The following is a 130,643-nucleotide window of genomic DNA, read 5'->3' on the forward strand; positions in this document are numbered from 1 at the left end:
CCTCCAGCTTTAAGCACCTAAATGTTGATTTTTTCGTGTGCTGAAAAGAGAAATCAAGTTCAAAAGTTGAATTTCTGTGGTGAGGGGAACCTTTTTCTCCTGACTACACTGAATTCTCTTTTACACCTTCAATGCCCACCTTTGGGCAAATGTTTTTTGAACTCCCACTGATCAATTCCTGCTCATTTATATTAAAAATAAAGCTAAATTTGAATGTCTTAGAGCAGCCAGAGAGTGTTGGAGGGAAATGAGCTCAAAACAACACCTGGAGGCTTTTGCAAAGCCAAAAATTCTTCTCCCAAAGTCAGAATAAATTCGATTTCTGCCCAAACTCAGGCACCTCCCTCGGGAGCCACCAGGTGATTTCTGTCCATGGCCTTTCAAAGAAAAGATAAATTATCAGCTTGATAATTTATCAGAAGAGATAAATTTTATCTCAATCAATCAATTAAGACAAATTTAATCTTTTTAAAGAGATAAATGTCAGATTGAATCATCGTGTCCTGTGCCTCTCCCTGCAGGGATCCCAGGAAGGCTGAGCCCTTTTCCTGCCCCTGGCACGGAGCTGCTCCCTGGGGAGTGATCCGTGCCCAGCCTGGGCTCTTCCCTCTGTGCCAAGCTGGCATTTCCTCGCCAGGGAATCAACAGCAGCCTCCTTTCAGTCTGATCAGCACCAAAACTCAGCGTGACCTTTACAAAGAAACCTCAGAATCCCTTCAAGCTTTTCATTCTGGTCTCTCCCCGCTGATTTTTTTCTGCTCTCTGTGTTTTGCCATCTTTTATTTGCCTTCAATCCTGGCATTGGACCTTTTTCTGTGCTTTCTGTCACCTGTTTTATTTGTTTTTTTTAAGCACGCCTCATCAGCAGCGTGTCCCGGGGAGAGGGTGACAGAATAATGAGTCGTGCAAAATCTTTTGAAGATTAATTAACCCCTGGTTAATGGGATTCTCCCCGTGTAACAGCAAGCAGAGCCCATCACCCCGAGCTTTCAGGGGATGCCATCCTTCCTCTGGCAGCACTGCGAGGGAGGCACTCCCCAGTCGTACATGTAGGAAAGCCTGAGTTTCACCTCCTCCTTGCACAGCCTCCCCTCCTTGGCCAGCGTCTGGTGCTTCTCCAGCATGTCCTCGATGCTCTGCTTGTGAGTCACGATATACTTGTTGCTGCAGCCTCGCGATTTGTACTCGGTGTCGAAGCGCGGGTCGTGCACTCTCTTCACATCGATGGGCGCCAGCCAGACCCCCAGGGACACGTCCTCGCTCTGCCACAGGTTCAGGTAGTCCCTGCTGAGGCGCAGGTAGCGCACCAGGTCGGCGGAGATCACGTATCCGCCGCCCAGCGCGTAGGGCAGGTAATAATCGCACAGCAGCCAGGCGCTCTCCTTCCACTTGCCGCCCGCCTTCACCCGCCCGCGGCCCGAGAAGAAGCCCCAGTAGAGGCGCCGCGGCTCCTTGGCCCTCAGCTCCTCCACCAGCACGTCCAAGCGCACGAAGGTGTCATCGTCGGCCTTGAGGGCGAACTGGAAGTCCAGGTGCGCGTCCAGCCACACGTAGGTGGCCAGCACCTTGGCCGTGAGGTTCTCGTACGAGTCGCGCAGCTCGGGCAGCAGCAGCAGGTCGCGGTGGCGGCTGTGCTCCAGCTCCAGGCTCCGCAGCTCCTCGGCGCTCAGCCCCGCCGTGCCCACCACGAAGCGGCTCCAGACGTGGCCGTGAGGAGCCTGCCTGGCCGCCGCCATCCAGGTGCTGCGGATGATGCTGCGCCGCTCGCTGTACTTGGGGCCGCTCATCACCACCACGGCCACCAAGGCGCTGCCCTCAGGGGCGGGCGGCGGCGCGGCGCGGGCTCCCCGGCCGGGCTGGCTGTGCGGGAGCGCGGGGGGCGCGGGCAGCGGGCGCAGCCCCTCGGAGGTGCACTTGGCGAGGTAGAGCAGGACGGCGGCGCAGAGACAGAGCCCGCCCAGCCCCAGCGCGGTGCGGTGCCGGCTCAGCCGCCGCAGCGCCTTCATGGCCGCGGGGCCCCTCACGGCCGCGCCCGCCGCGTTTAGGCGGGAAGGGCGCTACGGCAGCCGGGAGGAGACAAGATTCCTGCGGGAGCGCTTACCGCGCGTCGCTGCCGCGCTGCGGTGCGGTCATGGCTCTCCCGCGCTTTTCGCCTTCTCCTCGGGGAAACGGCGGCTCCGTGCCGGCTCCTGCCGCGGTTCCCGCACCGGGGGAAGGGGCGGGAGGAGAGGCGGAGCACGCAGCGCCCGACGCGGCGGCCGCCACCTTGGAGTAGGGCAGGTGAGGCCGAGGAGGAGCCATATCGGGTTTGGGCGCTGGGCCGTGGTTTGCTCATGAATTTACGGAATGGGAAAAGGTTGGGGTGGACCTCAAAGCCCATCCTGTGCCAAACCCCGGCCATGGGCAGGGACACTTTCCACTATCCCAGCTTGTTCCAAGCCTCAGTGTCCAACCCGACCTTGGACACTGCCAGGAATAGGGCAGCCCCAGCTTCTCTGTCCGTGCCACGGCTTGGCATTAGATACTGCTTAAAATCCCTTCCAACCCAAACCATTCCATGATTCAATGAAAACAGCTACACGCACACATCCAGGAAGCAGAAATGGATCCTCGCATTAACAACCGGGATAACGACGGGAACGCGAGGAAAACGCCCCTTTGCCCTCTGCCTGCCGGAAATGGCGCCTGCCCTCACTCAGGATGGGGCCTGCCCTCCCCTAAGATGGCGGCTGCCTTCACTCAGGATGCCGCCTGCCCTCACTCAAGATGGCGGCCGCGCCTTCCCGCCGCGCGGCGCAGTGACATCACTTCCGCTTCCTCCCCTCTCCCTCCGCCTGGCAGCGCCGGCCTCCGTCAGGGCCGAGAGGGTCCGAGAGGGGCCGTGAGGGGCTGCGGGCGGCCGCGGGCGCTCAGGGGCGGCCGAGCCCGGGCTGAGCCTCCCCGCGGCCTCAGGGCGCTCCGCTCGCTCCCTCCCGGCTCTCGGTGAGTGCGGGCGGCTCCTCCCGCAGCCCCGCGGGGATGGCGGGGGGCTCTGAGGGCTCTCGGGGGGCTCTGAGGGCTCTCAGGGCTCTCGAGGGCCTCTGGGGGGGCTCTGAGGGGGCTCTCGGGGGGCTCTGAGGGCTCTCGGGGGGCTCTGAGGGGGCTCTGAGGGCTCTCGGGGGGCTCTGAGGGGGCTCTGAGGGCTCTGAGAGCTCTGAGGGCTCTGAGGGGGCTCTGAGGGCTCTGAGGGCTCTGAGGGCTCTGAGGGGCTCTGAGGGGGCTCTGAGGGCTCTGAGGGCTCTCGGGGGGCTCTGAGGGCTCTGAGGGCTCTGAGGGGCTCTGAGGGGGCTCTGAGGGCTCTGAGGGCTCTGAGGGGCTCTGAGGGGGCTCTGAGGGCTCTCGGGGGGCTCTGAGGGCTCTGAGGGCTCTGAGGGGCTCTGAGGGGGCTCTGAGGGCTCTGAGGGCTCTGAGGGCTCTGAGGGGCTCTGAGGGGGCTCTGAGGGCTCTCGGGGGGCTCTGAGGGCTCTGAGGGCTCTGAGGGGCTCTGAGGGGGCTCTGAGGGGCTCTGAGGGCTCTGAGGGGGCTCTCAGGGCTCTGAGGGCTCTCGGGGGGCTCTGAGGGCTCTCGGGGGACTCTCAAGGGTTGGGTTCCTTCGCACACTCTCGGTTGCATTTGGGATTTTTGTTTTATTTCCCCTGGAATTGGGGGAATGATCGCTGTGGGTCCCTTCCAGGCCAGGATATTTTGATTTTCTGGCTGGGTGACAGCTCCTCCCCGGCGCTGGTTCCTGGCTGCTCCCAGCTCCGCTTTCTCGCCTTATTTCCCTCAATTATCCCTCTCCAAAAATTTATATTTTACCAAAGATAAAATTTTGTTGGGATGCTCCTGTGGCTTTCCCTGCATTGTTAGGGATGTTCCCTTCCGAGTCCTCTGCGGACTGAAAATGAATGAGTTAATTCCGTATATTTATTATTTATCAAACCTTTTTAATGTCTGACCTCAAAAACTCCTCTATTTTTGTGTAGGTTCCTCTGACTTTATTCTGGTGTGTAGGGTTTTTATACTTATACATACTTAAATATATATACATGTACATACATATTTTATATATATGTATAAATATGCACATGTGTGCATATATTTAGATGCATATAAATAATTTTCTATTGTGTATAGGTTATTTTAATTTTTAGATGCTCATTAATGACCTCTTCCTTTGGAGTTTGTCTATACATATGTTTATATATATAAATAAAATATTGATATTGTGCATAGGTTATTTTTAAATTTTTTAGGTGTTCATTAATAACCTCTTGTTTCAGAGTTTACATATATAAATTTCATATGTTTCTATGTATATATATATAAATCATTGATATTGTGCCTAGGTTATTTGAATTTTTAGACCTTCATTAATTGTTTTGGAGTTTATATAATATAAACAAATCATTGATATTGTGCCTAGGTTATTTGAATTTTTATTTTTAATTTTAACCTTCATTAATGACCTCTTACCTCCGAGTCTAATTTGTTCTTTTCTCTTTTTTCCCTTTCAGCTCATTTCACCCACAGCGAGTTCAGCAGCTGATAACTACCAATAAAAAAGAGAAAAAAATCTAAATAAAAGAGGAAAAAAAATCTAAATAAAAAAGGGAAAAACCCTAAATAAAAGAGGAAAAAAATCTAAATAAAATTGGAAAAAAATCTAAATAAAAGTGGAAAAAATCTAAATAAAAGTGGAAAAAAACCTAAATAAAATTGGAAAAAAATCTAAATAAAATTGGAAAAAAATCTAAATAAAATTGGAAAAAAATCTAAATAAAATTGGAAAAAAAATCTAAATAAAATTGGAAAAAAAATCTAAATAAAATTGGAAAAAAACCTAAATAAAAGAGGAAAAAATCTATATAAAAGAGGAAAGAAATCTAAATAAAAGAGGGAACAAAATCTGAATAAAATTGGAACAAAATCTGAATAAAATTGGAACAAAATCTGAATAAAATTGGAACAAAATCTAAACAAAATTGGAACAAAATCTAAACAAAATTGGAACAAAATCTAAGTAAAAGAGGAAAAAATCTAAATAAAAAAGGGAAAACCCCTTAATAAAACAGGAAAAAAACCTAAATAAAAAAGGGAAAAACCCGAAATAAAATTGGAAAAAAATCTAAATAAAATTGGAAAAAAATCTAAATAAAATTGGAAAAAACCCTGAATAAAACAGGAAAAAAACCTAAATAAAGGAGGGAAAAAATCAAAATAAACCAGGAAAAAAATCTGAATAAACCAGGAAAACCCCGTAAATAACCGAGGCTAACCATGCTGTGGGGAGCAGGTTTCCCGTGCAGCCTGGGCTCGCTCTGTCTCTCGCTGCTGCTCCTTTCCCTGCCCGCGGCCGTGCCCGCCCGGCCCGCGAACGGCTCCGCGCTGCGGGAGCGGCCCGAGCCCGCGGCCGAGGCGGAGCTGGCGCCCCCCGATCACCTGAACGGCGTCCGGCTGGAGCGCGACGGGCACCTCAACCGCGACTTCCACCACGAGGTGTTCCTGGGCAGGGCCGGCGGGCAGCGCGGCGCCGAGCCCCGCGGGAAACTGGCGGGGATATTCGCCAGGTGAGGGACGGGGGAATCATTGAAAAATCAGTCAATTTAATGTGTCAAAATGGGGGGTTTTGGTGGTTCAAAATGTGGGATTTTAACTCCTGTTTTAAGAGCTGAGACTCTGAGAAGCTCACAGGGATCTTCTCCAGGTGAGTGACGGGGAAATCATTAAAAAATCAGTACATTTAATGTGTCAAAATGTGGGATTTTAATTCATGTTTTCAGCGCTGAGACTCTGAGAAGCTCACAGGGATCTTCTCCAGGTGAGTGATGGGGAAATCATTGAAAAATCAGTAAATTTAATGTCTCAAAATTGTCTCAATGGGGTTTTGGTGGTTCAGAATGTGGGAATTTAATTCATGTTTTCAGCGCTGAGACCCTGATGGTGATCTTCTCCAAGTGAGTGAGGGGAGAGGGGGAAAATCATTGAAAAATCAGTACATTTAATGTCTCAAAATGTGGGGTTTTGGGGATTTTATTGTTTCAAAATGTGGGGATTTTGTGTTTCAAAATGTGGGATTTTAACTCATGTTTTCAGAACTGAGACTCTGAGAAGCTCACAGGGATCTTCTCCAGGTGAGGGACGGGGGAAATCATTGAAAAATCAGTAAATTTAATGTGTCAAAATGTGGGGATTTGGGGATTTTATTGTTTCAAAATGTGGGGATTTTGTGTTTCAAAATGTGGGATTTTAATTCATGTTTTCAGAGCTGAGACTCTGGAAGCTCACAGGGATCTTCTCCAAGTGAGTGAGGGGAGAGGGGGAAAATCATTGAAAAAGGGGGTTTTAATGGTTCAAAATGTGGGGTTTTGGTGGTTCAAAATGTGGGAATTTTGGTGTTTCAAAATGTGGGATTTTAACTCATGTTTTCAGAGCTGAGACTCTGAGAAGCTCACAGAGATCTTCTCCAGGTGAGTGATGGGGAAATCATTGAAAAATCAGTAAATTTAATGTGTCAAAATGGGGGGGTTTAATTCATGTTTTCAGAGCTGAGACTCTGAGAAGCTCACAGAGATCTTCTCCAGGTGAGTGACGGGGAAATCATTGAAAAATCAGTAAATTTAATGTCTCAAAATGTGGGGGATTTGTGGATTTTATTGTTTCAAAATGTGGGGATTTTGTGTTTCAAAATGTGGGATTTTAATTCATGTTTTCAGAGCTGAGACTCTGAGAAGCTCACGGGCATCTTCTCCAAGTGAGTGCTGGGGAAAGGGGGGAAAATCATAAATAAAGGGGATTTTGGGGTGTCAAAATGTGGGGATTTTAGTGTTTTAAAATTTGGGATTTTAACTCATGTTTTCACAACTGAGACTCTGGAAGCTCACAGGGATCTTCTCCAAGTGAGTGGTGGGGAAAGGGGAAAAATAATAAAAAAAGGGGATTTTAATGGTTCAAAATGTGGGATTTTGGTGGTTCAAAATGTGGGAATTTCGGTGTGTCAAAATGTGGAGATTTTAATTCATGTTATCAAAACTGAGAGACTCTGAGAAGCTCACGGGGATCTTCTCCAGGTGAGTGACGGGGAAAAGGGGAAAATCATTGAAAAAGGGATTTTAATGTGTCAAAATGTGGGATTTTAATGCATATCTTCAAAATTTGGAATTTTTAATTCATATTATCAAAACTGAAAAGCTCACAGGGATCTTCTCCAAGGTGAGTGGTGGGGAAAGGGGGGAAATCATAAATAAAGGGGATTTTGAGGTGTCAAAATTTGGGAGTTTTAATTCATATCTTCAGAATTTGGGGATTTTAATTCATATTTTCAGAACTGAGAAGCTGATGGTGATTTTCACCAAGTGAGTCACGGGAAAATGGGGAAAAAAATCATAAAAAAGGGGAATTTTGGTGTTTCACCATGTGGGGATTTTTATTCCTGTTTTCAAAATTTGGGATTTTAATGGGAATCCCCAGCACAGCTCCAGGGAGGAACAGAACAATTCCTCAGAATTTAGCACAAGAAAATACAAAGAGAAAAATTTACATTATGGCTTTTTAAAAAGAAACAACTTATTTACTAGGTGTAAAAATATAAAGTTTTATTTGGAGGCATTCAAGCATCTTCTTTTAATAAAATATTTATTTTTTTCTTTATTTTTGGCTTTGTTTCAGCACTGTCAGACACCAGGTGGCAGAGTTGGCTTTATTTGCATTTTTAATTAAAACAGCTCCAATTAATGCCACAAGGGGGATGAACCGAGGAGGCGTTCAAGGCTTCATTTGGGGCAAACTTTTCATTAATAAATAGAATTTCATTCAAATAATGATTAAATCTATAATAAATAAAATAATAAAATATCAATAATTACATTAGAAATTGGGAGGGTTGGAGTTCTCCTCAGCAAAGGAATTGCAGGGAACAGACAGGATTTTAAAAAATAAAATTTAAAGTAAATTCTTTATTATTTTTGGTTATTCAAACCCCTCATTTCACTGGTAAAATATAAAATATTTTTTATATTTTTAATATTTATTGCTGGGTGTTAATTGGAAACATCCAAGCCCTTGTTAGGAAATTCCCATTTCCAAATTCTGATTTTTTGCCCTGTTTGTTATAAAAGAGGCTCCTCAGGAAGTGAAATTAATTGGATTTGGGATCATTTTAATTCCGAGATTTCTTCAAATTCCCTCAGAGGATCAGATTAAAAATGTAGGGAAGGATTTGGGGAATTTGATTTATTTCTAAAGAGAAATCCCAGGAAAATCCAGTGAATCCCAGACCTGCAGATGCTCTGCAATGATTCTCCTGGAAAAAAACCACAGAGTTTATATATATATATATATATAAAAATTAAATTTATTAAATTTAATTTAATTAAACCCCCCTAAAAATCACAAATAAATCAAATTCCAAACATGATTTATTATTTAACAGAACTCCTGAAAATAAAGTTAAAATTTAATTTAATTTAATTAAAATAAAACCCCCTAAAAATCACAAATAAATCAAATTCCAAACACGAATTATTATTTAACAGAACTCCTGAAAATAAAGTTAAAATTTATTATATTTAATTAAATTAAAACCCCCTAAAAATCACAAATAAATCAAATTCCAAACATGAATTATTATTTAACAGAACTCCTGAAAATAAAGTTCAAATTAAATTAAATTTAATTTAATTAAAACCCCCTAAAAATCACAAATAAATCAAATTCCAAACATGAATTATTATTTAACAGAACTCCTGAAAATAAAGTTAAAATTAAATTTAATTTAATTAAAATAAAACCCCCTAAAAATCACAAATAAATCAAATTCCAAACATGAATTATTATTTAACAGAACTGAAAATAAAGTTGGCACAGCTCCCCCAAGGAATGATTTTCCCAGGAAAACTGGGATTGAAATAATTCCCATTTTTCCTGAAATCTGGATTTGGACAAAACCAATTCCAGCCCTGAAATGATTTCCATAAAAACTGGAATTTTTGGGTGAGAACTTTGTGATTTCAGAACCCTGTGCTGATTGAAAAGGTGAAGAAGCCCCAAAAATCTGATTTTTGGTGGAGAAACTGGGCTGAAATTGGGTTATTGTCCATCAGAAAAATTCAAATTTCCTGCAAAATCCTCACTTTTCCTCACTCCAAACTCCCACTTTGGGATTCCATGCTCTAAATCAGCAATAAATGGGATTTTCCTCCTTATTTTGTCCTAATTATGATGTAATTTGGGTGGGAAATGATTGGGAGGAGGAATTTTGACAGCTGTGATATGAGGAAAACCCAAAATATGAAACACTGAGGGGAAAATGCTTTTTTTAATCTGATTTTTGATCCCAAAAAATTAATTTAATCTCATTTTTGGTCCCAAAAAAATTAATTTAATCTGATTTTTGATCCCAAAAAATTTAATTTAATCTGATTTTTGGTCCCAAAAAATTTAATTTAATCTGATTTTTGATCCCAAAAAATTTAATTTAATCTGATTTTTGGTCCCAAAAAATTTATTTTAATCTGATTTTTGATCCCCTGCAAGCCCCGAGTGCCCCAGGAGCATCTCCAGGTGTGAATTGTGACATTTAAACTCCCTAAATTTGCATTTTTTTAGGGTTCTTTATCTCTTTTTTCACTCTGAGTTGACATTTCACAAATCACATCGTGAATAATTCGAGTTTCAATCATAACAATTCAGTGATGCCAAAGATAACAAAGGCCAGATCAGCCCGGGGCTTTTTAATTCTCTTTTTTTAAAATTTGAGTTTTATTTTTTTTAATTGAGAGTGGGTTGGGGATGCTGTAAATAGAATTTGAAATGGTAACAAGATAAATCTGATTTTTTTAGTGATGTTTTGGATATTTATTTGTTTTGCTCAAAAAACCCTGAAAGTGGCAGAAAATTTGATTTATTTTTGATTTTCAGCTGTCATTTTTAACTTTATCTTTTAATAAAATAAGGATTTTTTTATTAAGGAGTGGCAGAAAATTTGATTTATTTTTGGTTTTCAGCTGTCATTTTTAACTTTATCTTTTAATAAAATAAGGATTTTTTTATTAAGGAGTGGCAGAAAATTTGATTTATTTTTGATTTTCAGCTGTAATTTTGAAGTTTATCTTTTAATAAAATAAGGATTGAAGGGAGGATTGGTCAGGTTGGATTTTCCTGCTCATTTTAATCAGGAAAATTTGAATTCTGCAGCTCTGAATCCCAGAAATTCCTCGGGAAAACAAGAGCCAGGCACAAAATCCCTGGAGAACAAAGGGATGTGCCCTTTGTAAATGTGTCAAAAATTGAAAATTCAATTAATTCTAATTTTATTTTTATTTTATTTTAATTTAAGTCTGGAAGAAATTTTTCCAAGCAATGAAAATTCTGAATTTGGAGTGACCCAAAATCCCATCAGGGATGATTTGTGGGGAAAATTCTCTCAAAACCAGGATTTAATTCCAGGAAAAAAAAGGTTTTGCTAAATTTAATTAAGTTAATTCAATTCTTTCCATTTAATTCTGCAATAAAGGCTGAGCTGCCGCTTGGTTCTCACAGAGTCAAAAAACCTCATTTTTCTGTTCACTCTTATCAAATATAAATATAAATATGAATGTAATTATGAATACGAATATGAATGTGAATATAATAGTTTTATTATATAAATATATAATAGTTACATATAATATCTATATTTATTTATTATATACAATATTTTATATAAATATAGATACGTATTTATATTATATATTTATATATAGTATATAGATATAAATATAATTATATAATTATATATTGTATACTAAAGTTTATATATACTATAGTTTATATATAATAAACTATGTAATAGTAGTATAGATATATGTAATATTTACATATAATATTTATATATTATATAATAAAACACATAAGAAAATATATAATATAAATATATAATATCTATATATAATATATATGTTACATATAATGTTTCTATATATAAATATAAATTTATATTATATTTTTATATAGAATATATAATATATAAAAGTAATAATATAAATGTAATTATATATATTATATAATAAAATATATAATGAAATATAATATAAATATATAATATTTATATATATTTATATATATTTATTATCTAATATGTAATAAAATATATAATAATGTAAATGTATGTCATATTTGTATATAATATTTATATACGTATTATATCTAATATTTTATATATATTTATATTGATATATAAAAATATATAATGAATATTTATATTATATATAAATATATATTTATTATATTATATATAAATATTATTATATTTATAAATATAAAAGTTATTATATTATATATAAATATATAACTATATAAATATTTATATTTATATAAATATATAAATATTTATATAAACATTCATATTTCTATAAATATAAACATAAATAAACCCATTTATAAACCACAACCAAACCCCATCTTTCCCTTTATCCTCTCCTTTCCATCGCTGTTGATGTTCGATGTTTAACGTTTCATGTTTCATGTTTAATGTTGAATGTTTAATGTTTAGTGTTTAATGTTTAATGTTGAATGTTTAATCCCCAGGGTGGACACGGACAGCGACGGCCGGGTGAGCGCGCGGGAGCTGCAGCGCTGGGTCATGGCCAAGACCCGCGAGCACTTCCAGGAGGCCGTGCAGGAGAACAGGATCCACTTCCGGGCCGTCGACCCCGACGGCGACGGTAAAATCCCATTTTTTCCCTCAAAAAATCACTTTTATCATTGCTTCTGCCATCCAGAAACTCTTCCTGGGGCAAAATTTAACTTGGAAATCCCAAACTTTGATTTTTGTGGGGAAGGATGTGCTGCAGGCAGCGCTTTGTTTTATAAAAATGTGGAAAAAATAAAGAATAAATCGGATTTTTCACAAATATTTTATGGCTAAAACCCCCAATTAATTCATTAATTCATTAATTCATTAATTGGGGGTTTGATTGATTCATTAATCGAGTGACAGCTTTTCCTAAAATTCAGTGTGGGCTTTAATGCTGGACTAAAAAATTAATTCATTAATTCATTAATTCATTAATCGAGTGACAGCTTTTCCTAAAATTCAGTGTGGGCTTTAATGCTAGACTAAAAAATTAATTCATTAATTCATTAATTGAGTGACAGCTTTTCCTAAAATTCAGTGTGGGCTTTAATGCTGGGCTAAAAAGTTAATCCATTAATTCATTAATTCGGGGTTTGATTGATTCATTAATCGAGTGACAGCTTTTCCTAAAATTCAGTGTGGGCTTTAATGCTGGACTAAAAAATTAATTCATTAATTCATTAATTCATTAATTCATTAATTCATTAATTGAGTGACAGCTTTTCCTAAAATTCAGTGTGGGCTTTAATGCTGGACTAAAAAAACCTTAAAAATTTGCTTTTTTTTAAAAAAGAATTAAACCAAAAATTCTTCATTTCAGGCTGAAATGTTCTCCCTTACAGGTCACGTCTCTTGGGACGAATATAAAATTAAATTCTTGGCGAGCAAAGGCTTCAACGAGAAGGAAATTGCAGAGAAAATCAAAAACAACGAGGAATTGAAAATAGATGAAGAAAGTAAGTGCAAAATTTGGGTTTGTGCTCCTAAAATTGGGTGTGAAAATGAAAATGGGAGGGAAAAAATTGGGGTTGTTCTGCTTGAGGAGGAGTTAAATAATAAATCAAAATTCTGATTTTTTTTCAACTCAAATTTGCTGTGAAAATGAGGATTTTTAAGAGGAATCTTCCTGTTTTCCCCTTAAAATAATTTAAATTTTATTTTTTTTAATATTAAAGGAAGGAGTCAAAAGACAGAAATCCTCCATTCATCCTAACCAGAATCTGCCACGGAAATTGCAATTTTTAATTAAATCTGGGTGTGAAAATGAAAATGGGAGGGAAAAATTGGGGTTGTTCTGCTTGAGGAGGAGTTAAAGAATAAACCAAAAATTCTGATTTTTTTCCATCTAAAAAATGCTGTGAAAATGAGGATTTTTAAGAGGAATCTCCCTGTTTTCCCCTTAAAAATCATTTAAATTTTATTTTTTTAATATTAAAGGAAGGAGTCAAAAGACAGAAATCCTTCATCCTTCCTAACCACAGTCTGCCATGAAAATTGCAAATTTTAACAGGAATCTCCTTTAAAAAAATTCTAATTTTCCTTTAAAATCCCCCCAAAAACTGAAGGCAGAGGACACAAAATCCTCCATCCACCCTAAGCCAAATCTGCCCTGAAAATTGCAATTTTTAACAGGAATCTCCTCAAAAAAATTCTGAATTTCCTCTAAAATCCCTCCAAAAACTGAAGGCAGAGGACACAAAATCTTCCATGCACCCTAACCCAAATCTGCCCTGAAAATTGCAATTTTTAACAGAAATCTCCTAAAAAAATTCTAATTTTCCTTTAAAACCTCCCCAAAAACTGAAGGCAGAGGACACAAAACCCTGAATCCAGCCTAACCTGAATCTGCCATGAAAATTGCAATTTTTAACAGAAATCTCCTAAAAAATTCTAATTTTCCTTTAAAACCTCCCCAAAAACTGAAGGCAGAGGACACAAAACCCTGAATCCAGCCTAACCTGAATCTGCCATGAAAATTGCAATTTTTAACAGAAATCTCCTTTTTTTTCCCCTCTTTAAACCCATTTCAATTTCCTGTAACCCCCCTGCACCTCTCCCTTTCCCTGCAGGAATGACTCATCTCAGAAGCCCTTAGGTGACATTTTCCAGTGCTCAAAACCCGCCTAAAATGCAAATTTTAACCAAAAAAAAGCTGAGAATGTGCAGGGAAATCACCTGGGGGTGATGCAGGAGCCTCGAGCTGCTGAGTCAGGCCCCAATTCTGCACCTGAGCGCCCAAATCTGCTCCAGGAAAATCAAATTATTCACCCTCCGCCCCCTCAGGGGCTTTTTCTCCTCCTCCAAGCGCTGTAAAAGCGATTTTTGTTGGGTTTTTTAATAAATAAAAATCACCTGGGGGTGTGGAGTTGAAGGCACTTTCTGCAGAAATTTGGATTCCGGGCCAAAATTTGATTTTAATTAATTGGTGGATGTTGATAATTGGATTGTGGGGTGGAATGAAAGGATTCTGTGGGATTTTGGTGCTGATTTTTCTGTTCACACACCCTAAATTCAACTTTTCTTGCAGCAGAAATATGGGATATTGTGATAAATAAATATCTGCAGGGTTTAGGCTTAAAAAACTCATTATTGATTAAACATCTGAGAGCTTGAAATGAAGGGACTGGGACAAATTAAATCCTAAAAATTGATTGTGACAAAGTCTTAAAAATTGGTTGGGACAACTGAAATCCTAAAAATGGATTGGGACAATTTAAATCCTAAAAATGGATTGGGACAATTTAAATCCTAAAAATGGATTGGGACAAATCTTAAAAATGGATTGGGACAACTGAAATCCTAAAAATGGATTGGGACAATTTAAATCCTAAAAATTGGATTGGGACAACTGAAATTCCTCAAAATTGGTTGTGAGAACTTAGAAATGGATTGGGACTGCTGAAATCCTAAAATTTGATTGTGACAATTTAAATCTTAAAAATGGATTGGGACAACTGAAATCCTAAAAATTGGATTGGGACATCCTCAAAAATGAAATTTCTCAAAATTGGTTGTGACAGCCGAAATCTTTCGAAAGTGATTGTGACAAATTTTATAAATGGATTGGGACAAACCTTAAAATTGAATTGTGATAAATCTAAAGATGGATTGGGACAAATCCTAAACATGGATTGGGACAAAACCTTAAAAAGGGATTGTGCCAACCCCTGACCGTGGCGTGTGCCAGCCTTGACCGTGGCGTGTGCCAGCCTTGACCGTGGCGTGTGCCAACCCCTGACCGTGGCGTGTGCCAGCCCTGACCATGGCGTGTGCCAGCCCCTGACCGTGGCGTGTGCCAGCCCCTGACCGTGGCGTGTGCCAACCCCTGACCGTGGCGTGTGCCAGCCCTGACCGTGGCGTGTGCCAGCCCGTGACCGTGGCGTGTGCCAGCCCTGACCGTGGCGTGTGCCAGCCCTGACCGTGGCATGATCCAGCCCCTGACCGTGGCGTGTGCCAGCCCTGACCATGGCGTGTACCAGCCCTGCCCATGGCATGATCCAGCCCCTGCCCATGGCGTGTACCAGCCCTGCCCATGGCGTGTGCCAGCCCCTGACCATGGCGTGTGCCAGCCCTGACCGTGGCGTGTGCCAGCCCTGACCATGGCATGATCCAGCCCCTGACCGTGGCGTGTGCCAGCCCTGACCATGATGTGTGCCAGCCCTGACCATGGCATGATCCAGCCCTGACCGTGGCGTGTGCCGTGCCCTGACCATGGTGTGTGCCAGCCCTGACCATGGCATGTGCCAGCCCTGACCATGGCGTGTGCCGTGCTCTGACCCTGGCGTGTGCCAGCCCCTGACCATGGCGTGTACCAGCCCTGACCGTGGCATGATCCAGCCCTGGCCGTGGCGTGTGCCAGCCCTGACCATGGCATGTTCCAGCCCTGACCGTGGCGTGTGCCAGCCCCTGACCGTGGCGTGTGCCAACCTCTGACCATGGCGTGTGCCAACCCCTGACCGTGGTGTGTGCCAGCCCCTGACCATGATGTGTGCCAGCCCTGACCGTGGCGTGTGCCAGCCCTGACCATGATGTGTGCCAGCCCTGACCGTGGCGTGTACCAGGCCTGACCGTGGCATGATCCAGCCCCTGACTGTGGCATGTGCCACCCCTGACTGTGGTGTGTGACAGCCCTTGACCATGGCATGATCCAGCCCTGCCCGTGGTGTGTGCCGTGCCCTGACCGTGGCGTGTGCCGTGCCCTGACCGTGGCGTGTGCCAGCCCCTGACCATGGCATGATCCAGCCCTGACCGTGGCGTGTGCCAGCCCTGACCGTGGCGTGTGCTGTGCCCTGACCATGGCAGTGCCGGTTGTGGTGCCGTGCCCTGACGCGGTGCCGGTCCCGGTGCCGGTTGGGTTGTGCCGGTTGGGTTCTGACGCGGTGCTGTTGTGCCGGTTGTGCCGGTTGGGTTCTGACGCGGTGGCGGTGCTGTTGTGCCGGTTGTGCCGGTTGGGTTCTGACGCGGTGGCGGTGCCGTTGTGCCGGTTGTGCCGGTTGGGTTCTGACGCGGTGGCGGTGCCGTTGTGCCGGTTGTGCCGGTTGGGTTCTGACGCGGTGGCGGTGCTGTTGTGCCGGTTGTGCCGGTTGGGTTCTGACGCGGTGGCGGTGCCGTTGTGCCGGTTGTGCCGGTTGGGTTCTGACGCGGTGCTGGTTGGGTTGTGCCGGTCCCGGTTGGGTGCTGAGGCGGTGGCGGTGCCGTTGTGCCGGTTGTGCCGGTTGGGTTCTGACGCGGTGGCGGTGCCGTTGTGCCGGTTGTGCCGGTTGGGTTGTGCCGGTTGGGTTCTGACGCGGTGCCGTTGTGCCGGTCCCGGTGCCGGTTGGGTGCTGAGGCGGTGGCGGTGCCGTTGTGCCGGTTGTGCCGGTTGTGCCGGTTGTGCCGGTTCGGTGCTGACGCGGTGGCGGTGCCGTTGTGCCGGTTGGGTTCTGACGCGGTGGCGGTGCCGTTGTGCCGGTCCCGGTGCCGGTTGGGTGCTGAGGCGGTGGTGGTGCCGTTGTGCCGGTCCCGGTGCCGGTTGGGTTGTGCCGGTTGTGCCGGTTGGGTTCTGACGCGGTGCCGTTGTGCCGGTTGTGCCGGTTGGGTGCTGAGGCGGTGGCGGTGCCGTTGCAGCGCAGGAAGTGCTGGACAATCTGAAGGATCGCTGGTACCAGGCCGACAATCCCCCCCCGGACCTGCTGCTGAGCGAGCAGGAGTTCCTGTCCTTCCTGCACCCCGAGCACAGCCGCGGCATGCTGCACTTCATGGTGCAGGAGATCATCCGGGACCTCGGTAATCCGGGAATTTATGGGAATTGTATCCAGGGATTCCTGTTTTTATGGATGTGGGGAGGGAATGTTCTGGAGTTCCTGTCCTTCCTGCACCCTGGATCTTGGTAATCCAGGCTTTTCTGGGAATTGTATCCATGGATTCCCAATTTTTATGGATATTGGGAGGGATATTCATGGGGATATTCATTTTCAAAATCCCCATTTTCCCAGGAATTTAAGGGATCCATTAGAAGTTTTAGCACAGATCAGGAGGAAATCCCCATTTTCCCAGAAATTTAAGGGATCCATTAGAATTTTTTGCTCAGATCAGTAGGAAATCCCCATTTTCCCAGGAATTTAAGGGATCCATTAGAGGTTTTTGCTCAGATCAGTAGGAAATCCCCATTTTCCCAGGAATTTAAGGGATCCATTAGAAGTTTTAACACAGATCAGTAGGAAATGCCCATTTTCCCAGGAATTTAAGGGATCCATTAGAATTTTTAACACAGATCAGTAGCAAATGCCCATTTTCCCGGGAATTAAAGGGATCCATTAGAATTTTTAGCACAGATCAGTGGGAAATGCCCATTTTCCCAGGAATTAAAGGGATCCATTAGAATTTTTCGCACAGATCAGTGGGAAATGCCCATTTTCCCAGGAATTAAAGGGATCCATTAGAATTTTTCGCACAGATCAGTAGGAAATGCCCATTTTCCCAGGAATTTAAGGGATCCATTAGAATTTTTAACACAGATCAGTAGGAAATGCCCATTTTCCCGGGAATTTAAGGGATCCATTAGAATTTTTAGCACAGATCAGTAGGAAATCCCCATTTCCCCAGGAATTTAAGGGATCTAGTAGAATTTTTCGCACAGATCAGTAGGAAATGCCCATTTTCCCAGGAATTTAAGGGATCCATTAGAATTTTTCGCACAGATCAGTAGGAAATGCCCATTTTCCCAGGAATTTAAGGGATCCATTAGAATTTTTAGCACAGATCAGTAGGAAATGCCCATTTTCCCGGGAATTAAAGGGATCCATTAGAATTTTTCGCACAGATCAGTAGGAAATCCCCATTTTCCCAGGAATTTAAGGGATCTAGTAGAATTTTTCGCACAGATCAGTGGGAAATGCCCATTTTCCCGGGAATTAAAGGGATCTAGTAGAATTTTTTGCACAGATCAGTAGGAAATGCCCATTTTCCCAGGAATTTAAGGGATCTAGTAGAATTTTTCGCACAGATCAGTAGGAAATGCCCATTTTCCCGGGAATTTAAGGGCTCCATTAGAATTTTTCGCACAGATCATTGGGAATTGCCCATTTTCCCGGGAATTAAAGCGCTGTGCTGTGCTGGGTGTTTCTGGCAGACCAGGACGGGGATAAGAAGCTGACCCTGCCCGAGTTCATCTCCCTGCCCGTGGGCACGGTGGAGAACCAGCAGGCGCAGGACATCGACGACGACTGGGTGAGGGACAGGAGGAAGGAGTTCCAGGAGGTGATCGACGCCAACCGCGACGGCATCGTCACCATGGAGGAGCTGGAGGTGAGGAAAATCCACCGAGACAGCTCTGAGACCCTCCAAAATCCACTGAGACCCCCCAAAATCCACTGACACAGCTCTGTGAGCCCCCAAAATCCACTGAGACCTCCCAAAATCCACTGACACAGCTCTGTGAGCCCCCCAAAATCCACTGAGACCCCTCCAAAATCCACTGAGACCCCTCCAAAATCCACTGAGACCCCTCCAAAATCCACTGAGACCTCCCAAAATCCACTGACACAGCTCTGTGAGCCCCCCAAAATCCACTGAGACCCCCCAAAATCCACTGAGACCCCCCAAAATCCACTGAGACCCCTCCAAAATCCACTGAGACCCCCCAAAATCCACTGAGACCTCCCAAAATCCACTGAGACCCCTCCAAAATCCACTGACACCCCCCAAAATCCACTGACACCCCCCAAAATCCACTGACACCTCTGTGACCCCCCCAAAATCCACTGAGACCCCTCCAAAATCCACTGAGACCCCCCAAACTCCACTGACACCTCGGCTCTGTGGAGGAATTTCATTAAAAATTGGAATATTTCGATTGGAGTTGAATTGAATTGGAATTTCGTTTTAATTTCGTGTTAAGTTCATGCTAATTTCGTGTTGATTTCATGTTAATTTCATGTTGATCTCATGCTAATTTCGCGTTGATCTCATGCTAATTTCGTGTTGATTTCATGTTAATTTCGTGTTGATCTCATGTTGATCTCATGCTGATTTCCTGTTGATCTCATGTTAATTTCGTGTTGATCTCATGTTAATTTCGTGTTGATCTCATGTTAATTTCGTGTTGATCTCATGCTAATTTCATGTTGATCTCACGCTAATTTCCTGTTGATCTCACGTTAATTTCGTGTTGATCTCATGCTAATTTCGCGTTGATCTCATGTTGATTTCCTGTTGATCTCATGTTAATTTCCTGTTGATCTCATGTTAATTTCCTGTTGATCTCACGCTGATTTCGCGTTGATCTCATGTTGATCTCATGTTGATTCCCTGTTGATCTCACGCTAATTTCGTGTTGATCTCATGTCGATTCCCTGTTGATCTCACGCTGATTCCCTGTTGATCTCACGCTGATTCCCGGTTGATCCCATGTTGATCCCCTGTTTTCAGGAGTACATGGACCCCATGAACGAGCACAACGCGCTGAACGAGGCGCGCCAGATGATCGCCGTGGCCGACGAGAACCAGAACCAGCAGCTGGAGCTGGAGGAGATCCTCAAGTACAGCGAGTACTTCACGGGCAGCAAGCTCATGGACTACGCCCGCAACGTCCACGAGGAGTTCTGAGCCTCCACCCCCTTCCAGAACCTTCTTTTCCCAAAAAATTATATAAAAAACCTCAGCCAAGCCGCGGGAATTCCTCGCTCGGGGCGTTCCCGGTTTTCCGTCCGTCCCTGGGATCTGCGGCTCCTCCTCTGGAGAGGTTTTCCAGGCACGAGGGGTCGGTGGGAGTTCCTGGGTTCCGGAGTTTTCCCTGGCGGTTTGTGGGGTTGAATCCAGCTGGGATTGGGGCTGGGCTGCCTGGGGAGGAGCCTGAGGGGGTCCCGAGGTTCCTGCAGGGAGGATCCCAGAGAAAGGCGGGGATTGGGAATGGGGATTCCAGGGAATGTTTGACCTGGGAATTGCCCTCACAGGAATCCCAGGTAAAATTCGGATTTTTGGGATTAGGAACGGCAATTCCAGGGAATGTTTGACCTGGGAATTGCCCTCACAGGAATCCCAGGGAATCCCAGGTAAAATTCGGATTATTGGGATTAGGAACGGCAATTCCAGGGAATGTTTGACCTCCTGGGAATTCTCCTCACAGGAATCCCAGATAAAATTTGGATTTTGGGAAGGGAACGGGGATTCCAGGGAAAGTTTGACCTGGGGATCCAGGGAATCCCAGCTAAAATTCAGATTTTTGGGATTGGGAACGGGGATTCCAGGGAAAGTTTGACCTCCTGGGAATCCCAGATAAATCTTGGATTTGGGGAATTTTGGTGGTTCCGAGGAACGTTTGACCTCCTGGGAATATCCACTCTCAATCCCAGTGTTTTTCTCAACTTCCTGAAAAGTTTATTGGGAATTTAATGGGAATTTTCACCCCTTTTCAGGGAGCTGTGGGGAAGAATTTATTTAAAATGTTACAGAAAAAAACCCTCTTTGGAATTAAATTAATTAAAACAAAAAAAATTAATTAAAATAACAAAATTAAATTAATAGAAAATGACATTTTTTGTTGCCATCTGCACTGAGAATGGGAGATTATGGCTTTAAAAAATCAGATTTTGGTCTAAAATCAAACAATTTGGAAGTTTTTTTGGGAACTTAAGCTGTTGGACAGAGCAGTGGGAATTCCTGTGGAGTTTGATGGCTGCTTAATTAAAATTCACTGCTAAAATTAATGAGCTCTGTGCTAATGAATGCTGTTCACGAGCTGCTAATGATGATTTGGGGGGGATTCCAGGCTCTGAAAGCGCCTCTGTCCCAAATAAAATGGATTTTTCCTCTGCTTCCATCCTTGCTGGGAAAAACCCCTCATTGGGAAAGAATTCCTGAAAATCTGAGATGTTCTATTTGATTAAATTTATTCTTAATATAATGTAAATACAGGAGTTGCTGTCCCTCTTTCCCTTTTCCTGCTCTTTATTCGATGTTTTTATTAAATTCCTTGGATAAAAGGTTTTATATCCATATTTTATTTTCATTTGCCATTAAATATTTCTTTCCATGCTTTGGAAATTTTGCTGTTTTTAAGGTTTGTCAGGGAGGGGGGAGGGAATAAAATTCCTCGGGAAAAAGAGAAATAAATTCCATGGATAACCTTCTATAAAATGACTTTAAACACAAAAATTCCAGTAAAACCAGCTGATAATTGTAATTAATCTCTGAAAAGATCTTGCCAACAGCATCCTAAATTAATTTGGGGACAACCTGAGATGGAATCTGTAATTCCTGGTATTTTCTGGAGTCGGTGAAGGTAACGCTGAAATTCCAGGGAGCTGGAACACCTAAAATTGAACTCCTGGCTCCAATTGGAACAGGCTGGAAAATGAAATTCCTCAATTCCCGCTGGTTTCTGGATTCAGCGATGCCAGGGGAGCTCTCCTACAACTTAAACACCTAAAACTGAATTCATTTCTCCGACTGCAGCAGTGTGGAAAATAAAATTCCCTAATTCCCGTTATTATTCCCCGCCTCAGCCAGGGCAGCCCCACAGCGCTCCTCCCTCCATCCAGTCCAAAAAAAAGAAAAAAAAAAAGGATTTTTCCAGTCATTCCCATCGGGATTCCTCTCCCTTGAGGGCTCCTTTTACCTTTTAAACCTTTCTCAAACGCAGCGTTTGTGGAAAATAAAATTTCGTAATTCCCGTTATTATTCCCCGCCTCAGCCACGGCAGCCCCGCAGCGCTCCTCCCTCCATCCAAAAAAATTGGATTTTTCCCCCCATTCCCATCGGGCTTCCTCTCATTTGAGGGCTGATTTTACCTCTTAAACCTTTCTCAAACTCAGCATTTGTGGAGAATAAAATTCCCTAATTCCCCCCCCCCCCTCAGAGCCAGGGCAGTCCCACAGCGCTCCTCCCTCCCTCCATCCCCTCCAAAAAAAAAGAAAAAAAAAATTGAATTTTTTCCCCCCATTCCCATAGGGCTTCCTCTCATTTGAGGGCTGATTTCACCTTTTAAACCTTTCTAAAATTCAGCATTTGTGGAGAATAAAATTCCCTAATTCCCGTTATTTCCCCGCCTCAGCCAGGGCAGTCCCACAGCGCTCCTCCCTCCATCCAGTCCAAAAAAAAGAAAAAAAAAAAAGGATTTTTCCAGTCATTCCCATCGGGATTCCTCTCCCTTTAGGGCTCCTTTTACCTTTTAAACCTTTAACAAATTCAGCATTTGTGGAAAATAAAATTCCCTAATTCCCGTTATTCCCCCCCCTCAGCCAAGGCAGCCCCGCAGCGCTCCTCAGCCAGGGCAGTCCCACAGCGCTCCTCCCTCCCTCCCGTCCAAAAAATACTGAATTTTTCCACCCATTCCCATGGGGATTCCTCTCCCTTTAGAGCTGATTTCACCTTTTAAACCTTTCTCAAATTCAGCATTTGTGGAAATTAAAATTCCCTAATTCCCCCGCCTCATCCAGGGCAGTCCCACAGCGCTCCTCCCTCCCTCCATCCCCTCCAAAAAAAAAGAAAAAAAAAAATTGAATTTTTCCCCCCATTCCCCTCGGGCTTCCTCTCATTTGAGGGCTGATTTTACCTCTTAAACCTTTCTCAAATTCAGCATTTGTGGAAAATAAAATTCCCTAATTCCCGTTATTCCCCCCCTCAGCCAGGGCCGTCCCGCTGCGCTCCTCCCTCCATCCCGTCCAAAATAAAGGGATTTTTCCCCCCATTCCCCTCGGGCTTCCTCTCATTTGAGGGCTGATTTCACCTTTTAAACCTTTCTCAAATTCAGCATTTGTGGAAAATAAAATTCCCTAATTCCCGTTATTCCCCCCCCCTCATCCAAGGCAGTCCCGCAGCGCTCCTCAGCCAGGGCAGTCCCACAGCGCTCCTCCCTCCATCCCGTCCAAAAAATATTGAATTTTTCCCCCCATTCCCATGGGGATTCCTCTCCCTTTAGGGCTGATTTTACCTTTTAAACCTTTCTCAAACTCAGCGTTTGTGGAAATTAAAATTCCCTAATTCCCGTTATTCCCCCCCTCAGCCAGGGCCGTCCCGCTGCGCTCCTCCCTCCATCCCGTCCAAAAAAAAGAAAATAAAGGGATTTTCCCCCCCATTCCCCTCGGGCTTCCTCTCATTTGAGGGCTGATTTCACCTTTTAAACCTTTCTCAAACTCAGCATTTGTGGAAATTAAAATTCCCTAATTCCCCGCCTCAGCCAGGGCAGCCCCGCAGCGCTCCTCCCTCCATCCAGTCAAAAAAAAAAAAAAAAAGGGATTTTTCCACCCATTCCCATCGGGATTCCTTTCTCCCTTGAGGGTTGATTTTACCTTTTAGACCTTTAACAAACTCAGCGTTTGTAGTAAATAAAATTTCGTAATTCCCGTTATTCCCCCCCCTCAGCCAGGGCAGTCCCGCAGCGCTCCTCCCTCCCTCCATCCAAAAAAATTGGATTTTTCCCCCCATTCCCCCCGGGCTTCCTCTCATTTGAGGGCTGATTTCACCTTTTAAACCTTTCTCAAACTCAGCGTTTTCCCTTCCTGCCCAGCCCTCAGCGGGGGCGGGAAGGGGCGTGGGGAGCGCGGGGATTCCCCTGAGGGAGGGCGGCGCTCCCTGAGGGCAGCGGGCGGCGGGAATGGCGCTGCCGAGGATTCCCTGGAATTTTCCTTTTCCCGTTCTGTGCCTGCTCCTGGCCGTGCCCGTTCCCGCTTCCCGGGGTTTGGAATGCCGGGAACACCAGCACCGCTTCCATGGGCGCTGCTGCAGCGACTGCGCCCCCGGTGAGCGCCCGCGGCGGGGCCGGGCTGGGCTGGGCTGGGCTGGGCTGGGCTGGGGGGGAACCGCGAGCTCTGCTCCTTTATTATAGTGAAATTCCAATTGTTCTAGTGGGATTTCGAATTTTTCTTAGTGTACTACCTCTCTTTTAGTGGGATTTCTCATTCTTTCTTAGTGTTCTACCTCTTTTTCTAGTGGGATTTCTCTTTTTTTTAGTGTATTACCTCTTTTTTAATGGGATTTCTATTTTTCCTTAGTGTATTACCTCTCTTTTAGTGGGATTTCTATTTTTTTCCTTAGTTTAAGACCTCTTTTTAAGTGGGATTTCTATTTTTCCTTAGTGTATTACCTCTTTTCTAGTGGGATTTCTCTTTTTTTTTAGTGCATTACCTCTTTTTTAGTGGGATTTCTAATTTTTTCTTAGTGCATTACCTCTTTTTTAGTGGAATTTCTATTTTTTTTTTCATAGTGGAATTGCTATTTTTTTTCTTAGCCTATTTTCTAATGGGAGTCACTCCCCATGCCAGGACACGCTGATCCCAAAGGATAAAAATCAGGATTTCCCCCCTCTGAATCCTAAATTTTGGGGTGTTTTTAGGGGAGAGGATGCAGAGTCTCTCCTTTTGCTAGGACAGGCTGATCCCAAAGGATGAAATTCAGGATTTTCCCCCTCTCAATCCCAATTTGGGGCTTTTTTAGGGAAGAGAATGCGGAGTCACTCCCCATGCCAGCACACACCGATCCCAAAGGATAAAAATCAGGATTTTCCCCCTCTGAATCCCGATTTTTGGGTGTTTTTAGGGGAGAGGATGCAGAGTCTCTCCTTTTGCCAGGACAGGCTGATCCCAAAGGATAAAAATTGGGATTTTCCCCCTCACAATCCCTCTGAATCCTAAATTTTGGGGTGTTTTTAGGGAATAGGATGCAGAGTCTCTCCCTTTGCTAGAACACACCAATCCCAAAGGATAAAAATCAGGATTTTCCCCCTCTGAATCCCGATTTTTGGGTGTTTTTAGGGGAGAGGATGCAGAATCTGTCCCTGTGCCGGGACAGGCTGATCCCAAAGGGTAAAAATCAGGATTTTCCCCCTCACAATCTCTCTGAATCCTAAATTTTGGGGTGTTTCAGGGGAGAGGATGCAGAGTCACTCCCCATGCCAGGATACACTGATCCCAAAGGATAAAAATCAGGATTTTTTCCCTCAGGACCCCTCTGAATCCCGATTTTTGGGGTGTTTTTAGGGAATAGGATGCAGAGTCTCTCCCTTTGCTAGAACACACCAATCCCAAAGGATAAAAATCAGGATTTTCCCCCTCAGGACCCCACTAAATCCCAAATTTTGGGTGTTTCAGGGGAGAGGATGCAGAGTCTCTCCTTTTGCCAGCACACACTGATCCCAAAGGATAAAAATCAGGATTTTTCCCCTCTGAATCCCGAATTTTGGGTGTTTCAGGGGAGAGGATGCAGAGTCACTCGCTGTGCTGGGACAGGCTGATCCCAAAGGATAAAAATCAGGATTTTCCCCCTCAGGACCCCTCTGAATCCCGAATTTTGGGTGTTTTTAGGGAAGAGGATGCAGAGTCTCTCCTTTTGCCAGCACACACCGATCCCAAAGGATAAAAATCAGGATTTTTCCCCTCACAATCCCGATTTTTGGGTGTTTCAGGGGAGAGGATGCAGAATCTCTCCTTTTGCCAGCACACACTGATCCCAAAGGATAAAAATCAGGATTTTTTCCCCTCAGGACCCCTCTGAATCCCGAATTTTGGGTGTTTTCAGGGGAGAGGATGCAGAGTCACTCCCTGTGCCGGGACAGGCTGATCCCAAAGGATAAAAATCAGGATTTTCCCCCTCTCAATCCCGATTTTTTTGGGTGTTTTCAGGGGAGAGGACATGGCATCTCTCCCCGTGCCAGAACACACCAATCCCAAAGGATAAAAATCAGGATTTTTTCCCCCTCAGGACCCCACTGAATCCCGATTTTTGGGTGTTTCAGGGGAGAGGATGCAGAGTCACTCCCTGTGCTGGGACAGGTTGATCCCAAAGGATAAAAATCAGGATTTTTCCCCTCACAATCCCGATTTTTGGGTGTTTCAGGGCAGAGGATGCAGAGTCACTCCCTGTGCCAGCACACACCAATCCCAAAGGATAAAAATCAGGATTTTCCCCACTAAATCCCGATTTTTTGGGTGTTTAGGGGAGAGGATGCGCAGCCGCTGCACGGCCTGGGCAGACACCGTGTGCTCGCCGTGCCAGGTCGGATATTTCAGCGCCCGCCACCACCACGGCTTCTGCCGCAGCTGCACCGTGTGCCAGGCCCGTGAGTGCTGCACTGGGAAAAAATCACTTTTGGGGGAAAAAAATCACTTTTTTGGGGGAGAAAATCCCGAGTTTGGGGAGGAAAAAATCCCTTTTTGGGGGGAAAAATCCCTTTTTTGGGGGAAATAATCCCTTTTTGGGGGAAAAAATTCCCTTTTTTGGGGAAAAATCCCGAGTTTGGGGGGAAAAAATCCCGGGTTTGGGGGGAAAAAATCCCAGGTTTGGGGGGAAAAAATCCCTTTTTTGGGGGAAAAAATTCCTTTTTGGGGGAGAAAATCCCTTTTGGGGAAAAAAATCCCTTTTTGGGGGGAAAAATCCCTTTTTGGGGGGAAAAAATCCCGGGTTTGGGGGGAAAAATCCCTTTTTGGGGGAAAATTCCCTTTTTGGGGAAAAAATCCCGGGTTTGGGGGGGAAAAATCCCTTTTTTGGGGAAGAAAATCCCGAGTTTGGGGGGAAAAAATCCTGGGTTTGGGGGAAAAAATCCCGGGTTTGGGGAAAAAATCCCTTTTTGGGGGGAAAAAAATCCCTTTTTGGGGGGAAAAAATCCCTTTTTTGGGGGAAAAAATCCCTTTTTGGGGAAAAAATCCCTTTTGGGGGAAAAAATCCCTTTTGGGGGAAAAAATCCCGGGTTTAGGGGGAAAAAATCCCTTTTTTGGGGGAAAAAAATCCCTTTTTTGGGGGAAAAAAATCCCTTTTTTGGGGAAAAAATCCCGGGTTTGGGGGAAAAAATCCCTTTTAGGGGGAAAAAAATCCCTTTTTGGGGGAAAAATCCCTTTTGGGGGAAAAATCCCGGGTTTGGGGGGAAAAAATCCCTTTTTGAGGGAATTTTGGGGGAAAAAATCTCTTGTTAAATTGTTTACTTATTAACTGTTAAATTACTGAGTTCTGCAGCTTCTACATACAAACCCCAAAAACCTAGAGGAGTTAATTGCAGTTGTTAATTAATGAATTGTGGCTGTTAATTAATGAATTGCTGCTGTAAATCTATGAATTTTGGCTGTAAAATTATGAATTTCAGCTGTAAAATTATGAATTTTGGCTGTTAATTAATGAACTGCTGCTGTTAATTAAGGAGTTGTGGCTGTTAATTAATGAACTGCTGCTGTTAATTAATGAATTGCGGCTGTTAATGAACGGATTGCTGCTGTTAATTAATGAATTGCCGTTAATTAACACCAGGGAAGGGCAGCGTGGAGGTGAAGCCGTGTGAGAGGACCTCGGACAGGGTGTGCGTGTGCCAGGCGGGATTCCAGCCCTCGGGAACGCCCGCGGGGAGCGGTGAGCCGGGAATTCCGGGATTGGGAATTCCGGGACTGGGAATCCCGGGACTGGGAATCCCGGGACTGGGAATTCCGGGACTGGGAATCCCGGGACTGGGAATCCCGGGACTGGGAATTCCGGGACTGGGAATTCCGGGACTGGGAATCCCGGGACTGGGAATTCCGGGACTGGGAATCCCGGGACTGGGAATTCCGGGACTGGGAATTCCGGGATTGGGAATTCCGGGATTGGGAATTCCGGGACTGGGAATCCCGGGATTGGGAATTCCGGGATTGGGAATCCCGGGACTGGGAATTCCCTGGGAAGGGGTCAGCTGGGATGGGAATTCCTTGGGACTTGAAATTCCTGTGGGAAGGGGTCATTTGGGATTGGAATTCCCTAGGAAAGGGTCACTTGGGATGGGAATTCCCATGGGATTTGGAATTCCCTTGGGAAATGCTCACTTGGGATTGAAATTCCCTTGGGAAAGGGTCAGCTGGGATAGGAATTCTGTAGGAAAGGGTCACCTGGGAGGGGAATTCTCTGGGATTTGGAATTCTGCCTGGAAAGGGTCAGCTGGGATGGGAATTCCCTTGGGATTTGGAATTCCCTTGGGAAAGGCTCAGCTGGGATGGGAATTCTGTGGGATTTGGAATTCCCTTGGGAAAAGCTCACTTGGGACTGAAATTCCCTTGGGAAGGGGTCACTTGGGATGGGAATTCCCCTGGGATTTGGAATTCCCTTGGGAAAGGCTCAGTTGGGATGGGAATTCCCTTGGAAAGGGTCACTTGGGATGGGAATTCCCTTTGGGAAGACCTGGGATTGGAATTCCTTGGGAAAGGCTCACTCGGGTTTGGAATTCCTTGGGAAAGGCTCACTCGGGATTGGAATTCCCTTGGAAAAGGGTCAGTTTGGATTGGAATTCCCATGGGATTTGGAATTCCCTTGGGAGAAGTTGGGATTGGAATTGCCTTGGGAGGTGGATTTGGAATTCCCTCGGGAAGGGGGGAGTTGGGATGTGGCAGCTGGAATTCCCTGCATTCCTGCCCTTTGATCCCGTTTTTCCCAGAGTGCTCCCGGTGTCCCGAGGGGACTTTCTCCAAAGGAAGGAACGAGAACTGCCAGCCTTGGACCAAGTAGGAATCCTCTTTTGGGGGGAAAAAATCCCTTTTTGGGGAAAAAAAAGTCTCTTTTTTGGGGAAAAAAATCCTTTTTTTGGGAAAAAAATCCCTTTTTGGGGGCAGTGAGCTCAGAGCAGCTCTGGGGGTTTCATTTTTCCAGGAAAAGCCCAAATCTGGAGAAATAAATCAGAATAAACCTGGATTTAAGCACCCTGAATCCCATCCTTTGGGATTTTAGGATCCCAAAGGAATTTTTAGGATCTTCCACCTTTATTTTTTAAACTCTTGAATGGTTTTTGCTTTTTTGGGAGCACAAAATTCCGGTGCCAGAATCAACCCTGGGAAAAATCCAGGAATGGATTCCCAACGATTCCTTTAATTGCTTTAATTATTCCTCCCATTCCTGTGGGGATGGTAAATCCTGAATTTGTAGGGATAAAATGAGGGTTGGGATTGTTGTGTGGATGGGATTTGGGAATTGCTTGGAAAACCCTCTGGGATTTCTTTTCCAGCTGCAGCAGTTCCGGGAGGAGCACGCTCCGAGCTGGCTCGGCCACGGAGGACGCCCTGTGCAGCAGCCCTGGCCTGGAATTCCCAGGAAACAGGGATCCCCTTCCCACGGAATTCCCAGGGAACAGGGATCCCCTTCCCACGGAATTCCCAGAGAATGGCTCCAGAGCGTCCAGCCCCAGCGACGTTCCTGCCGTTTGTCGGGATCCCGGCAGCGCCGCCGAGCCCAGCTGGGGTAAGGAGAGCTGGGAAGGGATTTCCAGCTGGAGCTGCTTTCCTGGGAAGGGAATTCCCACTTTTCTGGCTTTCACACAGTCCAGGATCCCACATTTCCAGCTGGAGCTGCTTTCCTGGGAAGGGAATTCCCACTTTTCTGGATTTTGCACATTCCAGAATCTCACATTTCCAGCTGGGCAGGGGATCCGGCTGGAGCTGCTTTCCTGGGAAGGGAATTCCCGCTTTTCTGGATTTCACACAGTCCAGGATCCCACATTTCCAGCTGGAGCTGCTTTCCTGGGAAGGGAATTCTCACTTTTCTGGATTTCACACATTCCAAGATCCCACATTTCCAGCTGGGCAGGGATTTCCAGCTGGAGCTGCGTTCCTGGGAAGGGAATTCCCGCTTTTCTGGATTTCACACATTCCAAGATCCCACATTTCCAGCTGGGCAGGGGATCCGGCTGGAGCTGCTTTCCTGGGAAGGGAATTCCCAATTTCTCAGAAGCCCTTCCTGGTTTTTACACAACATTCCAGGATCCCACATTTCCAGCTGGAGCTGCTTTCCTGGGAAGGGAATTCCCACTTTTATGGCTTTCACACATTCCAAGATCCCACATTTCCAGCTGGGCAGGGATTTCCAGCTGGAGCTGCTTTCCTGGGAAGGGAATTCCCGCTTTTCAGGATTTCACACATTCCAGGATCCCACATTTCCAGCTGGAGCTGCTTTCCTGGGAAGGGAATTCCCGCTTTTCAGGATTTCACACATTCCAGGATCCCACATTTCCAGCTGGGCAGGGATTTCCAGCTGGAGCTGCTTTCCTGGGAAGGGAATTCCCATTTTCTCAGAAGCCAGACCTGGATTTCACCAAACCTCCCAGAATTTCCAGCTTTCCTGGGAAGTCAAATCCCATTTTTTCCAAAGCCATTCCTGTATTTCCCACAGCATTCCAGAATCCCACATTTCCCTGGCATGGATTCTCCCTCTGCAATCTGGGACGCTCTGGGGACTCCAAGCAGAACCAGGAATCTTGGGGGAATTTTTGGGAATTTTCCCTTTTTAGGGAATTTTTCCGTTCTAATTCCAGGTTCTTTATCCCTGCTCCTGCTGTGCCTGATCCTGCTGCTGGTGAGTGGAATTTCCATCCTGCTCCTGATCCTCCAGGCAGCCCGGAAAAAAACCAGGAATGGCTCTGGGAGGAGCACCCAGCACAGTGAGTTCTCTTTTTTATGGGATAAAAAAAAATACAGGAAAAAATCCAGAGTTTCCTCTTTTATGGGATTAAAAAAAAACCAGGAAAAACAAATTAATCCAGCAGCTTCCAAGAGTCAAATGGGAATTTTTTTTGACTCCATGGAATTGGAGTGTCCTGAATTCTCCTGCAAACCTGGGAAAGGCCTGGCTGAGAGGAGCTGAGCTCTAAAATTGGGATTAAGTGGTAAAACTGAGCTCTAAAATCGGGATTAAGTGGTAAAACTCAGCTCTAAAATCGGGATTAAGTGGCAAAACTCAGCTCTAAAATCGGGATTAAGTGGCAAAACTCAGCTCTAAAATCGGGATTAAGTGGTAAAACTGAGCTCTAAAATGGAGATTAAGTGGCAAAACTGAGTTTTAAAATTGGGATTAAGTGGTAAAACTGAGTTTTAAAATTGGGATTTAGTGGTAAAACTGAGCTCTAAAATCGGGATTAAGTGGCAAAACTCAGCTCTAAAATCGGGATTAAGTGGCAAAACTCAGCTCTAAAGTGGGGATTTAGTGGCAGAGTTCAGCCTAAAATCAGGATAAAGTAGCAAAATGAAACTCTAAAATTGGGATTAAGTGGTAAAACTGAGTTTGAAAATCAGGATGAAGCAGCAAAACTGAGCCTAAACCCAGGATTAAGTGGCAGCTGCCTCCTGTTCCCTTCCCAGGGCCCTGTCCCAGTGGATTCTCCCTGATCCCTGCTTTTGGCATTCCCTGGGTTGCCGGGAAAGCCAAGAACCGACCCCAAACCCCCCCAAAAGCAGGAAAATCCCAAGGCCTGCCCTCCCCTGATTCCTGGAATGATTCCTGGAATGATCCCTGGAATGATCCCTGGAATGATCCCTGGAATGATCCCTGGAATGATTCTTGGAATGATTCCTGGAATGATTCCTGGGTGATTCCTGGATGATCCGTGGAACAATCCCTGGGTGATTCCTGGATGATCCCTGGAACGATCCCTGGGATGATCCCTGGGATGATCCCTGGCTGATCCCTGGAACGATCCCTGGAATGATTCCTGGGTGATTCCTGGAATGATTCCTGGAATGACCCCTGGAATGATCCCTGGCTGATCCCTGGCTGATCCCTGGGATGATTCCTGGGATGATCCCTGGATGATTCCTGGGATGATCCCTGGAATGATCCCTGGCTGATCCCTGGGATGATCCCTGGCTGATCCCTGGCTGATCCCTGGAACAATCCCTGGAATGATTCCCTGGCTGATCCCTGGAACAATCCCTGGCTGATCCCTGGCTGATCCCTGGAACAATCCCTGGCTGATCCCTGGCTGATCCCTGGAACGATCCCTGGAATGACCCCTGGAATATTCCCTGCTTTCCAGAGGACAGGAGCTGTCGCGTTCCCATCCAGGAGGAGCAGATGGATCCCAATTCCAGCCTGATCAAAAACTGACTCCCGGATTTTTGGTGTTCCCTGCATTTCTGAGCCCACGGATCCGAAGGAGCACCAGGACTAATCCGGGCTGGTTTGACTTAATTAGGAGTTAATTAAGGGCTGGTTTATCCTTTAATTAACTCAAGGATCTCCCTTTGGAATTCGGGAGAATCCCTTTGGGATTTGGGAGAATTCCTGAGGGAATTTTGTGTGGGGGTTTTTTTGGGATTTTTTTTTTTGCCCTTTTGGGCAAATCCTTGCTCAGCATCCCTGAAAAATCCTCTGGGAATGGATTTCCAGGCCGGAATTTCCAGCTGGAAAATCGTGGAAAATCCTGGGAGCAGACTGAAAACCGGGATGGTTTAGGGAAGAGAAAATCCTGGGATGCTCCTGGGAAAAGAAGAATGGGAATTACCAACCCAGTCCTGGGATTTGGAGGGTTTTATGGGAAAAAAAAGAAAGAATTTTACTCCTTCAAAGGTTTAAAATCCCGAAATTTTGAGATGATCAGGGTTTAAGGGTTAAGCTCAGCTCTAAAATCAGGATTAAGTGGCAAAGCTGAGCTGTAAAATCAGGATTTAGTGGCAAAACTGAGCCTAAAATTGAGATTAAGTGGCAAAGCTGAGCTGTAAAATCAGGATTAAGTGACAACTCCATCCACACTTCCTGAAGTGAATTTTCCCTCTCTAACTGGTTTCCCATAAATTTGGAGAGCAAATTTTTAGGGAGCAAATCCCAACCTCTGGAATTTCTGGGAGGAGCCCCAAGTGCCCTTTTGCTGAATTGGAAATATTTCCACGGAAATTCCAGAAAAACTGAATTTTTTATCACTCAGGAGTGATTTTCCCTCCAAATATCAGCTGCTAACTCCTCAGAAATAAAAAAAAAAGGAATTTTAAACACACAGCACTGAGGAGATCCCCCAAAAATCCAGCAGGGAATGGATCCAGAGGTGTTCAAATCCATGGATTTGGGATATTTGGGATATTTTTATATGTCATACATATAAAAGGGGTTTATACAGTGTATAGGAAGGTTTGTATCGTGTACAAAGGGGGAAATTTGGGAATAAAACTCTGGAAAAACAAATCCTGGTGTGTGTTCAGGGGGAAAACGGGGGGAAATTCCTGCAGGGAAATTCCTGGGACAGCCTGGGAAGGGAGGAGGGGGGATTTTAGGGAAAGGTTGGGATGGATTTTGGGAAAGGTTGGGATGGGTTTTGGGAAAGGTTGGGATGGGTTTTAAGGAAAGTAGAAAATTGGGATGGATTTTAGGGAAAAGTTGGGATGGGTTTTAAGGAAAGGAGGAAATTGGGATGGATTTTAGGGAAGGGTTCTTCCCCTAAGGGTGGCTGGGATGGAAATTCCAAGGTGTGAGAAGGAAAATTCCACAGTGTGGGAATGGAAATTCCACACAATGTGGAGATGAAAATTCCAAGGTATGGAAATGGAAATTCCAAGGTGTGGGAATGGAAACTCCACGGTGTGGAGATGGAAATTCCACAGTGTTGGAGTGAAAATTCTGCGGTGTGGGAAGGAAAATTCCAAGGTGTGGAAGTGGAAATTCCAGGGTATGAGACTGAAATTTCCACAGTGTGGGAATGGAAATTCCACAGTGTGGAGATGGAAATTCCAAGGTGTGGAGATGGAAATTCCGCAGTGTTGGAATGAAAATTCTGCGGTGTAGGAATGAGAATTCCAAGGTGTGGAAGTGAAAATTCCACAGTGTGGGAATGGAAATTCCAAGGTACGGAAATGGGAATTCCACCATGTGGAGATGAAAATTCCAAGGTGTGGAGATCAAAATTTCAGTGTGGGAGTGGAAATTCTATGGTAAGGAGATTAAAAATTCCAAGGTATGGAAATGGAAATTCCAAAGTGTGGAGATGAAAATTCCAAGGTACAGAAATGGAAATTCCAAAGTGTGAAGATGAAAATTCCAAGGTGTGGGAACGGAAATCCCACTCAGTGTGGAGATGAAAATTCCACAGTGTGGGAATGAAAATTCCAAGTTATGGAAATGGAAATTCCAAAGTGTGAAGATGAAAATTCCAAGGTGTGGGAATGAAAATTCCAAGGTATGGAAATGGAAATTCCAAAGTGTGGAGATGAAAATTCCAAGGTACGGAAATGGAAATTCCAAAGTGTGAAGATGGAAATTTCACAGTGTGAGAATGGAAATCCCACTCAGTGTGGAGATGAAAATTCCACAGTGTGGGAATGAAAATTCCAAGGTACAGAAATGGAAATTCCAAAGTGTGGAGATGAAAATTCCAAGGTACGGAAATGGAAATTCCAAAGTGTGAAGATGGAAATTCCAAGGTGTGGGAATGGAAATCCCACTCAGTGTGGAGATGAAAATTCCACAGTGTGGGAATGGGAATTCCACAGTGTGGAGATGGAAATTCCAAGGTGTGGAGATAAAAATTCCAAGGTATGGAAATGGAAATTCCAAGGTGTGGGAATGAAAATTCCAAGGTATGGAAATGGAAATTGCACAGGGTGGGAATGAAAATTCCAAAGTGTGGAGATAAAAATTCCAAGGTATGGAAATGGAAATTCCAAGGTGTGGGAATGGAAATCCCACCCAGTGTGGAGATGAAAATCCCACAGTGTGGGAGTGGGAATTCCGCGGCGCGGGAAGGAAAATTCCGCAAGATCCCTTCAAATCCGCTCCTCGCCGTCGCTTTAAGCCGAGCCTAAGCCGGGCCTAACCCAGACGTGCTCAGGCAGAGCCGGGCTTTGTGTCCTGCCCGCTTTTGGGGAAATCAGCGGAACAAATCAGAGCCAGGAAACCAAAACCCGCCGGGGCCGGCGCTGACGCGAGCCCGCGGCGCCTCCAGGGGCCGTGACGCTTTCCTGGGGTGGTTTCCTTCTTTTTGGGGTGGTTTCCTTCTTTTTTGGGGGGGTTTTCTTCTTTTTGGGGGGGTTTTCTTCTTTTTGGGAGGGTTTTGTTCTTTTTGGGTTGGTTTCCTTCTTTTTTGGGGTGGTTTTCTTCTTTTTGGGGTGGTTTCCTTCTTTTTGGGGTGGTTTCCTTCTTTTTGGGGGGGTTTTGTTCTTTTTTGGGTTGGTTTCCTTCTTTTTGGGGAGTTTTGTTCTTTTTTGGGTTGGTTTCCTTCTTTTTGGGGTGGTTTTCTTCTTTTTGGGGTGGTTTCCTTCTTTTTGGGGTGGTTTCCTTCTTTTTGGAGGGGTTTCCTTCTTTTTTGGGTTGGTTTCCTTCTTTTTGGGGGGTTTTGTTCTTTTTTGGGTTGGTTTCCTTCTTTTTGGGGAGTTTTGTTCTTTTTTGGGTTGGTTTCCTTCTTTTTGGGGTGGTTTCCTTCTTTTTGGGTTGGTTTTCTTCTTTCTTGGGTTGTTTCCTTCTTTTGGTTGGTTTTGTTCTTTTTGGGGTGGTTTCCTTTTTTGGGGGGTGGTTTCCTCTCTTTTGGAGGGGGGGTGGTTTCCTTTTTCTTTTTTCGCCGTGGTTTCCTTTGGTTTTCCTCCGAATTCCGTCCTTGGGGCGGCTCGGCGGAGCGGCAGCTCCAGGAGGAAGGGGAAGGGGGGTGTCCAGAGGATTCCCAGGAATTGGTGGGGATCGGGGTCTGCAGGATCAGAGTCTGAGCAAATCCTAAAAAATCTGACATTCCCCAGAAAGCTGGAGGGAAATCCTCACCCCAAATCCATCAAAACCTTGGGATTCTTCCCAGAAAACCCCACCGAGCACAGCCCATGGAAAGATTCCCCTCTTGGGTTACAAAAGTGTTGACTCCATGAGGAAAATCCCAAGAAATCTGACATTCCTCAGAAATCTGGAGTGAAATCCTCACCCCAAATCCATCAGAACTTCAGGATCCTTCCCAAAAACCCCACTGAGCACAGCCCTGCTTTCCCCTAGGAACAATTCCCTTTTTTTGCTCCCCTCTCTGGATATCAGGGCAAATTCCAACCATAAATTCCAAATTGGGATGGAAAAGAGGGAAAAACGTCCGGGATTGGATCCCTTTTCCACACCCTGGGTCAGCAAAACCTGCAAGGACGGGATTTGGGGAAAAATCCATGGATTCTTGGAGCTCTGGCCGTGAAAAAACCTGGGAATATCCTCATCCAGAGGCACATTCCATGGAATATTGGAGGAATTTGGGTGTTGGGAAAGGGCAGAATTCCCATCCCTGGCGCTTTCCAAGGAACTTCTGGATCCCCAGAAAGGGGAATCGTTCCTAGGGGAAAGCAGGGCTGTGCTCAGTGGGATTTTCTGGAAGAATCCCAAGGTTTTGATGGATTTGGGGTGAGGATTTCACTCCAGGTTTCTGGGGAATGTCAGATTTTTTGGGATTTTCCTCATGGAGTCACCACTTTTGAAAGCAAAAAGGGAATTTTTCCTAGGGCTGTGCTCAGTGGGGCTTTGGGAAACACCCAGGAGGTTTGAGGGGTTTCACTCCAGTGTCGGATTTTTTAGGATTTCCCTCTCCGAGTCACTTTTTGGAGCCCAAAGAGGGGGGATTTTTCCGTGGATGAACTTTTTGGTGCGTTTGGGGCCCGTGCAAGGCGAGGGGGGAGCGGTGAAGCGTCAGCAGGCACAGGAGGAGCCGTGAGAAAACCCCCGAGATGAGACAGGGAGATAAATCCGACGTTCCAAAGGTCACTGCTGACTCCGAGCTCCAGGGACGCTCCGGGGCTGTGACAGGGAACTTCCGTCACCTGACGGGGCCCAAGGGTAAAAACACCCAAAGGGCAGAAAGAGAAAAAATCCCCAGCGGTAAAAACCAGAGAGAAACGGAGAAATTCCCGTTCTGCTGGGAGGGAGAGAGGAGAGAGGAACGGGGAGGGAAAGGTTGGAGGGAAAGATTGGGATGGGTTTTAGGGAAAGGCTGGATGAGGGAAAGGTTGGGATGGGGTTTAGGAAAAGGCTGGGGATGGGTTTTAAGGTAAGAGGAAGGTTGGGATGGGTTTAGGGAAAGGTTGGGATGGATTTTAGGGAGAGGTTGGGATGGGTTTAGGGAAAGGTTGGGAAGGATTTGGGAAAGGTTTGGGATGGATTTTAAGGTAAGAGGGAGGTTGGGATGGGTTTAAGGAAAGGTTTGGATGAGGGGAACAGTCTGGGATGGGTTTAGGGAAAGGTTGAGACGATTTTAGGATAAGAGGGAGGTTGGGAAGGATTTTTGAAAGGTTGGGATGGGTTTAGGGAAAGGTTGGGATGGGTTTAGGGAAAGATTGGAATGAGGGAAAGGTTGGGATGGTTTTAGGATAAGAGGGAGGTTGGAAGGATTTGGGAAGGTTGGGATGGGTTTTAAGGTAAGAGGAAGGTTGGGATGGGTTTAGGGAAAGGTTGGGTTGAGGTTAGGGAAAAGTTGGGATGGGTTTTTGGAAAGGTTTTTAGGGATGGATGGAGGGATGGATGGAGGGATCCATGGGGGCACGGATGGATGGATTTGGGATTTGGGACCCCTCCCCAAACCCTCCCAGCCCCCACAGTCGGGGCTCCGCCCCTTCCCCTCCCCAGAGCTCCAGCTCTGCCCTTTGCAGCCGAACCTTCCCCAAACCCCGGAAGAGCTCGGCCACAAAAACCCCGGCGCGGCGTGGGCAGCAGCGGCAGAGCCGTGCCAGCGCGTGGGGTGGCACTGCCGGACAGGGTGACACTGCCGGGACAGGGTGACCACTGCCGGGGACAGTGCCAGGACAGTGCCAGGACAGGGTGACAGTGCCAGGACAGTGCCGAGACAGTGCCAGGACAGTGCCGGGACAGGGTGACAGTGCCAGGACAGTGCCGAGACAGTGCCAGGACAGTGCCAGGACAGGGTTGACAGTGCTGGGACAGTGCCAGGACAGTGCCAGGACAGGACAAGTACCTGGACAGGGGTGGCAGTGCCAGGACAGGGCAGTACCAGGGAGCTGGGTGGCAGTGCCTGGACAGGGTGACAGTACCGGGACAGGGTGACAGTGCCAGCACAGGTGACAGTCCCAGCACAGGTGACAGTACCGGGACAGGGCAGTGCCAGCACAGGTGACAGTGCCAGCACAGGGCAGTGACAGGGAGCTGGTGGCACAGGTGACAGTGCCAGGGCCATGTCCCCGCGCCGGCTGTGGCTGCTGCTGGCGCTGTTGGTGGCACAGCGGGCGCGGCCGGGCGGCGCCGGGCAGTGCCAGGACGGGGAGCTCAGGGAGGTTTGGGGAGGGGGCACCAAGTGCTGCCCCCGCTGCAGCTGGGACAGAGGTGAGTGGGGACACTGGGGACACTGGGGGACACTGGGGGGACTGGGGGACACTGGGGGGGACTGGGGGACACTGGGGGACACTGGGGGGACTGGGGACACTGGGGGGACTGGGGGACACTGGGGACACTGGGGGACACTGGGGGACACTGGGGGACACTGGGGGGACTGGGGGACACTGGGGGGACTGGGGGACACTGGGGACACTGGGAGACACTGGGGGACACTGGGGGGACTGGGGGACACTGGGGTGGACTGGGGGACACTGGGGGGGACTGGGGGACACTGGGGGACACTGGGGGACACTGGGGGACACTGGGGGACACTGGGGGGGACTGGGGGGGACTGGGGGGACACTGGGGGGACTGGAGGACACTGGGGGGGACTGGGGGACACTGGGGGACACTGGGGGACTGGGGGACACTGGGGGGACTGGGGGACACTGGGGAGACTGGGGGGGACTGGGAGACACTGGGGGACACTGGGGGGACTGGGGGACACTGGGGGACACTGGGGAGGCTGGGGGGGGACTGGGGGACACTGGGGGGACACTGGGGGCCACTGGGGACACTGGGGGACACTGGGGGACACTGGGGGGACTGGGGGGACAATGGGGGACACTGGGGGACACTGGGGACACTGGGGGGGACTGGGGGGACTGGGGACACTGGGGGACACTGGGGGGGATTGGGGTAAATTGTGTGTAAATTGTGGGTAAATTTGGTGTAAATTGGGTGTAAATTTGGTATAAATTTGGTGTAAATTTGGTGTAAATTTGGTGTAAATTGGGTGTAAATTGGGTGTAAATTTGGTGTAAATTTGGTGTAAATTTGGTGTAAATTGTGGGTAAATTGTGTGTAAATTGTGTGTAAATTGTGTGTAAATTGTGTGTAAATTGTGTGTAAATTGTGTGTAAATTGGGTGTAAATTGTGTGTAAATTGTGTGTAAATTGTGTGTAAATTGTGTGTAAATTGGGTGTAAATTGGGTGTAAATTGGGTGTAAATTGTGTGTAAATTGTGTGTAAATTGTGTGTAAATTGGGTGTAAATTGGGTGTAAAATTGGTGTAAATTGGGTGTAAATTGGGTGTAAATTGGGTGTAAATTGGGTGTAAATTTGGTGTAAATTGTGGGTAAATTGTGTGTAAATGTGTGTAAATTTGGTGTAAATTGGGTGTAAATTTGGTGTAAATTTGGTGTAAATTGTGGGTAAATTTGGTGTAAATTTGGTGTAAATTGTGGGTAAATTTGGTGTAAATTTGGTGTAAATTTGGTGTAAATTGTGGGTAAATTTGGTGTAAACTGTGTGTAAATGTGGGTAAATTTGGTGTAAATGTGGGTAGGTGTGTGTAAATGGGGTGTAAATGTGTGCAAATTTGGTGTGAATGGGGTTAAATGTGTGTAAATGAGGTTTAAATGTGTGCAAATGGGGTATAAATGTGAGTAAACTGTGTGTAAATGGGGTAAATTTGGTGCAATTAGGGGTAAATGGGGTAAAAGTGAGTAAATCGTGTGTAAATGGGGTAAATTGTTTGTAAATGTGTGTAAACTTGGGTGTAAATTGGATGTAAATTGGGTGTAAATTGGATGTAAATGTGTAAATGTGTGTAACTGGGTGTAATTGTGGTAAGTATGGGTAAATTTGGTGTAAATGTGGGTAAATTGGGGGTAAATTGGGGGTAAATTGGGGGTAAATTTGGTTTAAATTTGGGTAAATTTGGTGGAAATTTGGGGTAAATGTGTGGAAATTTGGTGTAAATGTGTGTAAATGTGGGTGAATTGTGTGTAAATGTGTGTAAATTGAGTGTAAATTGGGTGTAAATTGTGGGAAAAGGGGAGTAAAATGTGTTTAAATGTCTGAGAATGGTGTGTGAAGTGTGCGGAAATTGTGTGTAAATGTGAGTAATTGTGAGGAAATGCGTGTAAATGTGGAAATTGTGAGTAATTGCAGATAATTTTGTGTAAATTGGAGTAAATGTGTGGAAATTGTGTGTAAATCACGTGTAAATTGTGTGTAATTGTGTGTAATTGTGTGTAAATTGACGTAAACGTGGATAAATAGTGGATAAATTTTGTGTAAGTTTAGTAAATGGTGAATAAATGTGTAAATTGTGAGTAAATTGTGGGTAAATGTTCTGGGGAGGGGCTCTCTTTATCCCTGGGAATGGGAGAGGACGAGTTTTGAGATCCCTTTTCCCAGAAAATTTCTCTTTCCATGGGATGGGAAAGACAATTTTTGGGATCCTTTTTCCCAGGAAATGTCTCTTTCCATGGGAATATGAGGGACACTTCCCTATGATCCCCATTTCCCAGGAAATGTCTCTTTCCATGGGATTGGAGGGACAATTTTTGGGATCCTTTTTCCCAGAAAATTTCTCTTTCCATGGGATAGGGAAAGACAATTTTTGGGATCCCCATTTCCTGGGAAATGTCTTTTTCCTGGGAATATGAGGGATACTTTCCTATGATCCCCATTTCCCAGGAAAGGGCTCTTTCCGTGGAATGGGAAGGACAATTTTTGGGATCCCCATTTCCCAGGAATGACCTCTTTCCTGGGAATATGAGGGACACTTTTTGGGATCCCTCTGCTCCTGAGCCTTCCCCGTGTCTGCTCCTCATCCTCCGCCACCTCCCCGCTCTCCTTTTCCCAACCTTTTCCCAACCTTTTCCATCCCTTTGGATCGGGAATTCCTCTGGATCGGGAATTCCCGCCTTTGGGAAAGGCGGCTTTAACCCTTTCCTTCCCGCAGAGGACCCCCAGCCCTGCGAGGCGGCGCAGGACCTCGAGTGCAAATGTCCCCCGGGGCACGGCTGCTCCGACGAGTCCTGCGTGTCCTGTGCCGCGCTGCCACCGTGCCAGCCGGGATGGGAGCCGGAGAGAATCGGTAATCTGGGATTGGGAACGGGAACGGGAACGGGAATGGGAATGGGAATGGGATAGGGACAGACCCTGCCTGTCCTGCGCCGCGCTGCCGCCGTGCGCGCCGGGATGGGAGCCCGAGAGAACCGGTAACACGGGAATGGGGATCGGGATTGGGAATTGGGAACTGGAACGGGAATGGGGATGGGAATGGGATAGGCCCTGCCTGGCCTGCGCTGCGCTGCCGCCCTGCGCGCCGGGCTGGGAGCCTGAGAGAACCGGTAACACGGGATTGGGAATGGGGATCGGGAATGGGAATGGGAATGGGAATGGGAATGGGAATGGGAATGGGAATGGGAATGGGAATGGGAATGGGGATGGGAACGGGAATGGGAATGGGGATGGGATCGGGATCAGGATCGGGACTGGGATAGGCCCTGCCTGTCCTGCGCCGCGCTGCCGCCGTGCGCGCCGGGCTGGGAGCCCGAGAGAACCGGTAATCTGGGAATGGGAACGGGAACGGGGATGGGAATGGGAATGGGAATGGGAATGGGAATGGGAATGGGAATGGGAATGGGAACGGGAATGGGAATGGGAACGGGGATGGGAATGGGAATGGGAATGGGAATGGGAATGGGATTGGGAACGGGAATGGGACAGGCCCTGCCTGTCCTGCGCCGCGCTGCCGCCCTGCGCGCCGGGATGGGAGCCCGAGAGAACCGGTAACACGGGATTGGGAATGGGATTGGGAATGGGATTGGGAATGGGGATGGGAATGGGGATGGGGATGGGGATGGGGATGGGGATGGGGATGGGGATGGGAATGGGATTGGGAATGGGAATGGGAATGGGAACGGGAACGGGAATGGGAATGGGGATGGGAATGGGAATGGGAATGGGATTGGGAATGGGACAGGCCCTGCCTGTCCTGCGCCGCGCTGCCGCCGTGCGTGCTGGGCTGGGAGCCGGACAGGAGCGGTAATCCGGGAATGGGAATGGGAACGGGAATGGGAATGGGAATGGGAACGGGAACAGGAACGGGAACGGGAATGGGAATGGGGATGGGAACGGGGATCGGGATTGGGAATGGGATTGGGGATGGGAATGGAAATGGGGATGGAAATGGGAATGGGAATGGGAACGGGAACAGGGCAGGGAAAGGAGCAGGGAACGGGAATGGGAAGGGGAATGGGATTGGGATTGGGATTGGGAATGGGAACGGGTCAGGGAACGGGACAGGCCTGGCTGTGCTGCCGCGGCCGCTCCGGAATTCGGGATCCCGGGCATTCCCATGGTTTTCCCGCAGGACTCATGCGTTTCCAGTTCAAGTGCAAACCCTGCCAGAACGGGACCTACTCCAGCAGCAGGAGCAGCTGGTGCCGCAACTGGACCGAGTACGGAACCCCCGGGAATCAGTCACTGAACAATTAACAATAAAACAGGGAAATCATTAATAATTAATTAAATTGTTAGATAGTTGATCACAGTTAAATAATCAATAATTAAGGGTTAGTAATTATTGTTAAGAGTATGCTTACTTTCTTTGAAAATAGAAATAATAATAAATAGCTAATAGTTAATAGTGAATAACTAAGAATTATTATTATCAATTAGTTAACAATTATTATTAACTAATAATAATTATTATGTGTTTTCCTTCTTTGCAAAAAGAATAAGAATAAGAATAAGAATAAGAATAAGAATAAGAATAAGAATAAGAATAAGAATAAGAATAAGAATAAGAATAAGAATAAGAATAGACTGAGTGTGGGTTTATTGATATTCCCCTTATTTGAAAATAGGAATTAGTAATAATAACGATAATAATAGTAATAAATCAATATTTAAATAACTATGAATTTATTCAATACATTAAAAAATCAAACTGAATCCAAGATGATTATCATGAGATTAATTGATGAATTTTTTTCATGAAGCAAGACCTGGAATTTCTCCTCTTAGTCTCCAGGCAGAGCTTAAACCAGACTCTCAGTTTAAACCCCCTTAAAGTCAAGCTTAAGATGCCGGAAAAGCAATTCCAAGCAGGGAAATCCATGGAAAAACAAAGCTCAGTTTGGGGAAAGAGCCCAAACCTCCTACACTGCCCCAGGAGGGGGGAAAACCTTGGGAAGAGCAGTGGGAGGAAGAGAGGGGAGAAGGGAGAGCGGGAATGTCCCAAATCCCGAATTCCCGTTGTTTTCCCAGCTGTGCCAGCAGCGGCTTCATCACGCTCCGGGCAGGGAACAGCACCCACAACTCCGTGTGCAGCCTCCCCGTCAGAGCCCTGGAGCCAGGTACATCCAGGAAAATCCCCCTCTCCCTCCTCTCCTTCCCGGCCCCGAAATCCACTGGGAAGAGCTGCTGCTGCTCCCTGAAATGTTGATATTATTGATATTATTGATATCAATATTATATTATTGATATATATTATTGATTTTGATATTATTGATATTATTGGTATTATTGATATTGTTGATATTATTGATATTATTGATATTATTGATATTATTGATATTGTTGATATCATTGATATCATTGATATCATTGATATCATTGATATTATTGATATTATTGGTATCATTGATATTATTGATATTATTGATATTATTGATATTATTGATATCATTGATATCATTGATATTATTGATATTATTGATATTATTGGTATAATTGATATTATTGATATTATTGATATTATTGATATCATTGATATCATTGGTATCATTGATATTATTGATATTATTGATATTATTGGTATCATTGATATCATTGATATCATTGATATCATTGATATCATTGATATTATTGATATTATTGGTATCATTGATATTATTGGTATCATTGATATTATTGGTATCATTGATATTATTGGTATTATTGATATTATTGATATCACTGATATTATTGATACTATTGATATTATTGATATTATTGATATTATTGGTATCATTGATATTATTGATATTATTGATATTATTGGTATCATTGATATCATTGATATCATTGATATCATTGATATTATTGATATTATTGGTATCATTGATATTATTGGTATCATTGATATTATTGGTATTATTGATATTATTGATATCACTGATATTATTGATACTATTGATATTATTGATATTATTGATATTATTGGTATCATTGATATTATTGGTATCATTGATATTATTGGTATTATTGATATCATTGATATTATTGATATTGATATTATTGATATTGATATTGATATTGGTGTTAATAGGGGTGGGGGTTCGTTAATTGTGGGCCTGGCAGAGGTTCCGTTCTCTGAGTGCTGCCCTGGGAAAACACGGAGGAAATCCCTGGATGGGAAATCCCTGGATGGGGAAATCCCTGGATGGGGATTCCGGGTTTCCTGCTGGGCTCTGCTCCTTCCCTGGGGTTCTCAGGAAAATGTCCCCGGGGCCCTCGGAGGGAGGCAGCAGCATTCCAGGGTTTTTCCTGGATCAGAGGATGGGAATGGCTGGGGAATGGCTGCTCCCAGGAATTGGTGCCTCCCAGGCCTTCTCCTTCTCCTTCTCCTTCTCCTTCTCCTTCTCCTTCTCCTTCTCCTTCTCCTTCTCCTTCTCCTTCTCCTTCTCCTTCTCCTTCTCCTTCTCCTTCTCCTTCTCCTTCTCCTTCTCCTTCTCCTTCTCCTTCTCCTTCTCCTTCTCCTTCTCCTTCTCCTTCTCCTTCTCCTTCTCCTTCTCCTTCTCCTTCTCCTTCTCCTTCTCCTTCTCCTTCTCCTTCTCCTTCTCCTCCTCCTTCTCCTTCTCCTTCTCCTCCTTTCCCCTTCTCCTCCTTTCCCCTTTTCCCCTTTTCCCCTTTTCCCCTTTTCCCCTTTTCCTTTTTTTCCCCTTTTCCTTTTTTCCCCTTTTCCTTTTTTCCCCTTTTCCTTTTTTCCCCTATTTTCACCCATTCCACGATCCCCTTGCCCCCTCACCTCGGGGCCTCTCCCACCTCCCCTCTTTCCCACAAACCCCCAAATCCATCCCTAACCTCCCCTGGAAGCTCTCCCTCCCCTGGAACAACCCCCAGAATTCCTTCATTTCCAATCCAATCCCATTGGTTGCAGCCTGGATGCCCCTGGAATTCCGCTCCAGCACCATCCTGGCCATCCTGACGGCCGTGGCCGTGTTCGTGCTCATCCTGCTCACCTTCCTGCTGCACTTCTGCCTCTGGAGCCTCCGCAGGGAGAAAAAATTCCCGGCAGGTGAGGGAGGGATCCGTGGGAGCTCCGGCAGGGTGGGATTGGAGGGGTAAATCCGAATTTCCGCTGGGATTTGGGGCAGATCTGGAATCACCGATCATCCAGGGCAGCATTCCTGAGCAGAGCGAGGGTGGGATGGGATTTGGGGATGGAATTCCTGCCTGGGAGGCCCTGGAGTGGATATTCCAGGGAAGGAACATTCCAGGCTGGATCTCTGGAATTCTCCTTGGAGCAGTTTGGGACAGCGGGAAATGTCCCTGCCCGTGGATGGGATGACACCGGATCACCCCCAAATCCCTCCCAACCCATCCCATTCCATAATTCCCTGATCCCAGAGCTGGAAAAGGGGCTGGGCAGCCTTCTGGGAATTCCTGGATGAGTTTTCCCTGTTCCCTCCGCAGATTTGGGACACAGCTTCCCGCGGCCGCTGCCGCTCCAGGGGGAGGAATCCCACAGCATCCAATTCCCGGAGGAGGAGCACGGCGACAAAACGGCCGAGGAGAAACTTTCCATGCTCTCCCTCAAAGTCTACAGCGAGCTCCGATAGCGGGATCGCCCTCCGGGATCACCGGGAACGCCAAAAAACCCCGGGAATGGGATGGGGCGCGGAGCGTCGCTTTTCCGTAGGAAAAGGAGAGGGTTCAGGGCGGGTTTGGCTTTGTTTGGCCCCCCAAACCCCTGGGATTTAGGGATAAAATCCTGCTGATCGGGCCGGTGTGGGCTCAGCAGCACACAGCAGGGATTTCCCGGGATATTCCTGATTTCCAGGATCGGGAATAGCGGCCACAGCTCCTGGATTTCCCTCGGGTTTTTCCTTTTCCTTCCCCTTTTCCTTCCCCTTTTCCTTCCCCTTTTCCTTCCCCTTTTCCTTCCTTTTTCCCCTTTTCCCTTTTCCCTTTTCCCTTTTTCCTTTTCCCTTTTCCCTTTTCCCCTTTTCACTTTTTCCCTTTCCCCTTTCCCTTTTCCCCTTTCCCCTTTTCCCCTTTCCCTTTTCCTATTTCCCTTTCCCTTTTCCCCTTTTCCCCTTTTCCCTTTCCCCTTTCCCCTTTTCCCTTTTCCCTTTTCCCTTTTCCCTTTTCCTTTTCCCTTTCCCCTTTTCCCCTTTCCCCTTTTCCCTTTTTCCTCCTGGGATTTTCCAGTGCAGGTTTTTCCATGGAAAATCAGGGAAAAAAGGGAGTGACGCTCATCCAGGGAATGTTCAGAGCTCCAGAAAATTTGAGGGAATGGGAAAAATCCCTGGGAAACGCTCTCAGATGGGATTTGGGGATTTCTGATCCCTCTGGGGCCCTTCCCACTTCGGATATTCCAAGATTTTATGATGCAATTCCAGCGGGTTTGGGAAGTTTTTTGGGCTGACCCCCTGTGGAGATGGTGATGCCAACATCCCTATGGATAATTTTGGATAATTCTGGATAATTTTGGATAATTTTGGATAATTTTGGATAATATTTTGGATAATTTTGGATAATCCAGGCTGAGTTTCTCGTGATTTTGGTGGACATTTGGTGGAAATCCGTGGGGATTCCTGGGATTTCCGAGGAGTTGCACATGGATTTAAACCTCTCCTGGATGATTTTGGAGCAGGGCCGGGAGATCTGGGAATGCTCCCCTGGAGAAGGGATTTAGGGACAGGACACTGGAAAAGGGCAGGGTTGGATCGGAAATCCGGATAAAATCCCTCCCTGGGAGATTCCAGAGGCTCTGGGAAGTTCTGCATTCCCTGGAAAAACCTGGGAAATTCCAAAGAAAAAATCGTTTGAACAAAGTTGATTTTTTGCTGTCGGGATTTTTATTTCCTTTGGTTTTTTACATTATTCCCAAAAATGATCCCGAAGGAGCTGAACCTTCTCCCCTCGGGATTTTTTAATCCCAATCCTGGAGGGAACGGAGCCATCCTTGGGCTCCTAGGAAAACCTGGGAAAGGGGAAAAAATTCCCATTTTTGGGGCTGGAATCCAAAATTCCTCCCTTTGGGAGCAGACAGGACACAGGAATGGGAAAAATATCCCAACAAAAAAATTCCATTCAAAACATTTAAAAGTTTAATTTCCTTTTTCCGGAGCATTTGGAAGCGGAGCAGCAGCAGAGGGAGCTCCTGGAAAAGCTGGGAAAGGGAATTCCAGAGGGAGCAGGGAGAGGGGAGGAGATCGACCAAAATTTGGGATAATTCCCTGAGAAATCCCAAATTTTGGGAGGAGGGAGGGAGGAAATCTGGGAATTGTTTCCCTTTTATCCTCAAAGGAAAAAGCGGGATCTGTTCCATGAAAACGGAATTTTTCCAAGGAAAAAGGAGCTCCCTCCGTCTAACATTTCAGGGATTTTTCCAATAAAATTAAGATTTTTTTTCTGATAAAATAATTTTTTTTTTCAAGACAAAGGTGACCAAAATCCCTCAAATTAATAGGAAAATTTATTGATTTTTTTTTTTCTAATTAAATCAAGGATTTGGGGGATTTTCTCCACATTTTTACCATAAAAAAAATTTCCTAAAATCCCCGGGATGAATTCCAGCTCTGGAACTCCATGAATTCTTCTGCTCCAGGGAATTTTTCCTGGGATTTGTGCCCTGCTGAAAGCGCCTAAAACTTCTAAAATTAATATGGAAATTCATTGATATTTCTGATAAAATCAAGATTTTTTTTTTTCAAGACAAAGGTGACCAAAATCCCTCAAATTAATGTGAAAATTTATTCATTTTTCTGATAAAATCGGGGATTTTGGAGCTTTTTCTCCACATTTTTGCCACGTAAAAAAATTCTTAAAATCCCCGGGATGAATTCCAGCTGTGAAATTCCAGGAATTTTTCCTCTGCAGGGAATTTTCCCCACATTTCTGCCAAGAAAAAAATCCCTAAAAATCCCTCAAATTAATATCAAAATCTATTGATATTTTTGGATAAAATCAAGGATTTTGGAGCTTTTTCTCCACATTTTTGCCACGGAAAAAAATCCTAAAATCCCCGGGATGAATTCCAGCTGTGAAATTCCAGGAATTTTTCCTCTCCAGGGAATTTTTCCTGGGATTTGTGCCCTGCTGAAAGCGCCTAAAACTTCTAAAATTAATATGGAAATTCATTGATATTTCTGATAAAATCAAGATTTTTTTTTCAAGACAAAGGTGACCAAAATCCCTCCAATTAATGTGAAAATTTATTAATTTTTCTGATACAATCGGGGATTTTGGAGCTTTTTCTCCACATTTTTGCCACGGAAAAAATTCCTAAAATCCCTCAAATGAATTCCAGCTGTGAAATTCCAGGAATTTTTCCTCTGCAGGGAATTTTTGCGGGGTTTGTGCCCTGCTGAAAGCGCCTAAAATTTCTAAAATTAATATGGAAATTCATTGATATTTCTGATAAAATCAAGATTTTTTTTTTCAAGACAAAGGTGACCAAAATCCCTCAAATTAATAGGAAAATTTATTGATTTTTTTTCTAATTAAATCAAGGATTTGGGTGATTTTCTCCACATTTTTACCACAAAAAAAATTTCCTAAAATCCCTCAAATGAATTCCAGCTGTGAAATTCCAGGAATTTTTCCTCTGCAGGGAATTTTTGCGGGGTTTGTGCCCCGCTGGAAGCGCCTAAAATTTCTAAAATTAATATGGAAATTCATTGATATTTCTGATAAAATCAAGATTTTTTTTTTCCAAGACTAAGGTGACCAAAATCCCTCAAATTAATAGGAACATTTATTAATTTTTCTGATAAAATTGGGGATTTTGGAGCTTTTTCTCCACATTTTTGCCACGGAAAAAATTCCTAAAATCCCCAGGATGAATTCCAGCTGTGAAACTCCAGGAATTTTTCCTCTGCAGGGAATTTTCCCCACATTTCTGCCAAGAAAAAAATCCCTAAAAATCCCTCAAATTAATATCAAAATCTATTGATATTTTTGGATAAAATCAAGGATTTTGGAGCTTTTTCTCCACATTTTTGCCATGAAAAAAATTCCTAAAATCCCCGGGATGAATTCCAGCTGTGAAACTCTGGGAATTTTTCCTCTCCAGGGAATTTTTCCTGGGATTTGTGCCCCGCTGAAAGCCCCTAAAACTTCTAAAATTAATATGGAAATTCATTGATATTTCTGATAAAATCAAGATTTTTTTTTCTGATAAAATCAAGATTTTTTTTTCAAGACAAAGGTGACCAAAATCCCTCCAATTAATGTGAAAATTTATTAATTTTTCTGATAAAATTGGAATTTTTCCGGGGTTTTTCCCCTGCCATTGACGGCATTACCAGGCAGTATTAGACAGAAAATCCAGATCTAACCGTGCCTGGTAAGACCCCAATCTGCAGGAAAATCCATTTATTTTTAATTTTTTTTCCCTCATCCAACATGGGAAAACGATCCCAAGGAAAAACGCAGCAATTCCCAGGATTCCAGGGAATCTTGAACTCGTCCTGCTCAGTTTTTGAGGCAGGGAAATGATGAAAATTCCGCTTTTTTTTGGCCTGGTTGGGGAAGGAATTGGGATTTTTAGGGATTTACCGGGCGTGGAATCCCTCTGGAGCAGCTCCCCAAAAACCTGGGATGTCCCTCATCCATGAATTCCCCTCGCTGAGGCCAAAATTTTCAGGATTCAGCCCCAAAAAGCTCCTAAATAACCCCAAAATCCAGCGCTGGAGTGAAGTGGATTTCAGGAAGGGGGAACCAGTGGGAAAAGGGAGGGAATTGAAGGAAAAGGGAATTTTCCGGGGTTTTTCCTGGCTCTGGGATGGGATTTTCCTTTCTCTGGGATTTTCCTGGCTCTGTTTTTGGGGTTTTTTTGGGTTTTTGGGGTTTTTTTGGTTTTTTGTGGGGGTTTTTTTTTGTGGGTTTTTTTTATTATTATTATTATTATTATTATTATTATTATTATTGTTATTATTATTTGGTTTTTTTTTTTTTTGGTTTTTTGTTTGTTTGTTTGTGTTTTTTGTTTGTTTGGTTTTGGTTTTTGGGGTTTTTTTGGGGTTTTTTTTTGTTTTTTTGGGTTTTTTGTTTTTGTTTTTTTTTTTCCAGGGCCACATTCCCACTTTCCCATTGGAATTTTCTCCTTTTTTTTTTTTGGGATTTCTTTCCCCAATTCCAAGAGGGGATGAACAGGAGGGGGAAGGGCCCCAATCCCAGGGATTTACGGCCTGGGGAAAATCCAATTTCAGGAATTCCTCCCCCATTTCCTCAGGGCCTCCGGAGCAGTTACTCATTAACACCGGGCCTTAATTAATCACCGCTCTGCTTCCTCCTTTCCTGCTTTTCCTGGGAATTTCAACCTCCAAGGGCAAACCCAGCTCGTTCCGTGTGGATTTGGGGCGGCTCCTTCCAAGCTCTCCGCGTTGAAATGGGAATAATTTTAATTAGGAAACAATTAATGACAATTTTCCCTGATTTTCCTGCATTATCCAGGAATTTTGGCAAGGAATCTTAGGCCTGGCTTAGCACAAGGCAGGGAAAAAAGGATTGAAGCTTTTCCAGGGATGTGGGAAGAGAATTCCAGAGTGGTTTGGGTTGGAAGGAACTTGAAAATTGTGGAATTCCGAAAAAAACCTTTGGGATTGGGAAAAAAAAACCCCTTTGGGACCGGGAAAAATGCCTTTGGAATTGAGATAAATGACCTTTGGGAACTGGGGGGAAAAAAGAGCTTTGGAAGTGGAAAAAAATGCTTGGGAATTGGAAAAAAACCCTTTGGAATTGGGAAAAAACCCTTTGGAATTGGAAAAAAACCCCTTTGGAATTGGAAAAAAACCGTTTGAATTGGAAAAAAAACTGTTTGGAATTGGAAAAAAAACTGTTTGGAATTGGGAAAAAACCCTTTGGAATTGGGAAAAACCCTTTGGAATTGGGAAAAAACACCTTTGGAATTGGAAAAAACACCTTTGGAATTGGGAAAAAACCCTTTGGAATTGGAAAAAAACCCTTTGGAATTGGGAAAAAACACCTTTGGAATTGGGAAAAAACCGTTTGGAATTGGGAAAAAACCCTTTGGAATTGGGAAAAAACACCTTTGGAATTGGGAAAAAACCGTTTGGAATTGGAAAAAAACCGTTTGGAATTGGGAAAAAACACCTTTGGAATTGGGAAAAAACTGTTTGGAATTGGAAAAAAACCGTTTGGAATTGGGAAAAAACCCTTTGGAATTGGGAAAAAACCCTTTGGAATTGGGAAAAAACCCTTTGGAATTGGGAAAAAACCCTTTGGAATTGGGAAAAAACTGTTTGGAATTGGGAAAAAACCCTTTGGAATTGGGAAAAAACCCTTTGGAACTGGGAAAAAACCCTTTGGAACTGGGAAAAAACCCCTTTGGAATTGGGAAAAAACCCTTTGGAACTGGGAAAAAACCCTTTGGAATTGGAAAAAAACCGTTTGGAATTGGGAAAAAACCCTTTGGAATTGGGAAAAAAACGTTTGGAATTGGGAAAAAACACCTTTGGAATTGGGAAAAAACCGTTTGGAATTGGAAAAAAACCCTTTGGAATTGGGAAAAAACCGTTTGGAATTGGGAAAAAACCCTTTGGAATTGGGAAAAAACCCCTTTGGAATTGGGAAAAAACCCTTTGGAATTGGGAAAAAACCCTTTGGAATTGGGAAAAAACCCTTTGGAATTGGAAAAAAACCCTTTGGAATTGGAAAAAAATCCTTTGGAATTGGGAAAAAACCCTTTGGAATTGGGAAAATCCTTTCCAAGCTGCCCCGATCCGCCTTCCACAGGCAGGAATGGCGGAATTCCAAGGAGACGTCACCGTCCTGAGTTGTCCCAACCAAATCTGAGGCAGAGCAAACCTCGGCTTTGGGACGTTAAACCCGGCCTAACCCCCGGCAGCGCCTCCGGAGCGCCTCCATCCATTCTTGGCGCCTTTTCCACAGAAATTTGGGTTTTCCCTTTCCGCTTTCCCCGAATCCGTCCTTACCCTGCGGAAAAGTCGCAGCCTGGCTGGAGCCGCGGGCCCGGCGTGGTTTGGATCGCCCTTTAAACATCGTTACCAGACAGTGTTAGAGTAGAGGCAGAAAATCCAGCACTGTCTAGTAAGATGCCCACAGAGGACCAGCGCGTCCGGTGGCCGCGGCAGCCGGAATTCCGTGTTCTTCGCCAGGCCGGAATTCCCGGGAAAAGCCCGGGAATGGTTTTATCCCAGCGGGGACGGGGAAAGGGCGTGGAGGGGAGGGAGGGAGTGAAATCCTGGGGGGGTTCGGGAGGGAAAAGAGGAGAAAAAGGTGATTTAATTTTAATCCTCCCAAAATTCCCATTTTCCCTGCTCCAGCCTCATCCTCCCGGAATTTTATCTTCCCAAAATTCCGATTTTCCCTGCTCCAGCCTCATCCTCCCAAAATTCCCATTTTCCCTGCTCCAGCCTCATCCTCCCGGGATTTCATCCTCCCAAAATTCCGATTTTCCCTGCTCCAGCCTCATCCTCCTGGGATTTTAATCCTCCCAAAATTCCGATTTTCCCGACCCGCGCTAAACCCGCAGCACCCCGAAATTCCAGATCCTGTTTTTTCCCTTCCCTGGCGCTCGGGAGGGACTGGGGCGCCAAAGCCGGACTGGTTGAGCCGGGATTAAGCCCCGCTGCCGGAATTTGTGCCGGATTTTGTGCCGGATTTTCCACGGAGAGCAGGAAACACCATCATCATCATTACCAGGCAGTATTAGAAAGGCAGGAATCATCCAATGCTGCCCAGTAAGATGGTGAGGATGTCTCAAAATTGGAGTTTTTTGGAGAAAAAAAATAAAAGTCAAAGAAATTCGGGAGAAAAAAAAAAAATCACCTGGAATTGTTTCCTGTTGGGATTTCGGTGAAATTAATTGGGATTTTTTGGGGAGAAATCATCCCAAAATTCCGTGTTCACAGCCAGCCCTGCCTATAAAAAGAAGTGGAATCTTTCTAAAAATTAACGCCTGGCTTTGTTAGACTCGGTTTAATAATCAAGGCCGTCTTTGTCATCTGTTTAATCGGATTAAAAGAATAAAAATGGATTAAAAGATTAAATGAATGGATTAAAAGAATAAAATGTGGATTAATAGAATAAAAATAATAGAATAAAAATGATAGAATAAAAATAAAATAATAAAAATAAAATAAAAATAAAATAATGATAGTGATGAATAATTGACAACAAAAATATTAATGGGAATGATAAAATAATATTTATAATTGTTATAGTTAGTATGGTTAATGATAATAATAATAATGATAATAATGATAATGATAATAATGATAATAATAATAATGGAAACAATTCCCCAAAAAACCCCCAATATTTAATTGGAATTAGAGCAAAATGATCCAATCCTTAATAACTGAGGAAATTTAGGGCAAAGCCCAAATTCTGTTCATAAATTTTATTTATGGAATAAAACCACCTGGGCTTTATTCCATAATAAAAACATTCCCAAAAATTCCTGGAGTTGCCTTGGATTAAAAAAAAAAAAAAAAAAATCTTTAAAAGTTGATGGAATCCGGAGCTCAGGGGGTTGAGATGTTCCCCAAAAATCAATCCCGTGATTAAAGAATAATTTCTTTATTTCCAATAAAATCTATTTAAAATCCACCTCCCACATTCCTCATTTCCAACCAAATCCCATTTTCCTGTTCCCATTTCCAAATGGATTTGTTGAGTTGAGGGTTTAAAAGTTGGGATTTCAAGGGAATAATTTTTTTAAAAAGCGATTTTCCTGATTTTTCTGATTTTTCCTGATTTTTTTCTGACTTTTTTCTCCTTTATTTCTGATTTTTTCCTGATTTTTCTGATCTTTTTCTGATTTTTAAATTTCTCTTTATTTTTCTGATTCTCACAATTTTTGTCTGATTTTTCCTGATTTTTTTTCCTGATTTTTCCAAATGAAAGAAATCCCTCTCCGTTTTTGACAGGAATATTTCAAAACCAATTTTCATTTAAATTCTGATTTTCTTCCAAGGTTGGACTTGAACTTGGAACCTTTCCTCACTTTAATCAAGAAATAAATACGATTAAATTAATTCAATAAAATTACTAAAACTGTGTCACCAGCTCAGCTCCTGCACGGAGAAATATTTAAAATTCCAGAAATTAAAATTTCATAATTAAAAGTCTCATAATTAAAAATTCCATTCCAAATCCCATTCCCGCTTGAATTCCTGGGCTTTCCCTGGAATGGGAATAATGAATTTAAAAGTTAATTAATAATTCCCCAATCCTGATGTTTCTTTCTAGGATTTTTCTCTAATTCTGCAAATTTCGATTGCTTGAATTTTGATTCCATTTACCCAAATGTGCCTGAAAAGCCCAAATTTTAATTCAATGTAAATATTATTATGATTAATATTATTAATAATTAGAATAATAGGATAATAATTATAGTAGTAAATATAAATATAAATATAAATATAAACACAATAGAACTATAAACACTATGTAAATATGAATATATTAAAATAATTACTATAATAATTAATGTAAAATTAAAAATAATTTCTATTATATCAAAATTAATTAAGACAGCATTAAAAAATATTAATCTAATAATCCAAGATAGCTTCGAAAGGGAATTTTGAGAGTTAAACACCAAAAAAAAATCAAAGATGTTTTTGAAACCTGCCCACGTCACCCCAGCCTGCAGCAGAAATTCCCATTAAAAACGGCATCAAAGCCATTCCAGTCCCCAAATCCCAAATTTCCCTCGGCCCCGCCGCTCCAGGGGCCGAGGATTTGGGGTTTGGAGAGGGAAAAACCCGGAAATTTTTCAGTATAAAAATCATTTTTTGGCTAAAATCCAGAATTCATTAATGGAAATGAAAAGCGGATTGAAATTGCAATTCCAAGGGAAATAAAATAAGGGGGTAAAAAAATCAGGAATTAATTTGGGGACAATGAAGAAATTCCTGTTGTTTTTCAGGGAGGAGCCGTTAAAAACCTCGGAATGAAATCAATCCGAGAGCGTTTAATCGGAATGAGCCGAATCTTTTTGGAAAAAAGTTCCATCCCCTGAAACTTTTTTTTTGTTGGAAATTCGGGATCATTTCCCACTTTGTGCCCCACAGAACCTTCCAGAAGGTTTTTCCTCCCGAGTGGAGGGAAAGGAGCGAATCCCACAAATCCCCAATCCCAGGAATCCGGCAGAATTCCCGAGAATCCTCCTGGAAAACAAAACCCCTCTCCCAAAATACACAAAATTCACATTTCCGACGGAATTCTGATCCAAAAAAACCCAAAAGGGATTTTTGAGGAAGAACCTCAAAAATTGACCTCACCCACCTGAAATGAAATAAATCCATTTTACCTTCTCCTTCCGCCCTTCCGAGCCCAACTCTCCAAAGTTCTGGAAAAAACAAGGAAAAACCGATCCCTGTTAGATCCAGCACCGGAACGAAGACAAAACTCGAATATTTGGATTTTTCCAGGCACCAAAAAGAACAAAAAAACCCCCAAAAAATAAAGGTGAGAAAAGAATCAACAAAACCAACCCAAAATGGCTCCTCCTGCCATCAGCGGAAGCCGACGGCGCCGGCAGAGCCGGAATTTTCCTCCACGTCCACTTGGATCAAACAAAAAATTCCCAATTTTAGCCCTGCTCGGAAAATTCCCAATCCGTTCCCCTCACTGCTCTTATCCGAGGAATCGATTCGGGTCGGGATAGGAGGAAAAATGAAAATTTGAGTTTGGGGTGTTTCGGAGGGTGAGGGAAGCTCGTTAAAATGCTGGTTAATTAAACAAGTCATTAAAACGTGGCAATCGTTACTCCGAGCCAGCAGGAAACTCGGATTTCCAATCCTCACTTTTAGTCAAAAACCGGGAAATCCTCTTAAATCCAAAATCCCAGAAATCTTGGAAAAATCCCCTTTGATCTCGGACTCGTTTCGTATCGATTTTATTCTGATTTAATCAGATTTTCCCAAAATTCCTTTTTATTTCAGAGCCAGCAGCAAACTCAGATTTCCAATCCTCACTTTTAGTCAAAATCCAGGAAATCTTCCCTTAAATCCAAATATTCCAAACCCCAGAAATCTTGGAAGAACCCCCTCCAATCCCACGCTCGTTTCGTATCGATTTTATTTGGATTTAATCAGATTTCCCAACTGTTCCTTTTATTTCAGAGCCAGCAGCAAACTCGGATTTCCAATCCTCACCTTTACTCCACAAACTGGGAAATGCTCCCGTGAATCCGAGAACTCCCTTCAATCTCAGGCTCGTTTCGTATCGATTTTATTCGGATTTAATCAGATTCTCCCAAAATTCCTTTTTATTTTCAGAGCCAGCAGCGAACTCGGATTTCCAACCCTCACTTTTAGTGAAAAACCAGGAAATCTTCCCTTAAATCCAAAAAGCCAAAAAATCTTGGAAGAACCCCCTCCAATCCCACTCTCGTTTCGTATCGATTTTATTTGGATTTAATCAGATTTTCCCAATATTCCTTTTTATTTCAGAGCCAGCAGCAAACTCGGATTTCCAATCCTCACTTTTAGTCAAAAACCGGGAAATCGTCCCTTAAATCCAAAAAACCAGAAATCCTGGAAGAACCCCCTGCAATGCTCGTTCTCTATCGACGTTATTCGGATTTTTAATCCAATTTTAATCCAATTTTTACTCAATTTTCACCCAATTTTCACTCAATTTTCACCCAAATTCCCCCCAATTTTCCAGCCCCTCCTTTTCCTGGCCCAGCTCTCTGTGACACCTGGGTGAGGGCAGCTCCCTCCTCTCCCAAGCCTTGGATCTGCTGGGAGCTGCCCTGACTGGTTTGACTGGTTGTAAAATGAACGTTTGGATTCATGCGCTGCCCTCCCCTCCCCCAGCACACAAAACCTGATCTGTCCAACAAAACCCTCCCGAATCCACCTGGGGGGAGAAGCAGGAAGAGAAAAAAGGGCGGAATCCCGGAGAAAGTGAAGTGGAGAGAGGGGAGATCCATGGAAAAGTAGGGAAAGCCTTGGAGAAGTCGGGTTTTTTTTTCGCGCTCCGTAAATCCCTTTTTTTTTGGTTTTTCCCCTGGATATTTTGGATCTTACCAGGACAGGGGAAAACTTCAGTGCTGGGAGCTTCTCCCGAAGCCGGCTCAGCCTCCAGGTGGGGAAGGAAAGGGTTGGGAGGACGAGGAGCCAGCAGAGTTTTCCTCTTCCGCGTCCTGGAAAAGGCGACCTTGGATTTCGCAGGAGGAAACCCAGAACAGCGACAGACCTGGAAAAACAACACGACTACACATCGTTAGGCTGCTGAAACCGAGCTTAAAACAATAAAACCGAGCTTAAAACAATAAAATTGAGTTTAAAACAATAAAATTGAGTTTAAAAAGGAGGGAAAACGAAGAGGCCGGGAAGGCTGGGCCGAGCGCGGAGGAGCTGCGTGTTGGAGCCGGAGTTGAGCAGGGATGGGGAGCGAGGCCAAGGCTCGTCTTACATGGAGCCCGTGGGCCCTCCCCGCGCAGGTGCATTCCTGGCCCGGCCAATCCCGGCCTCCCGCTCCCTCCAGGTGTGTCCTGGCCTTGGGAGCGGCCGCGGCCACCGCCCCGGAGCCGCCGGGGCTGGGCCAGGCCTAACAAAGGCCGGGTTATTCCGGGAGCTCGGAGGGGGTGGAAGGGATGGGGTAGATTCAGGGTCAGGCTGGGCTGTGGGTAGGGAGATTCCGTGATCCCCGGTGGCTCCGGGGTGGCCTGGGGCGCTTCCAGGGATGGGACGGCCACGGCGTCTCTGGGCCTCACAGGGGACAGTTTCCTCCCAAAATTCCTCCCAGTATTCCATCTAAATCTGACTTTATCCTGCCCAAACCCCTTCCCTGTGTCCTGTCCCTGTGTCAAATCCCTCTCCTGGAGCTCCTTTAGGCCCTCTGAGCTCTCCCCAAACCCTTCTGTGGTCCAGGTGGACCCCTCAGCTCTCCCCGTCTTCCTGCACCCCCTTTTAGGCTTTGCCAAATCCACTCCAAGGTCTCACCACCCTCACAGGGAACAGTTTCCTCCCAAAATTCCTCCCAAAATTCCTCCCAGTATTCCATCTAAATCTGACTTTATCCTGCCCAAGCCCCTTCCCTGTGTCCTGTCCCTCCATCCCTGTCCCAAATCCCTCTCCTGGAGCTCCTTTAGGTCCTGGAAGGGCTCTGAGCTCTCCCCTGGAGCTCCTTTAGGTCCTGGAAGGGCTCTGAGCTCTCCCCTGGAGCTCCTTTAGGTCCTGGAAGGGCTCTGAGCTCTCTCCTGGAGCCCCTTTAGGTCCTGGAAGGGCTCTGAGCTCTCTCCTGGAGCTCCTTCAGGTCCTGGAAGGGCTCTGAGCTCTCTCCTGGAGCCCCTTTAGGTCCTGGAAGGGCTCTGAGCTCTCTCCTGGAGCCCCTTTAGGTCCTGGAAGGGCTCTGAGCTCTCCCCATTTGAAATATAAACATTGGAAATAAGAGCATTTAAAAGAAAAGCATTTAAAATAAAATAGTTAAAATGAAAGCATTGAAAATAAATTTTAAAAGTTAGAACTGCGGCCTTCTAAATAATCTTTAAAAATCGGGAATCGTCCCCTTCCAAAGACGATGTCGGAAAATTCCCCTCGGCGCCACGAAAATCAAACAAAAACACGGAATGTTTTCCCCTGGGATTGCCCAGGGAAGCTGCAGCTCCCGACTCCAATTATCGCCTTAATTGGCTCCCAATTCCCCCCGGACCCAAATTCTCCTCCCGAGGTCCTTGGGGGGCCGGGGCTGGCTCCGAGGGGTTTGTGCTGCTCCTTCCCCCTGCTCCGGACAAAACCCTTCCACAGGATTTCAGGGAATACGGGCCTGGAATCAGGGGGGCTTTGTGAGGCTGCGTTCCTGCCTGGAGCCCTTTGGTGGCACGGGAAGGACATTCCCAGAGAACATTCCCAGTGAAAGTTAATTCCAAATATTCCCTACCCCAAATAATTGGAAAGTTAATTCCAAATATTCCCTATTCCTGCCGGGGGCCCTTTGGTGGCACAGGAAGGACATTCCCAGAGAACATTCCCATTGAAAGTTAATCCCAAATATTCCCTGCCCCATCCATCCCACAGAACATTCCCAGAGAAGATTCCCATTTGAGGATAATCCAAAATATTCTCCACCTCATCAACCCTGAAGAACATTCCCATTGAAAGTTAATTCCAAATATTCCCTGCCCCATCAACCCCAGAGAACATTCCCAAAGGACATTCCCGTTGGAGGATAATCCCAAATATTCCCTACCTCACCAACCCCAGAGAAGATTCCCATTGAAAGTTAATCCCAAATATTCCCTACCCCATCAATCACAAAGATCATTCCCAGAGAAGATTCCCATTGATGATAATTCAAAATATTCCCTACCTCACCAACCCCAGAGAACATTCCCAGAGAATCTTCCCATTGGAAGTTAATCCCAAATATTCCCTACCCCATCAATCCCAGAGAACATTCCCAGAGAAGATTCCCATTGATGATAATTCAGAATATTCCCTCCCTCACCAACCCTACAGAAATTTCCCACACAAAATTCCTGTTGGAGGATAATCCCAAATATTCCCTACCCCATCAGCCCCAGAGAACATTCCCAGAGAAGATTCCCACTGATGATAATTCAAAATATTCCCGACCCTCCAGGAAACCCTGGAATTCCGTCCCTCCTTCCCCGGAGGAATCCCAGCTCCATAAAGGGATTTATTCCCTCATCTCATCCTCTCCCGTTTCCCCAGGCCCAATCCATGGGCTGAAAACTGGGATTAAATTGGGATTAATTTGGGATTAATTTCTGATTAACCCCGTGGAATCTGCTTTTATTTTTTTGGGACAAAGCCCTGCTGTGCCCAAATCCCAAAATCCCAAAATCCCAAAATCCCAAAATCCCAAAATCCCAAAATCCCAAAATCCCAAAATCCCAATTAAGGTCCTGAATCCCAGATTTTAATCAGGGAGAGCAAAATTCGGGCCCAGGTAGAGAAGATCCAGGGGGCTCTGGAATCTTCCTTATCCCAGGAAATCCAGAGGATTTTTATTTGGATTTTTATTCAGATTTTAATTTGGATTTTAATTCTGATTTTTTAAAATTCGGATTTTATTCAGAGGAGGGAATTTTTCCACACAATAACCTGGAAATGAGAATCCCATTCCCACCCAGGGAATTCACGTTCAGGTGAGGAGGGCACGGGGAATTGAAGTTTTAGAACTTCAAATCTTGGCAAAAACCTTAAAATCTTTGGAAAAAAACTTAAAATATTCAGGAAAACTTTGGAATTCTTTTAAAGAAACCTCAAATCTTCAGGAAAACCTTAAAAGCTTTGGAAAAAATGTCAAAAGTGTTGGAAAAACCCTCAAAAACCTTGGAAAAACCTCAAAGTCTTTGGGAAAAAACCCCTTAAAATCTTTGAAAAAATCTTTAAATCTTTGAAAAACCCCTTAAAATATTTAGAAAAAAATCCTAAAATCTTTCAAAGAAACCTCAAAATCTTTGGGAAAACCTTAAAATTTTGGGCAAAAAACCTCAAAAGCTTTGGAAAACACCTTAAAATATTTGGGAAAAAAACCCCATAAAATCTTTGGAAAAAACTTAAGGATCTTTGAAAAAACCTTAAAATATCTAGAAAAAAATTTAAAATCTTTTAAAGCAACCTCAAAATTTTTGGAAAAAAACCTCAAATCTTTGGAAAAAAACACGAAAGCTTTGGAAAAAATTAAAAATATTTGGAAAAAAAACCTAAAATATTTGGAAAAAACCTAAAATATTTGGAAAAAAACCTAAAATATTTGGAAAAAAACCCTTAGAATCTTTGGAATAACCCCAAATATTCCGTAATTTTCTCATTTTCAGCCGTTCTCGCTGGTGTGTGTGTGCAGGGATGAAAGGGGAGATGGATCCGGGGGGAATCGGGATGAAATCCGAGCCCTTAAGCTGAGCTTAATCCCCGGTTCTGGATGAAACCGGGATCAGCCAGGCGGGAAAGGCTCCAAGGATGGTTCAGGGCTTTTTTAAATCATCTCGGGCTCAGCGCAGGATTTTGGGAATCCGGCTTAAAACCCTTCCTAAAATCCTTGGGCTCAGCAAGGAATTTTGGGAATCCAATTTAAAAATCCCTCCTTGAGACCTTGGCCCAGAATTTTGACAATCTGGGTTAAAACCCTTCCTTGAATCCCTGGATTCAGCCCAGAATTTTGAGAATCCAATTTAAAAATTGAGTTCAGACCTGGGACTCAGAATTTTGAGAACCTAATTTAGAACAGAGAATTTTGAGAATCTGACCTAAAATCCCTCCTTGAGACCTTGGACCAGGAATTTTGACAATCTGGGTTAAAACCCTTCCTTGAATCCCTGAATTCAGCCCAGAATTTTGAGAATCCGGGTTAAAACCATTCCTTGAACCCCTGGATTCAGCCCAGAATTTTGAAAATTCAGTTTAAAAATCCTGCCTTGAGACCTTGGGCTCAGAATTTCAAAATCCAGGTTAAAACCCTTCCTTGAACCCTTGGGTTCAGCCCAGAATTTTGAAAATTCAGCTTAAAAACCCTTGGGCTCAGAATTTTGAGATTCTGATTAAAAACCCTTGGAATCAACAACACAGGATTTTGAGAATCCCGCCTAAAAGCCCTCCTTGAGACCTTGGACCAGGAATTTTGAGAATCCGGGTTAAAACCATTCCTTGAACCCCTGGATTCAGCCCAGAATTTTGAAAATTCAGTTTAAAAATCCTGCCTTGAGACCTTGGGCTCAGAATTTTGAGACTCCAATTAAAAAAACCCCTGGAATCAAGAACACAGAATTTTGAGAATTCGACCTAAAAGCCTTCCTTGGGACCTCGGGTTCAGAATTTTGAAATCCGGGTTAAAACCATTCCTTGAACCCCTGGATTCAGCCCAGAATTTTGAGAACCCAGTTTAATCTCTTCCTTCAGACCTGGGACTCAGAATTTTGAGAACCCAACTTAAAAACCTGTGGAATCAAGAACACAGAATTTTGAGAATTTGACCTAAAAGCCTTCCTTGGGACCTCGGGTTCGGAATTTTGAAATCCGGGTTAAAACCCTTCCTTGAATCCTTGGGTTCAGCCCAGAATTTTGAAAATTCAGTTTAACAATCCTGCCTTGAGACCTTGGGCTCAGAATTTTGAGAACCCAACTTAAAACCCCTTGGAATCAAGAAAACAGAATTTTGAGAATCTGACCTAAAAGCCTTCCTTGGGACCTCGGGCTCAGAATTTTGAGAATCCGGGTTAAAACCCTTCCTTGAATCCCTGGATTCAGCCCAGAATTTTGAAAATTCAGTTTAAAAATCCTGCCTTGAGACCTTGGGTTCAGAATTTTGAGACTCCAATTAAAAAAGCCTTGGAATCAAGAACACAGAATTTTGAGAATCCAACCTAAAAGTTTTCCTTGGGACCTCGGGCTCAGAATTTTGGGAATCCAGGTTAAAACCCTTCCTTGAACCCTTGGGTTCAGCCCAGAATTTTGAAAATTCAGTTTAAAAATCCTGCCTTGAGACCTTGGACTCAGAATTTCAAAATCCGGGTTAAAACCATTCCTTGAACCCCTGGATTCAGCCCAGAATTTTGAAAATTCAGCTTAAAACCCCTTGGGCTCAGGATTTTGAGACTCCAATTAAAAACCCATGGAATCAACAACTCAGAATTTTGAGAATCCGACTGAAACCCGTGGATTCAGCCCAGAATTTTGCAAATCCGATTTAAATCCTGTCCCTGAGCCCCCGGGCTCAGCACAGAAGTTCCTGGGAGCAGCACATCCCCTCCTTTCCAAGAATTCCAGCCGTTCCTGCCCTTTCCTCCTGCCACTCCTCCCTGCCCCAATCACCCAGGGACAAAGGGGAGTGAAAAGAAAAAGGAAAAAAGGGAGAAAAAAAAAAAAAATAAAAGAAACAAAAGCCTTTCATCTTCAAAGCAGGAAAATTTCACATCTGAGGCTTGGGGCTGCCGAGAGCCAGGCTGGGTTTAGGGATTGATTTTCCAGATTGGTTTCCAGCCCATCCTGGATTTTTTTGAGCCATTTTTCCCTGCCTTTGTCTCCTCCTGGAGCAGCTGAGTGAAGCAAAACACCAAATTTAATCCCAGATTGATTTTCAGCCCATCCCAGGATTTCCAGGCCATTCTTTCCCTGCCTTTGTCCCCTCCTGGAGCAGCCAAGTGAAGCAAAAAACCAAATTTAACCCCAGATTGATTTTAAAGCCATCGTGGATTTTTTGAGCCATTTTTTCCCTGCCTTTGTCCCCTCCTGGAGCAGCTGGATGGAGCAAAACCCCAAATTTAATCCCAGACTGATTTTAAAGCCATCCTGGATTTTTTGAGTAATTTTTTCCCTGCCTTTGTCTACTCCTGGAGCAAAACCCCAAATTTAATCCCAGATTGATTTTCAGCCCATGCTGGATTTTTATTTTGAGCCATTTTTCCCTGCCTTTGTCTCCTCCTGAAGCAGCTGGATGGAGCAAAACCCCAAATTTAACCCCAGATTGATTTTAAAGCCATCCTGGATTTTTTGAGTAATTTTTTCCCTGCCTTTGTCTCCTCCTGGAGCAAAACCCCAAATTTAATCCCAGATTGGTTTTCAGACCATCCTGGATTTTTTGAGCCATTTTTCCCCTGCCTTTGTCTCCTCCTGGAGCAGCTGGATGGAGCAAACCCCCAAATTTAATCTCAGATTAGTTTTCAGCCCATGCTGGATTTTTTTGAGCCATTTTTCCCTGCTTTTGTCCCCTCCTGGGGCAGCCAAGTGAAGCAAAAAACCAAATTTAATCCCAGATTGATTTTAAAGCCATCCTGGATTTTTTGAGCCATTTTTCCCTGCCTTTGTCCCCTCCTGGAGCAGCCAAGTGAAGCAAAAAACCAAATTTAATCCCAGACTGATTTTAAAGCCATTCTGGATTTTTTGAGCCATTTTTTCCCTGCCTTTGTCTCGTCCTGGGGCAACCAATGAAGAAAAAAACCCAAATTTAATCCCGGATTGGTTTCCAGCCCATCCCAGGATTTCCAGGCTGTCCCTTCCCTGCCTTTGTCCCTGCTGGAGCAGTTGAGTGGAGCAGGTGTTTTCCTGCCCTGAGAAATTCCTTTTGTTTCCCTGAGCACCTTTGTTCCCTCCTCAGGCTGGTTAAAACTCGGATTTCTGGCTGGCAGCGAGGGTTGGAGCTGCTTTGGGATTGAATCCATCCCGGAATGCGCCGGGATCCCGAATCCAGCCCCAGGAAAAGCACTGGAATTATTTCATTCCCTGATTTCCGAGCCCGGATCTGCCCAGTCCGGCACTCACCGAACACTAAACGTGTCCGTGCTGGTTTTAGCAGCACAAAATTGGCACAAAATTCTCATTTACAGCCAGAACGCCCCCAAAAAATCCAATTTGATCCCGAGGAAGGATTTCTCCCGGATTTCTGGTCCAAACAGACACCAGGGCTGGAGCAGCCACGGTTTCTTTGGGAATTCCATCCCAGGGATTTCTCTGTGTCCCAAGGAAGAATTTTTCCCAAATTTCTGACCCCTGGAATCCAGGGATGGGGCAGGCACAGCTTCTCCAGGAAATCCATTTTGGGGATTTCTCAGTGTCCCAAGGAAGGATTGCTCCCAAATTTCCGACCCCTGGAATCCAGGGATGGGGCAGGCACAGCTTCTCTGGGAAATCCATTTTGGGGATTTCTCAGTGTCCCAAGGAAGGATTGCTCCCAAATTTCTGATCCCTGAAATCCAGAGCACGGATTCTCTGGGAATTCCATCCCAGGGCCTCCCACGGATTCTCTGGGAAATTCATTCCAGGGATTTCTCAGTGTCCCAAGGAAGGATTTTTCCCAAATTTCCAATTCCTGGCATCCAGGGATGGGGCAGCCACGGCTCCTCTGGGAATTCCAATCCCGAGGCCTCACCCCCATCCCAGGGAAGGATTTCTCCTGAATTTCTGATCCCTGGCATTCGTGGATGGGGCAGCCACGGCTTCTCTGGGAATTCCATCCCAGGGCCTCCCTCAGCTTCTCCAGAAAACCCATTTTGGGAATTTCTCAGTGTCCCAAGGAAGGATTTCTCCCAAATTTCTGACCCCTGGAATCCAGGGATGGGGAAAGCACAGCTTCTCTGGGAATTCCATCCCGGGGCCTCCCACAGCTTCTCTGGGAAATTAATTCCAGGGATTTCTCAGTGTCCCAAGGAAGGATTCTTCCTGCAGTTCAGTTGGAGAAGTTCTGGATTAAGTCAATAAAAGGAACATAAAAGGAACATAAAATTCACACTGAGCACTTTCCCTTCTTCCCCCAAAGGGTAAAAAATCAGCAAAATTCCCAAATATCCCCTGGAAAACCACAGATTTGAGAGGAAGTGGTTAAAATTCAACTTCCTGCAGCCCCGTAGGAGAAGTTCTGGATTAAGTCAATAAAAGGAATATAAAATTCACACTGAGCACTTTCCCTTCTTCCCCTAAAGGATAAAATATCAGCAAAATTCCCAAAAAACCTCTGGAAAACCTCAAATTGGGGAGGAAATGGTTAAAAATTCCACTTCCTGCAGTGCAGCTGGAGAGGTTCTGGAGTAAATAAATAAAAGGAACACAAAAGGAACATAAAAGGAACATAAAAGGAACATAAAAGGAACATAAAATTCACACTGAGCACCTTCCCTTGGAAAGGACCTTAAAAAGTGATTTTGTTCCAAGCACAGCCTGTTCCAGGCTCTGGAATATTCCATTTTTCCTGGATATTTATGGGCAGAAGATTCCCCATCGTTTGAGCCACAATTATCCCAAAGAACTCGGACAATTCCAGCCCAAATTTGCCCAATTCCTCCCCAATCCAGGAGGGTTTAAATTGGGAATTCTCAGGGATATCCGGCCCTGTTTTGGGGCAGGAATGAGAAATTCCCGAAGTTTTTCCAGGGAGTTTGATGGGAATTTCCCTTTAACAGGACCCCAAAAACACGGGATGAATTCTCCTTCCTTCCCCAGCCCCACAGATCCCACAAATCCTCCGGAACGGGGAATTTTCCTGAGGGAAATTTTCCCTGGATTTCCATCCCTATTTAAATACAGGATTCGAGTGGGTCGGGGCCACCTGCCTGGAAAACAAAAATGGGAATTATCCATGCAAATCCCGGGATGTGGAATCGCAGGGAAAGAGGGGACCAGGCCAGCCTCACCTCAGTGAAAATGGAATTTATGCAAATTCCAGGATTTCCCCATGGAAATTCCGGCTGCAGCTCGGAGCTCCGCTTTGGGGTTTTTATTTTTTGGGAAATTGAGGGAAGCGGTGAATCCCTGCAGGTCGGAATTCCCTCGGGAATTCTCTTGGAATGATGAATCCGGCAGTGGGGAGATGGAATTTCTCAGAGAGGTTCGTGTGACGGAAGCATCAGGGAAAGGAGAAGGGAAAACAAAAAGAAAAAAGGAGGAAAAAAGGGTTTTTCCAAGGGAAAAAAAGGAATAAAATCGGAATGAAAAGCATCGGAAAAAATGCACAAAACCACAAAAAAAGGAGAAGGGAAAACCACCAAGAATTTATCCAATATTTATCAATCCTTTATCCAATATTTAACAGGGATTTATCCAATATGTAACAATAATTTATCTGATTTTTAGCAATAATTTATCCAATATTTATCAATCTTTTATCCAATATTTAACAGGGATTTATCCAATATGTAACAATAATTTATCTGATTTTTAGCAATAATTTATCCAATATTTATCAATCCTTTATCCAATATGTAACAATAATTTATCTGATTTTTAGCAATAATTTATCCAATATTTATCAATCCTTTATCCAATATGTAACAATAATTTATCTGATTTTTAGCAATAATTTATCCAATATTTATCAATCTTTTATCCAATATGTAACAATAATTTATCTGATTTTTAGCAATAATTTATCCAATATTTATCAATCTTTTATCCAATATGTAACAATAATTTATCTGATTTTTAGCAATAATTTATCCAATATTTGTCAGCCAATTTGGGGGATTTTGGGAATTATTTGTGAGGATTTTTCAGGGCTCACAAACATCCCTAAAAAACCAAAATTCACCAAATGAGGAGGGCTGGGAGCCCGAATTCTCCTGGATTTGGGGTGGGAAAAGCTCAGATCCTGATTTATCCCTGAATTTTCCTGGATTTGGGTTGGGAAAGGCTCAGATCCCAATTTATCCTTGAATTCTCTCGGATTTGGGGTGGGAAAGGCTCAGATCCCAATTTATCCTTGAATTCTCTCAGATTTGGGGTGGGAAAAGCTCAGATCGCAATTTTTCCCTGAATCCTCCTGGATTTGGGGTGGGAAAGGCTCCGATCCCGATTTTTCCCTGGATTTGGGGTGGGAACAGCTCTGATCCCGATTCTTCCTGGATTTGGGGTGGGAAAGGCTCAGATCCTGATTTATCCTTGAATTCTCTCAGATTTGGGGTAGGAAAGGCTCCGATCCCGATTTTTCCCGGATTTGAGGTGGGAAAGGCTCAGATCCCGATTTTTCCCTGAATCCTCCCTGGATTTGGGGTGGGAAAGGCTCCAATCCCGATTTTTCCCTGAATCCTCCCGGATTTGGGGTGGGAAAGACTCCGATCCCGATTTTTCCTGGATTTGGGGTGGGAAAGGCTCCGATCCCGATTTTCCCTGGATTTGGGGTGGGAACAGCTCAGATCCTGATTTTCCCTGGATTTGGGGTGGGAAAGGCTCAGATCCCGATTTTTCCCGGATTTGGGGTGGGAAAGGCTCCGATCCCGATTTTTCCCCGGATTTGGGGTGGGAACGGCTCCAATCCCGATTTTTCCTGGATTTGGGGTGGGAACGGCTCCAATCCCAATTTTTCCTGGATTTGGGGTGGGAACGGCTCCAATCCCAATTTTTCCTGGATTTGGGGTGGGAAAGGCTCCGATCCCGATTTTTCCCGGATTTGGGGTGGGAAAGGCTCCGATCCCGATTTTTCCCTGGATTTGGGTGCCAAACCCCAGCCCCGGGCCGGGAGCTGGGCCGGGCCCGTGCAGGAGGAAGTGGCAGGTGACACTTTGGTGACTCAGCCACCAAACACAAACAAACCCAGCCCCAAACCAACCCCGGGCCAGTCACGGAAATGTCCCCAAAATCCGTCTGTGGGGTTTGGGAACCCGGGGGGAAATGTCCCCTCAGAGGGATCGGTCACGACATTCGGGGTGGCCCCGGGCCAGCCGAGGCTCCCGTGGGTGATGTCCCCAACCCTGGCCGGGGATGTCACCTGGAGGTGCCCCTGGCACTCGGGCACCCCTGGATTGTCTGGGCATGGCTGGGCGGGGAGGGCCAGGGCGGTGACACCGCGGTGACAGGGCAGTGACACGCCTGGGACACTGGTGGGACACCTCTGGGACACCACAGTGACACTGCTGGGACACTGGTGTGACACCCCTGGGACACCATGGTGACACTGCTGTGACACCGTGGTGAAACTGGTGTGACACCAGTGCTACACTGCTGGGACACCACAGTGACACCATGGTGACACTGGTGTGACAATGCTGGGACACTACAGTGACACCACGGTGACACTGGTGTGACAATACTGGGACACCTCTGGGACACCGTTGGGACACCACAGTGACACTGCTGTGACACCCCTGGGACACCACAGTGACACCACTGGGACACTGCTGGGACACCTTTGGGACACTGCTGGGACACCACAGTGACACCATGGTGACACTGGTGTGACAATGCTGGGACACTGTTGGGACACCGCAGTGACACCGCTGGGACACCTCTGTGACACCACTGTGACACTGATGGGACACCGTGGTGACACTGGTGTGACACCAGTGTAACACTGCTGGGACACCACAGTGACACCATGGTGACACTGGTGTGACACTTCTGTGACACCACTGGGACACTGCTGGGACACCACAGTGACACCACGGTGACACTGGTGTGACGAGGCTGGGACACCACAGTGACACTACTGGGACACTGCTGGGACACCACAGTGACACCATGGTGACACTGGTGTGACAATGCTGGGACACCACTGGGACACTGCTGGGACACCAGTGTGACACCGGTGTGACAATGCTGGGACACCGCAGTGACCCCGCTGTGACCCCTCTGTGACCCCGCAGTGACATCACAGTGACACCCCTGTCACCCCGCTGTGACCCCGCCGTGACCCCACTGTGACCCTGCTGTGACATCACAGTGACACCCCTGTCACCCTGCTGTGACCCCCCTGTCACCCCCCTGTCACCCCGCTGTGACCCTGCTGTGACCCCCTGTGACCCCGCTGTGACCCCACCAGAATTCCGGAGGGTTTTTCCTTCCCCTCATTTTTTAACCCTTTTCCCCTCAAACACCTCCAGGATTTATCCCGCTGTTTTCCGGGATAATTTGAATATTCCGGACAAATATCTGGGAATTGAAGGAGCTGGAAAAGGGAAACCCACAGGGAAGAGGAGGGAAAAGCCACAGGACTGAGTTGCCCGAAATTCCAGAGGGATTTTCCATTTTGGAAATTCTCTAAAACCTTTTTTCCCTTAAACCCCTCAAGGATTTATCCCTCTGTTTTCCTGGGATCATTTGAATATTCCAAAGAAATATCTGGGAATTTGAAGGATCTTTTCCCCTTAAACCCCTCAAGGATTTATCCCTCTGTTTTCCTGGGATCATTTGAATATTCCAAATAAATATCCCCGTGCTCGTTTCACTTGCAAAGGAAATCAGGGAAGCTGAAAATCCCAGCGGGAAGACGGAATTCCAGGCAAAATTATTCAAATCCACATTTTTTGCCTACAAACCCTCATCCCTGGCAGCTGCCGCCCTTTTTTTTTTTTGGTTTTGGCCACGTGCTGCCTTAATTAATATTTAATTATGCAAAATCCAGCCTGATTTCCAATGGTAATTAGTGCAGCCACTGATTGCTTCCACTGCTTCCCAGAGGCGAGTGAAAAAATCCCGGGAAAAGGAAGAAAATGTGGAGATTTGTGGATTTTGAGCGGAAATAAAAGCTGAATTTTTTTCTCCTGGGATTTTTAAGGCAGATAAAATTCATTATTCAATTGAAAATCATGGAATGAGGGCGGGTTTAGGTTGGGATACAGGGATTTGGGAATTTTTTTCCTGCACAATTATCTTTGGGATAACCAGAAAATGGAGCGGAGGAAGCGAAATTCCATGAAAACGGAGCTGGGGGATTTAAAAAATTCCCTAATTTTGAGATCTCAACCACGAAATCGGCATCTCCCCCTTCCCAAAGATTCCCAAAGATTTTCCAGGCTGGGTCCAGGTTGAGCTGCCCCTTCCCCATGTCCCAAAACCATTCCCAAAATTTCCTTTTCATCCTTTCAAATTCCATCCCACGGCAGGAATGATCAATCAGGAATTATCAGGAATTGCCAGGAATGATCAATCAGGAATGATCAGGAATTGCCAGGAATGATCAATCAGGAATTGCCAGGAATGATCAGGAATGATCAATCAGGAATTGCCAGGAATGATCAATCAGGAATGATCAGGAATGATCAATCAGGAATTGCCAGGAATGATCAATCAGGAATTATCAGGAATGATCAATCAGGAATTGCCAGGAATGATCAATCAGGAATTACCAGGAATTATCACCCCAAGCCTCAAAACCATTCCCAACTCTTTTTCTCCATCCTTTAAATCTCTGTCCCACTGCAGGAATGATCAGGAATTTTCAGAATTTTTCAGGAATTTTCAGGAATTGCAGGAATGATCACCTCACATCCATTCCGCAGCTCCTGATCTGCCACAAGACTACAAATCAATCCCAAAAAAATCCCCAAGCATCCAGCTCCATCCCAAAAAAGCATTTGATCCCAAAAAATCCCCACCCATGCAGCTCCATCCCAAAAAAGCATTCATTCCCAAAAATTGGGATTGAATCCCAAAAAAATCTTCAGGGATCCAGCTCTATCCCACAAAAAGCATTCAATCCCAAAAAATCCCCAAGCGTCCAGCTCCATCCTAAAAAAAGCATTTGATCCCAAAAATTGGGATTGAATCCCCAAAAAATCTTCAGGGATCCAGCTCCATCCCAAAAAAGCATTTGATCCCAAATAATCCCCAAGCACTCAGCTCCATCCTAAAAAAAGCATTAAATCCCCAAAAATCCCCGCCCATCCAGCTCCATCCCAAAAAAAGCATTCGATCCCAAAAATTGGGATTGAATCCCAAATTTCCCCTCCCTCCCAGCTCCATCCCACCAAACCCATTCCCAGCAAAGCTCGGGAAGCCGGCGCTGTTCAACCCCGGCACGAGGGGAGGATTTCCCGACCCAGCCAGCGGAAAATCGGGAATTTCCCGCTCCCCTCAGCCCGGAGAGGGATCCAATCCCAAAATCCGGGATGGGTTGGATCCCCCAGGGATCCTGGGAGGAACCGGGGGCTCCTTCCCCATCCCTAAATCCGGCACTTGAGGAGTTAAATCCGCGCCCGCACCTTTTGTTTTCCTTGGATTTGGCCCAAGTTTGAGTCACCGAGTCCGAACAAAAGAAAGAAAAAAAAACCCCAAACCAACAAAAATCCCCCAACTTTTTGTGCTTCGGATCCCAAAAATCGCAGGAAAAGGGAATTATTGGAATAATGAGGGCGCAATCCTCGTTCTGCCCCCAGAAGGAAAAGCAGGAGGCGCTCGGAGCATTAAATAATCCAAATTTCCCCCGAGTTAAACGTTGATTTATTAGGAAATAATTAATTAAAAAGAAGTATTTGTTTGTTTCTAAATGAAAATTGAGAAATTGTTTATGAAGAAGTATTTAAAGGAAATATTTATTTGTAAATAATTAAAGGAGTGGTGGTAAAATTCCGGTTTTTCTGCAGCTCCACGGAGGTGGGAGCGGGGATTTTTATAGGATGAGACTCCCGAAGGAACGTCAGGAATGCGGGGTGGAAACAGATCCCAAAAACACAGAAAAATCCGGATTTTTTTCTTGTTTTCCCCTTTTTGAAATCGCCCCAGATCCCGGAGGCAGCGCCAGGAACGCGCAGGTTTTTCCTGTTCCATCGGGAGCTCCAGGAAGTTTTGGAGCCGGATCCAGCGGCGGTTTGGGGTTGGACTGAGGGCGGAAAAATAAAATAAACTTGACCTGCAGCCCATTAACCCCTGCCTGGGCGCTTTGATCCGCAATTCCCAAGGAAATCCGGGATTCCGGGGGGGTTTATGGATAAAAAACCCCGGGGCCACAGCCGGGCTGAGGGGTTTGGGGATTTGGGGAGGATTTTAGGGATTTTTGAGAGGATTTTAGGGATTTCTAGGGAGTTCTGGAGGATTTTAGGGATTTTTTGGAGAGGATTTTAGGGATTTTTTGGAGAGGATTTTAGGGATTTCTAGGGAGTTCTGGAGGATTTTAGGGATTTTTTGGAGAGGATTTTAGGGATTTTTTGGAGAGGATTTTAGGGATTTCTAGGGAGTTCTGGAGGATTTTAGGGATTTTTTGGAGAGGATTTTAGGGATTTTTTGGAGAGGATTTTAGGGATTTTTTGGAGAGGATTTTAGGGATTTTTTTGAGAGGATTTTAGGGATTTTTTTGAGAGGATTTTAGGGATTTCTACGGAGTTCTGGAGGATTTTAGGGATCTTTTGGGGGGTTTTTGGATGATTTTAGGGATTTTTGAGAGGACTTTAGGGATTTTTGGATGGTTCTAGGGAGTTCTGGAGGATTTTTGGGATTTTTTTTGGAGGATTTTTGGATGATTTTAGGGATTTTTGAGAGGATTTTAGGGATTTCTAGGGAGTTCTGGAGGATTTTAGGGATTTCTTTGGGGGGTTTTTGGGAACCTTTGGATGATTTTAGGGATTTTTTGAGAGGGTTTTAGGGATTTCTTTGGGGGTTTTGGGGTGATTTTAGGGATTTTTGAGAGGATTTCAGGGATTTTGGATGGTTCTAGGGAGGTCTGGAAGATTTTAGGGATCTTTTGGGGGGTTTTTGGATGATTTTAGGGATTTTTGAGAGGATTTTAGGGATTTTTGGATGGTTCTAGGGAGTTCTGGAGGATTTTGGGGATTTTTTGGAGGATTTTTGGGAACCTCGGGATGATTTTAGGGATTTTTTGGGGAGGATTTTAGGGATTTTGGATGGTTCTAGGGAGTTCTGAAGGATTTTAGGGATTTTAGGGATTTTTTTTGAGGATTTTTGGGAACCTCTGGATGATTTTAGGGATTTTTGGACGCTTTTAGGAGCCTTTGGATGATTTTAGAGACTTCTGGATTGCTCTAGGAATCTTTGGAAGATTTTAGGGATTTTTTGATAATTTTAGGGATCTTTGGATTATTTTAGGGGCCTTTGGATTATTTTAGGGGCCTCTGGATTGTTCTAGGAATCTTTAGATTACTTTAGGGATTTTTGGATGTTTTTAGAGATTTGGAAGGATTTTAGGGAACCTCGAGATAATTCTGGGGACTTTTGGATGATTTTAGGGATACTGAGTGCTGCCAGACCCCACAATAATTTATTATTATTAATAATAATAATTATAATTATTATTTATTTTCCTCCCTGGGCTTTCAGCCCTTTCAGCAAAAGCTGCATTCAAAGCAATCCCCAAAATCCAAGATTTCAATCAAATTCCCCCTCTCCAGCCACATTTTAAGACAGATTCCCATTTTTTTTTTGGCTGTGCAGGAAGAGCAGGGATTTGGGATTATTCCAAGGTGGAAATTCCTGATTTTCCACTGCTGACACTTCCCACCAGCTCCGGGACCCCTCAGAAGGGTAAAATTGGGAATATTCCAACATTTCCAGCTATAAAACACCCGAGATGTGACCCCAGACAACACCAACCCCAACACATCCCCGGGACTCCAAAGAATTAGGAAAAAATTGATTTATCCTCTGATTTTCCAATGGGAATTCCTTTTCTCCTGCCTCTCAAGCTGCATCCACGACTGGGAATTTTCGGGAATCACCAGAAAACCGGGAAAAACCTCCTTGAGTCGCTTTGTCCCTAATTAATCCACGCCTCAAGAAATCTCCCTGTTGGAATTCACCCCGAGCGCCTCAAAATCCAGGATTTTTTACCCCTTTTTATGCCCCTATAAAAATAAAAAAATAAAGATCCCAATCCAAGAATCTCTAGGGAAAAAGAAAATAAAAATAAATTCCTTAGGAGAGGATAAAGTCCAACACTTACTTGTGGCGCCTTTTGTCCTTTAAACTGCAGCAGAACCAGAGGAGAAGAGGCCAAATCCTCATCCCAGATGGGGAAAAATGAGGGAAAATGAGGGAAAAGGAGGGAAAAGGAGGGAAAAGGAGGGAAAAGGAGGGAAAAGGAGGGAAAAGGAGGGAAAAGGAGGGAAAAAAGAGGGAAAAAAGAGGGAAAAAGAGGGAAAAAGAGGGAAAAAGAGGGAAAAAGAGGGAAAAAGAGGGAACAAGAGGGAACAAGAGGGAACAAGAGGGAACAAGAGGGAACAAGAGGGAACAAGAGGGAAAAAAGAGGGAAAAAGAGGGAAAAAAGAGGGAAAAAAGAGGGAAAAAAGAGGGAACAAGAGGGAACAAGAGGGAACAAGAGGGAACAAGAGGGAACAAGAGGGAAAAACGAGGGAAAAGAGGGAAAAAGAGGGAAAAAGAGAGAGGGAAAAAGAGAGAGGGAAAAAGAGAGAGGGAAAAAGAGAGAGGGAAAAAGAGAGAGGGAAAAAGAGAGAGGGAAAAAGAGAGAGGGAAAAAGAGGGAAAAAGAGAGAGGGAAAAAGAGAGAGGGAAAAAGAGAGAGGGAAAAACGAGGGAAAAACGAGGGAAAACGAGGGAAAAACGAGGGGAAAACGAGGGGAAAACGAGGGAAAAACGAGGGAAAAACGAGGGAAAAACGAGGGAAAAACGAGGGAAAAACGAGGGAAAAAAGAGGGAAAAAAGAGGGAAAAAAGAGGGAAAAAAGAGGGAAAAAAGAGGGAAAAGAGGGAAAAAGTGGGAAAAAGAGGGAAAAAGAGGGAAAAAAGAGGGAAGAAGAGGGAACAAGAGGGAAAAAGAGGGAAAAAGTGGGAAAAAGAGGGAAAAAGAGAGAGGGAAAAAGAGAGAGGGAAAAAGAGAGAGGGAAAAAGAGAGAGGGAAAAAGAGAGAGGGAAAAAGAGAGAGGGAAAAAGAGAGAGGGAAAAAGAGAGAGGGAAAAAGAGAGAGGGAAAAAGAGAGAGGGAAAAAGAGAGAGGGAAAAACGAGGGAAAAACGAGGGAAAAACGAGGGAAAAAAGAGGGAAAATGAGGGAAAATGAGGGAAAAAGTGGGAAAAGAGGGAAAAAGTGGGAAAAAGTGGGAAAAAGAGGGAAAAAAGAGGGAAAAAAGAGGGAAAAGGAGGTGGGAATGGGAGCCGCCGATGGAATCTGGGAATGAGGATTTCTTCCTGCTCTGTTATCTCCCAGGGAACGCTGGTGGAAATCTTTGCCTGGTACAGTCGGAGCCTCCGCTTCACAGGCCAGGAATTTTTACTTTGAATAATTTTTAACTTCGGCTCCCGGGTGAGGAAAAAGCAGAGGCTCCCAAGGCTCTGCTTGGTTGGGTTTGTTATTTATTTTACAGGGGGAGAATTCCTGCTGGAGGAGGAAAATGGGGGAAATTCTCTTTATTCCCATCCCGTCCCCGCTGCCAGGGGTGGAGGGGATTGGGAATAAAGGGAATTTCTCCCCATTTTCCTCCTCCAGCAGGAATTTGAGGATTTTCCTGGAAAAATGAGGAGATAAAGCTGGGAGAGGGAATCTTCAGGACCTTTAATCCTGCGAGCTCCGGGTGTTTTCTGCTTTGTTTGAAAATATAAATCATTTTCCTGGCCTGTGGCTGAAGCAGCACAATCTCCTCGGAAGGGCTGAAACGAAACTAATTCACAATTCTGATCACTGGAATAGGTTAAAAAAACAATTTATTGCTATTTTTAGTCTTTTTACGTCTTGGAGGTTGAAATTCAGGCACATTCCCCTCACAAACTGGGAGAATAAAACTTTAAAAGACAAAAGAAAAATAAAAAAACAAGGTCAAGGAAAAAGGCCCAAATCACCTCAGGAGTGCTGAAACAAAACTAATTCACAATTCTGATCACTGGAATAGGTTAAAAAAACAATTTATTGCTATTTTTAGTGTTTTTACCTCTTTGAGGGTTGAAATTCAGGCACATTCCCCTCACAAACTTGGGAGAATTCACCTTAAAATAAGCAGGAAATTTAAAAAAATGTAGGGCAAAAAAAAGGCCCAAAACACCTCAGAAGTACTGAAACAAAATTAATTAGCAATTCTAATCACTGAAATCGATAAAAACAACAATGTATTTTTATTTTTAGTCTTTTTATCTCTTGGAGGGCTGAAATTCAGGCACATTCCCCTCACAAACTGGGAGAGTAAAACTTTAAAACACAAAAGAAAAATAAAAAACCAAGGTCAAGGAAAAGGCCCAAATCACCTCAGAAGGGCTGAAACGAAACTAATTCACAATTTTGATCACTGAAATAGGTTAAAAAAACAATTTATTGCTATTTTTAGTCTTTTTATCTCTTGGAGGTTGAAATTCAGGCACATTCCCCTCACAAACTGGGAGAATAAAACTTTAAAAGACAAAAGAAAAATAAAAAACCGAGGCCAAGGAAAAGGCCCAGATCACCTCAGGAGTGCTGAAACAAAAGTAATTCACAATTTTGATCACTGGAATAGGTTAAAAAAACAATTTATTGCTATTTTGAGTCTTTTTACCACTTGGAGGGTTGAAATTCAGGCACATTCCCCTCACAGACTTGGGAGAATTCACCTTAAAAAACAAAGGAAATTTAAAAAAATGTAGGGCAAAAAAAAGGCCCAAATCACCTCAGAAGTACTGAAACAAAATTAATTAGCAATTCTAATCACTGAAATCGATAAAAACAACAATGTATTTTTATTTTTAGTCTTTTTATCTCTTGGAGGGCTGAAATTCAGGCACATTCCCCTCACAAACTGCGAGAGTCAAACTTTAAAACACAAAAGAAAAATAAAAAACCGAGGTCAAGGAAAAGGCCCAAATCACCTCAGAAGGGCTGAAACAAAAGTAATTCACAATTTTGATCACTGAAATAGGTTAAAAAACCAATTTATTGCTATTTTTAGTCTTTTTACCACTTGGAGGGTTGAAATTCAGGCACATTCCCCTCACAGACTTGGGAGAATTCACCTTAAAACACGCAGGAAATTTTAAAAAATGTAGGGCAAAAAAAAGGCCCAAATCACCTCAGAAGTACTGAAACAACACTAATTCACAATTCTGATCACTGGAATAAGTAAAAAAACAAATTTATTGCTATTTTTAGTCTTTTTATCTCTTGGAGGGTTGAAATTCAGGCACATTCCCCTCACAAACTGCGAGAATCAAACTTTAAAACACAAAGCAAAATTTTTAAAAATCCAGGCCAAGAGAAAAAGGTCCAAATTTAAAGTTTTACTCTCCAAAACTGGGAGAGTAAAACTTTAAAACACAAAAGAAAAATAAAAAACCAAGGTAAAGGAAAAGGCCCAAATCACCTCAGGAGTGCTGAAACAAAAGTAATTCACAATTCTGATCACTGAAAATGGCAAAAAAACCAAATTTATTGCTATTTTTGTTGTTTTTACCACTTGGAGGGTTGAAATTCAAGCACATTCTCCTCACAAATCGTGAGAGTAAAACTTTAAAATGCAAAGGGCATCTTAAAAAATCCAGGCCCAAATCCCCTCAGAAGGGTAAAAAAAGATTAATTACCAATTCTAATCACTTAATTTGGTAAAAATAATGAGTTGTTGTTATTTTTATCATTTTTACCTCTTGGAGGGTTGAAGTTCAGGCACGTTCCCCTCACAAAGGGGGAGGGTAAAACCTTAAAACACAAAACAAAATTTTAAAAAATCCAGGCCAAGAAAAAAGGTCCAAAACCCCTCAGCACCTTGAGGAAGCCAAAAAAAAAGTGAGAAAATTTGGCTCAGCCCCCAAACTGCACCCAGACACCTCAAAAAGCAACTTTTAAACCAACAGAGGTGGAAATAACTCAGTGTAAAGTGAATTTTCCCAGTATTTTCCCACCTGGGAACAGGGAATTGAGGAAAAAGCAGAACAAACCACAGCAGGAAAATTGGGCTGGGTGATTTTTGTGGGGTTTTTCCAGCTCGGGATATTCCAGGGTTTTGTTCCATGAGGAATCCCACGGCTCATTCCACGAAAAAATCGGATTTTCAAAGAGATTCCCTCAGCAAATTCACCCCAAAAACCCCAAATATCCCATCCAAAGCTGCAAAAATTCCCATTTTTTACCCTCAGGTTGAGTTCAGCTCCCTCTTGATGAGAAATGTTTATTCCCTGTAGGAAAACTCCTTTTTTTTTTCCCCTGCAGCCACACAAACCCCAAAGCTGGCGGTGCCAGCTGAGCCCCACCACAAATATCCCGATTTTTTATGGTGTTTGTCCTCGTTAAATTCAGGTTTATCCCTTTTATTTTCCCCTCTCTGCACCTGCCCTTTTCCACCCTGGGAGCTGCTGAGCACCTGCGCAATTAAAGCTTCATTAAAAGCGACTTTTTTAATTTCCTCTGGGTCGTTGGAGCAGGAAAAGCAGCTGGGAAAAAAAAAAAAAAATAAAAAAAGCCTTGGACATGGTCAGCAAGCAGCAAAAATTCAGGTTTTCTTCACCCAGCTGGAAGAAAATAATTCACAATCCTGGTCACTGAAACTGGTAAAAATAATGATTTATATTTTTATAATTTTTACTTATTTATTTTTATATTTTACGCTTATTTTTATATTTTTATTTTTGTCATTTTTAGCTTTGAGGGCACATTCCCCTCACAAACGGGAAGGGTAAAACCTTAAAACACTCAGGAAGTTTTCCAGTCGAACTGGAAATAGAGAATAAATCAGGATATTCCAGGGGAAAATGGAAAATATTCCTCTGAAATACAAATTATTACCACTTTTAACATTTATGCAGAGTTTTGTTCCATTTTGTGGCATTTATTGCACAATTTATTCCAAAAAACACCTGAAAATTATGAATAAGGGATGCAGGAGGGTGGAATACCCCAAAAAATAAGCAGGAAAAGCAGAACCTGGAAGAGAAAAAAAATTAACAATTAGTCAATCCTCATTCTTTAAATAAAATAAACTCCTAAATAATAAATTCAACAAATAAATTAAATTAAATTAAGCTATTTTTGAAGATTTTAGGACTTTGGAAACCCCGATTTTTTCCGTCCCAGGATTTTTTTGGAGCTGGGTTTGCCCTGCCCGAGCCCCCAGCAGAGCTCGGCTTTAATCCGCATCCATAAATCGGATTTTCCTTCTCGGATTTCTGCCAACGCCCGGGAACGTTTGGGGCTTATCAGGCCCAGATAAGATAGCAGAGGTTGGGCTCGGCTCAGTAAAGCCCGGCCTGGCAGCTGGGATTAACCAACTGGTTTTATCCAAGGGTTCCATGGGATGAGGGCTCCAGAGGATTCGCGGGAAAAGCGCGGGAAAAGCGTCAAATTCCCAGGTCAAAATCCCGGGATTTTCTGATCCAAGGGTAATTAACAAACTCATTTTTCCCAGGGATTCTGCGGGATCCAGGAGGATTCAGAGGATTTCTCGGGAATTATTGGAAAATCGCTGTCCTAGCAGCATTTCCTTGGGCCAAAATCCCGGGAATTTCTGACCCAAAGGCAGGAAATAAACTCATTTTTCCCAGGGATTCTGCGGGATGAGCGGCTCCAGAGCATTCACCTGTTCCTGGGAAAAGCGTCACATCCTTGGGTCAAAATCCCGGGATTTTCAGATCCAAAGGCAGGTAATAAACTCATTTTTCTCAGGGATTCTGCGGGATCCGGGAGGATTCAGATTTCCCGGGAATTATTGGAAAATCGCTGCCCCAGTGCCATGTTCAGGGATCAAAATCCCAGGATTTTCTGATCCAAAGGCAGGAAATAAACTCATTTTCCCTAAGGATTCAGCGGGATCTGGGAGGATTCAGAAGATTTCCTGGGAATTACTGGAAAATCGCTGTCCTAGCAGCATTTCCTTGGGTCAAAATCCCGGGAATTTCTGACCCAAAGGCAGGAAATAAACTCATTTTTCCCAAGGATTCTGTGGGATCCAGGAGGATTCAGAGGATTTCCTGGGAATTATTGGAAAATTCTGGTCCCAGTGCCACGTTCAGGGATCAAAATCCCGGGATTTTCTGACCCAAAGGCAGGAAATAAACTCATTTTTCTCAGGGATTCAGCGGGATCTGGGAGGATTCAGATTTCCTGGGAATTATTAGAAAATCGCTGTCCCAGTGCCATGTTCAGGGATCAAAATCCCAGGAATTTCTGATCCAAAGGCAGGAAATAAACTCATTTTTCTCAGGGATTCCACAGGATCCGGGAGGATTCAGATTTCCCGGGAATTATTGGAAAATCGCTGTCCCAGCACCACTTCCTTGGACCGAAATCCCGGGATTTTCTGATCCAAAGGCAGGAAATAAACTCATTTTTCCCAGGGATTCTGCGGGATGAGCGGCTCCAGAGCATTCACCTGTTCCCGGGAAAAGCGCCACTTCCCTGGGCCAAAATCCCGGGATTTTTCTGATTAATAAATTCATTTTTCCCAGGGATTCCGCGGGATCCGGGAGGATTCAGAGGATTTCCTGGGAATTGTTGGAAAATCGCGGTTCTAACTCAATTTCCCTGGGCCCAAATCCACGAGCAGGGCTCTGCTTCCCCCCAGTGGCCACAGCTCCAGGGATTTCACAGCTCCAGGGATTTCACAGCTCCAGGGATTTCACAGCTCCAGGGATTTTCGGGGATGAAATGAAAAGAAATCCATGAAATTAAAAAAAAATAATCCATGAAATTAAAGGAAATCCATGGAATTAAAGGAAATCCATGAAATTAAAAGGGAATCCATGAAATTAAAAGGGAATTCATGAAATTAAAAAGAAATCCATGGAATTAAAAAGAAATCCATGGAATTAAAAGGGAATCCATGGAATTAAAAGGAAATTAAAAAGAAACACATGAAATTAAAAAGAAACCCATGGAATTAAAAAGAAATCCATGGAATTAAAAAGAAATACATGGAATTAAAAAGAAATCCATGGAATGAAAGGAAATTAAAAAGAAACACATGAAATTAAAAAGAAATCAATGGAATTAAAAGGAAATCCATGGAATTAAAAGGAAATTAAAAAGAAACACATGAAATTAAAAAGAAATCCATGGAATGAAAGGAGATCCATGGAATTAAAAAGAAATCCATGAAATTAAAAAGAAATCCAAGGAATGAAAGGAGATCCATGGAATTAAAGAAAATCCATGGAATTAGAAAGAAAATCCATGGAATTAAAAAGAAATCCATGGAATTAAAGGAAATTAAAAAGAAACACATGAAATTAAAAAGAAATCCATGGAATTAAAGGAGATCCATGGAATTAAAGGAGATCCATGGAATTAAAAAGAAATCCATGGAATTAAAGGAAATTAAAAAGAAACACACGAAATTAAAAAGAAATCCATGGAATGAAAGGAAATCCATGAAATTAAAAGGAAATTAAAAAGAAACACATGAAATTAAAAAGAAATCCATGGAATGAAAGAAGATCCATGGAATTAAAAGGGAATCCATGAAATTAAAAGGAAATCCATGAAATTAAAAAGAAATCCATGGAATGAAAGGAAATTAAAAAGAAACACACGAAATTAAAAAGAAATCCATGGAATGAAAGGAGATCCATGGAATTGAAAGAAATCCATGAAGTGAAAAGAAATCCATGGAAATAAAAAGAAATCCAAAAGAAATCCATGCAATTAAAAGGAATTCCATGAAATTAAAAAGAAATCCATGGATTTAAAAAGAAATCCATGAAATTAAAGGAAATCCACTAAATTAAAGGAAATGTATGAAATTAAAGGAAAACCACAAAATTAAAGGAAATCCGTGAAATTCAAGGAAATCAGCCCAAAATGAAGGGTGGAAATGACGTCACTGGGAAGGGGAATTGGGAATTTCACTGGGAATTTCCCCAGTCCTGGATCCCTAAATCCGATCCCGGCGGGGAATTGGGAGGGAAAAAGGGAATTGAAGCCCGGCTTTACCTGCTCGATGTAAACATCTTAATGAAGCCCGTGCTAATTGCTCTAATTAAAGCTCTCCCAATTCCAGACCCTGTGGAATTGCAGCTCCTGGAATCTCTGGAGTTCCCTTCCCAGCAGTCGGAATTTTGGGGATTTTCCATTTTTCCAGATTATTCCGCTGACTCCTCCTTCAGGGATGGGGGTAAATCCTTGGAATTCCACACTCGGGAATCTCCACAAGGAAATTTCCCTGCTCAGCTCTCCCTGAGGTTTGGAATTTGATTTTTCCAATATTTTTTCCCCGCCTTCTTCTCCTGCTTTATTTTCCAATCGAGGCAGGAAGTTCTCACCAGGCTCCAAAGCAAAATAAAATGGAATTTTTTGGAATTTTTTCCCTCCTTGTGGGATTCTCTTTCCCAGTCTCTCCTCACCAGGAATGAATTTAAATTCCTGAATTTTCTCTCAGAGAAGGAGGAAAAACTGGAATGAAAAGCAAAGCAACCCCTGCCATTATTGCCAATTATTCCCAGTAATTCCCATTAAAATGTCCAATATTTCTGCTGGATTCATTCCTGAAGTGAAAATTCCACGTGGATTTTTTTTCCTGGTGTTTAACCCTTCGTGTGCTGAGATTTCCCAGCTGGGAATTGCCAAGGAACAGCTCCAAAAAAAAATTGGGATTTGCTGTTTTGAACAATTCCTGCCTGGAAAAACTCCACCAGAGAATTATTGGGATTTCCTGGTTATTTTGAGCATTCCCACCCAGTTTTCCTGCTCAAAGGTGAAAATATTTGGATTTTACTCCCCCCAAAATTGGAATTTTAAGGTGTAAAAACCCGGCCCAGCCTCATTTTCTTGCTTCAAACCTGGCAGGAACCAGCAGAAAAGCGAATTTGGATTTATTTTCCCTCAGTTTTGGTGAAAACTGCAGCTGAGGGAAATCTCGAGTTCCTGGGGTGTTAATTCTGTTCTCTTCACCCTGAGCTTAAAAAGGAAACACAGAAGGAGCTGCAGAGTTGTTAAAAATTGGAAAAAAAGGCTCAAAACCCAAAAAAAGCTCAAAAAGAAAAGTTCAAATCTCTTTATTTTGGCACCGTTTCCAAAGCTACAAATCCAGGCAGTCCTGGGGTGATTAAAGCGAGTTTTAAAGGAGTTTGAGTTGGGAAGGGAATCTGAGTGCAAAGGAAGGAGAAACCCCGAAAACTCAACCCCAAAACCCAAAATTCAACCCACAAAACCAGAGCTCAACCCCAAAACCCAAAATTAAACCCAAAATTAAACCCACAAAACCAGAGCTCAACCCCAAAGCCAAAATTAAACCCAGAATTAAACCCACAAAACCAGAGCTCAACCCCAAAGCCAAAATTCAACCCACAAAACCAGAGCTCAAAGCCAAAATTAAACCAAGAAAACCAAAAGTGAACCCACAAAATTCAACCACAAAACCCCAAATTGAACCCAAACTTTAATCTCAAATCCAAATGGAAACCCAGCAAGTTCAACCAAAATCCCACAAAATTCAACTCCCAAACCCAAAACTAAATCCTAAAACCTCAACCTTAACCCCAAAACTAAATCCAAAAAACCCAAAATTAAACCCACAAACCCAAACCTTAATCCCAAATCCAAACCCACCTAACCCAAGCACAAACCCAGACCCCCAAAACTCAAACCCCAAACCCAAAACTAAATCCAAAAAACTCAACCTTAACCCCAAACCCAAAGCTCAAAGCTAAACCCCCAAAGCTCAACCCTACAAAGATCAACCCCAAACCAAACCCACAAAAACCCAAAATTAAACCCACAAACCCCCAAATTAAACCCACAAACCCAAACCTTAATCCCAAATCCAAACCCACCAAACCCAAGCACAAACCCGAACCCACAAAACTCAACCCCAAATCTAAAGCCAGAAATCCAAACCTTAACCCCAAAATCCAAAACTAAACCCAGAAAAACCCAAACCCACAAAACCCCAAATTAAACCTAAAAAACCCAACCTTAACCTCAAACCCAAAACTAAACCCCCAAAGCTCAACCCCAAACTAAACCCATAAAAACCCAAATTTACCCCATAAACCCAAACCTTAGCCCCAAACCCAAATTCACAGAATTCAACTTCAAACTAAACCCACAAAACCCCAAATTGAACCCACAAAAACCCAAATTAAACCCCAAATCCAAAATTAAACCCTCAAAGCTCAACCCCAAACTAAAGCCATAAAACCCCAAATTTAACCCACAAACCCAAACCTTCACCCCAAACCCAAACCTTCACCCCAAAACCAAACTCACAGAATTCAACCCCAAATTAAACCCACAAACCCGAACCTTAACCCCAAATTAAACCCACAAAAACCCAAATTTACCCCATAAAACCAAACCTTAACCCCAAACCCCAAATTAAACCCACAAAACCCCAAATTAAACTCACAAACCCAAACCTTAACCCCAAACCCAAACTCACAGAATTCAACCCCAAATTAAACCCACAAATCCAAACCTTAACCCCAAATTAAACTCACAAAACCCCAAATTTACCCCATAAAACCAAACCTTAACCCCAAACCCAAACTCAGAGAATTCAACCCTAAATTAAACCCACAAAACCCCAAATTAAACCCACAAACCCGAACCTTAACCCCAAATTAAACCCACAAAAACCCAAATTAAACCTACAAAACCCCAAATTAAACCCACAAACCCGAACCTTAACCCCAAATTAAACCCACAAAAACCCAAATTAAACCCACAAAACCCCAAATTAAACCCACAAACCCGACCTTAATCCCAAATTAAACCCACAAAATCCCAAACTAAACCCACAAAATCCCAAATTAAACCCATAAAACCCCAAATTAAACCCACAAACCCGAACCTTAACCCCAAATTAAACCCACAAAAACCCAAATTTACCCCCATAAAACCAAACCTTAACCCCAAACCCAAACTCACAGAATTCAACCCCAAATTAAACCCACAAATCCAACCCTTAACCCCAAACTAAACCCACAAAAACCCAAACTAAACCCACAAAACCCCAAATTAAACCCACAAAACCCCAAATTTACCCCATAAAAACAAACCTTAACCCCAAACCCAAACTCACAGAATTCAACCCCAAATTAAACCCACAAAACCCCAAATTAAACCCACAAACCCGACCTTAATCCCAAATTAAACCCACAAAATCCCAAATTAAACCCACAAAACCCCAAATTAAACCCACAAAACCCCAAATTAAACCCACAAAACCCCAAATTAAACCCACAAAACCCCAAATTAAACCCACAAAACCCCAAATTTACCCCATAAAACCAAACCTTAACCCCAAACCCAAACTCACAGAATTCAACCCCAAATTAAACCCACAAAACCCCAAATTAAACCCACAAACCCGACCTTAATCCCAAATTAAACCCACAAAATCCCAAATTAAACCCACAAAATCCCAAACTAAACCCACAAAAACCCAAATTAAACCCACAAAACTCCAAATTTACCCCATAAAACCAAACCTTAACCCCAAACCCAGCCCCAAACCCCCAAATTAAACCCACAAAACCTGAACCTTAACCCCAAATCCAAAATAAACCCACAAAACCCCAAATTAAACCCACAAAACCCCAAATTTACCCCATAAAACCCCAAATGAAACCCCCCAGACTCAGCCAGGAGCTCACAGCGACGCCAAAGCTGAACCACAGCAAAAAATGGAGTAAACCCCTCAGATTTCCAATATTTCTGGGTAAAACCTTGGGATTTTAACACTTTCTGGATAAAAAGCACTGAGAAAAACTCGGTTTTAATTACACACAGAATTAATTTTTCTATTTTTAATGACACAAATCGGAATTTTAATCACACAAACTCCCGAGTTTTAGACAACAATTAAACCAAATCCCACACGAGAAGAGACAGAAAAAGGAGCTGATCCTTCAATAAATTAAATTTTAGCAATTAAGCAGGACAGGAATTAACACTGAGAAATTCCCGGCTCCGGAGGTGCAATTCCTGGGAATTTTTTGCATAGTTCCTCCTTTTTTTTTCCCCTTTTGGAATTTGGAAAATCCTCAGGAATTCTGAATTCCAGGATAAAACCTCCAGCCAGGATTTCTACTGGGAAAAATAAAATCTCAGCAGCACAAAAAAATGGAAATTATCAAAATTCCAAGTTGGAATTTCCCAAATCCTCCAAAAAATGGGATGAGTTTCAACTGGAATTCCTTGCCAGGAGGAAAAGAAATTTATTTATCATAATAAAGAGGAAAAATCTGGAATTCCAGGGGGTTTTTTGGCACAGGAACCTCTCCATGATTTGGGTTTTACCCCTGAAAATTCCACTAAAATCTCGTTGATTTTTTAAGGAGATAAAAGCAACTCCAGCTGCCCCAAAATTCCCAGAAAAATGAGATTATTCCACAGGATAAATTCCTTTCTCCCCATCCCAAATCCCTTCGTGGAAGGTTTGAAGCTCAGGGAATGCGGATCCTCCACGGGGGAGGCAGATCCGGGAGTTTTGTTCTCATTTTCCACAAAAAATAAATTTGGGAAAAAGGGAGAAGCAAAAGTTCCCATTCCCATCCCTGCTCACCCGGGCCAGGCCGGGCCAAGGCTGGGCCAGGCCGGGCTAAGCCGGGCTCAGACATCGCTAACCCGGGCTAAGCCGGGCTCAGACGTCGCTGACCCGGGCTAAGCCGGGCTCAGACGTTGCTGACCCGGGTCAGACTGGGCCAGGCCGGGTCAGGCCGGGCTCAGACGTCGCTGACCCGGGCCAGGCCGGGCTCAGACGTCGCTGACCCGGGCTAGGCCGGGCTAGGCCGGGCTCAGACGTCGCTGACCCGGGCTAGGCCGGGCTCAGACGTCGCTGACCCGGGCCAGGCCGGGCTAGGCCGGGCTCAGACGTCGCTGACCCGGGCCAGGCCGGGCTAGGCCGGGCTCAGACGTCGCTGACCCGGGCTAGGCCGGGCTCAGACGTCGCTGACCCGGGCTAGGCCGGGCTCAGACGTCGCTGACCCGGGCTAGGCCGGGCTCAGACGTTGCTGACCCGGGCCAGGCCGGGCTCAGACGTTGCTGACCCGGGTCAGGCCCAGGCCGGGCTCAGACGTCGCTGACCCGGGCCAGGCCGGGCTCAGACGTCGCTGACCCGGGTCAGGCCCAGGCCGGGCTCAGACGTTGCTGACCCGGGTCAGGCCTGGCTAGGCCAGGCTCAGACGTTGCTGACCCGGGTCAGGCCCAGGCCGGGCTCAGACGTTGCTGACCCGGCTGTCGGCGGGGCCGGGCCCGGGCGGGCCCTGGGAGCGCTCTCGGCGGACGTAGCGCGGCTTCCGCACTGCAAGGGACAGAGAGAACCTGGAAAAACCCTGGAAAATCCCTGGAAAATCCCTGGAGAACGCCTGGAAAATCCCTGGGAAAACCCTGGAAAATCCCTGGGAAATGCCTGGAAAAAAACCTGGAAAAACCCTGGGAAACGCCTGGAAAAACTCAGCCCCCAAATTGAAACCTGAATGCAGAAAATTCAGCACAAAACCAAAACCTGAACCCGCAAAATTCAACCCCAAACTCTGAACTCAAACCTAAACGCACAAAACCCGAACTAACCCCAAAAATTCAACCCAAAGCCCAAAATCAAACCCACAAAACTCAAACCAAAAATCAAACCCACAAAATCCAACCACAAAACCAAAACTAAACCCACAAAACCCAAAACTAAACCCATAAACTCAACCCCAAACCCAAAATCAAACCCATAAACCCAAAATCAAACCCAGCAAACCCAAAATCAAACCCACAAAACCCAACATTAAACCCACAAAAGCCAAAACTAAACCCACAAAACCCAAAATCAAACCCACAAAACCCAAAACTAAATCCACAAAACCCAAAATTAAACCCACAAACTCAACCCCAAACCCAAAATCAAACCCACAAAACCCAAACCCCACAACCCAAACCCACAAAATCCAACCACAAAACCCAAACTAAACCCACAAAACCCAAAATCAAAGCCAAAATTAAACCCAAAATCAAACCCACAAAACCCAAAACTAAACCCACAAAACCCAAAATCAAACCCACAAAACCCAAAACTAAATCCACAAAACCCAAAATTAAACCCACAAACTCAACCCCAAACCCAAAATCAAACCCACAAAACCCAAACCCCACAACCCAAACCCACAAAATCCAACCACAAAACCCAAACTAAACCCACAAAACCCAAAATCAAAGCCAAAATTAAACCCAAAATCAAACCCACAAAACCCAAAATTAAACCCAAAACTAAACCCAAAATCAAACCCAAAATTAAACCCACAAAACCCAAAATCAAAGCCAAAATTAAACCCAAAATTAAACCCACAAAACCCAACATTAAACCCAAAATCAAAGCCACAAACCCAACCCCACAAACCCCAACCCCAAACCCCAAAATCTCCATTTTCCATGGAAAATCCCATCCCTATTTTTGGCCTGCTTGGATTAAAGCAGCAGCTCCCACTGGAAAAAGCAAATTTCACTGGATTTCTGCTCCCTGCACACGTTCCAGGCTTTATTCCGAGAATTCCTGGGATTTCCTGGGTACTTTTAGCACATTCCAGGGAAAAATTCCTCACCTGAAGAAGCTGGAGTGGGGATCATGGATGCCTGTGGAAAAGGAGAAGGAAAATGTCAAAAAAAAGCACTTTTTAACAATTTCTCTTTAAAAAAAACAGGAATTTTTTAGAATTCAAATAATATTCATGTGGAAAAAAGAACTTTATAACAGTTTTTCCCATGATTTTTTAAGGATTTCTGTGATTTTCACTAGGTACAGAGTTTTTTCTTGGAAAAATAAACTCAATTTTTTCCATTTTTGTCCCAGTTTGGATCCAAAGAACCCCCAAAAAATCTTTAATTTCAGTCTCATTCAGCAATTAAGGAGTTGCTCAATAAAGTTTTCATTTAGTTAATTAAAATGGAGATTGTTGTTTATTAAAATGGAAATTATTGTTAATTAAAATGGAAATTATTGTTAATTAAAATGGAAATTATTGTTAATTAAAATGGAAATTATTGTTTATTTATTGTTTCTATAAAAGCAGAATTCACTCACTGTTTCACTGGGCTGGAGGACGGATGCTAAAATAGAGGGAAAAAAAGAGATTAATTCAGATTATTTGAATTATTTGAATTATTTGAAAGCTGGAATTGTTCATTTTCCAAAAATACAGCCATGGATGGAATATTTTTATTGTTAAAAATGGAATTTTGTCCCCAAATCCACCCAAAATATTCAAAAATCCCATTTGTGGAATTTATTTGGTGCAGGACTCTCAAGATTGGAGAATTTATGGGAATTTTCTCCATAGAATGGGAATTTATGAGTTCAAAACGGGAATTTATTGGCACAAAATGGGGATTCTCCATGAAATTGGAATTGATAAGCAAAAAATTGGGAGATTTTCCTCCACAAAATCTCCAAAAAGGGAATTTTCTCCAGAAAATGGGAAATTTATCAGCCCAAAAATGGGAATTTATCAGCCCAAAATGGGGAATTTATCAGCCCAAAAATGGGAATTTATCAGCCCAAAATGGGGAATTTATCAGCCCAAAATGGGAATTAATCAGCCCAAAATGGGAATTTAGCAGCCCAAAATGTGGGAATTTATCAGCCCAAAATGGGAATTTATCAGCCAAAAATGGGGAATTTAGCAGCCCAAAATGGGGAATTTATCAGCCCAAAAATGGGAATTTATCAGCCCAAAATGGGGAATTTATCAGCCCAAAAATGGGAATTTATCAGCCCAAAATGGGAATTTATCAGCCCAAAATGGGAATTTATCAGCCCAAAATGGGAATTTATCAGCCCAAAATGGGAATTTATCAGCCAAAAATGGGAAATTTATAAGCCCAAAATGGGGAATTTATCAGCCCAAAATGGGAATTTATCAGCTCAAAAATGGGAATTTATCAGCCCAAAAATGGGAATTTATCAGCCCAAAATGAGGAATTTATCAGCCCAAAATGGGGAATTTATCAGCCCAAAATGGGGAATTTATCAGCCCAAAAAGGGGAATTTATCAGCCAAAAATGGGAATTTATCAGCCAAAAATGGGGAATTTATCAGCCCAAAATGGGGAATTTATCAGCCCAAAATGGGGAATTTATCAGCCCAAAATGTGGGAATTTATCAGCCCAAAATGTGGGAATTTATCAGCCCAAAATGGGAATTTATCAGCCCAAAATGGGAATTTATCAGCCCAAAATGTGGGAATTTATCAGCCCAAAATGTGGGAATTTATCAGCCCAAAATGGGAATTTATCAGCCCAAAAAGGGGAATTTATCAGCCCAAAATGGGAATTTATCAGCCCAAAATGGGAATTTATCAGCCCAAAATGGGAATTTAGCAGCCCAAAATGGGGAATTTATCAGCCCAAAATGGGAATTTATCAGCCCAAAATGGGAATTTAGCAGCCCAAAATGGGAATTTATCAGCCCAAAATGGGAATTTATCAGCCCAAAAGGGGAATTTATCAGCTCAAAAATGGGAATTTATCAGCCCAAAATGGGAATTTATCAGCCCAAAATGGGGAATTTATCAGCCCAAAATGGGGAATTTATCAGCCCAAAATGGGGAATTTATCAGCCCAAAATGGGGAATTTATCAGCCCAAAATGGGAATTTATCAGCCCAAAAATGGGAATTTAGCAGCCCAAAATGGGAATTTATCAGCCTAAAAATGGGAATTTAGCAGCCCAAAATGGGAATTTATCAGCCCAAAATGGGAATTTATCAGCCCAAAATGGGAATTTATCAGCCCAAAATGAGGAATTTATCAGCCCAAAATGGGGAATTTATTAGCCAAAAATGGGGAATTTATCAGCCCAAAATGGGGAATTTATCAGCCAAAATGGGGAATTTATCAGCCCAAAATGGGGAATTTATCAGCTCAAAATGGGAATTTATCAGCCCAAAATGGGAATTTATCAGCCCAAAATGGGGAATTTATCAGCCCAAAAATGGGAATTTATCAGCCCAAAATGGGGAATTTATCAGCCAAAAATGGGAATTTATCAGCCCAAAATGGGAATTTATCAGCCCAAAATGGGGAATTTATCAGCCAAAAATGGGAATTTATCAGCCCAAAAATGGGAATTTATCAGCCCAAAATGGGGAAGTTATCAGCCCAAAAATGGGAATTTATCAGCCCAAAAATGGGGAATTTATCAGCCCAAAATGGGAGTTTAACAGCCCAAAATGGGAATTTATCAGCCCAAAATGGGGAATTTATCAGCCCAAAAATGGGAATTTATCAGCCAAAAATGGGGAATTTATCAGCCAAAAATGAGGAATTCTCTTCCCAAATTGGAATTTTGAAGGAAAAATTCCCATTTCAATCAATGACCGGAGCAAAGCTCATTAAGGAAAGTGTAATTAAATTAAATTTTTTAACCTTTGTTCCTTCTGTAGAAAACCTTTGGCAGTTTCTTGGCTCGTTTGAGGTAGAAGAAAGAAGCCACGGCCAGGATCAGGAACAAACTGAGGAAAAACGTCCCCAAAATCAGGGAGGCAGCGACTTCTGGGCCCCCTGGAAATGAAAAATAAAATTAAAACACAGAGAAAAGTCTGGTTTGGCCCCCAAAAATCTCTTTTCATCCAAGGATTAAATCGAAATAAAGAGGAAATTGCTGATTTTTAGGTGCTGTTGGGTAGAGTTTGGGGGCAGGAGCTGCCAGGGGCTCAGATCTTAATTAATTAAATCAGTTCTGGCAAATTAAATCACTTTTTAAGGTAATTTGTACAAATTAAATCACTTTTTAAAGTAATTTGTACAAATTAAATCACTTTTAAACTCATTAAATCACTTTTTAAACTCATTAAATCACTTTTTAAAGCTCATTTTAACGAATTTAATCACTTTTTAAACTCATTAAATCCCTTTTAAACTCATTAAATCACTTTTTAAACCTCATTTTAACGAATTTAATCACTTTTTAAGCCCATTAAATCCTTTAATAAATAATAATTTAATTTTGTTAAATTAATTTTAACAAATTTAATCACTTTTTACCCAAAATTCCAGGAACTCACCCAAATTCTGGATGAAAGGAGTGACCGTGCTCACGTTCATGTGGGAATTTATCCCTCTGCCCCCGGCTGCAAAGAAAAATCCAAATTTAAATTCAAATCCATTCCCAATTATTGACATTTTCCCCTTCCTGCAAAACCCCAAATTCCCAAATTTCCAAAGATTTTCCCACGAGGAATTTGGGAAAGTTTTTTGTATCCCGTGGAATAAAAATTTCCGTTTTTTGATGCATTTGTGAGCTCAAAATTGGGATTTTCCTCCATAAAATTTGGGATTTTCCTCCACAAAATTTGGGATTTTTCTCCACAAAATTTGGGATTTTCCTCCACAAAATTTGGGATTTTCCTCCACAAATTTTCGGGATTTTTCTCCCCAAAATTTGGGATTTTCCTCCACAAAATTTGAGATTTCTCTCCACAAAATTTGGGATTTCTCTCCACAAAATTGGGATTTTTCTCCACAAAATTTGGGATTTTTCTCTCTACAAAATTTGGGATTTTCCTCCACAAAATTTGGGATTTTCCTCCACAAAATTGGGATTTTTCTCCATAAAATTTGGGATTTTTCTCCACAAAATTGGAACTTTTCTCTCTACAAAATTTGGGATTTCTCTCCACAAAATTTGGGATTTCTCTCCACAAAATTTGAGATTTTTCTCCACAAAATTTGGGATTTTTCTCCACAAAATTGGGGATTTTTCTCCACAAAATTGGGATTTTTCTCTCTACAAAATTTGGGATTTTCCTCCACAAAATTTGGGATTTTCCTCCACAAAATTTGGGATTTTTCTCCACAAAATTTGGGAAAAGAGAAAGAAAAGAGAAAGAAAAGAGAAAGAAAAGAGAAAGAAAAGAGAAAGAAAAGAGAAAGAAAAGAGAAAGAAAAGGGAAAGAAAAGAGAAAGAAAAGAGAAAGAAAAGAGAAAGAAAAGAGAAAGAAAAGAGAAAGAAAAGGGAAAGAAAAGGGAAAGAAAAGGGAAAGAAAAGGGAAAGAAAAGGGAAAGAAAAGGGAAAGAAAAGGGAAAGAAAAGGGAAAGAAAAGGGAAAGAAAAGGGAAAGAAAAGGGAAAGAAAAGGGAAAGAAAAGGGAAAGAAAAGGGAAAGAAAAGGGAGAGAAAAGGGAGAGAAAAGGGAGAGAAAAGAGGGAGAAAAGAGGGAGAAAAGAGGGAGAAAAGAGGGGGAAAAGAGGGGGAAAAGAGGGGGAAAAGAGGGGGAAAAGAGGGGGAAAAGAGGGGGAAAAGAGGGGGAAAAGAGGGGGAAAAGAGGGGGAAAAGAGGGGGAAAAGAGGGGGAAAAGAGGGGGAAAAGAGGGGGAAAAGAGGGGGAAAAGAGGGGGAAAAGAGGGGGAAAAGAGGGGGAAAAGGGGGGGAAAAGGGGGGGAAAAGGGGGGGAAAAGAGAGGGAAAAGAGAGGGAAAAGAGAGGGAAAAGAGAGGGAAAAGAGAGGGAAAAGAGAGGGAAAAGAGAGGGAAAAGAGAGGGAAAAGAGAGGGAAAAGAGAGGGAAAAGAGAAAGAAAAGAGAAAGAAAAGAGAGAAAAGAGGGAGAAAAGAGGGAGAAAAGAGGGAGAAAAGAGGGAGAAAACACAAAGAAAAGAGCAATAAAGCCACGCACCAGCTGCTGCCTGAATCAGGGAATATTTCCCCTCAGGATTTTCCCGCCAGCGCAGTCTGGGGAAGGCAGATTTTGGAATTCCGACGGGGATTTCACACCCCGGGCGTCACGTTTGGAACAAATCCCAAATTTCTGCCAGCTCAGATGATGAAAACACAGAAATCTGGGAATTGTGCCTGTTGCTGCTTCCCAAAAAACACAAACAGCCCTGGAACACCGAGGGCTTTCCTCCCACTCCTGGAGCAAACTGCTCCCATTATTTTCACAATTCCCACTGTTTCCTGCTGCATTATCAGCGTTTTTCTTGTTGAAATTGCTGCTGGAGCTCGGGAATTGCTTCAGCAGCTGGAAAAGGATGGAAAAGAAGCTGTGCCTGAAATCCAGGTGGATTCACAACTCCCTGGGTTTGAAACAACGTCACACCCAGAGCTGCTGAATTCTGATGTGAGAACGCTGAGAGCAGAAAAAGAAAGGGTTGGAAATGATAAAACTGAGAGAGGAATTAAAGGGGTTTAAAAGCTGAAATGATAAAACTGAGAGAAGAATGAAAGGGTTTTAAAAGCTGAAATGATAAAATTGGGAGAGGAATTAAAAGGTTTTGAACATTGAAATGATAAAATTGAGAGAAGAATTAAAGGGTTTTAAAAGCTGAAATGATAAAATTGAGAGAAGTATTAAAAGGTTTTAAACGTTGAAATTATAAAATTGAGAGAAGTATTAAAAGGTTTTGAATGTTGAAATGATAAAACTGAGAGAAGAATTAAAGGGTTTTAGAAGTTGAAATTATAAAACTGAGAGAAGAATGAAAGGGTTTTAAAAGCTGAAATGATAAAATTGAGAGAAGCATTAAAAGGTTTTGAATGTTGAAATGATAAAACTGAGAGAAGAATGAAAAGGCTTTAAACATTGAAATGACAAAACAGAGAGGAATGAAAGGGCTTTAAACATTGAAATGATAAAATTGAGAGAAGAATGAAAGGGTTTTAAAAGCTGAAATGATAAAATTAAGAGAAGTATTAAAAGGTTTTAAACGTTGAAATGATAAAACTGAGAGAAGAATAAAAGGGTTTTAGAAGTTGAAATTATAAAATGGAGAAGAATGAAAGGGTTTTAAAAGCTGAAATGATAAAATTGGGAGAGCATTAAAAGGTTTTAAATGTTGAAATTATAAAATTGAGAGAAGTATTAAAAGGTTTTAAACGTTGAAATGATAAAATGGAGAGAGGAATGAAAGGGCTTTAAACATTGAAATGATAAAAGTGAGAGAAGAATAAAAGGGTTTTAGAAGCTGAAATTATAAAATTGGGAGAAGTATTAAAAGGTTTTAAACGTTGAAATGATAAAACTGAGAGAAGAATTAAAAGGTTTTGAACGTTGAAATGATAAAATTGAGAGAAGAATGAAAGGGGTTTAGAAGTTGAAATTATAAAATGGAGAGAAGAATGAAAGGGTTTTAAAAGCTGAAATGATAAAATTGGGAGAAGTATTAAAAGGTTTTAAACGTTGAAATGATAAAACTGAGAGAAGAATGAAAGGGCTTTAAAAGCTGAAATGATAAAGCTGAGAGGGGAATTAAAGTCTTGGAAAAGCTGAAATAAAACTGAGAGCAGAACCAGAGGGTTTTAGAAGTTGAAATTATAAAATGGAGAGAAGAATGAAAGGGTTTCAAACACTGAAATGATAAAGCCGAGAGAAGAATTAAAGGCTTGGAAAAGCTGAAATAAAACTGAGAGCAGAACCAGGGAGTTTTAAAGATTGAAATGACAAAACTGAGAGCAGAACCAGAGGGTTTTAACCATTGAAATGACAAAATTGAGAGCAGAACCAGAGGGTTTAAAGACTGAAATGACAAAATTGAGCAGAACCAGAGGGTTTTAACCATTGAAATGAGGGAACCGAGAGCAGAATGAGGTTTTAAAGATTGAAATGACAAAATTGAGAACAGAACCAGAGGGGTTTAAAGATTGAAATGACAGAACTGAGAGCAGAATGAGAAGGTTTTAAAGATTGAAATGACAAAAGTGAGAGGAGAACCAGGGGGTTCTAAAGACTGAAATGATAAAATTGAGCAGAACCAGAGGGTTCTAAAGATTCAAATGATAAAACTGAGAGCAGAACCAGAGGGTTTAAAGATTGAAATGACAAAACTGAGAGCAGAACCAGAGGGTTTTAAAGATTGAAATGACAAAATTGAGAGCAGAACCAGAGGGGTTTAAAGATTGAAATGACAAAATTGAGAGCAGAACCAGAGGGGTTTAAAGACTGAAATGACAAAACTGAGGGTTTTAACCATCGAAATGCCAGAACAGAGCAGAATGAGAAGGTTTTAAAGATTGAAATGACAGAACTGAGAACAGAACCAGAGGAGTTTAAAGATTGAAATGACAAAACTGAGGGTTTTAACCATTGAAATGACAGAACTGAGGGTTTTAACCATCGAAATGCCAGACCAGAGCAGAATGAGGAGGTTTGAGGCTGCAGGTATCACTCACCAGCCCCTGCAGGCTCCCAGGAGCCCTGTGCCCCTTGCCCAGCTGCCAGCACACACCCGAGGGCCGCGCTCTGCTCATCCCCCGCCGCAGCAGCTCCACACCCACCTGCTGTGGCACACAAAGATAAAGATAAAGATAAAAGAAAAAAGATAAAGGTTAGAACAAAACAATCTTTTTATCCAGCCCGGCTGGAGGAGGCTCAGAGGAAACACACGAACGTTCTGGGGCTGTCATCTTCTTCACTCATAAAATAAAATATTAATTTAAATTGTGAAATACAAAGTTCTGTTTCGTGTCAGGGAAATGAAGAAAATCTGTGTAATCATAGTGGTGGAACACAGCCATGGGACAGTTATAAAGATGAGTTCTAATAAACAGCTGAGGAAAGCATGGAAGGAAGTTTTTGAATAAATCTTTTGCTTGCAGTTATCTATTATAAGTCTCAAGCTATTCTGCAATAAGTGTCCTTTAATTATAACTTTAGAAGCTTGCTTTGTATTAAAGAATTTTAAACTGTAGTTTTAGAGTGCAAAAAGGTTTTTTTTGACAAAAGAAGGAAAAAGGAGGGGGCTCAGGCCTCACACAAGCTGGGAAAACATCCTGGACATGAAGATATGACTTCAGCTCACTGATTTATGGCTCCTGGAGAGGGAAACTGGACATCAGCATTGGAGATTGAAGGACTGGAAAATAGAGATGGGACCCCACATCTGGAAGCCAGATCCCACCACCTGGAAAAACATATCCTGGAAGTACATCCTGGAGTATTGAAATATCAGAATAGATCACAATGGTCCACAGAATTATACAGGACAATCTAGAGATTTATGGCTGTTAGGTATTGAATTGTGACGTTAAAACTAGAAATGGAAACTGCTGAGAAAGCTTATGAATATGTATGAATATAGCAAATAAAATACCATCAAAACCAGCAATGGGTGTGCAGTCGGAAGGGAAAACCCCTCCCACTGTACCCAGCGCTGCCTTTTTCTCAGGGTTGTAGTTTTCCTGAGATTCTCCTTGGGGTTGGTGTTCCCCAAGGTGCTCAGGGTTCCCCCAGGGTTGCTGTTCCCTGGGAGTTTCCCCTGGGTTGCTGTTCCCAGAGTTAATCAGGTTTTCAGGCTTCTCTTTGCCCTGGGTGTTTCACACCAGAGGCAGAGACGACAAGCTGAGTCCCCAGTGCACATTTCCAAGGTTGTTTATTCTTCATTATCTCAGTTGTGTCCCAGCTCTGCCAGGCCTCCCTGGCAGGGTCCCTGATCTCAGTTGTGTCCCAGCTCTGCAGGGCGTCCCCAGCAGAGCAGGACACGCGGGGGACTGGGCGGCTCAGAGAGCCCCACACCTTATGTACAGTACCCCTGACCCAACCACTGTCCACAATGAACTTTTTATTGACAAAATTGTACCAATGCCTACTGCCTATGCTAACATGTCAGTTCTACTCTAAACCAATCTCTAAAACCCAACCCAGCACAAGATGGGGACGAGAGCAAGAACAAGGAGCACAGGGGCCACTCCCCAATTCCTCCATCTTGTCTCTTCAGCCCCATATACTGAGAATCCTGGATTCTACATTTACATTCTATGATAAACTAAATACTGCTTATTTTGAATTCTCCCAGCTTGTGATTGTTCACACACTGTGGGCATTCACTGCCATGGCAGGGATCAGAGGCAGTGTCCTCCTGGGCTCTGTGTGAGGCCCCATATACTGAGAATCCTAATTTCTATATTTATATTCTATAATAAACCATCCACTACTTATTTTAAATTCTTAGTGTTTGTGATTCTTCCTGCATGTGAGTGTTCACTGCCATGGCAGGGATCAGAGGCAGTGCCCTCCTGGGCTCTGTGTGGGTCTGACTGAGCCCCTTGGACAGACCCCAGACCCCCTGTCCGGTCTCCAAACCCTCCAGGGTGGCCACAGGGATGTTCTAGACTCCGACACCTTTTTGCTCACACTTTACCATGTTAATTAATTCATTATTAAATTGCTGCTTGATATATTGGCCGTGTCAAGCGTCTTATTTTTAACAATACAAACAGCTGAAGGCAAGCAAGCTCTGGCTAAGGCTGGAGAAATTAGACATGAGACTGGCCCTTAATTCCAGATTTGCTGAAGGAAACCTTACCTCTGTCTCATATCCTCTGTATTCAAAAGCCATTTTTATTTTAATATAAATCACGTCATTTACTATTCTCTGCTGGCATTCTAAAACCCTCGCAAGGGTTGAATTGGCGCAGCACACTCAAAAGAAAAGGTTACAATGATGTGGGAAATGCAGTCAAAATGAGAATTGCTTGACTTTTAAAAACGAGGAGGACTCGTTTTTCCAGCTTCCAGCAATTAAATCCTGCAGGTAATCAGAGCCACCTTAAGCCAGGCTTTGCTGCAGAAGCTGCTCCACACCTGCCTTGGGCAAACACGCATTAATATTTACTGCTGGGACACCTCCTGTTCTTACAGCACTCACCACAGTGTTAAAAATCAGGAATATTCTCCAGGAAAAGCAGATTGGGATGGAATAAAGGGTTGGAAGGGGTTTCAAGGGCGTTCAGTGTCACCTCCAGCCATGGCAGGGACACCTCAGGAGGCTCCGAGCCCTGCCCAGCCTGGCCTGGGACATTCCAGGGATGGGATATCCATGGGATAATCACCCTCACAGGGGGGAATTTCTTCCCAATATCCAACCCAAACCCACTCCCTGTCACTTTGAGTTAATTCCCTTGGAATTATTCCCTTTCCATCCTTCCTGTAGCTCTGGAAGGTCACAGTGAGGTCACCCCAGAGTTTTCCTTCTCCAGGCTCAACAATCCCAATGTTTCTATGGCAAATGTGTTAAAAATCAGGAATATTCTCCAGGGAAAGCGGATTGGGATGGAATAAAGGGTTGGAAGGGGTTTCAAGGGGGTTCAGTGCCAGCCCCAGCCATGGCAGGGACACCTCAGGAGCCTCCGAGCCCTGCCCAGCCTGGCCTGGGATATTCCAGGGATGGGATATCCATGGAATAATCACCCTCACAGGGGGGAATTTCTTCCCAATATCCAACCCAAACCCACTCCCTGTCACTTTGAGTTAATTCCCTTGGAATTATTCCCTTCCCATCTTTCCTGTAGCTCTGGAAGGTCACAGTGAGGTCACCCCAGAGTTTTCCTTCTCCAGGCTCAACAATCCCAATGTTTCTATGGCAAATGTGTTAAAAATCAGGAATATTCTCCAGGAAAAGAGGATTGGGATGGAATAAAGGGTTCAGTGTCACCTCCAGCCATGGCAGGGACACCTCAGGAGGCTCCGAGCCCTGCCCAGCCTGGCCTGGGACATTCCAGGGATGGGATATCCATGGGATAACCATCCATGGAATAATCACCCTCACAGGGGGGAATTTCTTCCCAATATCCAACCCAAACCCACTCCCTGTCACTTTAATTCCTCCTTGTGCTGTCGCTCCATCCCTTGGAATTATTCCCTTTCCATCTTTCCTGTAGCTCTGGAAGGTCACAGTGAGGTCACCCCAGAGCTTTTCTTCTCCAGGCTCAACAATCCCAATGTTTCTATGGCAAATGTGTTAAAAATCAGGAATATTCTCCAGGAAAAGCGGATTGGGACAGAATAAAGGGTTGGAAGGGGTTTCAAGGGGGTTCAGTGCCACCTCCAGCCATGGCAGGGACACCTCAGGAGGCTCCGAGCCCTGCCCAGCCTGGCCTGGGATATTCCAGGGATGGGATATCCATGGGATAACCATGCATGGAATAACCACCCTCACAGGGGGGAATTTCTTCCCAATATCCAACCCAAACCCACTCCCTGTCACTTTGAGTTAATTCCCTTGGAATTATTCCCTTTCCATCTTTCCTGTAGCTCTGGAAGGTCACAGTGAGGTCACCCCAGAGCTTTCCTTCTCCAGGCTCAACAATCCCAATGCTTCTATGGCAAATTTGGGTTTTTTTCACCCCTAAAAAGCGCACCAAAATCTGTTTTATTGGGATATACATTTCAATGAAGCTGAGCCAGGAAAAACACACCGAAACAATAAAACCAAATACCCAAAAGCGCCGACAATCTAAGATCGGCAAAAAATTTGTCTTAAACCCAGTTAAATTATTAGGAAATAAAGCACCCCAAGTTTCCGGGGAGGGGTGGGTAAGAAGGAAAGGATTCCTTTCCAAACGCAGCAGCAACCAGCCGGCCCCAAAGAGCTGCGCAAGGCGGAGGAACGAGGGGCGATTTTTAACCCTAAATCCAAACCCTTCCCACCCTGCCGGTGCCGATTTCCCCGCAGAACTCGGGGACTCCATGAGGAACCGCTGCCCGCCCCGGCTCTCCGCGAACAATGGGCCCCACCCAGGGCTCGCCGCTCTCCCCGGGGATCCCCGCCCGTTCCCCCTCCCGCTTCCTCCTCCTCCTCCTCCTCACCTGAGGGCTCCCCTGAGCATCCCCCCGGCACCGCCGAGGTTCCCGTTCGTACCCCCCGCCCTCCACCGGCGCCCTGCCCGCTGCGCCCCGCGGCGCCCTGGGAGTTGTAGTCCCGCGGCCGCCGCCCTTCGCCCCGCTTCCCTCAACGGCGCCTCCGCCAAGAACTACAAATCCCAGCAGCCCCCGCGGCGCGCCCCACCTGCACCCCGCTCCCCGCAGGTAAATGCGGTAGCTCAGCCGCGCCGCGCCGCGGTGCCTGCTGGGAAAGCGAGTCCCGCGCTGCCGGCGGGGCGCGGGGGCGGCGGGGTCTCCGCACTACAACTCCCGGCGTGCCCCGCGCGCGCGCGTTCCGCCATTTTAGGCGTTGCCTGGCAACGCTGACGCGGCGGGAGGGAGGGAGGAGGCGGCGGGGTCGAGGCCTGTGCGCCCCAAAATCCCGGGAATTCGGGAAAAAACCGGGAAAAACCGGGGAAAACCGGGAACAGCGGGCACAGATGGGGCTGTCCCATCCTCGGCAGGGCGCAAGGCCAGCTTGGACGGGGCTTGGAGCAACCTGGGGTGGTGGGAGGTGTCCCTGCCCATGGGAAGGGGTGGGGCCGGATGGGATTTGAGATCCCTCCCAAACAATTCCATAATTCCGTAAAGAATAAAAAAACCCGTGTGGTTTATTTCCTCCTCAAATCTCCTTCTTCTGTGTTTTATTTCCCTCTAAAAATTCTCTTCTTAATGCGGTTTATTTCCTCTAAAATTCCCCCTTTTTTGTGGTTTATTTCCTCCTAAAAATCTTCCTTTAATGCGGTTTATTTCCTCTAAAATTCCCCCTTTTTTGTGGTTTATTTCCACCTAAAAATCTCCTTTTTTGTGGTTTATTTCCCCCTAAAAAATTCCCTTTAATGTGGTTTATTTCCCCCTAAACATCTTCCTTTAATGTGGTTTATTTCCCCCTAAACATCTCCCTTTAATGTGGTTTATTTCCCCCTAAAAATCTCCTTTTTTGTGGTTTATTTCCCCCTAAAAAATTCCCTTTAATGTGGTTTATTTCCCCCTAAAAAATTCCCTTTAATGTGGTTTATTTCCCCCTAAAAATCTCCTTTTATGTGGTTTATTTCCCCCTAAAAATCTCCCTTTAATGTGGCTTATTTCCCCCTAAAAAAATCCCTTTAATGTGGTTTATTTCCTCCTAAAAATCCCTTTAATGTGGTTTATTTCCCCCTAAAAAAATCCCTTTAATGTGGTTTATTTCCCCCTAAACATCTCCCTTTAATGTGGTTTATTTCCCCCTAAAAATTCCATTTGATGTGGTTTATTTCCCCCTAAAAAATTCCCTTTAATGCGGTTTATTTCCTCTAAAATTCCCCCTTTTTTGTGGTTTATTTCCCCCTAAAAAATTCCCTTTAATGTGGTTTATTTCCCCCTAAACATCTCCCTTTAATGTGGTTTATTTCCCCCTAAAAATCTCCTTTTTTGTGGTTTATTTCCCCCTAAAAAATTCCCTTTAATGTGGTTTATTTCCCCCTAAAAATCTCCTTTTTTGTGGTTTATTTCCCCCTAAAAACCTCCTTTTTTGTGGTTTATTTCCCCCTAAAAATCTCCTTTTTTGTGGTTTATTTCCCCCTAAAAATCTCCCTTTAATGTGGTTTATTTCCCCCTAAAAATCTCCTTTTTTGTGCTTTATTTCCCCTTTTAGCCCCTTGTTGTTTTGCGTGGGGATGAGGAGCAGCACCTTCCCCAATCCCGGAGTTTTCCTGATTTCTCCGAGCACAAATCCATTTAAATTTGGCATTTCCAAACCAGTTCCTGATTTCCCTGAGGGTTTTTTTTGCTGACAAAAGCGTTGTAGGCTGTAAATAAAAAACCTCAAAGGCCTCATTTAAACACATTTGGAGCTGCTCCTCACCTTTATTTTGCTTTTTTATACACGAGGAAAATCTGTTTTTCCACTTAAATTCTCATGGAAAAAATTCCTGGAGGTTTTGGATGTCTTCCCTACAATTTTTTAGCATTAGAAATAGCAAATTATACACAAAATATGGATTGGTTTTGTCTGATTTTTCTTTATTATTTGCCATTATTTTTTATTATTTTATTTTTATTATTTATATTTTATTATTTTCTTTATTAATCTTGCTTTATTAAGCAAGATTTCCTCAAAATGCAAATACTTGTAAAGGTAGGAGGTGAAAAACTCCATGAATATTCATCAAATATGATAATTATCCTAATTACAGCTAAGGAGCTTTCAATCTTGCTTCATTTCCATGGCTTTGTAAATATTATTTGTATTTTTAAAAAGGGAAGGAAGGAGAAAAGGAGGTGGGGAATCCCTCCTGAGGCTCCAAAATGAAACCTAAAAAATTATGAATATAAAAAAATATATATTTTTTATATATATAATATATAAAATATATATATATTTAATTTATATTTATATATATTTATAATTTATATATATATAATTTTATATAAATATAAAAAATATATCAATATAAACCCTACAAACACACGTGGAGGTGCATTAATGTTTTAATGCTACATCCAAAATAAATTGCTTTAATTATTCTCCCATGGAAAAAGAGATTCCTGGTGATGGAATGAACTCCTTTCCAGCTTTATTAAAAAGAAAATTGCGTTTATTTGCCTGGATCAGCACAAAAATCCTGAGCCAGCAGGAGGGAAAAAAATTCCAGACCCCACTTCCCTCCCTTTGCTAATTTTTAGGGACACCAGGCAATCCCAGACCTGTTTTATTCCAATTATTTAGGGACAAGAATCAATTCCAGACCAATCTTTTTCCTAAGTTGGCAATCCCAAACTTGATTTTTCCCAATTTTTAGGGACAGAAATCAATTCCAGAACCCAATGCCTTCCCTAATTTTTAGGGACACCAGGAAATCCCAGACCTGTTTTATTCCAATTATTTAGGGACAAGAATCAATTCCAGGCCCCAATCTTTTTCCTAATTTTTAGGGACACCAGACAATTCCAAACTTGATTTTTCCCAATTTTTAGGGACAGAAATCAATTCCAGGCCCCAATCCCTTTCCTAATAAATAAATAAAATAAAATAAAATAAAATAAAATAAAATAAAATAAAATAAAAATAAAAATAATTAAAATAAAAGAAAGTAAAAAATAAAATAAAATAAAATAAAATAAAATAAAATAAAATAAAATAAAATAAAATAAATAAAATAAAATAATATATAAAATGAAATTAAATGAAATAAAATATAAATAAAAAATAAAATAACAAATAAAAATAAAATAAAATAAAAATAAAATAAAAATAAAAATAAAAATAAAATAAAATAAAATAAAATAAAATAAAATAAAATAAAATAAAATAAAATAAAATAATATATAAAATGAAATGAAATGAAATGAAATGAAATGAAATAAAATAAAATAAAATAAAATAAAAATTCCAGCACGGGAAGCAAGAAGGAAATCGATTTGCACAACAGGATTTCCTGGCTTGCCCCAAAAAGGAGGAATTTCGGGAATTTCGGGAATTTCGAGGCTCTCCCACTTGCAGGGCTGAATTTTCTGCCCTTTATTCAGTTTGGCCCCGGGGCTTGGCCTTTGTTCCTCCTCTTCCTCACAGCCAGGAAATTCCTGGCCTAATTCCAAAGGCACGCAGGGACCGGCAGCGATTTCAGGAATTTTTAAAGGAAGTTTTTAAGGAAGTTTTTTAGAAAGTTTTTTTAGGAAGTTTTTTAGGAAGTTTTGTAGGATTTTTTTAGATTTTTTTTTAGGAAGTTTTTAGGAAGTTTTTTAGGAATTATTTTAGGAATTTTTTTAGGAAGTTTATTAGGAACTTTTTTAGGAAGTTTTTTAGGAAGTTTTTTAGGAATTTTTTTAGATTTTTTTTAGGAAGTTTTTTAGGAAGTTTTTTAGGAAGTTTTTTTAGGAACTTTTAAAGGAACTTTTTTAGGAAGTTTTTTAGGAATTTTTAAAGATTTTTTTTTAGGAATTTTTTTAGGAATTTTTTTAGGAATTTTTTTTAGGAAGTTTTTTTAGGAAGTTTTTTTAGGAAGTTTTTTAGGGATTTCAGGAAAGCCAGGCGTTCCCAGGGGTTGAGAACAGAATTCCCAGCTCGGATCCGGATCCTTTCAATTCTCCCAGCTCAAATCTTGGAATTTCCCCAGGAAAAGCCTCTCCCTGTTCCTGAGAATTCCCTTTGGACTGGTGGGGAACTGGAGCCCAGCTGGATCTGGATCCTGGAGCTCTCCATTAAATCCTGGAGCAATTATTGAATTATTTTCAATTCAATTGAAAACAATTCAATAATTGGAGCAACTGAATTATTTTCAATTCTCAAATCTTAGAACTTCTCCAGAAAAAGCCACTCCCAAAAAAATCCCCCCTTTTCCATTCCCGGGATGCTCATTTGGAAGGGTTGGAGTGGAGCTTTTTTAATCTTTATTTTCCATTTGTTCCTGCCAGAACAAATTAATCAAGGGCCGGAAGATTAATTGGGAGGAGAGGGAGGGGTCATTATGGGCTGGAGTTTGGGTCCTGGTGGGATCCATTGGAATTCCAGCTCCTCCTTCCTGCCTCGATGTGCTCTGGGATGTGGGGAATGAGGAATTCTTTGGATAGGAGGATTCCCAGGGATCCAGGCCTGGAAAAATTGGAATGGGGAATTCTTTGGCCAGGTGAATTCCCATGGATCCACACCTGGAAAAGGAGAAATGAGGAATCCTTTGGGCGTGAGGATTCCCATGGATCCAGATCTGGAAAAGGAGGAATCCTTTGGCTGAGAGGATTCCCATGGATCCAGGTGTGGAAAAATTGGAATAGGGAATCCTTTGGCCATGAATTCCCATGGATCCACGGAAAAATTGGAATGAGGAATCCTTTGGACAGGAGGATTTCCGTGGATCCACACCTGGAAAAGGAGAAATGAGGAATCCTTTGGCCATGAATTCCCAGGGATCCACAGCTGGAAAAGGAGAAATGAGGAATCCTTTGGCCATGAACTCCCATGGATCCAGCCCTGGAAAAGGAGGAATTCCTTAGCCGGGAGAATTCCCATGGATCCACACCTGGAAAAGGAGAAATGAGGAATCCTTTGGCCATGAATTCCCACGGATCCACAGCTGGAAAAGGAGGAATCCTTTGGGTGTGAGGATTCCCATGGATCCAGGCCTGGAAAAATTGGAATGAGGAATCCTTTGGCTACGAATTCCCAGGGATCCCCACCTGGAAAAATTGGAATGGGGAATTCTTTGGACATGAGGATTCCTATGGATCCACAGCTGGAAAAGGAGAAATGAGGAATTCTTTGGCCATGAGGATTTCCATGGATCCACAGCTGGAAAAATTGGAATGAGGAATCCTTTGGACAGGAGGATTCCCATGGATCCACAGCTGGAAAAATGGAATGAGGAATCCTTTGGCCATGAATTCCCAGGGATCCACAGCTGGAAAAGGAGAAATGAGGAATCCTTTGGCCGTGAATTCCCACGGATCCAGCCCTGGAAAAATTGGAATGAAGAATTTGGCTGGGAGGATTCCCATGGATCCATGGCTGGAAAAGGAGAAATGAGGAATTCTTTGGACATGAGGATTCCCATGGATGCACAGCTGGAAAAATTGGAAAAGGAGGAATCCTTTGGCCGTGAGGATTCCCATGGATCCACGGCTGGAAAAGGAGGAATGAGGAATCCTTTGGCCATGAATTCCCATGGATCCAGCCCTGGAAAAGGAGGAATCCTTTGGCCATGAATTCCCATGGATCCAACCCTGGAAAAGGAGGAATGAGGAATCCTTTGGCCATGAATTCCCATGGATCCACACCTGGAAAAGGAGGAATGAGGAATCCTTTGGCCATGAATTCCCATGGATCCACACCTGGAAAAGGAGGAATGAGGAATCCTTTGGCCGTGAGGATTCCCATGGATCCACACCTGGAAAAGGAGAAATGAGGAATCCTTTGGGCGTGAGGATTCCCATGGATCCAGGCCCGGAAAAGGAGGAATTCTGCCAGCAGAGGGCAGGAGGATTCGAGTTACGTCAGGAGAATCCTGAGAGGAGCAGCAGCAGCGCCCTGGGGCATTCCCTGGGCGCTGACATAACATTCCCAAAGTCATTCCCAAAGTCAAAGTCATTCCCAGAGTCATTCCCGAAGTCAAAGTCATTCCCAGAGTCATTCCCAGAGTCATTCCCTGCTCCGTCACCGGCGGAGGGAAGTGAGTAACGCCACTGGAACCAGCGTGGGACAATCACGGCACAATTAAAACCCCGGGAGAGCTCCGAGCTCCTCCTTCCCGGCTCCCGGGGAAAATCTGGGAATGCAGCTGGGAAAAGGGGAATGAATCCAAGCCTGGTGGGGCGGGATGGGCTTTGAGGTGTTTTCCAAGCCCGAACTATTCCAGGTTTTTATTCCAGGGTTCTCTCCACCTTCCTTCCCTTCCGCACTCAGGTGATGCAACACAGTCCATGAGAATTCCATAAAATCTCTCTCAGGGAATTCCAGGCTCTGCCAGAGCCCTCCAAGGAACATGGAGAGGGATTTTCATCAGGAATTGTCTGTAAAATCTCTGTCAGGGAATTCCAGAGGTCTCCAAGGAACACGGAGAGGGATTTTCCTCGGGAATTTTCCATGAAGTCTCTCTCAGGGAATTCCAGGCTCTGCCAGAGCCCTCCAAGGAACACGGAGAGGGATTTTCCTCGGGAATTTTCCATAAAATCTCTGTCAGGGAATTCCAGGGGTCTCCAAAGAAAGCAGAGAGGGATTTTCCTTGGGAATTTTCCATAAATCTCTCTCAGGGAATTCCAGGGGGCTCCAAGGAACATGGAGTGGGATTTTCCTCGGGAATTTTCCATAAAGTCTCAGGGAATTCCAGGGGCCTCCAAGGAAAATGGAGAAGGATTTTCCTCAGGAAGTGTCCATTAAATCTCTCTCAGGGAATTCCAGGCTCTGCCAGGGGTCTCCAAGGAACATGGAGAGGGATTTTCATCAGGAATTTTCCATAAAATCTCTCTCAGGGAATTCCAGGGGTCTCCAAAGAAAGCAGAGAGGGATTTTCATCTGGAATTTTCCCTAAAATTTCAGGGAATTCCAGGTTCTGCCAGGGGCCTCCAAGGAACACGGAGAGGGATTTGCCTTGGGAATTTTCCATAAAATCTCAGGGAATTCCAGGGGTCTCTAAGGATTTCCCTCAGGAATTTTCCTCTCAGTCTCTCTCAGGGAATTCCAGGGGTCTCCAAGGATTTTCATCAGGAATTGTCCATAAATTTTCAGGGAATTCCAGGGGTCTCCAAGGATTCCCCTCAGGAATTTTCCATAAATTTTCAGGGAATTCCAGGGGTCTCCAAGGATTCCCCTCAGGAATTTTCCATAAATTTTCAGGGAATTCCAGGGGTCTCCAAGGATTTCCCTCAGGAATTTTCCATAAATTTTCAGGGAATTCCAGGGGTCTCCAAGGATTTCCCTCAGGAATTTTCCTCTCAGTTTCTCTCAGGGAATTCCAGGGGTCTCCAAGGATTCCCCTCAGGAATTTTCCATAAAATTTCAGGGAATTCCAGGGGTCTCCAAGGATTCCCCTCAGGAATTTTCCATAAATTTTCAGGGAATTCCAGGGGTCTCCAAGGATTCCCCTCAGGAATTTTCCTCTCAGTCTCTCTCAGGCCCTTCCCAGTTTCCCATTAATCCAGAGGACTTTTCCTTCAGCAATAACCGGGAAAAAATAAAAAATTAAAACCATTTCCAATGGGAGCTGACCTCAGGTGCCGGGAATGGCCGGAATTCCGGCTATTCCAGCTGCTGACTCACTGCCCGGAGGTGCCGAGGTGTGATGGTCACATGAGGAAAATTAAAAAATAAATCAAATTATCTCACCCTGGAAATGCCGGGAGAGCCGCGGGTGCCAGGCGGATCCAGGGAAAATCCGGAGCCAAAGCCTGGATCAGCCCAGAGGGCACCTGGAGGGCAAAAATTGGGATTTTACAGCAGCAGATTTAATTAAAAATCGCCTCCGTTTTCACTGAAGGATGTGGGAGTTTGGGGTGAAAATACTGAAATGTTTTGATTAAAAATTGGGGAAATTTTGGCTCAAAAATGTGAAATGTTTCGGCTAAAAATCGTGGAAGTTTTGGTTGAAAAATTGGGGAAGTTTTGGCTAAAAGTCCTGGAAGTTTGGCCTAAAAATTGTGGAAGTTCGGAATAAAAATTGTGGAATTTTTAGCTAAAAATTGTAAGGAGTTTTAGCTATAAAATGTGGAAGTTTTAAGTAAAAACTCTGAAAGGTTTTAGCTAAAAATGTGGAAGTTTGAAAGAAAAATTGTGGAAGTTTTAGCTAAAAACTGTAAAATTGTTTCACTAAAAATCCTGAGAGTTGTAACTAAAAATGTGAAAGTTTGAACTAAAAAATGTGAAAGTTTAGATTAAAATCGTGGAAGTTTTGGTTGAAAAATTGGGGAAGTTTTAGCTAAAAGTCCTGGAAGTTTGGCCTAAAAATTGTGGAAGTTTGGAATAAAAATTGTGGAATTTTTAGCTAAAAATTGTAAGGAGTTTTAGCTAAAAAATATGGAAGTTTTAAGTAAAAACTCTAAAAAGTTTTAGCTAAAGATTGTGGAAGTCTGAAATAAAAATTGTGGAAGTTTTAGCTAAAAACTGTAAAATTGTTTCACTAAAAATCCTGAGAGTTATAACTAAAAATGTGAAAGTTTGAACTAAAAAATGTGAAAGTTTAGATAAAAATCGTGGAAAATTTAGATAAAAACTGTGGAAGTTTGACTTAAAAATAATAATTTTTTTTACCTATAAACCCTGAAGGCTTGAACTAAATCCCGTGGAAGTTTTAGCCAAAACCTGTCCTGAGTTTTAACTAAAATAATTTCATTTATTGGAGGGGCCCAGTAAATGAATTTTAACCCTTTCGCCACCGCCCTGGCAGGGTCTGGCTGTTCCCAAGGTTTTTTTTCCTGGTGGGAATTCCAACTGGGAATGCTGGAATTCCAGCCTGGGGCAAACTGGGAGAGCTCCTCCCTCCGGCCCTGCCGGGATCCCGGGATGAGCCTGGGATGAGCCCAGGATAAATCCTGGGATGAGCCCGGGATAAATCCAGGATAAGCCCGGGATGAGCCTGGGATGAGCCCGGGATAAATCCCGGGATAAATCCTGGGATGAGCCCGGGATAAATCCAGGATAAGCCCGGGATGAGCCTGGGATGAGCCCGGGATAAATCCCAGGATGAATCCCGGGATGAGCCCGGGATGAGCCCGGGGTGAATCCTGGGATGAGCCCGGGATAAATCCCGGGATGAGCCTGGGATGAGCCCGGGGTGAATCCCGGGATGAGCCTGGGATGAGCCCCAGATGAGCTCGGGATGAATCTCGGGATGAATCCCAGGATGAATCCCAGGATGAGCCCGGGATGAGCCCGGGATAAATCCCAGGATGAATCCCGGGATGAGCCCGGGATAAATCCCAGGATGAGCCCGGGATAAATCCCAGGATGAATCCCGGGATGAGCCCAGGATAAATCCCAGGATAAATCCTGGGATGAGCCCAGGATAAATCCCAGGATGAATCCCGGGATGAGCCTGGGATAAATCCCAGGATAAATCCCAGGATAAATCCCAGGATGAGCCTGGGATAAATCCCAGGATGAGCCCGGGATGAGCCCGGGATAAATCCCAGGATGAATCCCGGGATGAATCCCGGGATGAGCCCGGGATAAATCCCAGGATAAATCCCAGGATAAATCCCAGGATGAGCCCGGGGTGAGCCCGGAATGAGCCCGGAATGAGCCCGGGATGAGCCCGGGATAAATCCCGGGATAAGTCCGGGATAAACCCGGGATAAACCCGGGATAAACCCAGGATAAATCCCGGGATAAGCCCGGGCTGAGTGGGAGGTTTGGGGTTATTTTTATCCCGGCAGGGATGGGATGAGCCCTGGGTGGATCCCCCAGGATTGGGAGCAGCAATTGGGGGAGTTTTCCCTGGATTTCCAGGATTGGGCTGCTTCCCAAAGCCGTGGGGAAAAATCCTCGCTCTAAACTGATTTTTAAAATTTAAAATTTAAAATTAAAAAAAAATAAAAGTATGTATATATGTATAAATATATATATATATATATATAATTTAATTTTTTATTTTTTCCCTTTTTTTTTTTTTTTCAGGAATGAGTCTGGAACACTCAGGTGAGCCGAAGGAAAAACCTGGAATAAACGCCGTGACCTTGAGCAAAACCAGGAATTTCCATCATTCCCGCGCTCGTTTCCTGAAGAAATTGAGGGAAAAAAATGAAGAAAGGGAATTTGAAATTTAAAATCCTCATTTTCCATCCCGCTCCTCGCTGGATGATTTTCCTCGATAAATTGAGGGAAAAAAAAGAAAAAAGGGAATTCAAAACTTTCATTTTTCCATCCCGCTCCTCTCTGGATGAATTTCCCTCAATAAATTGATAAAGAAAAGGAGGGGAGGGAATTTAAAATTTTCAAATTTAATGAGGATGGGGTTGGTGCTGGTGGCTCCAGGCAGGGATTTCCTGCAGGATCCCATTTAATTGGAATAACTCCGGTTCAAATATTGACATTTTCTATCGTTAAATGGAAATATTGACATTTTCTATCGTTAAATGGAATTATTGACATTTTCCATCACTCTTATCAGTTTTTATTCAGCTGCAGGAGCCAGCACGGGCTGGCTTCTCCTGATAATTCCCTCATTATAATAATTATAATTAATAATTTATTAATTATTAATAATAATCAATAAATTATTAATAATAAAATTTATAAATTCAACAATAATTTATAAATTATTGTTAATATTAATATATAATAATTAAAATATTTATAATTTTAGCAATAATTTCTCTCCTTTTCCAGCTGGAAATCATGGGAGGGTTTGGATCATCTCCTTCCAACCTGGCCCTGGACACTTCTAAGGGAAAGAGGGATAAATGATGGAAAATTTTTTAAAAAAATGGAAAAATAGAATTTTTCAGGCTGGAAAAGAAGGCTCAATAATGGAAATTGATGGAAAATGACTGAAAATTTTTTAAACCCCTCAAAAATAGAATTTCTCAGGCTGAAAAAGAGGGATAAATGATGGAAATTAATGGGAAATGACAGAAAATTTTAAAAAATCCTTCAAAAAATAGAATTTCCCAGGCTGGGGAGGAGGGATAAATGATGGAAATTGCTGAAAAATGCCAGAAAATTTTAAAAACCCCTCAAAAAATAGAATTTCCCAGGTTGGGGAGGAGGGATAAATGATGGAAATTAATGAAAAATGCCAGGAAAAATTTAAAAAACCCCTCAAAAACCAGAATTTCTCAGGCTGGAAAAGAGGGATAAATGATGGAAATTGCTGAAAAATACCAGGAAATCTTAAAAAACCCCCCAAAACTTGAATTTCCCAGGCTGGGGAGGAGGGATAAATGATGGAAATTGCTGAAAAATGCCAGGAAATTTTAAAATCCCCTCAAAAAAATAGAATTTCTCAGGCTGGAAAAGAAGGCTCAATGATAGAAATTGATGGAAAATGATAGAAAATTTTTTAAAAACCCCTCAAAACTGGAATTTCCCAGGCGGGAGAGGAGGGATAAATGATGGAAATTGCTGAAAAATGCCAGAAAATTTTAAAAACCCCTCAAAAAATAGAATTTCCCAGGCTGGGGATGAGGGATAAATGATGGAAATTAATGAAAAATGCCAGGAAAAATTTAAAAACCCCTCAAAACTGGAATTTCCCAGGCCGGCCAGGAGCGCTCCCTGTTTCCCGTGTCCCTTATCAGGAGCATTCCAGGCTGTTTGTCCCGAGCCGGGCGTGACTCACGGGATGGGGCCGGGCAGGTGGAGCAGGAAAAGTCACCTGGGCAGGAAGGGACAAAACACACCTGGGAAAAGTCACCTGCGCAGGAAGGGACAAAACACACCTGGGAAAAGTCACCTGCGCAGGAAGGGACAAAACACACCTGGGAAAAGTCACCTGCGCAGGAAGGGACAAAACACACCTGGGAAAAGTCACCTGCGCAGGAAGGGACAAAACACACCTGGGAAAAGTCACCTGGGCAGGAAGGGACAAAACACACCTGGGAAAAGTCACCTGGGCAGGAAGGGACAAAACACACCTGGGAAAAGTCACCTGGGCAGGAAGGGACAAAACACACCTGGGAAAAGTCACCTGGGCAGGAAGGGACAAAACACACCTGGGCTGCCCCGCGCCGCTGCTCCTCCTCCTCCTCCTCCTCCTCCTCCTCCTCCTCCTCCTCCTCCTCCTCCTTCTTCTTCTCCTCCCGCTCCCGGAAAATCCCCGCAGCTCCCGCCTGGAATTCCGGGGCGCCGAACCCCCGGGTGGAATTTGTGGAAATTTCTGGAGGATTTCTGGAGGATTTCTGGAGGATTTCTGGAGATTTCTGGAGGATTTCTGGACATTTCTGGAGGATTTCTGGAGATCTCTGGAGGATTTCTGGAGGATTTCTGGACATTTCTGGACATTTCTGGAGGATTTCTGGAGATCTCTGGAGGATTTCTGGAGAGGAGCCGGGGTCCCGCAGAGCTGGAGATGGTTTTTTTGATGGTTTTGGTGGTTTCAATGGTTTCGATGGTTTTGTCCTTCTAACAACACCTGAGCAGGTATGGAAGGGTCTGTCCGGGATCTGCCCCGGCTGGGAGGGAAAAATTCCACATGGGGGTGGTTGGAAGTGGGAATGGTGGAACTGGGATCCCTGGAACTGGGATCCCTGGAACTGGGATCACTGGAATTGGGATCACTGGAACAGGGATTGTTGGAACTGGGATCACTGGAACTGGGATCACTGGAATAAGGATTGTTGGAACTGGGATCACTGGAACTGGGATCACTGGACAGGGACTGTTGGAACTGGGATCACTGGAACTGGGATCACTGGAATAAGGATTGTTGGAACTGGGATCACTGGAACTGGGATCACTGGACAGGGACTGTTGGAACTGGGATCACTGGAACTGGGATTACTGGAATAAGGATTGTTGGAACTGGGATCAGTGGAACTGGGATCACTGGAACTGGGATCACTGGAATAAGGATTGTTGGAACTGGGATCACTGGAACTGGGATCACTGGAATAAGGATTGTTGGAACTGGGATCACTGGAACTGGGATCACTGGAATAAGGATTGTTGGAACTGGGATCAGTGGAACTGGGATCACTGGAACTGGGATCCCTGGAATAAGGATTGTTGGAACTGGGATCAGTGGGACAGGGATCTCTGGATTTGGGATCCAGAGACTGGGAACAGGGATTGTTGGAATTGAGATCTCTGGAACTGGGATTGTTCAAACTGGGACCACTGGAACAGCGATCTCTGGAACTGGGATCACTGGAATAAGGATCTCTGGAACTGGGATCCCTGGACAGGGATTGTTGGAACTGGGATCTCTGGAACTGGGATTGTTGGAATTGGGATCATTGGAATAGGGATTGTTCTAACTGGGATCACTGGTATTGGGATTGTTGGAACTGGGATTGTTGGAACTGGGGTCACTGGAACTGGGATCACTGGGATGGGGATAGTTGGAACTGGGATCTCTGGAACAGGGATTGTTCAAACTGGGATCACTGGAATTGGGATTACTGGAACTGGGATCCCTGGAACTGGAATCTCTGGAATTGAGATCTCTGGAACTGAGATTACTGGAACAGGGACCACTGGAACTGGGATCCCTGGAACTGGGATTACTGGAACTGGGATCTCTGGAACTGGGATTACTGGAACTGGGATCCCTGGAACTGGGATCCCTGGAACGGGAATCTCTGGAACAGAGATTGTTCAAACTGGGATCCCTGGAACTGGGATTACTGGAACTGGGATTGTTCAAACTGGGATCCCTGGAACTGGGATTACTGGAACTGGGATTGTTCAAACTGGGATCCCTGGAACTGGGATTGTTCAAACTGGGATCCCTGGAACTGGGATTGTTCAAACTGGGATCCCTGGAACTGGGATTGTTCAAACTGGGATCCCTGGAACTGGGATTACTGGAACAGGACGAGCCCTGATCCTAAATCCCACCCTGTGGCCCCTCTCTGGTTTTGTGGTGTGAAGAATTCCCAGAATTTACCAAAAGTCTGGAATTCCTCCCTTGGTGCCGCCCTCCTGGACGGTCCCGTTGTTTCCAGATGTTCCTGAAGCTTCTGGAAAATCCCAGTTAAATCCCTGGAAAATCCCAGTTAAATCCCTGGAAAATCCCAGTTAAATCCCTGGAAGATCCCAGTTAAATCCCTGGAAAATCCCAGTTAAAAGCTGGGAAAAGGAGAGGAGGAGCTACCTCCTAAACTTCAAATAATTCCATTAAAAAGACGCAGAAGGGGAAGGGTGAGAATCCCACGGGGATTAAAAACGCCTCAGTTTAATCCCAAATCCCCTGATCCACAGAACCCCAAAATCCAAAACACCAGACAAAAATAAATAGAATAAAATGATAAAAATAAGTGGAATCTCCATTTATTAAATATGAGAATTTCTGTCATGCCCCAATCGTATTTAGCAAATGGGAAACGTGGGGGGAAAATTGGAAATTTTGGTTTTAAAGGCAAATTTAAAAGCAGGATTTTAAAAGTTTCTAAAAGCAGATTTTTAAAAGTTTCTAAAAGTAATTTTTTTTTTTTGATTAAAAAGCAAAATTTAGGGGGAAACTTTTGAGTTTGCTCTGGGGATAACGTGGGGGGAAAATTGGAAATTTTGGTTTTAAAGGCAAATTTAAAAGCAGGATTTTAAAAGTTTCTAAAAGCAGATTTTTAAAAGTTTCTAAAAGCAAATTTTTTTTTTTTATTTAAAAGCAAAATTTAGGGGGAAACTTTTGAGTTTGCTCTGGGGATAACATGGGGGAAAATTGGAAATTTTGGTTTTAAAAGCAAATTTAAAAGCAGGATTTTAAAAGTTTCTAAAAGCAGATTTTTAAAAGTTTCTAAAAGCAAATTTTTTTTTGATTTAAAAGCAAAATTTAGGGGGAAACTTTTGAGTTTGCTCTGGGGAACTGGAGCTGACGTAGCCCAGACCAGTAAAAACTTCCTGCGAGCAGCTGAAATGTGAAAATTTCATAATTCAAAGGTTGTGAAATGAGAGCCTGAACAAGGCGAGGCTTCTCCCTTTCCCAGCTTCCCTTGGCTGCTCAGAATTCCTGAAAATTCCCAAAAAAACCGCCCAGGAAATGCAAAAAAAAAACCCAAAAAAACCCAAAAAAAAAAAAAAAGAGGATTTAGGGGATGGAGTTCTGCAAAAGGGAAGATTTAATTAAAAAAAAGGAAGAAAAAAGGAGGAAAAGAAAAAAAAAAGGAGGGAAAGAAAAAGAAAAAAAGAAGGAAAAGAAAAAAAAAACTCCCTCAGGTTTTCCTCACCTTTGGGCTTGGATTTGTGATTTATCAGCATCTGTAACCAGGAAAAAAAAATCAAAAAAAAATTAAAATCTACGAAAACTGGCTAAAAAAACACCAAAATTTAACCCGAGGAGAAGCTGCACCCTGAAAAAAATAAAAAGAAAAAAAGAAAAAAAAAGAAAATAAAAATAAAATAAAATAAAATAAAATAAAATAAAATAAAATAATAATAATAATAATAATAATAATAATAATAATAATAATAATAATAATAATATAAAAATAAAAATAAAAATAAAAATAAAAATAAAAATAAAATCAGTTTAATTCAATTTAAACGCAGAGAAGCACAAAAAGAGAAATTCTGAAGGGTGGCGGTTTCATCCTTAAAAAATGAGGATTTATTTTATTGCCCCTCTTCATAGACCCTGGGGATTATTTGGTGTTTCTGGGCGCCGAAATGAAGATTTAAATGCGATTTAAATGCGATTTAAATGCGATTTAAATGCGAATTAAATGCGATTTAAATGCGATTTAAATGCGATATAAATGCGATTTAAATGCGATTTAAATGTGATTTAAATGCGATTTAAATGCGATTTAAATGTGATTTAAATGCGATTTAAAGGTGCGGGTGCAGGGCTGTGATTACAGCGAGGGAGGAGCCCTGACACAGCCCCAAAAAATGTTCCCGGGAAATGCAGCGGGCACGGGCGTCACCAGGAATTTCCTGCTGCTGCTTTCGGGGCCAGGAGCTGAAATTTGGCTCTGGATTCAAGGGTTGACTGAAAAAAACCAAATTTTGGGGGATTCCTAAAGGGATAAAAGGGCCAGGAGCTGAAATTTGGCTCTGTGTGCAGGGTTTGTCTGAAAAAACCCAAATTTTGGGGGAATTCCAAGAGGGATAAAAGGGACAGGAGCTGAAATTTAGCTCTGGGTGCAGATGTTGCCTGAAAAAAATCAAATTTTTGGTGATTCCTAAAGGGATAAAAGGGACAGGAGCTGAAATTTGGCTCTGGGTGCAGGGTTTGTCTGAAATAACCCAAATTTTACTGTGGTGTTGCCTGAAAAAAAACAAATTTTGGGGGATTCCTAAAGGGATAAAAGGGCCCAGGAGTTGTTTGTAACCCAATTTTTTTGGGGACTGGGGCTGCTGAACTCCCAGACAGGAGCTGAAATTTGGCTCTGGGTGCAGGGTTTGTCTGAAATAATCCAAATTTTGCTGTGGTGTTGCCTGAAAAAAAATCCAAATTTTGGGGGATTCCAAAAGGGATAAAAGGGCCAGGAGATGTTTGTAACTGGATTTTTTGGGGGGATTTGGTCTCCTGAAATCCCAGACAGGAGCTGAAATTTGGGTCTGGATTCAAGGGTTGACTAAAAAATCCCAAATTTTGGGTGAATCTGAGAGGGGTAAAAGGGACAGGAGCTGAAATTTGGCTCTGGGTCCAGGATTTGTCTGAAATAATCCAAATTTTGCTGTGGTGTTGCCTGAAAAAAAATCGCAAATTTTGGGGGATTCTGAGAGGGATAAAAGGGACAGGAGCTGAAATTTGCCTCTGGATTCAGGTGGATCTGCAGGTGTTGCCTGAAAAAAAACAAATTTTTGGTGATTCCTAAAGGTATAAAAGGGACAGGAGCTGAAATTTGGCTCTGGGTGCAGGGTTTGTCTGAAATAATCCAAATTTTGCTGTGGTGTTGCCTGAAAAAAACCAAATTTTCGGTGATTCCAAGGGGTTTGAAAGGACAGGAGCTGAAATTTTTCTCTGGATTCAGGTGTTGCCTGAAAAAAAACAAATTTTGGGGGATTCCGAGGGGTTTGGAGGGCCAGGAGTTGTTTGTAACCCGATTTTTTTTGGGATTTGGTCTCCTGAAATCCCAGACAGGAGTTGAAATTCGGCTCTGTGTGCAGGGTTTGTCTGAAATAACCCAAATTTTGTGGTGATTCCAAGGGGTTTGAAGGGACAGGAGCTGAAATTCAGCTCTGGAGTCAGGTGGAGCTGCAGATGTTGCCTGAAAAAAATCCCAAAATTTGGGGAATTCCTAAAGGGATAAAAGGGACAGGAGCTGAAATTTGGCTCTGGGTCCAGGATTTGTCTGAAAAAAAACCAAATTTTGTGGTGATTCCAAGGGGTTTGAAGGGCCAGGAGCTGAAATTTGGCTGTGGCTGCAGGGTTTGCCTGAAATGACCCAAATTTGGGGCGATTCCGAGGGGTTTGGAGTTTTTTATCCCCCGAATTTCGGGGTTTGGGGGCTCTGGCCCCGCTCCTTCCCCACCAGGATCCAGCTCAGAATTCCCCCAGCGCTGCCTCCAAGGCCATTTCCTCCTCCAGACCCACAATTCCACAATTTACCAGGAAAAAATAAATCCAAACTCCATTTCCTCATTTCCCTCCCCCTTCCCTGGAATTCCGGCACCCTTGGGTGACCCTGGGCAGCTCCCGGGCGCCCAAATCTCCACCCACCCCTCCTAAAAAACACAAAAATCTTCATTTTTTCCCCTTTATCTCCCCACTGAAAAGTGTTTTTTGCTCTTAGGCCCGGCTTATGGTCCATAATTCTCCCAGAATTAAAGATTTTTTATGGAATCCTCTGCTCTGCTCCCAGCTCGGGTGCCGGGGAGCACCACGTGGGGTAGGTCTGACCTGCTGGGGTTTGCTTATTTTTATTTTTTCCTGCCCCAAAAAAGGGAGGAATTTCGGTGGGAAAGGTTCCCTGGGGATCTCTGAGGGTTCCTCGCTTCTCCTCGTGACTTTTGGGGCAAAATAGAGAATAAAAAGCAGGTGTTGCCTGAAATAATCCAAATTTTGGGGGGTTCTGAGGGGTTTGAAGGGCCCAGGAGTTGTTTTTAATCCAAATTTTTGGGATTGAGGGTCCTGAACTCCCAGACAGGAGCTCAGAATTTGGCTCTGGATGCAGGATTTGTCTGAAATAATCCAAATTTTGGGTGATTCTGAGAGGGATAAAAGGGACAGGAGCTGAAATTCGGCTCTGGCTGCAGGTGTTACCTAAAATAATCCAAATTTTGGATGATTCCAAGAAGGAAGAAGGGACAGGAGCTGAAATTTGGGTCTGGATACAGGATTTGCCTGAAATAATCCAAATTTTGGGTGATTCTGAGAGGGATAAAAGGGACAGGAGCTGAAATTTGGCTCTGGGTGCAGGTGTTACCTAAAATAATCCAAATTTTGGGTGATTCCGAGGGGTTTGAAGGGCCAGGAGTTGTTTGTAACCCGAATTTTTGGGATTGGGCCGTGCATTTATTGAGGGGCCTTCAGCTCCATTTAGGGCAGGCAAAACCCACCCAGGAGGGGTCCGAGGTTTTCACTTTGATCAGTTTGGTTCATTTGCATATAAATTCTCCAATTAAGCTTCAGGTAATGAAGGAATTTCCCCCCCTGCTCATTTTTATTTCCATTTCTCGGGTCCTGACTCCCAGCACGGACAGGAATTGTTTTGCCTGAAAAAAAAATTTGGTTTTCTTTTATTTTCTTATTTTCTCACCCAAAAGCAGCACCAGCTCCGGGTGGGGTTTGGAGTTCTGCAGTAAAAATCTGCAGGATTAGAAATAGGTGGGAAATGGAAAATCTGGAATGGAAAATCGGGTCTGAGGTCACCTCCCAAAATTCCAGAAGGTTCCCTGGGCCCGTCCCGCATTGGTTCCTTCAAGGGGTTGAACCCAGGGCTGGCGCAGGTTTTGAAAAGAAAATAATAAAAGAAAATAGTAAAATTAAAAAATTAAAAAAAAAAAAAAATTAAAAAAAAAAAAAAAAGAAAATAGTAAAAAAAAAAAAAAAATAGTAAAATAAAAAAATTAAAAAAAAAAAGAAAATAATAAAAGAAAATACTAAAAGAAAATAATAAAAGAAAATAATAATAATAAAAAAGGAAATACTAAAAGAAAATAGTAAAAGAAAATAGTAAAAGAAAATAGTAAAATTAAAAAATTAAAAAAAAAAAGAAAATAATAAAAGAAAATACTAAAAGAAAATAGTAAAAGAAAAAAATTTTAAAAAATAATAAAAGAAAATAGTAAAAGAAAATAATAAAAGAAAATACTAAAAGAAAATAATAAAAGAAAATAGTAAAAGAAAAAAATAAAAAAGAAAATAATAAAAGAAAATAATAAAAATAAATCATAAAATAGTAAAAGAAAATAGTAAAAGAAAATAATAAAAGAGAATACAGTAAAATAAAATACAATAAAAGAAAAGAAAAATAGCAAAATAAGAAAATAAAATACAAAAATAAAAGAAAATACTAAAAGAAAATAATGAAAAAATAATAATAAAACATAAAATAAATAAAATAAAATAAAAATATAAAATAAAATAGAAATAAAGAAAATAATGCAAGAAAATAATACAATAGTAAAATAAAATAAATAACTAAAAATAGTATAAAATAAAAGAATAAAATAATAAAATTAGGGAATAAAATCAAGGAAATAAATAAAAGAGTAAAATAATAAAAGAAAATGGTAAAATAAAGAATAAAAGAGTAAAGTAATAAAAGTAAATGATAAAATAATAAAATTGCATAGGAATGGAAAATAAGAAAATAAAGAAAAAATGAAAATAAAGTAAAATAAAAAATTTAAAAATTAAAAATTTAAAAATTTTAAAAATAAAAAATAATGAAAAATAATGAAAAATAATGAAAAATAATGAAAAATAATGAAAAATAATGAAAAATAATGAAAGAATAGAATAGAATAGAATAGAGTAGAGTAGAATAGAGTAGAATAGAATAGAATAGAATAGAATAGAATAGAATAGAATAGAATAGAATAGAATAGAATAGAATAGAATAGAGTAGAATAAAATAAAATAAAATAAAATAAAATAAAATAAAATAAAATAAAATAAAATAAAATAAAATAAAATAAAATAAAACAAAACAAAATAAAATAAAATAAAATAAAATAAAATAAAATAAAATAAAATAAAATAAAACAAATCCTGTTCTCTTCTTCCCTTGCAGACTCTCGCAGGGCTCAGTTCCTCTCGGGGCGCTCGGCCATGTCGTGCTTCCCGCAGCTGTGGCGCTCCAGAACCCCGGAGTCCCCCACCAGCCCGGTGGCCCCGGCGGAGCCCGCGGCGAGCCCGGTGAGCCCGGTGAGCCCGGTGAGCCCGGCGAGCCCGGCATCCCCGGCGGAGCCCGTGGCGAGCCCGGTGAGCCCGGCGAGCCCGGTGGGTCTGGCGAGCCCGGTGAGCCCGGTGAGTGCAGTGAGCCCGGTGACCGCGGTGAGCCCGGTGACCGCGGTGAGCCCGGTGACCGCGGTGAGCCCGGTGACCGCGGTGAGCCCGGTGACCGCGGTGAGCCCGGTGACCGCGGTGAGCCCGGTGACCGCGGTGAGCCCGGTGACCGCGGTGAGCCCGGTGAGCCCGCTGAGCCCTCTGAGCCCTCTGAGCCCGCTGGCGCTGCCCTCGCCGGGCAGGAAGGGCCGCGCGTCCCCCGGGGGCTCCCCGGGCTGCGCCAGCCCCGCCTCGCCCAAGCCGGCGTCGCCGGTGGAGTGCTCCATCTGCTTCAACACCTACGACAACACCTTCAAGACGCCCAAGCTGCTGCAGTGCTCGCACGTGTTCTGCCTGGAGTGCGTGGCGAGGCTGAGCGCGGCGCTGCCGCCCGGCCAGCCCGAGCAGCCGCTGCTGCCGTGCCCGTTCTGCCGCCAGCTCACCAGCATCCCCCGGCAGGGCCCGCCCGGCCTGCGCACCAGCCGCGAGCTGCTGGCCACGCTGCCGCCCGAGCTGCAGCGCGAGAGGCCGCTGTGGATGGACGGCACCAAGCTGTGCTGCCGCCGCGCCTCGGACGACGCCGAGAACCCCGAGTCGTGCATCTCCATCGACGTGGCCATGAGCAAGCCCGAGAGCGCCGAGGCGGCGGCGCCGGAGGGGTTGGCGGCGCGGCTGTCGCGGTGCGAGCTGTGCGACGACTGGAAGCGCGTGGTGCTGCTGTCGGCGCTGGTCATCATCATCTTCTGCATCATCCTGTGGCCCGTGCAGTGCGCGCTCAAAACCGGCAACCTGCGCTGCTTCACGCGGACTGCGGCCGTCAGCAGGCCAGACCTGCTGCCACCCAAGGCCACCACGGCGGCGGTGGCGGCTGTCACACGGCCGCCCTTCCAGTAGTGACAGAGCTGGTGGATGTGCTCGGCTCTGTGGGGATGAGGGACAGGACCTGTCCTGGCAGGATTTGGGACAAAATCCCCTTTCTAGAGCTCCTGGATGTGCTCAGGGATGGGAACAGGGACAGGACCTGTCCTGACACGACTTGGGACAAAATTCCTTTTCTAGCAGTGCCAGAGCCTCTGGATTTGCTCAGCTCCATGGGGACAAGGAACAGGACCTGCTTTCCTGATGGAATTTGGGACAAAATCCCCATTCCAGCGGTGCCAGAGCCTCTGGATCTGCTCAGCTCCATGGGGATGAGGGACAGGACCTTCTGTCCTAACAGGATTTGGGACAAAATCCCCATTCCAGGGGTGCCAGGACTCCTGGATGTACCCAGGGATGGGAACAGGGACAGGACCTGCTGCCCTGACAGGATTTGGGACAAAATCCCCATTCCGGTGGCACCAGGAGCCTCTGGACCTGCTCAGCTCCACGGGGACAGGGACAGGACACAAACGCCCTCTCCTGGATCTGCTCAGCTCCATCCCCAGGGCAGAGATCCAAGCGGGACCTGCCGCATTCCTGGGATTCCTGGCAGGCCCCAAAACCCCCTCCCCGCACCGCGAGGTCTCCGTTTCTTGGGATTTCTGCTTTTTATGGGAAGCAGCAGAAATTTGACCTTTGAAATTTGGGGTCGTCCTGGGTTTGTCCTTTGCCCTTCCAATCCAAAATGTTCTCGATTTGTGTAACACTCACCTGACTCCTCCTTATCCCAATTTCTGGATTTCTGCCTTTGATGGGAAGCAATTTCTTGGGATTTCTGGCTTTTATGGGAAGCAGCATAAATTTGACACCTGGGTTTGTCCAAGATCTCTCATTTTGCCTTTCAAATCCAAAGGAGACCGATGGAATCGTCCTTCCCAGTCCTTGCACTGGTGGCACTGGTCCGTCCCTGTGGGATGTTCAGCCCACCTGGAAACGTTTTTATCAAACCTGGAAACGTTTTTATCAAACCTGGAAACGTTTTTATCAAACCTGGAATCATTTTTATCAAACCCCATCCTGCTCCAGGCTGATTTTCCATGGATTTCCAGCAGGGAAATCTGTAGGATGTAAAAAATCGGTTGGAAAATGCTGCGGAGGGGATAAAAAAGAGACAAAAGAGGGAAAAGTGGAGATCCCAAGAGCTGAAACCACTCCCTGGCCACAGAGGAGGGGAAGGAAAGACACCAAAGTCCTGCAAAACCTCAGGATTGGGCTTGGGATTCATGGAAAACTGAATTTAGGAGACACAGGAGCCCCTCTGCTTCACCCCGCTCTGCCCAGCAAACAGCACCAGAAATAAACAGGATTTTCCTTTATTCCAGGAGAGAAAAAAGATTGAAAAAAAATGAAAAAAAAAGAAGCACCAGGCCCCTTACAAACCTCTTTAATCGTTTCCAAACTTTATTTCTGGGTGATTTGACGAAAAGACACGAGTTAGTAATGGTTATATCATGCTGCTCCTCGAGTGCGCATCGCCCTTCGGAATTCACCCTCTGCACCGACACCTCAGGGGGTTTAAATTAAAAAAAAAACAAAAAAAAAGCCCCAAAATAATCAAATCTGGAAGAAAAAAAAAAAACCCAACCTCAGTGTGTCCTTTTTTGTGGGTTTTTTTCCCCCCTGTGGTATAAATGTTATTAAAAATAAAGCCCGGGTGAAGTGCTAAGGGCGCTGCTGGAAATTCCAAATGCTCCCCCATGAGGACACCAAATCCTGGTTTAAGGCATTTCCAAGCCCCAGCAAAAGCAGGATGAGTTTTTATTTCTATTTTTAGTTCAGTTGTTGGGTTGTTCTTGGTGATTTTTTCTTTTTTTTTTGCTGTTTCTTCGTTCCTGAAAAGCGACAACTTCCCCGTCCCTCTGGAGCTGGAACATCCAAGCCCAGCTGGGAAATCCCATTCCCAAAATACGGATTGGGGCACCCCCAGATCCCTCCCTCCCATCCCAGCCCAGCGTTTCCCACCAGGAATCCCAACCTGGACCCAGCAGCCGCTAAAAAATGGGAATTTTGGCACCCACGGAACCCCCCCCGGCCACAGCAGAGCCCTCGTCCCACGCAGGGCACAGCCCCCCATGGAATACTGAACCCCGGATTTTCCACAGGAAATGTCACAGTTTGGGAATATTTATTTTTTTTTTTTTTAAATCAAATAAACGAAATAAAAGCAGATCCAAGTGGTTTTTCCATTGGTTTTCCCTCTTGGTTCCGCCTTTGTTCAGAGCTCACCCTGAGAGAAGAAATTTGACCTTTCCTGGCTCGAAGGTTGGTGCCAAAACCCCCACTTTAAAGGGTGCCCTGCGAGGTGGGAAAGGAATTTGGGGGAAAAAACCCCAATTCTGGCACCTTGGGCAGGAATTCCCACCCAAAACCCGGCAGGATCCCGCAGGTGAATCCCTGAAGTTGTTTTTCCATGGAGAAATTCCAGCTGAGGGTGGGAACGGGACACGGAGGCCACAGAGCAGCAGGAAATCCTTCCTGTGGAGCAGGGATGGGATTTCCAGCAGAGCTGTGATCCATCGGTTCTCCTCCGGATTCCTGGAGATCCGGAGGCTGCAGGCGGAGCTGCTGTCACAGAAACTTCAGAACTGGCCCCAAAATTTTCCTTTCCAGGAAGAAAATGTTTCCAATTCCCCCAAATATTCCCCATTTCCCGTTGGAGCCGTTCCCACTGGGCTGGCAGCATCCGGAGGAGCGCGGAAGACCCAAAAAACTCCCAAATCCAAGGTACAAAAAATTCCAAATTCTCTTCCAGCTCTGCGTTCCCAGGCTGGAAAACGCCGTGGGGCAGGGAAGGACACACCCAGGAGATCTCTGCGAAGGGAAAACGGGAATCTCCCGGTCCTTTTGGGAGAGAATTCCCAGCTCCTGGAGAGGAGCTCCAAGCGATCCCCAGCACGAGGGAGGCGGCCCCGGAGCACAAAACGTCGGGAATGAGGTTTGTCACAGCTGCTCCTGCACGCGGCCGAGAGGAAGAGGAGGAGGAGGAAGAGAACCGCTGGGAAAAATCCGCATTTTTCCCTCCCCAGTCCAGCAAAGAGTCCCGAGGCGAGCGCGGAGCCCGGCTCTGTCCCTTCCAGTGCGCGGCATCCCTGATTTGAGCAGAGCTCGAAGGAGAAAAGCACTTGAGATCCTTTACACACATAAATTACAGTGAGGGGGACGGGGGGCAGCGGGGATCGGGCGGACACAGGGCCAGGAGAAGGTTTGGAAGAGCCCGGAGCGGGAATTTCCCGGCGGTGAATCCGTGAAGGCTTCGCCAGCACCAGCAGCGTTTCCCCCCCAACAGGAAAAGGGGGAAAACTCCCCCAAAAAAACAGCAGGAAAAGAAGGGGGGGAACAACCCCCCAAAAAAGAGAAGCTTCAAGTATGAAGAAGACGGACGCTGCAGGGGGAGAGTTCGTGTGTCGCTCCTCTGTTCCGTGGCGCTGCCGTTCGGGCAACCCGAAAAACCCGAAAAGCCCCCCAAAAAAAACCAAAAAAAAAAAAAAAAAACCAAACCAGGGGTTCCTGCCCTCCCTGCCCCCCCCTCAAAAAATATAAAAAGCAATAAGTTTACAAAAATAGAAAATAATTACAGCAGTGGCGGGGGGTGGGCGGGGGCCCGGCCCTATTTGGCGGAGCAGTGCAATATCCGCGGCGCGTGCAGCGCGTCCTCCTGCAGGTGCAGCTCGCGCCCGTCCACCTGCACGTCCCGCATGCAGCCCACGAAGGCCGTGACAAACGCCTTGGGCAGGCGCGGCCCGCGCGCTCGACTTGTCCAGCCCGCCTGCGGGACAGGGCACAGGTCAGAGGGACAGGGCACAGGTCAGAGGGACAGGGACAGGGGACACGGGACACGGACAGGGGACAGCCCGCCTGCGGGACAGGGCACAGGTCAGAGGGACAGGGACAGGGACAGGGGACAGGGACAGGGGACAGGGGACAGGGGACAGGGACAGGGACAGGGGACAGCCCGTCTGCGGGACAGGGCACAGGTCAGAGGGACAGGGACAGGGACAGGGGACAAGGGGACACGGGACAGGGACAGGGGACAGGGGGACACGGGACAGGGACAGGGGACAGCCCGTCTGCGGGACAGGGCACAGGTCAGAGGGACAGGGACAGGGACAGGGGACAAGGGACAGGGATGGGGGACACGGGACAGGGGACAGCCCGCCTGCGGGACAGGGCACAGGTCAGAGGGACAGGGACAGGGACAGGGGACAGGGGACAGGGGACAGGGGGACACGGGACAGGGACAGGGGACAGCCCGTCTGCGGGACAGGGCACAGGTCAGAGGGACAGGGACAGGGGACAGGGGACAGGGGACAAGGGACAGGGGACAGCCCGCCTGCGGGAGAGGGCACAGGTCAGAGGGACAGGGACAGGGACAGGGGACAGGGGACACGGGACAGGGGACACAGGACAGCCCGCCTGCGGGAGAGGGCACAGGTCAGAGAGGGACAGGGACAGGGACAGAGGACAGGGGACAGGGGACAGGGACGGGGGACACGGGACAGGGACAGGGGATAGGGGACAGCCCGCCTGCGGGAGAGGGGTAGAGGTCAGAGGGGGACAGGGACAGGGGACACAGGACAGGGGACAGGGACAGGGGACAGCTCGCCTGCCAGGAGAGGGGGCAGAGGTCAGAGAGGGACAGGGGACATGGGACAGGGGACAAGGAACAACTGGCCTGCAAGGGAGAGGGGTCAGATGGACGGGGACAGGGACAGGACAGGGTCCAGGAGACAAGGACAGGGACAGGGGACAGGATCAGGGGACAAGGGATAAGGGGTAAGGGATAAGGGATAAGGGATAAGGGATAAGGGATAAGGGATAGGGGATAAGGGATAGGGGACAGGGGACACGGGACAGCCCGCCTGCAAGGGAACAGGGTCTGATGGACAGGGGACAAGGGACAGGGGATAGGGGACAAGGACAGGGGACAGGGAACAGCACGGGGACAAGGGACAGCAGAGGGACAGGGGACAGCCCGCCTGCAACACAACAGGGTCACTGCACAGGGGATGGGGACAGGGGACAGGGCGGGGATGGCACTGCCCCCTCGCTGCCACCACCAGAGGGATTTTCAGGCCACCCGGGTGCGGTGAGGGAAGGGAGGGACGTCCCCAGCCCATTCCAGCCCGGAATCCCGCCCGGGACACGGGAATGTCCCTCCCCTGCACTCACCCAGCCACAGCGCCCCGTCCGTGTCCAGCTGCGTGGCCCCAAGGGGAGAGGAGCCGGCGATGGGGGCTTCGTTCCCCACCTGGAGGGAGCCTTCCCTCTGCACCCTGCTCCCGGCGAGGGAGGAAAAGCAGGAATTGAGCAACAGCCCCCGAGACACGGCCCGGAGCTGCTCCCTGCAAGTCCTGGCACGGGGAAGCAGCAGGGCGGCAGATTTGGGGATAAACCTCCATCCCACTCCTACAGTCCAACAGCCCAAATCCCAAATCCAACCACCCAAATCGCAGAATGTGGAACCCTCTGACATCCCAAATCCAACAACCCTAACCCCAAATCCAACACCCCAAACCAAATCACTTAAATCCCAAATCCAACCACCCAAATCCCAGAATGTGAAACCCTCCAATGCCCCAACACCCCAAATCCAACAATGCAAACCCCAAATCCAACAACCCAAATCCCAAATCCAACACCCCAAATCCAAGGCACGACCCTCCCACCCCTCCTGCTCTGTCGCCTTTGACATTCCCAGCACGGGGCCTCTCCTCTGCTCTTATCCAAGGAGATCCGTGGGGATCACGGGGCTGCGCTGCTCCATTCCCACCTGCCCGAATCCACACCTGCCCCGTCCCCACCTGCCCCATTCCCCCCTGCCCCGTCCCCACCTGCCCCGTCCCCACCTGTCCCACCTGCCCCACCTGTCCCATTCCCACCTGCCCCATTTCCCCCTGCCCCATTCCCACCCGCCCCGTCCCCCCTGCCCCACCTGCCCCATTCCCACCTGCCCCATTCCCACCTGCCCCACCTGTCCCGTTCCCCACCTGCCCTGTTCCCCCTGCCCCATTCCCCCCTGCCCCATTCCCCCCTGCCCCATTCCCACCTGCCCCATTCCCCCCTGCCCCATTCCCCCCTGCCCCATTCCCCCCTGCCCCACCTGCCCCATTCCTCCCTGCCCCCATCCCCACCTGCCCCATCCTCACCTGCCCCATTTCCCCCTGCCCCATCCCCAGCTATTCCATTCCCACCTGCCCCATTCCCACCTGCCCCATCCCACCTGCCCCCCCTGCCCCATGCCCACCTGGAGGCTCTGATGTGGATCCACGTGTTGGTGTTGACGGGCACGGTGGAGCGCAGGGTGACGGCCTTGGAGCCCAGGTCGTAGCTGAGCTGCACGAAGCCGTCCACGATGGCCAGGGCGATGAAATCCGACCTCTCCAGCCCCTTCCCGCTCCACAGGAGCAGCCCCTGCGTGGCCTCGGTCTTGATGCTCAGCTCGAAGTGGTTGGACAGCAGCGCCTTCTCGCTGGGGAGGGAGAGCCGGGCTCGGATCCGGGCGGGAAAAGCTCCTGCAGCCTCCTCCTCCTCCCAGGGAGCCACAGGGATGAAGGCCTGGCCCCGCCTGCTGCCCTCGAGGGGCAGATTTTGGGATAACCTTCATCCCACCAAACATCTTCGATAAACTCCATCCCATTCCTGGGGCCCATGGGGTCTGGTGTCACCTGCTGGCCTCGAGGGGCAGATTTTGGGATGACCTCCATCCCACCAAACATCTTGGATAAACTCCATCCCATTCCTGGGATCCATAGGGTCTGTTGTCACCTGCTGCCCCCGAGGGGCAGATTTTGGGATAACCTCCATCCCACCAAACATCTTGGATAACCTCCATCCCATTCCTGGGATCCATAGGGTTTGTTGTCACCTGCTGGCCTCGAAGGGCAGATTTTGGGATGACATCCATCCCACCAAGCATCTTGGATAACCTCCATCCCATTCCTGGGATCCACGGTGTCTGTCCTCACTTGATGCCCTCGAGGGGCAGATTTTGGGATGATATCCATCCCACCAAACATCTTGGATAACCTCCATCCCATTCCTGGGGCCCATGGGGTCTGTTGTCACCTGCTGCCCTCGAGGGGCAGATTTTGGGATGACCTCCATCCCATTCCTGGGGCCCATGGGGTCTCTTGTCACCTGCTGCCCTCGAAGGGCAGATTTTGGGATAACCTCCATCCCATTCCTGGGATCCATAGGGTCTGTTGTCACCTGCTGGCCTTTAAGGGCAGATTTTGGGATGATCTCCATTCCCACAAACATCTTGGATAAACTCCATCCCATTCCTGGGATCCATGGGGTCTGTCCTCACTTGATGCCCCCAAGGGGCAGATTTTGGGATAACCTTCATCCCACAAACAAGGTGGGATCATCTCCATCCCATTTCTGGGATTTACCCTCACCTGCCACCCCCGAGGGGCAGATTTTGGGATAATCTCCACCCCACCAAACATTTTGGGATTTGGGGATGATCTCCATCCCATTCCTGGGATTCACCCATGGGGTCTGCCCTCACCTGCTGGCCTCAGGGGGGGCAGATTTTGGGATAACCTTCATCCCACAAATCAGGAGTGGGATAACCTCCGTGCCACCCCTGGGATTGGGATTCACCCGTGGGGTCTGTCCCCCCTGCCCGCCTTGGGGATTGCGGATTTTGGGATAATCTCCACCCCACAAACCAGCTGGGATCGCCTCCACCCCACTCCTGGCACTGGGACACACAGGCTGGGGCTGTTTGGTGGGATCAGAATTCCTGGGAGCGGATGGGAAGCTCCAAACCAGGCCAGAGGCTCCTCCTGGAGGTCTCAGGAACAGCAAGGCCGGAGTTCCCCCGTCCTCCTGCTGTCCTGGGCAGGGTGCACAGCCCTGCTGGGATTTTCCCCAAGATCCAGCTGGAGATCCCGGGGTTTTGTCCTCATGGAGCACCAGGATCGACCCCGGCCACAGCAGCACTGCGGCAGGAAGGGCATGGAGGCAACAGAACCTCTTCCCAAGGCAGGAGTGAAGGGCAGACGGGATTTCCCTGGGTTGGAATCCCAATTTTTGCCTCTGGAGCAGGCACGAGGCTCTCGGTGGGGTGGGACACAGAGACAGGACAGCAGGGACAACACGGAGAGAGAGCTCCTCATGGCCAGGGGGACTGCCAAGGGCTCCTCGTGTCCCCTGTGCAGAGGTGGCACAGGGCTCCTCGTGTCCCCTCCGCAGAGGTGGCACAGGGCTCCTCGTGTCCCCTCCGCAGAGGTGGCACAGGGCTCCTCGTGTCCCCTGTGCAGAGGTGGCACAGGGCTCCTCGTGTCCCCTGTGCAGAGCTCAGCCCTCGGGGACGGACAGCCAGGACAGACACAGGACACACACAGGGACACACGGACATGCTGAGGCACGGGCAGAGCGCGGGGCAGGCACAGCCGGGCACTCACCTGGGCTCCGAGGGGAAATCCAGCGCCTCGGGACTTGGGGAAAAAAGGGGAGCGTGCCATAAGCGTGGGGCAGCGAGGAAACCTTTCCTTTCCTTTCCTTTCCTTTCCTTTCCTTTCCTTTCCTTTCCTTTCCTTTCCTTTCCT

General features: G+C 44.5%; 7 protein-coding genes and 2 long non-coding RNA genes across 16 annotated transcripts in view; 5 read left to right on the plus strand and 4 right to left on the minus strand.

The window, feature by feature from the left end:
- Positions 1–443: 443 nt before the first annotated feature.
- On the minus strand, positions 444–2,652 carry B3GALT6 (beta-1,3-galactosyltransferase 6). Its single transcript, XM_063417011.1, has one exon. The coding sequence runs from the start codon at positions 2,004–2,006 to the stop codon at positions 990–992; it is 1,017 nt and encodes a 338-aa protein (XP_063273081.1). The 5' UTR covers positions 2,007–2,652; the 3' UTR covers positions 444–989.
- Positions 2,653–5,298: 2,646 nt separating this feature from the next.
- On the plus strand, positions 5,299–21,154 carry SDF4 (stromal cell derived factor 4). Of its 2 annotated transcripts, XR_010082789.1 has the most exons (7): positions 5,299–5,588; positions 11,584–11,720; positions 12,475–12,588; positions 16,739–16,897; positions 18,243–18,418; positions 19,541–20,073; positions 20,247–21,154. XR_010082789.1 is itself a non-coding variant. In XM_063417010.1 (6 exons), the coding sequence occupies exons 1-6, from the start codon at positions 5,299–5,301 to the stop codon at positions 19,715–19,717; spliced, it is 1,053 nt and encodes a 350-aa protein (XP_063273080.1). In that variant the 3' UTR covers positions 19,718–21,154. The 2 variants fall into 2 exon arrangements, 1 of the variants encoding a protein (XP_063273080.1); XM_063417010.1 differs by having other exon boundaries at positions 19,541–21,154.
- A 1,986-nt stretch (positions 21,155–23,140) lies between these two features.
- On the plus strand, positions 23,141–33,062 carry TNFRSF4 (TNF receptor superfamily member 4). Of its 3 annotated transcripts, XM_063417387.1 has the most exons (7): positions 23,164–23,850; positions 26,043–26,165; positions 27,344–27,442; positions 28,494–28,560; positions 29,058–29,290; positions 30,360–30,485; positions 31,857–33,041. In XM_063417387.1, exons 1-7 carry the CDS (start codon positions 23,706–23,708, stop codon positions 31,925–31,927), a joined length of 864 nt encoding a protein of 287 aa, XP_063273457.1. In that variant the 5' UTR covers positions 23,164–23,705; the 3' UTR covers positions 31,928–33,041. The 3 variants fall into 3 exon arrangements, with proteins under 3 accessions (XP_063273456.1, XP_063273455.1, XP_063273457.1); XM_063417385.1 differs by having other exon boundaries at positions 23,142–23,850; positions 29,058–30,485; positions 31,857–33,062; XM_063417386.1 differs by lacking the exon at positions 31,857–33,041 and having other exon boundaries at positions 23,141–23,850; positions 29,058–30,858.
- A 4,634-nt stretch (positions 33,063–37,696) lies between these two features.
- TNFRSF18 (TNF receptor superfamily member 18) lies at positions 37,697–46,085 on the plus strand. The gene is made up of 6 exons (XM_063417544.1): positions 37,697–38,095; positions 40,843–40,977; positions 42,259–42,346; positions 43,158–43,246; positions 45,031–45,168; positions 45,567–46,085. The coding sequence occupies exons 1-6, from the start codon at positions 37,948–37,950 to the stop codon at positions 45,710–45,712; spliced, it is 744 nt and encodes a 247-aa protein (XP_063273614.1). The 5' UTR covers positions 37,697–37,947; the 3' UTR covers positions 45,713–46,085.
- On the minus strand, positions 43,188–57,506 carry LOC134561000 (uncharacterized). Of its 3 annotated transcripts, XR_010082843.1 has the most exons (5): positions 57,131–57,506; positions 55,380–55,443; positions 52,914–53,006; positions 45,113–45,280; positions 43,188–43,323 (listed from the first exon to the last, which is right to left on the minus strand). It is a non-coding gene; the product is annotated as an uncharacterized LOC134561000 (long non-coding RNA). The 3 variants fall into 3 exon arrangements; XR_010082844.1 differs by lacking the exons at positions 43,188–43,323; positions 45,113–45,280 and adding an exon at positions 51,694–52,326 and having other exon boundaries at positions 55,405–55,443; XR_010082842.1 differs by lacking the exons at positions 43,188–43,323; positions 45,113–45,280 and adding an exon at positions 51,694–52,326.
- On the plus strand, positions 48,449–50,415 carry LOC134561001 (uncharacterized). The gene is made up of 2 exons (XR_010082845.1): positions 48,449–48,550; positions 48,824–50,415. It is a non-coding gene; the product is annotated as an uncharacterized LOC134561001 (long non-coding RNA).
- A 28,345-nt stretch (positions 57,507–85,851) lies between the features above and the next one.
- C21H1orf159 (chromosome 21 C1orf159 homolog) lies at positions 85,852–100,731 on the minus strand. Its single transcript, XM_063417078.1, has 8 exons — positions 100,613–100,731; positions 96,199–96,303; positions 92,103–92,168; positions 91,465–91,599; positions 89,124–89,149; positions 88,645–88,675; positions 86,903–87,362; positions 85,852–86,645 (listed from the first exon to the last, which is right to left on the minus strand). Exons 3-7 carry the CDS (start codon positions 92,140–92,142, stop codon positions 87,277–87,279), a joined length of 318 nt encoding a protein of 105 aa, XP_063273148.1. The 5' UTR covers positions 92,143–92,168; positions 96,199–96,303; positions 100,613–100,731; the 3' UTR covers positions 85,852–86,645; positions 86,903–87,276.
- Positions 100,732–112,307: 11,576 nt separating this feature from the next.
- Positions 112,308–124,235, plus strand: RNF223 (ring finger protein 223). Its single transcript, XM_063417334.1, has 4 exons — positions 112,308–113,207; positions 118,466–118,561; positions 120,911–121,085; positions 121,368–124,235. Exons 2-4 carry the CDS (start codon positions 118,510–118,512, stop codon positions 122,056–122,058), a joined length of 918 nt encoding a protein of 305 aa, XP_063273404.1. The 5' UTR covers positions 112,308–113,207; positions 118,466–118,509; the 3' UTR covers positions 122,059–124,235.
- A 1,457-nt stretch (positions 124,236–125,692) lies between these two features.
- Positions 125,693–130,643, minus strand: part of AGRN (agrin) — a 100,751-nt gene continuing 95,800 nt past the window's right edge. For 2 of the 3 annotated variants that reach the window (XR_010082820.1, XR_010082821.1), the window contains one exon: positions 128,417–128,554. Coding sequence is in view for 1 of the 3 variants with exons in the window: in XM_063417333.1 (XP_063273403.1) it covers positions 125,693–125,832; positions 126,924–126,944; positions 127,255–127,358; positions 128,330–128,554; positions 130,500–130,532 (523 nt within the window). In the remaining 2 variants the exon portion in view is untranslated. Of the gene's footprint in view, positions 125,833–126,923; positions 126,945–127,254; positions 127,359–128,329; positions 128,555–130,499; positions 130,533–130,643 lie in introns of those variants that run through there. The other variant, XM_063417333.1, reaches the window with a different exon arrangement.

The sequence above is a fragment of the Prinia subflava genome, chromosome 21 (genome assembly GCF_021018805.1).
Source record: "Prinia subflava isolate CZ2003 ecotype Zambia chromosome 21, Cam_Psub_1.2, whole genome shotgun sequence".
NCBI classification, from domain to species: Eukaryota; Metazoa; Chordata; class Aves; order Passeriformes; family Cisticolidae; genus Prinia; species Prinia subflava.

Coding starts and splice junctions, on each gene's coding strand:
- B3GALT6 (XM_063417011.1), bottom strand. CDS start 2,006: ATGAAGGCGCTGCGGCGGCTGAGCCGGCACCGCACCGCGCTGGGGCTG.
- SDF4 (XM_063417010.1), top strand. CDS start 5,299: ATGCTGTGGGGAGCAGGTTTCCCGTGCAGCCTGGGCTCGCTCTGTCTC. Junction 12,589..16,738: donor ATTGAAAATAGATGAAGAAA/GTAAGTGCAAAA, acceptor GTGCCGTTGCAG/CGCAGGAAGTGCTGGACAAT. Junction 18,419..19,540: donor TCACCATGGAGGAGCTGGAG/GTGAGGAAAATC, acceptor CCCTGTTTTCAG/GAGTACATGGACCCCATGAA.
- TNFRSF4 (XM_063417385.1), top strand. CDS start 23,706: ATGGCGCTGCCGAGGATTCCCTGGAATTTTCCTTTTCCCGTTCTGTGC. Junction 26,166..27,343: donor CTGCACCGTGTGCCAGGCCC/GTGAGTGCTGCA, acceptor AATTAACACCAG/GGAAGGGCAGCGTGGAGGTG. Junction 30,486..31,856: donor TGGGAGGAGCACCCAGCACA/GTGAGTTCTCTT, acceptor CCTGCTTTCCAG/AGGACAGGAGCTGTCGCGTT.
- TNFRSF18 (XM_063417544.1), top strand. CDS start 37,948: ATGTCCCCGCGCCGGCTGTGGCTGCTGCTGGCGCTGTTGGTGGCACAG. Junction 40,978..42,258: donor ATGGGAGCCGGAGAGAATCG/GTAATCTGGGAT, acceptor GTTTTCCCGCAG/GACTCATGCGTTTCCAGTTC. Junction 42,347..43,157: donor TGGTGCCGCAACTGGACCGA/GTACGGAACCCC, acceptor TTGTTTTCCCAG/CTGTGCCAGCAGCGGCTTCA.
- C21H1orf159 (XM_063417078.1), bottom strand. CDS start 92,142: ATGAACGTGAGCACGGTCACTCCTTTCATCCAGAATTTGG. Junction 89,150..91,464: donor TTTCTACAGAAGGAACAAAG/GTTAAAAAATTT, acceptor CCTCTATTTTAG/CATCCGTCCTCCAGCCCAGT. Junction 87,363..88,644: donor CCCCACTCCAGCTTCTTCAG/GTGAGGAATTTT, acceptor TGTCCCTTGCAG/TGCGGAAGCCGCGCTACGTC.
- RNF223 (XM_063417334.1), top strand. CDS start 118,510: ATGGAATCCTCTGCTCTGCTCCCAGCTCGGGTGCCGGGGAGCACCACG. Junction 118,562..120,910: donor GCCGGGGAGCACCACGTGGG/GTAGGTCTGACC, acceptor CTTCCCTTGCAG/ACTCTCGCAGGGCTCAGTTC. Junction 121,086..121,367: donor AGCCCGGCATCCCCGGCGGA/GCCCGTGGCGAG, acceptor CTCGCCGGGCAG/GAAGGGCCGCGCGTCCCCCG.